This window comes from Diceros bicornis, chromosome 5 (assembly GCF_020826845.1).
Source record: "Diceros bicornis minor isolate mBicDic1 chromosome 5, mDicBic1.mat.cur, whole genome shotgun sequence".
Classification (NCBI taxonomy): domain Eukaryota; kingdom Metazoa; phylum Chordata; class Mammalia; order Perissodactyla; family Rhinocerotidae; genus Diceros; species Diceros bicornis.
In genome coordinates this window covers 95,054,095-95,175,747 of record NC_080744.1, presented here as the reverse complement: position 1 = coordinate 95,175,747, position 121,653 = coordinate 95,054,095, and the positions used below count along the sequence as shown (strand labels likewise).

General features: G+C 41.8%; 1 protein-coding gene across 7 annotated transcripts; it reads left to right on the top strand.

The window, feature by feature from the left end:
* Positions 1-9,368: 9,368 nt before the first annotated feature.
* CPEB1 (cytoplasmic polyadenylation element binding protein 1) lies at positions 9,369-121,370 on the top strand. Of its 7 annotated transcripts, none has more exons than XM_058542535.1 (13): positions 26,572-26,732; positions 89,918-90,106; positions 102,060-102,286; positions 104,064-104,316; positions 106,576-106,689; positions 107,012-107,116; positions 108,017-108,153; positions 111,127-111,325; positions 112,604-112,698; positions 113,151-113,231; positions 118,346-118,497; positions 119,043-119,148; positions 119,708-120,267. In XM_058542535.1, the coding sequence occupies exons 2-13, from the start codon at positions 89,953-89,955 to the stop codon at positions 119,786-119,788; spliced, it is 1,704 nt and encodes a 567-aa protein (XP_058398518.1). In that variant the 5' UTR covers positions 26,572-26,732; positions 89,918-89,952; the 3' UTR covers positions 119,789-120,267. The 7 variants fall into 7 exon arrangements, with proteins under 7 accessions (XP_058398523.1, XP_058398521.1, XP_058398522.1 ...); XM_058542541.1 differs by lacking the exon at positions 26,572-26,732 and adding an exon at positions 121,181-121,370 and having other exon boundaries at positions 89,915-90,106; positions 119,708-119,773; XM_058542540.1 differs by lacking the exons at positions 118,346-118,497; positions 119,043-119,148; positions 119,708-120,267 and adding exons at positions 9,369-9,447; positions 114,665-117,437 and having other exon boundaries at positions 26,558-26,732; positions 107,012-107,101.
* The last annotated feature ends 283 nt before the right edge of the window (positions 121,371-121,653 follow it).

Genomic DNA, 121,653 nt, shown 5'->3' with positions numbered 1-121,653 from the left:
TCCTCTCAGGTAAGGAGAGCAAAGGCAGTGCCAGGGGACGCCTCTGCCTCTGGCTCTGGGGACCTGCTGGACTCTGTGGCACCAGAGAGCACCTGGAGCCGCTGCTTCTTTGAGAGCCTTGGGGCCCCAAAGTCTCCCCGGGATCACTGCAGGTTCTGAGATGGGCTGATCCAAATGTCAAAGGCCACTTGAATGGTGGACTCCTTCTCACTTTTGTCTCTGAATTGGCACTGCCCACAGCCTGAGAAAGGAAGTGGGGCGATTTTCCAAGAAATTAGAACAAGTACCATCAAAGAATTCCTCACCAACCTGTACTTTGCAACAAAGGCCTGGCTGCCCCATCAATGCTCCTCAGAGTGGATTCTGTAGGAGACAGAAGTGCATCAAGCATGTCAATAACATCCCTACAGGAGTTCAGAGCCCAGATTCCCAGAACCTCTCAGAAGGGGCACTGGGACCTCCAGCCCCGAGTGAGAGTCCAGGGCACCAGAACCTTGGTCACCACCCTGTGTTGGTTTCTCTGGAATGCGTCCCAGGCTGTGGGATTAGCAATAACAGCCCTTCATAAGAAAATGGGTCTTGTGCTTGTCTCAGGGGAGAGGCAGGAAGCAGGGGAGTGAGGTGTGAGCTGGGAGAGGATGACTCTGCAGCTGGTCAGAGAAGGCGGAGCCGCAGTGGGAAGATGTGACAGCTGAGCAGGCAGAGGTAGCAATCTTCAACCCAGGAGGGGGAAGGGGCCATTCTGTTTTGAGGGAATGGTCCAGGGGGAGAAAACCTCAATCAGAGAGGAAAAGAGAGGCACTGCTCCAACCCAGCCCAGCCCAACCTGTCTCTTCCAAGACTCTAGGTCCATGGCCGGACCTCCCACAGCCCTGCCATATCAGCATCCCTGAGTCTCTGAAGGGATAAGTTGGGGCCTGCCCACCACACACTGGTGGAAGGAGATCAGACATGCAGGAGCTGGGAGGGCCTCACTTCCCCCCAGAACATTTTTCTTTCCAACCCATATCATACCCTATGTTTTGTCACTGACCCAAGTCTTTGCCACCATGGTGACACTTTGTGCCCAGGGCCTCAGGGGCCTGGTTGCAGGCTTCCTGAATCTCATGCGTCCCATGAGCAGCATTGATGGGGCAGCCAGGGAGCTGGCCCAGGGCTGTGGGATTCATGTGGGGCCCTGGACCACAGAGCAGACCAGGAAGTGCTCTTAGGACCCTGCTGGTGCACAGGGAGGGTTATGGGGGGGGGGGCAGAAGTGGATAGAAGCACAAGGACTGGCTCAGAGACAGAAAGTGCCCCTGGCAAGGGTTGGGTAGAGTATTAATGCAGACCCAGGAGGTCTGAGTGTAGTCTGAGCCTGACCACAGGCCTGGACAGGTCAGAGGACAATGAACTCAATGAGGGTCTGGGAACAGGAGCCCAATCCAGGATGGCTTCCAAGTGATACCCTGGCAAATTGGTAAGAGAAATGGCTCCAGTTTCTGGCCAGGCTGTAGCAATGGCTAGCTGCAATGGTTGGGGAAGAGATCCATTTAGGGACACTAAGGAAGCCACTATAAGAACCCTAAGGGTGGGGCATTAGCTGTGCCCACACCTGAACCCCCAGCCAGCCAGCCACTAGGGCAAGCCCCTGTGCTAGTTCAGCACCTTCTGCTGGGCACCTTGAGGGTCACCTCCTCCTAGCAGAGCCTGCAGATCAAAGGGATGGGTGTTGGGTGTGTAACTCAGTGTGACAGGACTTTCCCCAGCCTGACTGGGCAAGGAAGGAAAAATAGGAAAATTCTGACCCACCAGAGGGCCTGTCCCCTGGACAGCCAGGATTCTCACCACCAATATCTTCCCTGACTCCCCAGCAACATTCATGCTCCTCTCAGTCGCTCCCATTTCTACTATGGCTCCACATGATGGGGAAAATAGGCCTGCCTTAGGTCCCTCCTTCCTCATCAAGCATCTACTGAGCACCAATGTATGCTAGGCGCTGAGGAGCAGGCCTCCAGGCTACCAACCAACCAGGACTGGGTGTGAACCACGGAGGGACTGCTCAGCCCAGTAGATCCCATCCCATTCCACCAGCCTTCAATTGGCTGCAGAGCCTTTGGGGTTGGGAGATCCCCAGCTCAGCGGTGTGGGCAGGAGAGCTGGGGGAGGGGTCCTCATGGGCTGGGGTCCTCAAGGAGGTGAGCTGGGTCTCCCTTCTTGGACTGCCTGATCAGTTGTGTCTCTTAGGATCAAGAGAAGAACAGTGAACTAGTGCCTGGAAGGGTGAAGCCCAGGATGGGGTATGGAGAACAAGGGGGTAAAAATGGGGCACACCCAAAGGGAAAGAAGCAGTGCACACCTTCTTCGATCTTCTACTTGAAGGTGCTGCTCTGACCCCATTGTCTCTCCCCAGTCCCCATCCCACAGACCTGTCTACCAAGAGAGAACCCAGGGCCACACTGTCTGAGTGTGACCACTGGGAACCCCATCCCTATTGCCCCAATATTGCAGAGGGTGCTTTGGAGTCACTGAGGCCTCGCAGCTGGGCCTGGAACAGTGCGGAGGGTGGTGAGCAATGCCCACTCTGAATATCTCACTGGTCACTTCTTATCCTGGTGTTAAAGACCTTCCAACTTAAGCCCCTTTTCAGATCTTCCACCCCAAGATTCCCTTGAATGGAATACCCTACGGCTTCCCTGCAGTTCCTGGAGAAAAGAGGTTGGCAGTAGCTCAGAAAGAATGCTTCTCTTCTGTCTGGGATCTAGAAAGATCGCAGACACATATGTCCTTGTCTTTTGGACTAATTTAAAAAAACCTTTTGGGCTGGCCTGGTGGTGTAGCGGTTAAGTTCACGCGTTCTGCTTTGGCGGCCCGGGGTTCACAGGTTTGGATCCCAGGTGCGGACCTACGCACTGCTTATCAAGCCATGCTGTGGCGGCGTCCCATATAAAGTAGAGGAAGATGGGCACGGATATCAGCCCAGGGCCAATCTTCCTCAGGCAAAAACAAACAAAAAAAAGAAAACCTATATAATATTCATATAGATAATTGTACAAATCACAAGTATGCAATTTCATGAGTTTTCATAGAACGAATAACCTGTGTGAATTGCATCTAGATCAAGAAACAAAGCATGACAGCACACCTCCCTCGTGTCTCCTTCCAGTTTGGGGCAATGTCTTACCATAGACCAGGGATCAGAGATCATAGAGCTCTGAAATGGTTCAACATCAGACTCCAAATGGTAGTGTGATCCCAGAAGGCCAGCATAGACTTGTGTTTGGCAATGACAATGCAGTGGCATATGCTGCTCTCTGGGGCTACTCGGGACGTGTTACCCACAGCCACTGTGGCAGGGGTGGGGTGTGTGGAAATAAGTGGGGTTGTCTTCTTGTTTTGACTGACAGACAATGTGAGGGAACAGCTCTGGGGAAGAAGGAACTCTTGAGGGCTGGGCAAGGTGACCTTGATCTAGGCCTTGATGTGCCAGGACCCCAGCATCTGCACCTGCAGATGGAAGGCAGGGAGAAGGGGCTGGGAGAGGGTGAGAAAAGGTCCTTCTCACAAGGACCACTGCAAGACAGAGACCCTGGGATCCTGACAAGAGTAGCCGCTTACTCTTGAGTAAATCCCTAAACTTCTCAGTTTCCTTGGCTGTAAAACAAAGGGGAGGGCCTCTCAGGTTCCCATGTCTCTCCTTGTGCCAAGACTCCTGGCATCCTCCTCTAACCCATTTACAAGTGTCTCAGGACAACCTTCAACTGTGGTCAGTGTGATGGCCGACCTCCAAGATGGTCCTCCACGATCCCTGCTTCCTGGCATTCACACTGTTGTGTCCCCTCCTACATTTTATCAAGGTTGGTGAGCGTCAACAATAGGATGCAGAAGTGACGGCATGTCATTTCTGAGATTAGGTTATAAAAGTCACTGCACCTCCATATCAGTCTCTCTTTCTTTCTTTTTCTGGTCATTTGCTCTGGAGAAAGCCAGCTGCCATGTCTTGAGCTCAAGCCAGCAACCCTATGGAGAGGTCCATGTGATGAGGAACTGAGGCTTTGCCAGCAACCACTTGAGTGAGCTAGGAAGCAGATCCTCCAGCTCCAGGCAAAGCTTCAAATGACTGCAGTTCTGGCTGATAGCTTGACTGCAACCTCAGGAGACATCCTGAGCCAGAACCCAGAACCCAGCTAAGTCATCCTTAGATTCCTGACTCGCAGAAATTGTGTGAGATAATAAATATCTATTGTTTCAAGCTGCTTAGTTTGGGGGTAACTTTACAGCAATAAATTAACACAATCTAGCCCTTGATCCATTTCCTGGGGTGTTGGAAATGTCCTCAGAGGGAGCCTGTGCCCCCAGCTCTGGCCTTCAGAGCACTTTGCTCCCATATTCAGTGTCAGTGGTGTGCTGGGGCTGGCTCGTACTGGCTCACGAGCGCCCAGGAATTCCCTTTCAGGAATTTTGTGAGCCGACTGGTGTCACATTGGTACTTTGAAATCAGCCATGGTGGGAGTAGTTATACCACAGAAATAGGTGAATATTGCAAATCACTCCCCTCCCCAGAGCCAACTGTCAAACATTTACCAGCACACCACTGGCTTTAATTATCTCCATCCCTTCTCTCTTTAAAAAATTATGATATTTAAATATATTAAAGAATAAAATAACAACCACTAGTGTACTGATTACCTGGCTTAAGAAGTAAAGCACTTATCAATTCAGTCAATACCCCTTGTACTCATTTCACAAGCTCTTCCCTCCTCACCTGAGTACATCACTATTCTGAATTTTCTGTTTATCAATGCCATGCATTTTTTGTACTTTTACTACATACAGATATGTTCCTGAGCAATATATAGTATTGTCCTTTGTGACAGTAGTGTATTGGATGTTTTAAAATTTTATATAAACGGCATTGTAGAGTATGTATTCTACATCCTGCTTTGTTCACTCAATATTGTTTGAGTCATCCATGTTGATACAATTAGCTTTATTTCATTTCCTTTTACTTATACATATAGTATTCCACTGTATGACAATACCACAATTTACTGATCCACTCTCCTGCTGGAGGACATTTAACGTTCTTATTTTGTTTTTGCAATTATGAATAACATAGCTCTTGGTATTTTTACTCATGCCTCTTTTAACACATGTGAAAGTTTCTCTAACATGTTTTCCTAGGAGTGGAATTGCTGGGTCGTAGAGTATACACATGCACAACTTAACAACATTGCCAAATTGCTCACCAGAATGGCTGTACTTCACATCAAGAATGTTTACAACACCTTTATTCATAACAAGTCCCCAAACTGGAAATAATTCAAATGCCAATCAACAGGAGAATGGAGAAACACATTCCATACAATGGAATACTACTTAGCAATAAAAAGGACTGAACTACTGCTAATGCAACAACATGGATGAATCTCACAGATACTATATTGAGTGCAAGAAGCCATGCTTATATGAAGTTCTAGAACAGGCGGAATGAATCTGTGAGGAAAACAATAAGAATAATAGTTACCTCAAGGAAGGGGGTATAAAGTGGGAAAAGGGATGATGGAACTCTATGGGGTTCTGGAAAGATTCTATGCCTTGATGTGGGTAGCAGTTACCTGGGTATATTTGTAAGTAAAAAAATCATCAAACTGTACACTTAAGATTTGTGTACTCTTTGTACGTCATCCCTCAGTTCAAAAAATGTAGAAAATAAGAGAAAAAACCAAAGTGGCTGAGCCAGTTGACACCTTCACTGGCAGTGACTCTGCTGTTTGGGTGGTGAGACTTTCTCATTTTGTGTGAATGTTATCCTACTGTGGTTTCATTTGCACTTTCCTGGTTATTGGTGAGGGCAGACATCTAGTGATAATGTTTGTTGGCCATTTGGGCTTCTACTCCTGTCAATTGACTGTTTCCATCTTTTGCCCATTTATTTCTATAGGGTTGTCATATTTCTTCATTGATTGTAGAAGTTCTTATATATTCTGGAAACTAGTCCTTTGTAGATCACATATTGCAAATTTCTTCTTCCAGTCTATGGCCTGTCTTTTTAAGTTTTAAATATCTTTTGATAAACCAAAGTTTTAAATTCCAATGTGGTCAAATCTATCAACCTTCCTTTATATTCTGTGCTTGTTCCTTATTTACCAAATTCATCTACACTCTGAGATAATGAAAATATTCTCCTGATATTTTCCTATAAAAAATTTCCAAGTGATGCTTTTCACATTTATATCTTTAACTCACTTTAAATTTACATTTGTGTATGATGAAAGGTGGGGCTGATCCACTTTTCTTGAATCCCACTTTAAAAGACATAAAAAAACAAAGAACATGGTTTCTTCTGCACAGAGCTTGGGAAAAGTTGAGCAGAGACTGTGTGCTTACTTTGCCTTGTGGTCTTGAGTTCCTAAGCGAATCCCCCTTCTGATATTTCTCCACCAGGAAAATTATTTTCTCCCAGCAGTCTCTTTCCTTCTTTCAGCACTCCGCCTGCAGTGGAAGCGCTGAACACCTGAGCCTATAGAAGACTATAGGGTCCCTCCTGTCCCCTAGTATATGCATTCAAAACTTAGGCCAGCCAATTACAGTTACACTTCAAACCTGTATTGTAAATCTGGGACTTGACTGCAGAGATGGTGCCAGGCATAGCTGTGCTCAAAGGCTGTTTGTTGACTGGGAGAATGGATAATGCTGCCTGTTTGTTCCTGCTGCTTCTGCCAGTGACCAGCTGTGGGGACTTGACCAAGTCATTTAATATCTCCACCTCTGCCACTTTCCACACCCTGCCCTGTGGATTGTGGACACCTTCTAGTCAGAGGTACTGTTCTTCCTGTTCCACCTGCCAAGTATGAGCAGGCAGCAAGGACTCACCCACCCCTGAGGCCATGACTGCATTTGGACTCAGCCACCCCTTCCTTCACTGTCTACAGTCTGGGGTCAGTCAGAGGGAAGCACACACACAAGAATGCTAGAAGTTTTCTTCTATCTGGTTAAGACCTCAGGCTCTGAAGCCAGAAGACTGTCTAGGTTTGAGTCCTTGCTCTTCCACTTCTAGCTGGAGGTCCTTGGGCTAGTTACTTTACTTCTTTGAGCTTCAGTTTCCTCATCTGCACAATGGGTTAACATAGGTCAAGCACTTTGAACTGTGCCAAGCACACAGTAGGTGCTCAATGAAAGTCAGCTGTTTATTCTTATTATTACCTGCAACAGAAAGTTTAGGAAGAGGGATTTGAAGCAGCAGAAATTTCTGTTCCATGTCACCTGAAAGGTTCCAAGTCATCTTCATTTTCTTATGGCTGGGAGTTTTAAAATATGAAAGAGCTCCCAGATACCTGTTCCCTTGGGCACCACTCCAGGTTTCAGATTCTGATCTTGCTCAACTTTGGGTCAGAGAGGAGAGAGGGATGGAAAAGATCACCAGTTGGCAGCCAGTGAGCTGCATGGGGTCCCTGAACATGCTGGGCTTGGCTCTTTTAATTAGAATTAGTGACCAAATTTAAAATTAGGAAGATTTCACATTAAAAAAAGCAAACTGTATTTCCAGCTTGTCTTGAAAGATCTTCTTGAGCTGGGACCTCATTCCTGCAGTGACCATCAGCTAACTGCCTTTTTAGATGTGCCTTGGGCCTTCTTGTTGCTCTCACCCACCTTCACTTGGCTCCTGGACTGTAGGTATCTGGGTGTGGCACCCCCTGAGAGCGCAAGCAAGATATGCCACCTCGGTGCAGCTGTCCTATGCTGTTTGTGGGCCAGGGTGAGACTTGGAGGGGGAGAAGGAAGGGCCCCAGGAAGGGCCTGGCACCGGAGGGTCCCAGTGAAGCTGAACCAGAGGGTGTGTATTCCTGGGTGGCTGGAATGGGCCATCTTGAGGAGGGAGGGCAGATGGCTAAGCAGCTCCTCTGAAGGGGGAGAGGGTGGAGCAGTTGATGGCTAGGGGATGCCAGGGCCCCCTCTTGCTCTGCCCCTGTAGCCATCACCCTCTCGGCCCAAGACCTCAGCAACCCAAAGAAGCTCCTGCATGGAGATATTCTGCGGATGGAGACTGGCCAACTCTCACTGTCACTCTTGAGTCCTCCTGGGGACTTCTACTCCAGCATCTCTTCTTACCCTGGCCACCTCCTCCCATTAACCCTCCCGAAACACTAGGCTAGACCACTGACTTCCTCTCCTTCCATTCTCTCAGATAGAAACCTCGAGTTACTCACTCCCCTCCCCTTAGCCGTTAGGTCCAGGCCAGCCTTGCCAGCCCGCCAGGAAAGCAGCAGCCCCGTCTCCCCAACTGCCAGGAGGAGCCTTGAGCACAGATAGCGCTTTATAAATAGCATTATGATGAGGCAACACCTGTAAAACACTTAGTAATGCTCAACAAATGCTGGTCCCTTTCCTCCTCACTCCAGTCCCTTGTTTCTCCCCTTTCTCTGTCCAACTGCTATTAAATCTCCAGTAACATCTTAAAAGAGACCTGATACTGCCATTCTCTTGTTTATTATTCTTAATAGTTCCCTGCTGTCTGCAAAATAAAGGCGCTTCAGAAATTGGGCCCAGGCTTCCCTCCTGCGGTATCAGCACGTCCTCCGTCCCGCTCAGACTGAGCCGCCCTATTCAGTCCTCCCTTTCCCCTTTGCTTGGTCTCCCCGCCTGGAATGCCATCTCCGCCTCTGCGCTTGCCTGGGGCTTCCGGTCCGCTCCTGCCCAGCTACCCCGGGACGCCCCTCCTGACAACAGCCCGGCCCATGGTGGTCTCTCTCGCCCTGTAGCCCCCGCCCTGTCCCTTGTCCCCTCTCCGTGAAGCTTCCTATCGCAGGCCGGCAGGAGCGTCGGAAGCGGTTTTCCCAGGGAACTGCGGTCCAAAGAGGACCTCTGATGTCTTTGGAACTTTCCGGAATCTCCGGACGCCGGCGCCCTCCACCCGGTTCCAGCACACAGAACAGCCGGTCTAGTGTGAGAGCGCCTGCTGGAGCCCGGGGGCGCAGGCTCGTACTGGGGCGCGCACGGCTGGCTCTCTCCCCGCAGGGATCCTTGTAAGAAGAGGAGCGTGGGCACGAGAGAGAACTTGACTGACAAAGCGCATCTACAGGACTCGTAAAGCTGCCCTATTTCATGAGAGGTAAACTGAGGCCCAGAGGAGACAAGTGACTTGACCAGGATCACTAAGTGAGTGGCGTGCTTGGGCCTTAGGCCTCCCAGGGTGTGGCTGCGGCCCCCGGCCCGGGGGGCGGGGAGGAGGGGTGGCGGAGCCCTCGGGCCGGCCTGCTGGGGGGGCGGGGCCCCGGGCGGGGCCGACACAGGTGCTCCGCATCCGGCCGGGGGGCGGCTCCGCGGCTTTTATAAGCCGGCCGGGGTGCAGCACTGTGCGCGGCTCGCTGCAAAAATAGTGCCCACGTGTCTGCGTATCCCTAGCCGCGCCGTCCCGCCGGCCGGTGCGTCCCGCAGGGCCACGCCGGCCCCATGGCGTTCTCGCTGGTAAGAGCTGCCCGCCGCCAGCCGGGGCTAGGCGGGGCCGCGGGCCCGACCGCGGCTGCTAACGGTCCGCGCGCAGCCTCGGCCGAGTCCGCGGTCCCCCGCCCCCGTGCGCGCGAGTCCCAGGCGGGGCGCGGGTCACGTGCCTGCAGGCGTGGGGCCTCGTGGAGGGGTGTGTGGCGGGGGGTAGGGAGCCTCCTCGTGACTCAGGGCCTTTGGGCTTAAAGGCGCCTCGGCCCTCCGGGGGCGGTCGGTGGGGCTTCCACGCTGCGTTGCAGACTCCCAGTGGCCCCGGGTGTCTGTCCAGGCGGGAGCTGACCGGACGGATGGGCGCCCTCGCTCCCGGAACACTTCCTTCTCCCACAGCCGTCGCACGTGAGACCCGAGGCTGCCGGCGCTGGCACCTCACGTGCCTCGCAGAGCCCCCAGCGCGTCTCTTTCGTACGGAGTGGGCGGCGGGGGCGGGCAGCCTGGGGTGGGGCGGGGCTGCTGGCGGCGATGCCCCTCACGCTGGGCCTACGGGCGCCGGAGAGCGCCACGACGGCAGTGGGCGCGGCTCCTTTAAGGCGGAGGGATCACGCCCCTCGTGCGGGCCGCGCGCGCTTCCCCAGCCCGGGGAGGTCACGTGGCTTCACACGTCCGATTAGCGTCGGAGCCGGAGTTCTGGGGCGAAGTTGGCTACGTGGGGGTCGTGCGTGCGCGGGTGGCCGGCACCAGCGAGTTGGCTTCGCGTTAGGGGGACCTGCGGCTCTGAGGTGGGTCTTGAGGGCATGGGCGTGGGGACCTGCAGGCTACAGAAGGGGTGCGGCGTGCAGCGCACCTGGGTGGCGCCGGGCGGCCGGGCCGGAGGAGAGGCGCGCACGTGGGCTTGGTATGTCATTCCCTTCTTAGTCCGGGACCCGGCCGGTGCCCAGACTCCGAGGGGGGTTGAGTGCGCGCCCCGCCCTGGGCTCGGACTGTCGGAGCAGTGGCTGGGGGGCCAGGCCGGTTGCTTCACCCGGCCAGCATGCTGGTCAGGAAGGCCCGTGCCTGCCCCGGTCCCCGGGGTATTGGGGACCCAGACCGAGGAAGGGTCACTCACCTTCGGTTGTCCTGCAGGCGTCCTCCTGGGGCTTTTGCTCGCGCGGGGGGTTCTCTACGGTCAAGTCGACCCTGACTTTCCTGCCTCCTTTCAGAGGGCCTGGGTAAGGCCAGAGTCCTTGTAAGGGGCTCAGGGCTGCCCAAGGAACCGGAAAAATCCACACGGACGCCGGGCTTCTAGGGCACAGTTTTGTGCGTGCGCGGGTGATGTTTGGTGGCAGTTTGCGCCCTGCAGGCCTTGGCCCTGTGCACTGTGCCCTGGGTAGATGTGCTCTCGGGAGGACAGTCGGAGGTGCAGAAGCCACCACAGCAGCGCTGAGAAACCGGGGTTGCCGCCCGCCCAGGCCTCCCTGCACCCCAACCCCGCCGTCTCGCCTCCGCTTGGCGCCGCATTTCTCTGGCACCTGCCTCTTTCGGTCTCCCTGGCTACCGTCTGCCGCCCGCCTCTCCTGGCACTTGAGTAAACTGCTGGTCTGTGTTATGTGCGCGAACCAGGGGCCAGTGGGTCGGCGTTGGTTCCTTGGAAGGCACAGGTGTACCGCTTGGCTCTTGCCTGCTCCTCAGGTGACGGTGCTGACATGTGCCAGCTGGAAGCGTTTATTGAGGATAGTTTGCACCTTTAGGCTCGAGTTCTCTTTGAGCCTAGGGAGATAGGCTGAGTTAAAAATAAAAATAAATGCAAACAGGCAGAACAAAATCTTGGAAATCTCGGGTTGCTGGTTGTTTTCCCCGTTGGTTTGTTTTTATCGTGGGGAAAGGAGGAGTGGAAGGCAGTTCTGCTCCTAGAGCTTGAGGGAGCTCGGGGCTGTCGGGGCCCCTGAGGAGAGGCGTGTTCAGGACTCACCACTGGTCTGTTACCGTGCCTCCCTGAGCTTGCTTTGAGCTGAACTGGATCCCGGAGCACATGGGTGGAGAGTTTATATTTTGTCACAGTGATTTAATTGAAATTAAATAGTAATTAAATTAAATGGCAGTGCGTGCTCAGTTTACAGAACTAGAGTTTGGAAGTTGACGACCGTGTATGGAAGGCAGTCTTTATAATACAAAAATATTTGCTTTCCCCCTGCCAAGGGTCGTATTATAAATATTTGGCTGGCCGGGCTCTCCTGTGTGGAAGGGAAGTTGTGCTAGCCTGTACAGCAGGCAGGAGGTTAGAGAGCCGATGGACGTGGTGAATGATTATGGGAACATTTGCGGTTTGGGTTGGGCCATAGGCACTTGGTATAAGAGTGGTTCTATGGTCTTGTGTTTCACTTGGTAGGTACACCAGCGTCCATGAGGCAGAAAGTGGAGGAAGATGATAAAAGCAGTGAGACTCCAGGCTCAATACCAAGCTTGTTAACAAGCTAATGGTAATAGGTATCTTAATAAGTATCTTCATGGGGTACCAAGCTATTTATTTTATTTGTAATCCTTAAAACGGGTTGCGAATCCAAATCCTACTGGGGCCTGAGGGAACATAATGAGTAAAAGGAGAGAAAGGAAAGAAGAGTAGTGCCTGCTGAGCTGCAGAATTTGTGTCTCTGTAAAGGGAGCAGCCAGTAGCTGGTTGCTGCCATGCAAAAATGTGGGCCCAGAGTTGATGGATCTTTGACTTTTTTCCTAGTTAAGCTGCCAATCTATTTTTTAAATGTACCGATTAAAAAATCTTAAAGACTGTAAGGGCCAAAGGTAAGGTGTCTCTGAAGATTAGATTCAACTCGAGGGCTAGTTTAGGATCTTTGTCTTAAAATACCCCGTTTAGATTTTTCCTCTATTTTGTAGATGATGAAACAGGCTCAAAAATTGTCACTAGGCTGTTAAGTGATAAAACCGGGGTGTGAACCTAGGTCTTTCTGGTGGTGTGATGATATGTGTATTCTAGTATGTCAGAGGGGTCAATGGGTTATTGGTAGTGTACATTGTATGGAAACGTAGTGGTCAATGGGCTGGTCACATTTATAGGCAAAATGAATGTTAACTGCATTGGAGGAGATCTCTGCTGTGGAAGTCAGTGTGGGTCTTCTGAGCGTTAGTGCAGCAGTGTTGATGTTAGGAGGAATGTGCTGTGTCGATCGTTCCCTGATGTTAGAGCAGTTAGCTGATCCTGAGAGAGCCAGAGGTCTGGAGAAGTCAGGCTCCTCCCACTGTGGGGGGTGACCCTCCCAACACTCTCCACAAAAGATTTTCCTTTTTCAGGACAGTTAAAATTTCAGTAACTTTTTCCTTCTGAGACAAGGCAAATTTGAAATTATATAATTGTTTTAACACCTATAAAAGTAGAATGGAGATTATTAACTCTCACCTTTTTTCTCTTAGCTGAAATTCCTGTAATCCTGTCTCTTGGATTTCCAGGAAGAATTAACAAGAATTATAGCAGTATGTGGTAAAATCTTCTGGAATAAGCTCCCAGGGCATGAGGTAGCTCTGTGCCAGGAATGAGGGGCTGGAGTTTCATTCTGGGCAAAACTTGTTGGGACTCCTAGCAGTGTACACAGCCACTCCAGCAGGTGTAAAGGGATACATACCTTTATTTCTGTGTCTTATTCCCAAAGGATTTAAAGCATAAAGCTGTAAAGAGCATGTTAAGAGCCTTTGCTAAAGGGGTTTTTCTGTGAGAATACAGACTCAAATACAAACTAGATAGCTTTTTTTTACCTGTGATCTGGGAAGTTTTGGGGAAGATGGAAACTTGAAAATGTTGCCTGTCCCCAGCTGCTTCTCTAGCAACCTTTACAGGCCAAGCACTCAGCTGTGAGTTCAGTGTTTGTGAATTTGGGGATGGAGGGGAAGGGTGAGGGGACTAAAGTAGCTCTCTGCTGGTATTTTCATGTTTATATGTTAGGTAATATCTGTGTGAACTTTCTCATGCATTGGTTTTAGGTCTCTTAGCTAAACGGCCATTCCCTAAAATTGTTACGTGTTTGTTTAAAGGGCAAATTAATTAGTTTGTACTTCTAGGTTGAAGTTTGGGACAGGAATGCATACCAACCTCGGATATTAATGTTTATTTAGGTTGTTGTCTTCAGTAGCTAGTGGTGGAGGCAGCAAAAGAATCATGGGATCAACTAGCAAATTATTTTCTGTCCTATGGAAGAGCTGTGCTGATCCCATCCTGTGCTGCAAATCTACTTTTCCTAGGTAGTAAGCTGTACTGACTCTGGAGAGAACTTACCAGAAAGCCTGAGATTGAGAGTAAGGGGTAGGAAGGGGCTTGGACCTAGAAGTTGGAGTGGAGGAGGTTACATAAAGAATTTTTGCTTCTATCCGTTGTTTGAATTAAAACCAAGAAGCGCTGATGGCATCCTCTCAGTGTTTATTGAGCCTTTTGGGTACCGCTGACCTCACCTCCTTTGCCCCCCACGTTCCAGCTTTGGAAATGCCCTTTGTTGTCTTTCCTGCTGTTGTTGCAGCCTGTTTTTAGTTATACCTGCTTATGAGAGCCTGTCATCTTCTGTAAGCACAGATTCCAAATGTTGAAAGTTTTTGTGTTTAAGATAAGATTCTCCAAAACAAGGAATTTCTCTATTATCGTAAACTGGCTGACAAGGTTGAACTGAAAGGTGCATAATGTATGTACTATTTCATATTTTTCATAGGAAAATTATCTGATTTTCCATAAAAAGTCAGTATCGAAATTTCAGAGTGTTAAATTTACATTATAGACGTACTTGTCAGTGAGTTTTGTTATTGGGATTTAAAAAGACTCCAGTTAGGGATTATTTTGCCTCCCTAATGTATAATGTGAGTGTTTTAAATAACGCGTGGAGGGGAGATTCCTGACCAAATGGGATTGAGCTTTGCTTTCAGTGGCATAGAAGAACACTGAGGCATGGGTGATCTTTGAATTCTAGGTACCCTTTTAGATTATAGTGAGTTAACACTCTTTGATTTGATTTTGAAGGCATTTTGTGATGACTTGCCTTGAGGTAATTGGAGAATTCCCAGAGGGCAGGTCTGAAGACTGATTTGTGTGCTAAAAATGGGTCACAGTTGCATGTAGCTATTGATTCTGGGAGTAACTTGACTATAATAGTGTTACTGGTTTCTTTCTCCTTGGCGTGCATAGTATGCTGATATATGTACCATCCTGATGTGTTGAGCACCATGACCTGAAGTCTCCTTTGATAAGGATGTGGGAGTAGCTTTCCTCTGTTAGGGGAAAGCAGTTACCTTGAGGGGCAGGTTGCGTTTTTTGTGTCTTTTGACAGAACGCTTAATCTCTTACTACTTAACACCTGTGCTCTTTGTATTCTGGCTTTGTGCTCCTGGCTCTGACACCATCTGTCTACTGAGTCGACTCTTTCTCCTGAGACTTTTTTTTTTAAGCTGTAATTTTGGAGTTGTTTTGAAGCTCAAAAGGTGTTAGAGACCTCTCTGTCTCCCAGGTATAACTGGAGTTGACACCAAGCCCAGATTATAATGTCTGACTCTATTTTCATGGACAAGGTGAATTAGGCTTAGAGTGAAAAGTGATTGTTTGAAGTTTATACAGTGACTGGGTGATAGAGCCGGAAGCAGAACCCAGATCTCTTCATGTACAGACTAGTGTTATTTTAGAATTCATACACCTTGACCTCTGCTATACTGATCTCTGATTATCTCATTTACTAAAATTTCCACTTGGTTCGTAAGAGTCAATGGCTTACTATTTTCCTTACTTCTGTCTGATCTTTTCTTGTCCTGGCAGTTACAGGCTTCCTCCTCCCACTGAATGCCATATTCCCTGTGGTTCATTCTGTTGGCTTGTTCTTGTCCTCTTACACAGAGGGCCCGTGTATTCCTGTAGCACCAGTTCTCTCTTTGATCAAGTTTTAGGTTGAGCTCCTTAGCCCTGATTGTTCTCAAGACCCATAGTTCTCATTGGCCTACATGAATATATCTATCTGAGGTGTGTTCAACCCAGCGGGTCTAAAAACAGAACCAATTTCTTCCCTTTCCTCATCTCCTGGGGCTAATCTAATTCTATCCCCTCCATCCCATTAGTCTGTTTTTCTCCAACTAGACTCTGGTGTCCCCTTGGGGGAAAGAACTGTGTGTGGGTGTTTTTGTTTTTAATTTTTTACTACTAGAGGTCCCAGTACAGAAGGATGCTGGGTAAATACATACTTGTAGCTTTCCTTTGGAAACCTCTTCCCAATTTCTGTAGCTATAAAGCCTTAATGTGATCTCTTTGGCTCCCTTGGGCCCTGTATCCTTGCATTCCTTCTCCATTCCCATTGCTACTGCTAGTTCATGTCTCCCTTGGATGAATATTTTCAATTTGCCTTTTCCACCTTCCTCCTCAGTTGTTGTTGCCTGTTCACACCCACCACTCTGTGTGGAGCTCCATGTACTAGTGGTCCTGTTGCTCCAGACCATATCCCTTGGTCTTTGGGTCTTAATGGATAGTTATATCTCCCAGGCTGAGTGGTAAGCTCTGGATGAGCAGGCCTTTTCCTAGATCCTTTCTCCACACCCTGCCCTCCAGCATGGGAATGACTAATGAGATGTTGCTTGATTAAATACAGGAGGTTTAAGATGAAATTCAAATGTCTCTTGGATTTTTGGATTTAAAGAGGCTGAATTTAGCTCTGCTGGTCAGGAGGTTATGCCAGCTCTACCATCCTGCTGCCTTTCCTGCTCATATTGTCCTGCCTGAGAGTGTGAAGGTCTCTTAATGCTAAAGCTTCTAAATGTTTCAGATGAAGCCCTGAGAGCAGTATTTCCCTGCCCTTGTAAGAGACTCCCCATACAGCTTCAGTGTTGTCACAGAGCAGTTCCCTGACCTGGTCTCTATCTCCTCTCCTCCTCAGTGTTTGTCAGGCTGCCTTGATGCAGAAGGAAGGAGATTTGGAGTCTGGGATCCTGATTTGAGTCCTAGTGCTCTGTTCAACTGGTTGACTTGGAGCAAGATTTCCAATTTCTCTAAGCACGTGTTTTTCTTTGTGATGTGTGACTGATACAATCTCATAAATTCTCATGCGGAACAAAAGAAACTGAAGGCTCTGGCCAATTGGTCATATAGGCCCTATTCTTGCCCTCTCCAATTGGGCTTAGCTTCCATTACTATCCTTTTCTCCAGTTATTGAAGGAATGTTCTTCTCCCTATTCAAAGCGCAGTTTTGTGCCTTGGAGTCCATCTTCTCTCACAGCCTCAGGACCTGTCCCACCTTTCACCTCTCTCTGTAAACATGATCACCTCTCCCCCACGTTTAGACCTCTCAATACAACACCTCCTCTAGCAGCCAGCCTCACTGGCTTTCCTTCACTTCCCCATCAAGCTTTTGTACAGAGTAACCCCTCTATCTTGACTGCTTCGCATTTGACTCGTCTCTTAAACCCTTGAGATCTGGCATCAGATGCTCGTCTCCCTTCTCACACATGTTATTCTGAAACTCTTTTTACCAAGTTCCCTGTGCCCTATCAAATCTTATGGACGTTTCTTAGCCTTTCAGGATGTTTGCATTCCTGCCTGGCTGCTGCGATAAGATCTTTGAAAAGCACAAATCTGATTACCTACTCCATAAGGCAGTGGTTCTCAAACATTTTCATCTCAGGATTTCTTGACATTCTTAAAATTATTGAGGACCTCAAAAGCTTTTGTGCATGCGGATCATATCTATCAATATTTATCTGTTAGAAATTAAAACTGAAAAAAGTAAATTTATTCATTAATCATTTAAATATAGCAAATCCATTACATATTAACATGTAATTATATTTTCTAAAACAAAAATGTGTAAGAGTGAACATTCCTTCACGTTTTTGCAAATCTCTTTAGTATCTGATTTAATAGACGATAGGTGGATTTTCCTGTCTACTTCTGTATTTAGTCTGTTTCCACGTGTTGTTTTGGTTGAAGTATATGAAGAAAATTTGGCCTCTCACAGATATGTAGTTGGAAAAAGGAGGAATATTTCAATAGCCTTTTTAAATAATTGTGGCTATTCCTCTTTGATACTACATCAAACTCAACAAGTGGTAAGTTCTTAAAGGTTAGTTGCTACATGGAATCTGAAGCCACATGGATGTACTCTTCATGCTCTGCTACATTAAAATGCACTGGTCTATCTTGCACTCTTTGGATGGATCATTTACCTATGCCTGATTTTGTAACATCATATTTTAATCATTTGACAAATATTGGTTCACTGAGTTATGCAGTATTGCAAATGTTGACACACTAGTTAATAGCACCACCAGTCTCATCAGAAAAGTATTGAGGAAGGTGTCAGGTTCATGTGATGGCAAATAAAGGTTTTCTAGAATTCAGATGTTTTTCTTCAAAGTTCAAATTTTATTATTGGCAGCAAATACAGTTATTGTTTTTTGTTTTTTTTTTAAACAGCTGGCTTACTTTGTTTTCAAGAGAATGTTTGCAGAATACCCAAAGTTGATAACCATAGTATGTCAGTTGTTCTTTCAAGTGAAAAAGATGATTTGTGAAAAAAGGCTAATTCTTCTTGAAACTTAATCACATAAGTACTTTTCCTTGAGACAGTCATCATACTTTGATACGAAACAAATGGCTTTTACGCTTACTTCCCATTTGCCTCACAGAATATTAAAGGCATGTACTCAAGGGTTGAGATTTAGTAAAATAAATTTTTACTGCTTAGTCAAGGACATTTGTTAGTGAATCTGGCTTTTTCTGGGAATGCGTAGCATGAAGAAGACAATAACTGCTACTGCAGCTTATTGGCATTGCCTTGATTCCTGCTGAGGTGCCAGTTTTATTCCCATCGCTTTTGTACTGTCAGTGCAAATGTCAACATAGAGTGAAAAAAGAAACTGATATCTTAGAATTATGAAAATAATTTAACTTCCATATCTCTGAAGGGATCTAGGGGACCGCCATGGGTCCACAGACCTCGCTTTGAGAACTACTGCCACAGAGTAAAGGCCAAGCTCCTTAGTGATAGCCTACAAAGCCCGTTATGGTCTGGCTTCAACTTAGTGGCCGAGTTTGAGCCCTACTTGTCTACTCCTTGAACTTTTTTAAAATTGAGGGATAACATACGATGTATAATAAGAGACACTAATTGTAAGTGTATAGCTTGATCAATTTTTGTGTGTGTATATATATATATCTCTCTAAGTAACTACGATGCAGATCAAGATACAGAACATGTCCAACACTCCATAAGCTTCCCTTGTGCCCTTTTCCACTCTGTATCCCTACCCCTCACCGGAGTTAACTATTCTGACTTGTGTTGTCATCAATTGGTTTTGCTGTTTTTGAACTTATGAATGAGATCACCTAGCATGTATTCTTTTGGGTCTAGCTTTTTTTCACTTAATTTAGTATCTGTGAGATTTCTACAAGTTGCAGTGTAGTTCACAAGTTTTTTATTGCTGTGGAGTACTACATTACAGATGAATAATCATCCATCTTACAGACATTATAGATGTGAACACTTTATCCATACTTCTGCCGTGGGTGTTCAGAAAAGAGCTAACATAGCAGGCCTGACTACTGTCCTTTGGCTGGTGTCTGGGAACTTGGATTTTGAGTTCCCACCATTCCCAGAACTGGTAAGAATGACTTATATACCTAAACTGTATGAACAATATGATTTATGCTGAACACCTGCTTTCCTCCTGGAGTCTGAAATTTTGGTGTATTCCAGGCAGAGGCTGCCTATGTGACCAACCCTTAATAAAAACCCTGGGTGCCAGGTTTTAACAAGCTTCCCTTGTTGGCAACATTTCACACATGTTGTCACAACCTGTTGCTGGGAGAATTAAGCATGGCCTGTGTGACTCCCCTGGGAAAGGACCCTTGGAAGCTTGTGCCTGATTTCCCCCAGACTTTGCCCTGTGCACCTTTTCCCTTTGCTGGTTTTGCTCTGTATCTTTTGGCTATAATAAATCTTAGCCATATGTGCTGAGTACAGCTATATGCTGAGTCCTCCTATTGAATCATCAAATCTGGGGTGGTCTTGGGGACCACTAATATAACAGGCATTAGTTTCTGTTTCTCTTCAGATTTCAATTATAATGAATAAAACTGCTGTGATTATTGTACCTGCTTTTGTGTAGTCATATGTGTTCATTTCTCTTGCATACAGGAGCATGAGTGCAACTGCTGGATCAAAGTATAGTATCCCTTGCACTTAAAATTCTAGCAGTAGTGTACTTCTAGTTGCCTAAAAGCATCGCGCTGTTTCATACTTCTTTGCCCTTGTACATGGCATTACTTTTGCCTAGAATGCCCTCCCCACAACTAGTATCCCTGATTGGCAAAAACTTTTTAATATTTTTACCTACCTGCTACCCTTATTTCTATGTATATTATTGGGCTTACAATATAGGGTATAACTTACTTGTTTATGTGCTTGTATTCCCATTAGACTAACTCCTTGGGAGCAGGGACAGTCTTATTTATCCTGTCTCCAGAATGGCTCCTGGCATAGGATGAGAATGCAATCAGTAAACATAATTGTAATCTTTGGGTCCCCAAGCATCAGGTTGTATTGTTCATGGGTTCTTTGTTTTTTGTTCATGTGGAATTGTCTCGATCCAAACTTAAAACCCCAAATTCTGAAATGACTTTGAGTGGCCGAGAGCTTTGACAGTGAGAAGAGAGAGAATTGGTGAGTGAATATTGGTTTTGATCTTGTCTTAATCTTTAAGAAAGGAGTCACTACCATTTATGGAGGTTGTGATTAAAGTGGTAAAAATATCTGTGAAAGAAGTGTGATATGGGTCTGCCTTTCCTATGGTATCTGTATTGAGTGTCTGTAGACGCAGCAGATGTTATTATGCTGGGTGCTGCTTAGATAAAGGCCTTGAAGGATGTTACAGTTTATCATATGCAGAGCTAACAGTACATACAGCCAACAATTTGAGAGATGTGCGAGCTCTCACATTTGAGCTCTTCTCAAATGTGAGAAGAGCTACAATTATAGTGACCATGTGTTTTAGATATTCTTGAGCAGTCTTGGCGTTAAATATTCCCTTAATGTTCTCATAAACCTGTCCTGGAAATTGTAGTATTTCCTTCTCCAGACTAAGTTTATAGAGTAAAAGGAATATTGGGCATTACATGTACTGAATTAAATGACTGGAGAGTCGTTGATCAGATACCCAAAGATGCCAAGTGAGATAGACTTTTGAAGTATGGGTTGTGTTTGGCAACTATGAAGTCATTAATTTAGGAGCAGTTGTGTAGTGTCTTTTTGGGGAAAAGAAGTCGTGTTGGCAGGATATTGTGGGTTGCGAGGATGAACAGGAGGTTAAGAAGTAAAGATAGCATATTTTCTAGAAGGTTGGTAGTAGAGCAAAAGAAAGAAGGCAGTGGCTTGGAAGGATGTTTTAGGTCAAGGAAGATGTGCTGGTTTTTTAAGGTGAGAACCTTGAGTGTACTTACGGACTGATGGGAAGGAACTAGTGGAGAAGAGAGAGGAAAGTCAGATCTGGAGGAAGAGAAGGTGATGTTTTGAATCTTGTATCTCGCTGTGGATTCACTTGCTCTTTCTGTTGGTAAGGACCTGCACACCGTACCTCCCTTATTCCTGGTGAACCTTCCTGTCCAGCCGTGTTAATGCAGTTCCTTTCCTTAAATTTAGTGTGTTCTGTATCCACTCTGTGCTTGTTCTCTGCCCAACTATTCTGCTCTTTCTCACACTTGCTTATTGAAATTCTACCTTATCATTATTCTCTAGCTTAAAAGTCTAAATTGTCAAACTATTCCAGATACCTTAATTTTTACTCCCCTCTTCTGTGGCATTTTGTACTTACGTTGATCTCCACTTACCTAACTGGATTTATTTCTTTTTCCCACTTTAATTCTCGCTGGAGTGAGGATTATGTTTTATCTGTCTCTGCAATATCAACATCTAACCTAGCAGGTTTTTAGTATTTATGAAATACTAGATTGAACTGTGTGAAACTGCCATTTTGTTGGTCGCAAAAGGTAGAATATTGACGATTTCGTATGGACCAACCTAATAAATTTTTATTTCTTGCGTTGTTACACAGAAGACTTGAGGTGGAAGTTCAGTTAAGAATGGACAAGTAAGGACCAAGGAGAGAGTTAAACATAGAGAAGTATTTCTTAACAACTGTAGAGTCATTCAGGTTCAACCAAAAACTTGGCTTTGAGTGAGCAGGTGACCAAAGCAAACATGGAAATTTGGCTAGAAGATTAGAAGTTTGGCTAGAAGTTCTTTCATAAAGAACTTAAGGAAAACATATCAGTTCCTCAGGAGAAACTGTAGCGTTTCCTAATCTTTGGTCTGAATGATATTTTCTAAGTGGGTGTTCATGTAAGGGCTGTTCAAAATTGTAGTACATGGTCTCCTCAAAATCCAGAGTGTAAATGCTCTAGAGGTTTTATTCAGCTTTATTATAACTTGCTATAAACTAAGGGCAAACTGCCAAAGTACATCTCAGAACCAGTTCTTTGGGGGCGTTGAAATATATTACTTTCTATTGCCGTGTCTTAATTTAAAAACAAAATCTAATTGTTCAAGACCAATGCTTTTAACTAAAAGGTATCTGATTAATTAGAAAATCTTACTCTCAGAAAAAGTTTTAGTGTGAACACAGTTTTGCTGGGGGCTCCATAGATTCCGATCCATGGACCCTAGGTTTAAAACTCCATCTGGAGGAGTAGATAAACTGTGTGCCCTTAGACAGTCTTCCGTAAATCTTTCACCTGGCTTTTGATGAATGCATAGTAGAGGATTAGCAGCAGTAGTCTTTCAAGGGTCTGCGTTGTAGGTGTTGTGTTGTTGATTAAAGGCAAACTGAATAAAAATCAACCCAGAGACGGTAGAGTTGGCATTCATTTATGATAATTAAATATCCCCAAACCAGGATTTTACTTAAAGGAATGGCCATCCTGTCACCATGTTGATCCTGGGTTGTATAGTCTCTGAAGGCAAGGCTGGGGTTTCCAAATTAGGCACTACTCGATTTGTTCTGTCATACAAATAAGTATACAATTTTAGGTACACCTACACTCATTCCTTAACTAGCAAACATAGCTACGTGATGTAGGTTCAGATTTTTAAAGAGTTATGAGTGATAGTTTCAAACCACAATTGCAAAAAAAAAAAAAAAAGGACTCCAGTTAGGTGCTAAACAAGTAAAGAAGCTTCTTGGTGAATTTGACTAGGATGAATAAGTTGAAAGCATACCTCTGAGGAGCAATGATTTGATCAAGTATGTGGAATTGGGGGACATCTGTCACTAATAAGTTATTTATTGAGCATGTTCAGGCACTTTATGTATCTCTCATTACTACAAAGTCTACAGAATAGCTGGTACTCCGTTTTACACCTGAGGCAACCAAGGCTCAAAGAAGAGTATTTGTACTCCAAAGCATGTGTTCTTTCTGCTTTGTGAAACAGTGATTCACAGATTCTTCCCGTTTGGAAAAGGGGAATGCTTTCTTCAGACTATGGTCTCCCCTCCCAGTTGAAGGTTTTTGCTGTAGGAAGCCACTGTTTCATGATGGGAGTGTCAGCGCTCATCTGGTGAGAGGGGAAAATGGAGACGTGCTGTAAAGCAGCTTGTATTAGCGGAGATTCCTCATGAACCATTCTTTCTGACAATAAGTAGTTATAACTAGTTTTATCTTGAGGCGTTGTTTAGCTAGTTAACAGTAAGAATTATGGTTTTTCTTTTCTCGCATTTCTAAGTAATTCTTCCTGTTGATCCATGATTCTCAGTAGTGTTAAGCTTTGCGTTCTCTTGAAAGTATGATCTGTCTTAAAGCCTACTTTCCTGTCCATGGTGAAAGACAAAATGTCAAGAAAAAGAAAAGCTGCAAACGATCTCACTTTATGGCAAAACATGCCAAAAATAACAGTAAAGCTATCAGGCAATAATAGCATAACCATGAAAAACACTGTTTTACTTATGATAAAGCATAGGTATGATCTCAGACCTGTAATTTGATCAAAATTAAGATAGAATATACAGAGTAATATAGGGGTGAATAGAGGGTTTCTGTTTTGAAAATGAGAAACTATGAATTCATTTAACTGGAGAGTTCAAAAGGATCACTATATTCTATAGTAGCTTCAGGTTTTAGAGAGTTTAGTTTGTATCATGTCTTTAGTCTTAATCTTTTTAAATCAAATGATTGGGAAGATTAGGCATGGAAGGGCCTGGGGTCTTCAAAGGAATAGTTGACCTGGGTCTTCAGTATGTTTTTCTCCTTTAATGAGCAAATAGATTCTTTCCTTCAAGGATCCCTGTGGTGGCCTCTGACCCCTTGGTGTAATAATAATGATACTACTGATAGCCAACATTCATTTGTTCAGCACATAATTATGTACCAGGTACTATGCCAAGCATGTTATGTGTATTAATTTACCAAAAGCCCTATGAGATAGTATTATTACTTTTATCCCTATGTACACATAAGTGGTAGATTGTTCCCCATCTGTCATTTCTGGCTTTGATCTTTTTTTTTTTCTTCCAGATTGGGTACTGAAAGCAAACCATTGGTACTTACTGATGTGATTAAGCAGTGTGGGGTATATGTTGAACACTTCATTTACCTTTGTTCTAGTCACACAGAGTCCTCTAGTCTCTGATTTGGTATACTTGAGAGAAGGGGAGGGAGGGAGGCATTCCAGATATCATTTGCCTTGAGTTTGAAGGTTACGGTGTATGTTCCTGGCAGGATTGAGAGTGGGACAGAGTTGGCCAGGCATGTTTCTAAATTAAATTTTTTCAGGCTGCCTGAGATGGTAAGATTCTTAGACTTTCCATTCCTCCTAGGGAAGCAAGTTTCTCCCAGAAGGGCTCCAGGTCTGCATCTTCCTCCTATACTACTATGGCACTTTCCTCTCTGGTTCTCCTGCCTTGCATCTTCCATGTAGTTGCTTGTGGTCTTCTCCCAAGACTTGCATGCAGTTGTCATTTATTTGCATTTAAGCCTGGCCAGGTCGGAGAATCCATATATATAGCACATCTGTTATAGTAAATAAAAATTAGGTTATTTTTTGTACATTAAGAGAGGCCTTTTAAAGTTTGGGAACCTCTGATGTAGAAGATAATTCTGACTCCTTAACCTGGCATATGAGGCCTTCTTTCCAGTCTGCTCTCTTCTCCTGTATCTAATGCTCTACTACACTGGACCACTTTTGATAATTCTCCTCTGTTCTCTGTGTTCTTCAGACCTTCCTCTTACCCTCACTTCCAGGCACATTCTCTTCCTCCTCAGCTTAGAGGACAATGTATATTTACAGCACATTGTAGCTTGTGTTGTGCTTGTGTACAGCATGATCAGGTCTTAGTTCCCTTTCTAGACTTCAGTAATTTCTTTTAGTTGAGTCTCTGTCTAATCTGCTTACCCTTAGGGTGCTCACTGTAGATAGCAGGTTAACATTTATTAGGTAGTGAATGAATGAAGTATGTAGCCATAAGATCTGCAGATTGATTGTAAATGCTTGTATCTTAGCCTTTGTGAAGTTGCCTTAGTGAGGTTGAGAATCATCTTAGAAATCTACAGTTGTAAAAAGGGCCTTGTGTCAGTGAATTTAACCATTCTCAATGGTGCCTCTCTGGAGAGCTTGGGAAAATGACCTTGCAGGACTGTGTATTCTGGTCATCCTCACAGCTTGCAAAGGGTACCGGTCTTTTCAAGAGCTTGAGAATAATATGGGATTCAAGTTTGTCCCTTTAAGGCCATCCTGCAGAGTTTATAAAACTGTAAATGCTTCTGGTCGTTCTCATGCTTACCTGGATTTTAATAGGTTAAACAAAGTGATGCCAGGCTTTTTTTGGTTTTATTTTGAAGTGACCAGCTATAAGATTTTAAGTGCACCTTTCCTTACTTGGTCTGTTTTTTGTTTATTTTCCCCAAGGTAATTGGGAATAATAGAACTGATATCAGACTCCCCTTAGAAGATTCAGTCTGTCAGCCAATATTTCATTGCTTACTATGTCTGGCATTGGATGTGGTGATTGAAGGAGATTGAAGAGTGAAGAATCGTACCTAAATTTCTGTATAGAGTACCTGGTGGGTGGTGGTGTTATTTACGGAGATAGAGAATAACAAAAGAATCACTTTTTTGTGGGAATTCAGTTCGTGATTTCATGTCTGAGAGTGCTTTTTTCATTCGGTAATGTCTTACACGAGTTGTATGTACTTTTAATGACCACACAGAATCGTACAGTTAGTTCCCTTTGGGTGTAGCAAAGAGTGTTTGTACCACTCTTCATGCTTACCATATTTTCTCTTGTAGTTACATCTTCAGGTGTAAAAATAGCAGCTGCCATATGCCAGGCACCATGCTAAGTGCTTTATGTATCTCATCAAAAGGTTGGTGGGTACTCTTTTCCCAATTCACAAAATGAGGAAACTGGGGCACAGAGGTTAAGTAACTGCCAATAAATGGCAGAACCAAACTTTTTAAACAACTGTATTGAGATGTAGTTTACATAACTATAAAGTTCACCTTTCAGTGTAAAATTCAATGATTTTTAGTATAAGTTTTGCAACAATCACCATAATCTAATTTTAGAATATTTTCATCATCTCAAAAAGAAACCTTGTACCTATTAGCCGCCACTGCCTAACCTCCTCCCCTGCTCCACATTTGAAGGCAGCTAGTATACTTTAGATTTGCCTGTTCTGGACATTTCATATCAATGGGCTCATATAATATGTAATCTCTTATGACTGGCTTCTTTCACTCAGCATAATGTTTTTGAGGTTATTCATGTTGTAGCATGTATCAGTACTTCATTCCTTTTTATTGCCAAATAATATTCTGTTGTATAGATACACCCTGAGATTTGAAGCAGGTATGTCTGTCTCTAAAGCTCATGCTGTTGCTACCGTGCCACGCTAATGCCTATATGTGTCCCATTAGATTAGAAGGTCCTTGAGGCAATATCCTGTATTTTGGTGTTTTTTCCCTCTTACAGTTCTCTCAGGGTACCTTGCTCATGGTAAACACTCATTAACTATTTTGATATATAGACAAGAAACTCAAGTCCTTGTTACTTTATCTAACTCATAGTGTTGGCTTGGGAGAAAGGGGGCATGAAGTCTCTATCATAATGGAGTGTAGAAAACCTAAATATATCTTTTTTCTGTGTCTAGGAAGAAGAAGCGGGAAGAGTAAAAGACTACTGGGACAACCAGGAGGCTCCTGCGCTCTCCACGTGTAGCAATGCCAATATCTTTCGAAGGATAAACGCCATATTGGATAATTCTCTGGATTTCAGTAGAGTCTGCACTACACCCATAAATCAAGGAATTCATGATCATTTGCCAGGTGACTTAGATTTGAAAAGTTGGATGCATTAGGCATGTGTATGGAGCTGTTTCTAGGCAGCTTCCGTGTCATAGCCATGAAGTCATAAGCCAGAGTCATAAGAATGACCTTGAATCTCTGGCAACATTTGCCCCTTTTGTAGTTTACTTTGTGGATTGGGTCCTTCTCTGGGTGAAGACTATCTCTGATTATAGTATAGAATCTATTTTATGATACACAAGAATATTGGGTAAAAATATCAGAAGTGACAGAACTATTTGTAAGTGACAGAATTATAATGTGTCACATATGTAGTTACAGATTTGCTAGTAGCCACATTAAAAAAGTTTTACAAAAGTGAAATTCACTTAATATTTTATCTAACCCACATATACAAAAATATTATGTCAACATATAATAAATATAAAAACTATTAATGAGATTCTTTTGTTAGGACTAAGATTTCAAAATCCAGTGTATATTTTACATTTACAGCACAACTCAATTAGAACTTGCTGCATTTCAAGTGCCCAGTAGCCACACGTGACTAGTGGCTACTGTATTGCACAGTGCAGCTCTTGACTATTTTAATTGCTTTTAAAAATGAGTGTGAAGTCAACAATTTAGTTTTTATGATACTTAGCATATTCCACACAATAGTGGAAGGAGAGGGCAGCATCTCCTGAAGATGATACTTCACAAGGAGGCTTAGGATGTCCTAACAGTGTTTCATAATCTTTTGTGGGAGTTGCAACATGTTATAAGAATTTTGACGGAATGTTTTTTATTAGTTATTTTAAATGGAAGTGAACATATTCTTAATTTTTTAAATGGACCTTGAGAAAATTTGGCAACAATGAGGATTCTCAGAAAAAGGATTGGTAATTGCTGTTTTGGATGATAAATTCTTTGATTTATTTTTTAACTTGACCTTGGAAATAATTCCCACAAAGCCACAGGAGGATGTGAACATAACGTGGCTAAATGTTTGAGAACGAGGTTCATTATGAGGGAGACTGAGTTGTGGTAAATGTAGAATTTGTTTCTATTAAATTGTACTGGAGGGCACATGAGAGAAGGGCGTGGGAGGAGGGAGGGACATTGGCGGGTCTTGTCTCTTCTAACTTCCAAAAAAGTATTTATGAAATATTTTCTGTTAATTGGAGTAAGTCATGAGCTAACATTCATTCTCCTTTAGCTTATGCCAAGTTAAAAATTCAGAGAATCGTCTTGGTTCTGCATACATGTTCTGTTTCTCTCCTTTGAGAAAATTGCATGAATTACATTCCAATAAGAATGACGGTTAACAATGGCTTAAATCTCACTGGGTTGCTTTAGACATGCTGGGAATTTTTATAGTTTATAGCAACGTGTTTTTCAGCTAATGCTATGTTGTTGAACTGTCTAAGAGAAAGAATACGTGGTTAGTAAGAGAGGAGCTTTGAGGAGTGTATGTTTGCAGTTGGTTGGGGAGCCCAGTGGCCTCACTGGTAAGATGCCAGGCTCTGGTGAAGGTGTTACCATTGTACTCTGCCCAGGTTAGTGGCTGGCCAAACTACAAGGTATAGACTTCTTGGCCTCTTCAGATACTTCTCAGGGCACACATCCAAGAGGTACAGTGGGAAGAGGACCTTGAAGAAATAGGGAAACCTAGGTTCTGAGGTTGACCTTGAGCAGTGAGATAAAGGAGACAGTTTTCTGAGCTGTAGAGCAGAAGTGTACCTGCCCAGCTTGCCTCAGAGGGTTCTCTTGGGGCTCAGATGAGGAAGCAGTACTGCAGTTTTAAGGGACCTCCAGGGATTGTAGGAAAGTTTCTAGTCAAGGTAGCTGGTGTTCTGTGCCTTTCACATACACCGAGCCCCCACTGTATGGTCAGCTCTCCCCATTCCCACCTGAGATGTTAGCTCAGGGCTGTGGGCCCTTGGTCATGCGTGGTGAAGCAGGGCTGCCTGGCCCACAGCAGAGAGCACCTTGACCAGGTTTCCCCAGCAGGAACTCCTGATAGACCAGGCCAGCAGAAAAACCGACTTGTGGTTAATGTGGAAGTAAACTCCGGTACGTATGTATTTTCCGTAAAGAACTTTAAGAAATAACCTGAATTTGTAGCTTCTGGTCAAAAGTAATTTTATTACCTAAGAAAATAATGAGAACTGTAAAAACTTAAGAACAAGATTATTTATCACAGCATTTTAACTAGGGAAAATTTGGCAACAACAGAAAGTTAAGGAACCATACGATGGACTGTTCTGCAGCGTACAGAACATTCCTTGTAGCACAGCCATACCGTGCAGTGCCCTGCAGCTACTTAATGACGTGGAAAGATAACGAGAAAGCATCTGAAAGGAAAAAGCAGAGTACTAAACAGTATGGTCTCAAGTATAGATACGTCTATATCTATATATGTATCTACACACACACACACGGAATAAGACTGGAATGACAGACATAAATGTAACGTGTTATGGGTAATTTTTTCTGTGTGCCTTTCCCCACTAGTCTTCTATAACAAATATAAAAACAACTTTTTTAAAAATGGTATATCCTACCACAGTGTTTCACATTACTGTTTTCATTTTGCATAGGTCACATTTAATTTTAATTGCACAACTTGTTTCATATGGGTGTGCCTAACTTCGTGGTGGTTATGTCCCATTTATTTTTTTCATTTGAACAGATGTTTAAGTCACTTGCAAGGCTGTATGCTAGCTGTGACAAAATATTTCATTGCATGGTGTATGGTGAGAGTGGTAACAGAACTACACACTCAGTTGATAAGGCATTATTGGAAAAGTGCTGTGACAGGGTCAAGGAGGAAGAGATTGTATTGGTTAGGAAACACTTTTTGGATGAAACAGCATTTGAAATAGACTTTGAAAAAGAGAAAGCTATTTCAGTGTAACTGGATGTCAAGTAGATTTTTTTTCTCTTGCTTCAGAATTGGCTGTTAGGGTCCGAAGTTGAGAATGAAGAGATGTTAAGTGATCTGTGGTGCAATGCGAGTCCCCAACATTTGGGGCCAGATACCTCCCTGGGGGCTTACCAAGAGGCCACAGAGCTGTCCCTGCCACCACCAATATTATCTCAGCCTTGCCCTGGTCTGTATAAGAAGACCATGTAGGGAGAGTGGCACTTGAAATGATTCCCTCTGCTCTCAGTGGAGAGTAGGGTGGGATGCCGCTTCTTCTGTCAACCCAAGCAAGGAAAGTGTCTTCCAAGAGAACCATTTGTACAGATTGAGGGTGCTTCCAAAAAAGAAGTCAAGGTTCTTCCTAAAAGAAGTCCCTTGTTAGGCACCAGACCTGCTCTCTGCCCTTGGCTAAGTAAAGATGAAAGAGAGATTGAGGGCCGGCCCCGTGGCTTAGCGGTTAAGTGCGCGCTCTGCTGCTGGCGGCCCGGGTTCGGATCCCGGGCGCGCACCAATGCACCGCTTCTCCGGCCGTGCTGAGGCGGCGTCCCACATACAGCAACTAGAAGAATGTGCCACTGCGACATACAACTATCTACTGGGGCTTTGGGGGAAAAATAATAAAATTATGAAAACGCTCTTCTTTAAAAAAAAAAAAAAGTTTGAGAGGTGATATGGGGCAGGGAAGGAGAGTGGCTGGAGCTGTCTGAATTCCTACCACTTGATACGCAGGGAAGTTGTGACTTTCTGTGGTTCAGGAGGGCTCTACAGAAGACATGAGCTTTTTGGCTAGTATCCCACCAAGAAGGGCCCCTCTTGTGTGAGGAGTGGTAGGAGCTGGGATGGGGCTGGAAGGTCAGGCCAAAGCAGGATCTCTTAGCCAAGCAACTGTGCAGTGAGGATGTACACACTCTTTCATGAGAGGGATGAGTGGCACCTAGAGGGCCCTTTCCATACTCCCTAGACCTTTAAGCCATAATCTGTTGATCTCTGTGGGGAAGGGAGGAAATGGGATGTAAATGGACATGTGATTAAAGCATAAATGAATTGAGTTTTTATTAACAGTGTCTGTAAAAGTGTGAAAGTTCGTTAAGACATCATTAAGGGACATCTTAACTACTAGATGGGTAGGGAGATGTGTTATATAGTATGGCTGGGGGCAGTGACTAGAGGAAAAAGTTTCATGTTAACTCACTGAGATGAGACTTCAAAATAACCACTTAAAATAGCTTGGAGCTTTATGAAAGAGATAGATTAGCCAAAGTAGTTCAAAGTAAGTGGGGTACGGAACTGAAATGCTGATTAAAATTTTTAAGTATAATACACATGCAGAAAAGTACGTAAGTGAAGTGCTCACACTTTCTCAAACTGAACATAACCATGTAACCAGCACCCAGATCTAAATGGACTGCTCACTTTTAATTTAGGACCAAAGAATTGTATAGTTATAGCTCAATATTGAATTTCTGGTTTCCCTTTTTATTCTGGAGAATCATAAACAGTATCATCACTAGCTTATCTGAAAAGGTATTCTGAAACAAAGTTTAATACATTCAGTCCCAGCTAACAGGAGACAGTTGAAATTACTCTCAGGAAGTCTTGTTTCCCACAAAATAAATTGTTGTGGAACCTTAATATATGGCTTTAACAGTTAAGTGATAAAAATTTAACTTTTTATTGAAGTATAACATACACACAGAAAAGTGTACAAATGATGAGTGTGCAAATTCAATGAGGGGCCGGCCCTGTGGCGTAGCGGTTAAGTGCGCGTGCTCCACTGCTGGCAGCCCGGGTTCAGATCCCGGTGGCGCACCGATGCACCACTTGTCAGACCATGCTGTGGCGGCGTCCCATATAAAGGAGAGGAAGATGGGCACGGATGTTAGCCCAGGGCCAGTCTTCCTCAGCAAAAAACGAAGAGGATTGGCATGGATGTTACCTTAGGGCTTATCTTCCTTACATACACACACACAAAAATCAATGAATTTTCACATACTGAACACATCTTGTATATCCATTCATATATAGAGGCAATACACCAGAAGCTCCCTTGCAATCCTACTGGATCGAACTAATGAAGGGTAAACGACTATGCTGACCTTTAATTGTAAAGATTAGTTTTGCCTGTCTTTGAACTTATGTAAATAGAATCATAAATATGTACTCTTTAGCTATGGGATTCATCCATATTACAACCAGTGGTTGTGGATCTTTCATTCTCATTGCTGTACAGTATTTTGTTGTATGAATATACCAGTGCTTATTCATTCTACTGTTAATAGGCATGTGGGCCGTTATGAATAGTGCTGTTATGAACATGTCTTTTAGTGAACTTATTTCTATTGGTTATCCTCCTAGGAGAGAGAGGTGCACGTGTATTCATCTTTAATAGATGATGCCAAACAGTTTTTCACAGTGGTTGTACTGCTTTACAGTTATGGCAGTCTAAGATGGTTGGGTTGTTCCACGTCTTCACCAACAATTGGTTTTGTCTTTTTCATTTTGGCCATTTTGGTGAGTGTGTAATGCTATCTCTTTTGTGGTTTTAATCTTTATTTCCCTCATGACTAATGAAGTCGAGCACCTTTTCATATGCTTATTGACCTTTGGATATCCTCTTTCTGGAAGTGCCTCTTAAAGTCTAATATTCATTTTTCTTTAGGGTTCCCTGCCCTTTACCTGTTTACTGTTCTTTGTATATTCTGCATATGAGTTCTTTGTCTGATACATGTAACAGAAATATTGTCTCCCAATCTCTGGCTTGCCTTTATACTCTTAATTGCTATTTTTTGAATAACAGAAAATGTAAATTTTAATGAAGTTCAGTTTATCGACTTTTACATTATGGTTAATGCTTTGTGTCCTGTTTAAGAAATGTTTGCCTATTCAAGGTCGTGAAGATATTCTAGGTTTCATTTTAAAAACTTCGCTTTATCTTTCATACAGATTTGCAACCTATCTGGGATTTAATTTTGTATGTGGTGTAAAGTAGAAGGTCAAAATTCATTTTGTTGCATGTGGATATCCAGTTGACCAAGTGCCATTTTGGAAAAAAAACATCCTTTTTCATTGCATTGCTGTATCACCTTTCAGAGCAATCAGGCACCCATAGTATATGTGCAGTATATATATGTTTCTGGAAACTGTTTTCTTCCTACCTATTATCTGTCCTTGCGTCTTAATTAGTAGGGCTTTATAATAGATTGTGATGTTTGGTAGTAAGCCCTCTAGCTTTGTCCTTTATGATTCTTGATTTTTATTGGATTTTTGCGTTTCCGTGAAAATCATAGACTCGGCTGGGATTGTGTTGAATCTATGAATCAATTTGTGGAGAATTGATATGTTGACAGCCAGTCTTCCAATTCATGAAGCTGCTGTATCCTTTTGTTATCAGGTCATCTTTAATTTTTCTCAATGTTTTGTATACCTCTTGGATATCCTTTCTTAGGTTTATTCTTGGTCTTGATAGGTGTCTAATGCTATTGTAAATGATAAGTTTTTTGATGTCATTTTCTGTTGACTTGCTGCTGTCTGATAGTCTCCTCTTATGCGGGCTCTAGAGCTGAATGTACTGGTTTTGAACATTTGGGTTCCTCTTATGTGCAGATTTAAGTTCCTGGTATTCTGGTCTCCTAAATATGCTGTAGTTTGGGGTTGCAACTGGTTTTATTTGCTTTTGTTAATCCATGTGGTTTTTGGACGATATATGGAGAGATTTAGATTTAGGCAGCTGCCAGTTTCCTATAGGAACCAGGAAGTATGATCTTGTTGATGTTGTTTCAAAAAAATACATGTGCACACGCACACTTATCTTGGCAAAATATACACCAAAAAGTATTAATATAAAATATTAACCATGTGCATACCTATTAGAATATCTAAAATTAAGACGACTGACGTTATCAAGAATTGACAAGAATGTGGAAGACTTGCAACTTTCATAAACTGCTGGTAGGAATGCAAAATGGTACAGCCATTTGGAAAACAATTTGGTAGATTCTTAAAAAGTTAAACATTTACCTACCATAGGAGCTGGCAAGTCCACTCTTAAAAAATTTTTTTTTAAATGAACTTTTGCTTTAGAATAGTTTTTGATTTATGGAAAAGTTACAAAGATAATACAGAGAGTTCTTGTATATTCCACACCCAGTTTCCCCTGTTGTTAACATCTTACATTAGTGTAGTGAATTTGTCACAACTAATGAGCCAGTATGATACTAAGTGCATATTTTATTTGGATTTCCTTAGTTTTTGCCTAATGTCCTTTGTCTGTACCAAGATCCCATTCAGGATACCGTATTACATTTAGCCACCGTGTCTCTTTAGGCTCTTCTAGACTGTGACAGTTTCTCAGACTGTCCTTGTTTTTGAGGAACTTGACAGCTTTGAGGAGTACTAGTCACACTCAAGAGAAATGAAGGTGTATAGCCATCACACACTTGTACACAAATGTTCATAACTTCTTTATTTGTGATAGTTGCAAACTGGAGACCACCCAAATGTCCATCAACAGGTGAATGGATAAACAAATTGTGGTATGTACACACAAAAGAATACTGTTTATTGATGCATACTACAGCATGGATGAATCTCAGGATAATTATACTTAGTGAAAGAAGCCTGACAAAAAAGATTATATACTATATAATTCTGTTTACATGGAATTCTAGAAAATGCAAACTAATCTGTAGTGACAGAAAGCAAAACCATAGTTTTCTGGGGAAGGAGGCTTGGGGATTGGGGTGGGGAGGGATTGCAAAAGGGGCATGAAGAAACTTTTGGGAATGATGGATATATTTGTTATCTTGATTGTGGTGATCTTTTCGTAGATGTAGCATGTTAAAACATATCAAAATTCACACAGTTTGTGTGAATTCACACGTTTAAATATGTAAAGTTTATTATATGTCAATTATGCCTCAGTAGAACTGTCAGCATTTTTAAAACAGTGGTTATCTCTGAATGGTGGGATTTAAATGTACTTGTTTTGCTTTTGTAAAAAATTTTTTTACTATTAAATATTTCAAAATAGAGAAAAGAGCAGAAAATTAATTACTCCTGTGTGGCTACCCATCTTTAACAAATGTTAAGATTTTGACATGTTTGATTCAGACCTTTTTTAAGGCAATATAAAAACATCAAATAAAAATTTTGTATTTGTCTATTCTCCTCCCCCTGCTCTCTCTCCCAGAGATAACAACTCTCCTAAAGTTGGTATATTTCCTTTATACTTTTATGTATGTGTCCATAAACACTGTTTTGTGTGTTTTAACTTTTTGTGTAAATAAAACATCCGTTCAGGAAAGAGCACAACTAAGTTTGCAACAGGATGAATTATCACAAAGAAAATACACCCATGTAACCAAAGCTCAAATCAAGAAGTAGAATGTTACCAGCACCTAAGACCTTTCCTCATACTTCCTCCTACATGTCATATTTTAAAACTTTACATAAATAGTATAACGTATATTATCTTTCTGGTATTTGCTTTTTTCCCATGTATCCTTATATTTACAGTGTGTCCATATGGATATTTTAAAGTCAAATCAGTGCATTTTAATTGCTGTGTAGCAGTATTTCACATAAATATATACAGTATTTATCTAATCCTCTACTGGTAAATGTTTAGGTGTATTCCAGTTTTTTGCTGTTATAAATGATGTTTTGGTGAACACCCTTGTTCATATCTCCTTGTGTGTATGTAAGAATTTCTTTAGCATATGTACCTAGAAGTGAATTGCAGAGTAATTGGATATACTATCTTCAAACTTTAAGTTACTTTGTTTTCAGAGTGAATTTATACGTTTATAATCTTGCCAGAGTTTCAAGAGAGTTTTTCTCCACATCTTTGTAGATCCTAGATATTATCATACTTCAGAATTTGTCAACCTGGGTGTAAAGTCAACTTAATTTTGTTTTTGGTTATATTATAAAATATTTTCTGCAGCTAAAAGAATATGTGTAGCATATATGATCTGGCATCAGCCCAGAAAAGGTCTCTAGAACTATACCCCAGGGTTCTTTTCCCTTACCCTGTTCCGTCTGGTGTGCTTCTTGAGATTCCATTGTATATTATATAGTTAAAATCACTGAGATGAAATCATGCGGGGGATGCTGTTCTGCTACATAGCAGAATTGTTAAGCAGAATACTAAATTGAATATTTTCTGCCTAGAAAAATCCTACTTTTCTTCAAGATTGGTTTGGTTATCACCTCTGAACACTTTTTCTCGCATTTTCCTAACATGTTCCATAGTCTGTCTGGATGGAGCAAGATCATTCTTGGCTCTCCCAGATCGTTTGTTGACCCACCATGTGGTATTATACATGTAAACATATACAGAGTAGTTCCCCCTTATCCACGGGAGATACATTCCAAGACCGCAAGTGGATGCCTGAAACTGTGGATAGTACTGAATGAACCCTATTATTATATATGCTATGTTTTATTCCTGTACATGCTATGTGATAAAGTTTAATTTTATAAATTAGGCACAGTAAGAAATTAACAAAAATAATAACAAAATAGAACAATTATAACAATATACTGTAATAAAAGTTACGTGAGGGGCTGGCCTGGTGGCACAGTGGTTAAGTTTGACATGCTCCACATTGGCGGCCTGGGGTTAGCAGGTTCAGATCCTGGGCACAGACCTACACCACTCATCAAGCCATGCTGTGGCAGGTGACCCACATACAAAGTAGAGGAAGATTGGCACAGATGTTAGCTCAGGGCCACTCTTGCTCAAGCAAAAAGAGGAAGATTGGCAACAGGGGTTAGCTCAGGGCCAGTCTTCCTCACCAAAAAAAAAAAAAAATAGTTATGTGAATGTAGTCTCTCTCTTTCAGTCCAAACCTGTTCCTGAATCTGTGTAACCATCCCTCACTTGGAGTAAATGGTGTGGTTTCACTCGTTTAAGGGGATCCCTTGCTGAAGTCTTTGTGCAGGCTTGATGCTTTCTAGTGCAACATGTTGCCATCAGTCAGAACATGTTTTCTATTTATGTCTCCAACCCAAAAATTTAATGCCTTTTCCATTAAAAAAAAATTTTTTTAACATTTTATTTGGCAATAATTTCAAATTTACAGAAAAGTAGCAATAAAAGTACAAAACAAGAGTTCATATTCTCCTTACCCAGAGTTACCTTGTTAACATTTTGCCCATTTGCTTTATCCTTTCTCTCTCTCTCATCATTTTAAATTGTTCCCAGAATTTTGTTTTATTCAGTTATTATGAGGCCAACAGATCAGGAGACCACTGAAAAGAGAGCTTTATTACTCACAGTTCCCAAGAAGGGGGACATGTCACACCATCCTGAGCCACAGGAGGGTCAGTCACAGGCAGAGAGAGTGGGGGAAACTGCAGCAGTGCCTTTACTATGGTTTTCCAGGGAAGGAATGGGCAAGGCAGGGCAAGGAGTGACCGGGTTTAGGATTGACGAGTTAGAATAATTTCCATAGGTTGGGGGGTGTAAGGGCTATCCCAGGTTGTCTGATGCCTTTTCCATCTTAACTAAGCGCTTATCATGCACTGTCGCCATAACTTCTGCAGTTAGAGGTGCAACAGCAAAACTAGCATGGGCCTCTTTTTCCTTCTTCACAATTTCACAGATAAAAGATTTGTTCTTACTGTAGATCTTTGCAACCTCAGCATGCAATTTTTTTCCTTCCTTATTGAGAACTTGCACCTTTTTGCTTAAAGGAAGCACTTTACAGCTTCTCTTTGGCGTATCAGAATTGCCAGCATCACTACTCTTGTGCTTTGGGGCCGTTATTAAGGAAGATAAGGGTGACTTGAACACAATCACCGTGATGGCACGACAGTCGATCTGATAACTGAGATGGCTACTAAATGACTAACAGGTGGGTAACATACAGCATGGATACGCTGGACAAAGGGATGATTCACATCCGAGTGGGATGGAGCCAGAGGCCACAAGATTTCCTCATGCTACTCAGAGTGGTGTGCAATTTAAAACTTGAGTTATTTATTCCTGGAATTTTGAAATTAATATTTTTGAGCTGTGGCTGACCGCAGGTAACTGAAACTGCAAAAAGTGAAACTGTGGATAAGGGGGGACCACTGTGTTCTCAAGATGGGGAGGATAAAGTATAGTTTTAAAAAATCATATTCAGTTTGCCCATAAAGCTACACAAAGTAAAGTGTGGGCTCTGGATGCAGATTACTTGAGAACAAATCCTGGCTGTGCTACTTAATTGCTCTGCCTTAGCCAAGTCTCTCAGATTAAGTTTCCTTTAACACAAGAGTATTAATAGTACCCATTTATAGGATTTTGTGAAGCTTGAATAGGATGTGTTGCATACCTAGAATAATGCCCATAACTGCACTTAGTCAGTAAATGGTGGTAGTGATTGTGATGGTGTGGATATATAAAGAATGCAGTTGCGAGAGCATTGCTGGAGTCAGGTATTTTTAAAAGTTGAACTACTGGTTTCTGGTTTAGACTGAGAGTCTCTTGAGTCAAGGACCAGGTCTTAAATATCCTTGTGTTCCTGATCCTCAATACTGGGTCTGGCAAATGGTGGGTATCGTTATACAATTGCTTAATGAACATGTCCTCACAAACTGGGTGCCTAAGCTGAAGAGGCCCTAATTTTATGTTCAAATAAGTTCTACTCCCCTACATTCGATATTGATAACATCTAGGAGTTTTGTGTTTTGTTTTGTGAGGAAGATTGGCCCTGAGCTAACATCTGTGCCAGTCTTCCTCTATTTTGTATTTTGGATGCTGCCACAGCCTGGCCTCATGAGAGGTGCAGCTATTTTTAATTTTTAGAGGAACCACCATACTGTTTTCCACAGCAGCTGCACCATTCTACAGTCCTACCATTAGTGCACAAGGGTTCTCCACATCCTGACCAACACTTGTCTGTGTTTTTGATAGTAGCCATCCTAATGGGTGTGAGGTGGTATCTCGTTGTAGTTTTCATTTGCATTTCCCTAATGATTAGTGATGTTAAGTATCTTTTCATGTGCTTATTCGCCACTTGTATATCTTTGGAGAAATGTCTATTCAAGTCCTTTGCCCATTTTTGAATCGGATTGTTTGTTTTTTTGTTGTGGAGTTTTAGGAGTTCTCTGTATATTCTGGATATTACTCCCTTATCAGATATATGATTTGCAATTGCCTTTTTATTCTGTTGATAGTGTCTTTTTTTTGTGAGGAAGATTAGTCCTGAGCTAACATCTGATGCCAGTCCTCCTCTTTTTGCTGAGGAAGATTGGCCCTGAGCTAACATCCGTGCCCATCTTCCTGTACTTTATATGGGATGCTGCGACAGCATGGCTTGACAAGTGGTGCATCGGTGTGTGCCCGGGATCTGAACCTGCAAACCCTGGGCCACTGAAGCTGAGCTCGCACACTGAACCGCTATGCCACTGGGCCGGCCCCAATAGTGTCTTTTGATATACAGAATTTAAAAATTTTTGTCAAGTCCAATTTATTTTTTTCTTTTGATACTTGTGCCTTTGGTGTCATATCCAAGAAATCATTGCCAAATCCAGTGTTGTGAAGCTTTTGTCCTATGTTTTCTTCTAAGAGTTTTATTGTTTTACATTGGCTTTAAATGACACACTAGAACAGATGGACCTAGTAGATATATACAGAGCATTCCATCCAAAAACCAAAGAATACACATTCTTTTCAAATGCACATGGAACATTTTCCAGGATTGATCACATATTAGACCACAAAACAAGTCTACATAAGTTTAAGAAGATTGAAATAATACCAAGCATCTTTTCTGAGCACAGTGGTATGAAACTAGAAATCAACTATAGGAAGAAAATCAGAAAAGCCACAGATATGTGGAGATTAAACAAAATGCTACTGAACAACGATTGGGTCAATGAAGAAATCAAAGGAGAAATCAAAAAATACCTGGAGACATGCCAGAATTTATGGGATACAGCAAAAGCAGTTCTAAGAGGGAAGTTTATAGCAATACAGGCCTATCTCAACAAACAAGAAAAATCTCAAATAAACAATCTAACAATGCAACTAAAGGAACTGGAAAGAGAAGAACAAAGCCCAAAATCAGTAGAAGAAGGGAAATAATAAAAATCAGAGCAGAAATAAATGAAATAGAGACTGAGAAAACAATAGAAAAAATTAATAAAACCAAGAGCTGTTTCTTTGAAAAGATAAAATTGACAAATCTTTAGCTACACTCACCAAGAAAAAAAGAAGGCTCAAATAAGTAAAATCAGAAATGAAAGAGGAGAAATTACGACACCTCAGAAATAGGAAAGATTATAAGAGAATACTATGAAAAGCTATATGCCAACCAATTCGACAATCTGGAAGAAATGGATAAATTCTTAGAATCATACAACCTTCCAAAACTGGATCAAGAAGAAGTAGAGAATTTGAATAGACCAATCACCAGTAAGGAGATCGAAACAGTAATCAAAAACCTCCCCAAAAATAAAAGTCCAGGACCAGACGGCTTCCCTGGTGAATTCTACCAAACATTCAAAGAAGACTTAATACCTATCCTTCTCAAACTCTTCCAAAAAATTGAGGAGGGGGGAAGCTCCCTAACTCATTCTACGAAGCCAACATTACCCTGATACCAAAACCAGACAAGGACAACACAAAAAAAGAAAACTACAGGCCAATATCACTGATGAACATCAATGCAAAAATCCTCAACAAAATACTAGCAAATCGCATACAACAGTATGTTAAAAAGATTATACACCATGATCAAGTGGGATTTATTCCAGGTATGCAGGGATGGTTTAACATTCGCAAATCAATCAGTGTGATACACCACATTAATAAAATGAAGAATAAAAATCACATGATCATCTCAATAGATGTAGAGAAAGCATTTGACAAGATACAGCATCAATTTATGATAAAAACTCTGAATAAAATGGGGATAGAAGGAAAGTACTTCAACATAATAAAGACCATATATGACAAACCCACAGCTAATATCATCCTCAATGGTGAAAAACTGAAACCTATCCCTCTAAGAACAGGAACCAGACAAGGATGCCCACTGTCACCACTTCTATTTAACATAGTACTGGAAGTCCTAGCCAGAGCAATCAGGCAAGAGAAAGAAATAAAAGGGATCCAAATTGGAAAGGAAGAAGTGAAACTGTCACTATTTGCAGATGACATGATTTTATGTATAGAAAACCCTAAAGAATCCACCAGAAAACTTTTAGAAGTGATAAACGAATACAGTAAAGTTGCAGGATACAAAATCAGCGTACAAAAATTAGTTGCATTTCTATACACTAACAACGAAGTAGCAAAAAGAGAAATTAAGAATACAATCCCATTTACAATTGCAACAAAAAGAATAAAATAGCTAGGAATAAACTTAACCAAGGAGGTGAAAGATCTGTACACTGAAAACTATAAAACATTGTTGAAAGAAATTGAAGAAGACACAAAGAAATGGAAAGATATTCCGTGCTCTTGGATTGGAAGAATTAACATAGTTAAGATGTCCATACCTCCTAAAACAATCTATAGATTCAATGCAATCTCTATCAAAGTTCCAACAACATTTTTCACAGAAATAGAAAAAAGAATCCTAAAATTTATATGGAACAACAAAAGACCCCAAGTAGCTAAAGGAATCCTGAGAAAAAAAGAACAAAGCTGGAGGTATCACGCTCCCTGATTTCAAAATATACTACAAAGCTATAGTAACCAAAACAGCATGGTACTGGCACAAAAACAGACACACAGATCAATGGAATAAAATCAAAAGCCCAGAAATAAACGCACACATCTATGGACAGCTAATCTTTGACAAAAGAGCCAAGAACACACAATGGAGAAAAGAAAGTCTCTTCAACAAATGGTGTTGGGAAAACTGGACAGCCACATGCAAAAAAATGAAAGTAGACCCTTACCTTACACCATACACAAAAATTAACTCAAAATGGGTTAAAGACTTGAATGTAAGACCTGAAACTATGAAACTTTTAGAAGAAAACATAGGCAGTATGCTCTTCGACATCAGTCTTAGCAACATATTTTCAAGCACCGTGTCTGACCGGGCAAGAGAAACAATAGAAAAAATAAACAAATGGGACTACAGCAAATTAAAAAGCTTCTGCACAGCAAAGGAAACCATCAACAAAATGAAAAGACAACCTAAGAATTTGGAGAAGGTATTTGCAAACCGTACAGCTGATAAGGGGTTAATCTCCAAAATATATAAAGAACTGATGCAGCTCAACAACAAAAAACTAACAACCCAATTAAATGGACAAAAGACCTGAACAGACATTTCTCCAAAGAAGATATATAGATGGCCAACAGGCACATGAAAAGATGTTCAACATCATTAACTACCAGGGAAATGCAAATCAAAACTATAATTAGGTATCACCTCATGCCCGTCAGAATGGCTATACTTAACAAGACAGGAAAGAACATGTGTTGGAGAGGATGTGGAGAGAAGGGAAGTCTCATACACTGCTGGTGGGAGTGCAAACTGGTGCAGCCACTATGGAAAACAGTATGGAGATTCCTCAAAAAATCAAGGGTAGAACTACCATATGATCCAGCTATTCCACTGCTGGGTATTTATCCAAAGAACTTGAAAACACCAATGCATAAAGATACATGCACCCCTGTGTTCATTGCAGCGTTATTCACAATAGCCAAGACTTGGAAGCAACCTAAGTGCCCATCAAGGGGCGAATGGATAAAGAAGATGTGGTATATATACACGATGGAATACTACTCAGCCATAAGAAACGATGAAATCCAGCCATTTGTGACGTGGATGGACATGGAGGGTATTATGCAAAGTGAAATAAGTCAGAGGGAGAAGGTCAAATACCGTATGATCTCCCTTATTAAGTAGTAGATAATAACAACAACAAACAAACACATAGAGACAGATTGGGTTGGTGGTTACTGGAGGGGGGGGGGGAGGGAGGAGGGCGAAAGGGATAATTCGGCACACGTGTGTAGTGATGGGTTGTAATTAGTATTTGGGTGGTGAACATGATGTAATCTATGCAGAAATAGAAGTATAATGATGTACACCTGAAATTTATACAATGTTATAAGCTATTTTACTGCAATAAACAAAAAATTAAAAAACAACAACAAAAAAGAGTTTTATTGTTTTAGGTCTTGCATTTAGGTTCCTGATCCATTTTGAGTTAATTTTTGTATATGGTTTTGGGTAAGGGTCTAACTTCATTCTGTCCGGTTTTCCAAGCACCGTTTGTTGAAAAGACTGCTTTTTCCCCATTGAATGGTCTTGGCACCCTTGCCAAAATTATTTGATCGTATATGTGAGGGTTTATTTCTGGGCTCTCTATTCTATTCCACTGGTCTATATGTCTGTGTTTATTCCAGTACTACACTGTTTTGATTACTGTAGCTTTGTAGTAAGTTTTAAAATCAGGAAATGTGAGTCCTTCAGTTTTGTGCTTTTTCAGGATTGTTTTGGCTATTGGAATTGCCTGAGATTCCATATGAATTTTAGGATGGGTTTTTCTATTTCTGCAAAAAATGTCATTGGGATTTTGATAGAGGTTGAATTGAATCTGTAGATAGCTTTGGGTAGTATTGACGTTGAACAATATTAAGTCTTCCAGTTTATGAACATGGGATGTGTTTCCATTTATTTATGTCTTCTTTAATTTCTTTCAGCAATGTTTTGTAGTTTTCATTGTACAAGTCTTTCACCTCCGTGGTTAATTCCTAAGTATTTTATTCTTTTTGATGCTATTGTAAATAAAATTGTTTTTCTAGTTTCCTTTTCAGATTGTTCGTTGTTTGAACAGATTTGTTGTGTTGTACATAAATGCAACTGATTTTTGTGTTGACTTTGTATCTGCTACCTTGCTGAATTCATTTATTAGTTCTAACAGCATTTTTTGTGGAGTTTTTAGGTTTTTCTACATATAACATCATATTCTTCACAGACAGAGATAATTTTACTTCTTCCTTTGCAACTTTTTTCCTTTTTTTTGCCCAACTGCTCTGGCCGGAACTTCCACAGTACTATGTTGAATAGAAGTGATGAAAGCAGGAATCTCTTTGCCTTGTTCCTGATCTTAGAGGAAAAGCTTTCAGTCTTTCACCATTGAGTGTAATGTTTGCTGTGGGTTTTTCATATATGGCTTTTATTATGTGGAGGTAGTTTCCTTCTATTCCTATTTTGAGTAATTTTATATCATGAAAGGGTATTGAATTTTCTCAAATGCTTTTTCTCCATCAATTGATATGATCATGTGGGTTTTTTTCCCTTCATTATGTTGATGTGGTATGTTACATTGATGTTTTTGTGTGTTAAATCATCTTTGCATTCCAAGAATAAATCCCACTGGGTCATGGTGTATAATCCTTTTCATGTGCTGCTGAATTCTGTTTGTGCTGCTGAATTCTGTTTGCTAGTATTTTTTTGAGGATTTTTTTCATCAGTGTTTATAAAGGATATTGGTCTGTAGTTTTCTTGTAGTGTCTTTGGTATCAGGATTATGCTGGTTTTATAGAATGAGTTGGGAAGTGTTCTCTCCTCTTCGATTTTTGGAAAAATTTGAGAAGAATTGGTATTAGTTGTTTAAATGTTTGGTAGAACTCACCAGGGATGCCGTCAGGTCTAGGGCTCTTCTTTGTTGGGAGATTTTTGTTACTGATTCAAGCTCCTTACTAGTTAGAAGCCTATTCCTTTGTGATTTAGTTTTGGTAGTTTTTGTATTTCTAGAAGTTTATCCATTTCATCTAGGTTATCCAGTTTTTTGGTGTACAATGTTAAAAATACTCTCTTATAATCCTTTTTATTTCTGTAGAATAAGTAGTAATGTCACCACCTTTGTTATTGATTTTAGTAAGTTGAGTCTTCTGTCTTTTTTTCTTAGGCCATCTAGTTAAAGGTTTGTCAATTTTGTTGATCTTTTCAAAGAATCAACTTTGGTTTGATTGATTTTTCTATTTTTTTTTCTATTCTCTGTTTATCTCTGCTCTAATCTTTATTATTTCCTTCCTTCTGCTAGCTTTGAGTTTAATTTGTTCTTTTTTTAGTACCTTAAGTTGTAAAGTTAGGTTGTTGATTTGAGATCTTTTTTGTTTTTTAATGTGAGCATTTGGTAGCTATAAATTTACCTCTTTCATTGTGTCCTGTAAGTTTTGGTATGTTATGTTTTCATTTTCATTTGTCTCTTATTTTCTAATTTGCCTTATGATTTCTTCTTTGATGCATTGGTGGTTTAAAAGTTCGTTAATTTTCAAAATTTTGTGGATTTTTCAGTTTTACTTTTGTTATTGATTTCTAACTCCATCCTGTTGTGGTCAGAGAAAATATTTTGTATGACATTATCTTTTTAAATCTATTGCAACTTAATTTGTGGCCTATAATATGGTCTATCCTAGAAAATGTCCCATGTGCACTTGAGGAGAATGTGAATTTCTTGTTGTTGGATAGAATGTTCTATATATGTCTGTTAGATCTAGTTGGTTTATTGTGTTAAGTCCTGTATTTCTTTATTTAAATATCTTCTGTCTGGTTGTTCTGTTATTGTGAGTGGGGTATTTGAGTCTCCAAATATTATTCTAGAACTGTCTATTTCTCTCCTTAATTCTGTCAGTTTTTGCTTCATATATTTTTATGGTCTGTCATTAGGTGTGTAAATGTTTATAATTTTTATATCTTCTTCCTATATTGAACCTTTTATTAATATATAATGTCCTTGGTCTCTTGTAACCTTTTTTTGGCTTAAAATCTATTTTGTCTGGTACTAGTATAGCCACCCCTGCTCTCTTTGGTTACTCTTTGCATGAAATATGTTTTTCTGTCCTTTCACTTTCAACCTGTTTATGTCTTTGGATCTCAGAGGAGTGTTGTACACAGTATATAGGTGAAGTCATGTGTTTATATTCATTCTCCCAGTCTCTGTCTTTTGATTGGAGAGTTTAATCCATTTAAATTTAATATAATTACTGATGAGGGCCTTCTGTCATTGTGCTATTTGCTTTCTATATACCCCATAGCTTTTTTGTCTCTCATTTTCTACATTAATGTTTTCTTTTGTGTTTAGTTGATTTTTTTTTTTTTTGTAGTGGAATGTTTAAATTCCTTTCTCATTTCCTTCTGTGTGTATTCTATAGCTATTTTCTTTATGGTTACCATGGTGATTACATTTGACATCTTAGAGTTATAACATGTTGTAATTTGAATTTATACCAGCTTCCTTTCAATAACTTACAAAAACTCTGCTCCTTTACAGCTCTCTCTCCACTCCTTTCAGTTGTCACAAAATTACATCTTTATTCAATGTGTGCCTCAAAACATAAACTAATAAGTCTTTTAAGTGCATTGGTCTCCTAAATTATGTAGAACACAAGATGTGAAATTACAAACCAAAGTTACAGTAATATAGTTTTTACACTAATTATTTTTTTCATTAAATGCACTAGTCTCTTAAATCACGTACAAAACAAAGTACAGTTACAAACCATTGTTATAACACTAGCTCTTATAATCGCCCCTGTATTGGCCTTTTTGAGATCTTTATTTCTCCGTGTGGCTTCGGGTTACTGTCTAGTGTCCTTTCATTTCACTCTGCAGAACTCCCTTGAGCATCTATGCCAGGTATGTCTTATGGGCACAAACTTCTTCAGCTTTTGTTTATCTGGGAATGTCTTAATTTCTCCCTAACTTTTGAAGTTTTGCTGGATATAGGATTCTTGGTTGACTTTTTTTTTTCCCTTTTGGCACTTAGAATATATTGGCCCACAGTTTTCTGGCCTCAAAAGTTTCTGCTGATAATCTTATTGAGGACCCCTTGTATGTGATGATTCACCTCTCTCTGTTGGTTTCAAGATTCTCTTTGTCCTTTGAAATTTTAATTATAATGTGTCTTGGTGTGTGAGACTCTTTAAGTTCATCTTCTTGGAGTTTTTTGAGCTTCTTCAGTGTTTATATTCATTTTCATCAAATTTCAGAAGTTTTAAGCCATTATTACTTCAAATATTCTCTCTGCCCCTTTCTCTCTTCTCCTGGGACTCCCGCGATTCATATGTTAGTCTATATTGTGGTGTCCCACAAGTCCCTGAGAATTGGTTGGCTTTCCTCAAATCTTTTTTTCTTTCTGTTCCTTGGCCTCGATAATTTCCATTGTCCTATCTTCCAGTTCGCTGATTCTTTCTTCTGCCTGCTGAAATCTGCCTTTGAATCTTTCCAGTGAAATGTTCATTTCAGTTATTGAATTTTCAGCTCCAGAGTTTTTTTGGTTTCTTTTTAGAATTTTTATCTCTTTACTGACATTTCCATTTTATTCACACTTGGTTTTCTTGATTTACTCCACATCTTTCTTTAGTTCTTTGAGCATCTTTAAAACCATTGTTTTAAAGTCTTTGTCTAGCATATCTGCCATTGAGTGTACTTCAGGGAAAGTTTCTGTTGATTTTTTTTTTTCCCCTTTGAATGGGCCATACTTCTCTGTTCCTTTGTATTCCTCGTGATTTTTTTTTTTTTTTTTTTTTTTTTTTTTGGCAAACACTGGATGTTTGAATGTAATGTGATAACTCTGGAAAACAGATTCACCTCCTTCCCCATGCTTTGCTGTTTTTTATTATTGTTTTTGCTTTTTGTTTTTGTTTTTGTTTTTTTGATTGTTGTAGGCTGCCTCTGTATTGAGGATCAGCCTGATGTGTAAACTTACGTGTCTTCTCAGGTCTTTTCTGAGCCTTTCCCTGGGCATGTGCGGTCACTTTCTAATTTTTCCTGCATGTGCAGTTGTTTTGGAATGTTGTAGTGTTTAATGTCTGGCTCCTGTAAGGGGAAAAAGCAAAAAGTGAGGGGGGTGGAAATGACACTAGCCCTTTAAATCCCCTGGAAGCCACTTCATCTGGCAGTGGGGGGGCGAGGGGGCTAGGACTTGCAACAGGAGCTCCAATGATGGCTGCGTGCCTCTTTGCAGCTCTATGATCAGAAGCACCAATTAGTGATCAGAGTACAGATCCTCAATATTTGGAGGACATGGTCCTTTTTGCCCACTCTGACTCCCACAAAACTATATGCAAGCTTCTCCACAAACATGTGCACAGCTGGTGACTGCGGGTGAGAGGTGAGTAGCTGCTTCTGTGCTGAGAGCTGAAATTAATGCAATTTACCTTCCAAGTCTTTCCCTGGAAATTACAAGTCTTCAACAGACTCCAGAGTTCTGAAATAGTTACATCAGACAGATTCTGCTAGTACATTTGTTGTCTAGGTGGGGAGATACATTCCTAGTGCTTCCTACTCCTCCATCTTCCCAGAATCCTCCTAACATCTAGGATTTTAGTTGTAGTTTTGTCTTTGTGTATACACAACCATCACTTATTTACACTTCAGTAATTTTTACTGGTTTCTTAGATTACCATTGTTTGTTTCATTTTTGGAGTGGTTTTGCTTGACCTTTCTAAGTTGTTAAGCATAGTGCACATATACGGGAAATGGCTAAAACTATTGTAAACTCTAATAGATTATACAATAAATAACCACTACCTAGGTCAAGAAATAGAACATTACCAGTATCCCAAAAGTTCCCCATGCTTTCCCTAATGATCACATCTACCTTTCCCCAGATATAACCATTATCTTTGTGTGCTTTTCTCTATATATTTCATCCCCATGCATATATCCCTAAAAAGTGTTTAAGTTTTTAACTTTATTCTGTACTGTGTTCTTTTATGGCGGGCTAATTTATGAAGCTCGTCCATATTGTCTACAATTTATTAAAATTGATGACTGTATTACAGTGTCATGAAATATCTCGCAATTTATCAGTTCTGATGTTCAACATTTGAGTTGTTTCTAGTGGTGCTGTGAACGTTCTTGGAACATTCTTGGAATCCTGGAACACAAATTCTCCAATATCTAGGTATGAATATCTTCAAAATTAATAGATAATGCCCAAGTTTTCCCAAAGAGCTTGTACCAGTTTACTTTCCCATCAGCAGGGTATGTCCATACCAGCTGCTTCACATCCTAACCAGCTATTGATATTGCCATTCTTTTCCATGTAGCTGTTGCTGTGGAGTGATACCTCATTATGGTTTTATATTGTATCTTCCTGATTTCTACTGAGGTTCAGCATTTTCGCATCTTTATTGGTCATTTTGAATATTATTCTGCAGTGTGCCTATCTAGGTCCTTTGTGCTTTTTTCAATTGGGTGAATCAGATTTGTAGGCATTATTCTGGAGCAGAGTCTTTTGCTGGATATATACGTTGCTAATATCTCCTACTTTTTGGCTTGTTTAGTCTTCTGATGTTGTCTTTGGATGAACATAAGTTCTTCATTTTAAGGAAGTTCCAATTTGTTGATCTTTTTCTTTATGGTTAGTATTTTCATGCCGTATTTCAGAAATCTTTGTCTTTTTTGAGGAAGTGAGGATATTTCTTGTGTTACCTTTAAGAAGCTGAGCTGAGGATGTTAGCTCAGGGCCAGTCTTCCTCAGCAAAAAAAAGAAGAGGATTGGCATCAGATGTTAGCTCAGGGCTGATCTTCCTCACACAAAAAAAAGAAGCTGTCTTGGTTGATTTTTGGGGTAATATTGTAAATGGAATTATTTAAAAATTTTTATTTCCTAATCGTTTGCTAGTAGAAAGAAAAGCTTTTTGTATATTGATATTGTATTCAGTGACCTTGCTGAATTTACTTCTAAACACTAATAGTTTACCTATAGATTCTTATGGATATTTTATATACACAAGCATGTTGTGTGCAAATTATGAATATTTTGTTCTTCATTTCCAATTCTTCTGTTTTTTTCCTATAAATTATTTCACTGGCTTAGATTACACAGTAGAGTGTTGAATAGACGTGATAATAACAAGCATCTGTGTCTTGTTTCTAGTCTTGCGGAAGGGATTACAAGAATGGAAATCTTCAGCATTTCACCATTGTGTTAACTGAAGTTTTGAAATATTCTTTATCTGATTAAGGAAATTTCTTTTCAGAATTTGCTGAGAAAGTTTTTTTTTTTAAATCCTGATGGTTGTTAAATTATTTCCATTTTTTCTACATCTGTTCATTTGACTTTTCTCATTTATTCTATAAATGTGGGGATAACATTCAGAAAAGAATACCAAAGTAAAACCAACTTGGAATTCTTAGCATAAATCCAACTTAGTCATAATATATTTTATTTTATATATATTGCTGGATTTGGTTTGCAAATGTCTTTAGGATTTTTGTATCCAAGCGCATAAGAGCTTGTAATTTTCCTTTCTTAAAATATCCTTGGTATAAAAGTTACGCTAGCCTCTTGAAACAAAGTGGAAACTTCCTTTTTTCCTGTTCTTTGGAAGAGCTTGTGTCGAATTTATAGTGTTCTTCCTTAAATTTTGGCGTAGTTTATTGGTCAAGTCACCTGGGCTTGGAGCATTTTTTTGTTTTGTTTGTTTTTTTGAGGGACGGTTTTAAATTGTGGATTCAATTTGTTTAATAGAGAATTATTCATATTTTCTTTTTGTAAGTTTTGATGAGTTGAGGTTTTCTGGGAATTTCTCCATTTCATTTAAACTTTCAAATTCATTCTCATAAACTTATATATAATAGCCTCTTAATGTTTTAGAATTACTGATATTCTTGTTTTTTCATTTTCTTTTCTTTTCCTTTCTTTCTTTTTTTTTTGTGAGGAAGATTAGCCCTGAGCTAACATCTGTTGCCAATCCTCCTCTTTTTGCTGAGGAAGACTGGCCCTGGGCTAACATCTGTGCCCTCTGTTTTATATGGGACGTTGCCACAGCATGGCTTGGCAAGCGGTGTGTTGGTGCGCGCCCGGGATCCGAACCCTGGGCTGCTGTGGAGGAGCATGTGCGCTTAACTGCTTTGCCACTGGGCCGGCCCCTTTCTTTTTTTTTTATTGAGGTGTAACTGACGTAACAATATTATATCAGTTTCAGGTGTATAACATAATGATTTGGTATTTGCAGGTATTGTGAAATGACTTCTTATTTCTCTGACTTATTCCACTTAGCATAATGCCCTCAGGGTCCATCTAGGTTTTCACAAATGACAAGATTTCGTTCTTTTTTATGGCTGAGTGATACTCCATTGTGTGTGTGTGTGTGTGTGTGTGTGTGTATGTGTGTACACACACACCACTTTTTTATTTATCCATTCATCCACCGGTGGACACTTAGGTTGTTTCCATATCTTGGCTATTGTAAATAATGCTGCCGTGAACATGAGGGGGCATGTATCTTTTTGAGTTAGTGTTTTCATTTTCTTCAGATAAATACTCAGAAGTGGAATAGCTGGATCATATGGTAGTTTTATTTTTAATTTTTTGAGGAACCTTCATACTGTTTTCCATAGTGGCTGCACCAATTTACATTCCCACTAACAGGGCACAGGGGTTCCCTTTTCTCCACATCGTCACCAACGCTTGTCATCTCTTGTCTTTTTGATAATAGCCGTTCTAACAGGTGTGAGGTGATGTCTTCTTGTGGTTTTGATGTGCATTTCCCTGGTGATTAGTGATGCTGAGCATCTTTTCATGTGCCTGTTGGCCATCTGTATGTCGTCTTTGGAAAAATGTCTATTTAAATAGATCTTCTGGGCCGGCCCGGTGGCTTGGCAGTTGAGTGCGCACGCTCTGCTGCTGGTGGCCTGGGGTTTGGGTCCCGGGCGTGCACCGACACGCCGCTTGTCCGGCCATGCTGGGGCCACGTCCCACGTGCAGCGGCTGGAGGGATGTGCAGCTATGGCGTGCAGCTGTCTGCTGGAGCTTTGGGGGGAAAAAGGAAAGAAGGAGGGGGATTGGTGATGGATGTTGGCTCGGGGCTGATCTTCCTCACAGGGAAAAAAAAAAAATAGATCTTCTGCCCATTTTTTGATTGGGTTTTTTTTTTGCTGTTGAGTTGTATGAGTTCTTTATATATTTCGGATATTAACCGCTTATCTGATAAATGACTTGCAAATATTTTTTCCCATTCAGTAGGTTACCTTTTCATTTTGTTGATAGAATTACTGACATTCTTGACGTTGGTAATTTGTGCTTTTTTCTTTTGTCAGGTTTATTAATTTTTTTTAAAGATAAACTTTTGGCTTTGAATTCTTCCCCCCCCCAATTATACTTTGCTTTTATATGTCATTGATTTATTTTCTTTTCTTCCTTTCTTTTGTTTTAATTTACTGTTCTTTTTCTAACTTTTTGAAATGGAGGTGCTTAGATCATTTTTTTAGATAAAATTTATTTAAGTATATCCATCATTTAAAAATGTACAGTTTATTGATTTTAGTGTATTCACAAAATTGTGAAACCATCACCACTATCTAATTCCAGAACATTTTCATCACTCCCAAAAGAAAACTTATACCCATTAGCCATCACTCCCCTCCACCCTTTTCCCATTCGCTGGCAGCAGCTAATCTGCTTTTGGTCTCCATGGATTTGCTTCCCCTGGATATTTCATCTAAATGGAATGATATAATATGTGGTCTTTTATGTTCAGCTTCTTTCACTTAGTGTAGTATTTTCAACATTCATCCATGTTGTACCATGAATCAGTACATCATTCCTTTTTCTGGCTGAATAATAGTCCAATATATGGATATGTCACATTTTCTTTATCCATTCATCAGTTGATGGACATTTGGGTTGTTTCCACTTTTTGGCTATTATGAATAATATTGTTAAGAACATTCATATAGAAGTTTTTGTGTGGAAATAGGTTTTCAGTTTTCTCAGGTATATGCCTAGGAGTGAATTTGGGGATCACGTGGTGTCTGGGAGTTTAACTTTTTGTGTGTGTGTGTGAGGAAGATTAGCCCTGAGCTAACATCCGATGCCAATCCTCCTCTTTTTGCTGAGGAAGACTGGCCCTGGGCTAACATCCATACCCATCTTCCTCTACTTTATAGGGGATGCGCCAGAGCATGACTTGACAAGCAGTGCATCGGCGCGCGCCTGGGATCCGAACCTGCGAACCCTGGGCCACCAAAGTGGAGTGCGCACACTTAACTGCTACACCACCGTGCTGGCCCTGAGTTTAACTTTTTGAGAAACTGCCAAACTGTTTTCAAAGCAGCTGACCGGTTTTTATTCCCACCAGCAATGTATGAGGGGTTGAGTTTTTCCATATCCTTATCAGTACTTTTTATTATCTTTTTGATTATAGCCATTGTTGTGGATGTGAAGTATCTCATTGTGGTTTTGATTTCTCTAATGATGTTGAGCTTATTGGCCATTTTATATTTTCTTTGGACAAAATGTCACTTTAAATCCTTTGCTCATTTTAAAACTAGAATGATTTTTTTTTTTTTTACCGTTAAGCTATGAGTTCTTTATATATTCTAGATGTAAGACCCTCATCAGATGTATGATTTGCAAATATTTTCTCCATTCTGTGGATTGTCTCTTCACTTTTTTGATGGTGTATTTTTTTGTAGCACAAAAGTTTTTAATTTTGATGAAGTCTGTTTTTTTTCCTTTGGTTGCTAGCATTTTTGGTATCATATCTAAGAAACTTGATTCAATATTGCAAAGATTTGTCCTTGTTTTTTTCTAAGAGTTTTCTAGTTTTAGCTATTACATTAGCTCTATGATCCATTTTCAGTTAATTTTTGTATGTGGTGTGACACAGGGGTCCAGCTTAATTCTTTGCACGTAGATATTCAGTTGTCCAAGAACTATTTGTTGAGAAGAATATTCTTTCACCGTTGAATGGTCTTGGCATCAGTTGACCATAAATGTAAGGGTTTATTGCTGAACTTTTCAGTTGTATTCCATTGATCTACATCTATCCTTAAGCCAGTACCACACAGTCTTGATGACTGTAGCTTTGCAGTAAGTTTTGAAATAGGGAAGTGTGAGTCTTCCAGCACTGAGACTGTTTTGGGAATTCATGATCACTTGCAATTCCTTATGAATTTTAAGATCAGTGTGTCAATTTCTGCAAAAAAAAAAAAAAAAAGGCAGTTGGGCCTTTGAATCATAGATCAACTTGGAGACTGTTGCCGTCTTAATGATATTGAGTCTTGCAATTCATGAATATGAAGTGTCTTTCAATTTATTTAATTTCTTTCAACAATGTTTTGTAGTTTTCAGTGTACAGGTCTTGCACTGTATTTGTAAGTATTATTCTTTTTGAGGCTGTTGTAAATGAAATTTTCTTAATTTCATTTTCAGATTATTCATTGCTAGTGTATAGAAGTATAATTGATTTTTTTTTTCTTTTGAGGAAATCAGCCGTGAGCTAACATCCATGTGAATCTTCCTCCTTTTTTTTCCCCCCAAGCCCCAGCAGATAGTTGTATGTCATAGTTGCACATCCTTCTAGTTGCTGCATGTGGGACGTGGCCTCAGCATGGCTGGAGAAGCGGTGCATCAGTGTGCGCCCGGGATCCGAACCCGGGCCACCAGTAGCGGAGCGCACGCACCTAACTGCTAAGCCACGGGGCCGGCCCCTATAAGGCATTTTTTAATATTGATCTTGTACTCTTCCATTTTGCTGAACTAATTTATTAGCTCCAATTATTTCTTTGTAGATTCCTTAGGATTTTTTATATCCAAGATCATGTTTTCTGTGAATAAAGTTTTACTTTTTTCTTTCCAGTATAGATGTCTTTTATTTATTTTTCCTGCCTAATTGCCCTGGCTAGAACCTTCGGTACAGTTTTGAATAAAAGGGACAGGAGTAGACATTCTTGTCTTGCCTATCTTATGAGGAAAACTTTCAGTCTTTGACCATTAAAGTATGACATCAGATGTGGAGTTTTTGTAGAAGCCCTTTATCAGGTGAGGATGTTTCCTTCTATTCCTGGTTTATCGAATATATATATTTTTAATCATGAAAGGGTGTTTGATTTTTGTCTGACTTTTTAATGTGTCTATTGAGATGATCATGTAATTTTTGTCCTTTTTCTGTTAATGTGGTGTATTTCACTGATTGATTTTCATCTGTTGAACTAGCCTTGCATTCTTCAGAAAGATTTTATTTGGTCACGGTGTATAATCCTTTTTATATATCACTGCATTTGGTTTGCTAGTATCTTGGTGAGGATTTTTGTGTTTATATTCATAAGGGATATAGGTCTATGATTTTCTTGTGACGTCTTTGCTTTTAGTATTAGGGCACTGAGGCTAAAATACTGGCCTCATGACTGAATTGTGAAGTGTTCTCTATTCCATTTTTTGGAATATTTTATGAAGAATTGGTATAATTTCTTTTTAAGCCTTTGGTAGAATTCACCAATGAAGCTATACGGTCCTGTACTTGTCTCTGTGGGAAGTTTTTGATTACTAGTTTAGGCTCTTTGCTCCTTATAGGTCTGTTCAGCTTGTTTATTTTTTCTTGTGTCAGTTTTGGTAGTTTATGTCTTTGTAGGAATTTATCCATTTTATTTAAATTATCTAATTTATTGGAATTCAATTGTTCATAGTATTCCCTTTTAATTTCTATAAGGTTGGTAGTAATATCCCCACTTTCATTTCTGATTTTAGTAATTTGAGTCTTTGATCTTTTTTTCATGGTCAGTCTAGCTCAAGGTTTGTCAATTTTGCAGATGTTTTCAAAGAACCAACTTTTGGCTTTGTTAATTTTTCTCTATCATTTTTCTAGTCTTTATTTCATTTATTTCTGCTTTAGTCTTTGTTCCTTCTGCTTGCTTTTAGTTTTTGTTTTTTGCTCTTTTTCTGTTTCCTTAAGGTATAATGTTAGGTTATTGATTTAAGATCATATTTTTTAAGATACGCATTTACAACTATAACTTGTCTTCAAGTACTGCCTTCGCTGTATGCCATAAACTTTAGTATGTTGTGTTTCGTTCATCTCAGAGTATTTTCTGATTCCCTTGTGATTTTTTTGATCCATTGATGATGAAATTTAATTTCCACATATCTATTCCAGGTTTCCTTCTGTTATTGATTTCTAATTCTGTTGTGGTCAAGAAACATACTTTGTTTGATTTCAGCCCTTTCAAATTTATTGAGATTTGTTTTATGACATTACATATGGTCTGTTTTACACAATATTTAATATGCACTTTAGAAGAATGTGTATTCTGCTATGATTGGACAGAGTGTTCTATGGATGTCTGTTAGTTCTGGTTGATTTACAGTGTTCAAGTCTTCTCTTTCCTTGCTGATCTTCTGTCTTCTTGTTCTGTCGGTTATTGAAAGTGTGCTATTGATGTTTCCAACTATTACTGTTGAATTATCTATTTAACCTATTCTGTCAGTTTTTACATCGTGTGTCTTGGTGCTGTGTTCTTACGTTCACCTATGTTTATAATTGTTACATCTTCTTGATGGATTGACCTTTTTATCATTGTAAGATATCCTTCTTTGTCTCTAGTAACAATTTTTGTCTTGAGGTTTATTTTGTCTGATATTAGTATAGCCACTCCAGCTCTCTTTTGGTTACTGTTTGCCACGTATTTCTTTTTCTTTCCCTTTATTTTAAACCTATTTGTGTCTCTGAATCTAAAGTCTCTCTTCTATACAGCATATATATTTGGATTGTGGATTTTTAAAATTCACTTTGCCGATCTCTGCCTTTTTAATTGGAGAGTTTAATCTATTTATGTTTAGTGTAATTACTGGTAAGATAGGATATACATCTGCCATTTTGCTATTTGTTTTTCATATGTCTTAAGTTTTTTTTTCTTTCTCTGTTTCTCATTAACTGCCTTCTTTTGTAAGTAGATATTTTCTAGTGTACCATTGTAATTTCTTTGTTTCTTTTACTATATTTTTTAAAGTTATTTTCTTAATGGCTGCCCTGGAGATTACAACTAGCATCTTAATTTATAACAATCTAGTTCAGTTTAACACCAGTTTAATTTCAACAGCATACAAAAGCATTGCTCTAGTATTGCTGCATTCCCTCCCTCCTTTGTGCTGTTAGTGTCATACAAATTACATCTTCATACATTTTTGCCCATCAACACAGATTTATAATTATTCTTTTATTCAGTTATCTTTTAATATGATACAAAAAATTATAAACAAAGGTACATTTTTACTGTATCTTATATTTACCTATGTAGTTACCTTTTCTGGTGTCTTTGTTACTTCATGTGCATTAAACAAACTGTAGTGTCTTTTCATTTTATCCTGAAGGACTATTTTTATTATTTATGTAGGGCAAGTCTGCTAGCTACAGACTCTGTCAGTTTTTGTTTTTCTGAGAATGTCTTAATGTCTTCATTTTCAAAGGATTGTTTTACTGGCCATAAAATGATTGAGTTAATTGTTTTCCCAACCCTATAAATATATCATCTTACTGCCTTCTAACCTCGATGGTTTCTGATGAGAAATCAGCTGTTAATCTTACTGAGGCTCCTTTGTATATGATATGTGATGAGTTGCTTTTCTCTTGCACATTTCAAAATTCTGCTTGTCTCTGGCTTTCAACAATTCGATTATGGTGCGTTTCAGTGTGGTTGTCTCTGAGTTTATCCTGCTTGGAGTTCATTGAGTTTCTTGGATGAGTATATTGATGTTTTTCATCAAATGTGGGAAATTTTCTGTCATTTTTTTTCACATATTCTTCCTTTTCTTTTTGCTCTCTCTCCTGAGACTTCGAATGTGTGTATGTTGGTACACTTGATTGTATCCCAGAGGTATCTGAGACTCTTCATTTTTCTTCATTCTTTTTTCTTGTTCTTCCTCAGATGACTCCACTGAGATTATCCAGTCTCCAGGTTTGCTGATTCTTTCTTCTGCCTTTTTAAATCCTGAGACCCTGTAGTGAATTTTTCATTTTAGTTATTGTACTTTTCAGCTTCAGATTTTCTAATTGGTTCTTTTTTTATAATTTTTGTATGTTTATTGATATTCTGTTTGGTGAGACACTGTTCTCATACTTTTCTTTTCTCTTAGACATGGTTTCCTTTATCTCTTCAAACATTTAAAATAGCTGATTGAAGTCTTTGTCTAGTACTTGGAATGTCTAGTCTTTGTCAGGTAATTTCTTTTGATTGCTTTTTCTTCCCTCTGAATGGGCCATATTTTCTTGTTTTTTGCATGTTTTATAAATATTTTGTTGAAAAGTGGACACTTTAAATAATTTAACAAATCTGGAAATCAGATTATCCTTCTTCCCCAGCGTTTGTTGTTCTGTTTGTTATTGTTTTTTTTTTGCGAGGAAGATCGGCCTTGAGCTAACATCCATGCCAATCCTCCTCTTTTTGCTGAGGAAGACCAGCTCTGAGCTAACATCTATTGCCAGTCCTCCTCCTTTTTTTTTCCATTTGTCTCCCCAAAGCCCCAGTAGATAGTTGTATGTCATAGTTGCACATCCTTCTAGTTGCTGTATGTGGGATGCTGCCTCAGCATGGCCGGACAAGCGGTGTGTCGGTGCGTGCCCGGGATCCGAACCTGGGCCACCAGCAGCGGAGCGCGCACACTTAACCGCTAAGCCATAGGGCTGGCCCCTGTTTGTTATTGTTGAGTGACTTTTCTCAACTAATTCTGTCAAGTTCGTATTTTTTTTATATGTGTCAACTGAAGTCTCTACTTGATTATCTTAGTGGTCAGCTAATGATGGGACAAAGATTTCCTTACATGCTTGGAAGCAATAAGTCGCTCTGTCTTTTGTCTGTGGACCCAGCATGCCTTCCACATTCGAGCCATACAGCTTACAACTCCTCAGTGGCCTTCACTTCCCTGCTTGTGCAGAGCCTCAAGGTTAACCAGAAGTGAGAGCTTAGGGCTTTCTAAGGTCTTTTCTGAGCATACGTGTGGCCTTCTAGATTCCCAGGAATATGTAGGTATTTTTCAAGCCCCTTATGGCTATCTCATTCCCTAGCTTTTCCTTTTAAGCTTTTTGTGGTAGTCGATTGTTTGCCTAAACTGTTATTTATTACTTGAGGTACCAGGTGTTTGACAATTGCATTTGATTGTTTAACAAACTTGCCCTAAAGGTCATTCATACTGCATGACCTCTAAGACGAGTCCAACAGATAGCCTTGAAAAATGGGAACTTCCAAGGAACCACCAGAAAAGTTAAGTAATGACAATCTCTGGGGATGGGCCTTGAGCTCCAACCTTATTCTGCCTCTTCCCGTAGCTGCTAGGCTGCTAATTTTCACTGTGAATATAGGCTGCTGGTTTTCAAGGTTACTGCAGAGCTAGGGAGGAGGAAGTGGAAATAGTGCAAGTTAAAAGGCCACAAAGCATGCTGTTTTTACTAAGGTTCAGCTGTTTTGTCTTTGAGTTTTAAGTAAGCGTTCCCTAGTTACTTCAAGGCTTTGTTTAATTTCCAGAGTTCTGACAAAGTTCATTCTGACCAAATTTGCCAGTGTTCTCACTCACTGCTTTTATGGGGGAAAGAATTTTCAGAGGTCTTTACTCTGCCATTTCACTGACATCACCCTGATCATTGCTTTTTAACCTTTCCAATACATGCACCAAAGGCTATAAATTTTCTTCTAAAAGAAAACATAGGCAGTACGCTCTTCGACATCAGTCTTAGCAACATCTTTTCAAACACCACGTCTGACCGGGCAAGAGAAACAATAGAAAAAATAAACAAATGGGACTACATCAAACTAAAAAGCTTCTGCACAGCAAAGGAAACCATCAACAAAACGAAAAGATAACCTAACAATTGGGAGAAGATATTTGCAAACCATACTTCTGATAAGGGCTTAATCTCCAAAATATATAAAGAACTGATGCATCTTACCAACAAAAAAACTACCAACCCAATTGAAAAATGGGCAAAAGACCTGAACAGACATTTCTCCAAAGAAGATATACAGATGGCCAACAGACACATGAAAAGATGTTCAAAATCACTAACTATCAGGGAAATGCAAATCAAAACTACAATGAGATATCACCTGACGCCCGTCAGAATGGCTATAATTAACAAGACAGGAAACAACATGTGTTGGAGAGGATGTGGAGAGAAGGGAACTCTCATCCACTGCTGGTGGGAGTGCAAACTGGTGCAGCCACTATGGAAAACAGTATGGAGATTCCTCAAAAAATCAAGGATAGAACTACCATATGATCCAGCTATCCCACTGCTGGGTATTTATCCAAAGAACTTGAAAACACCAATTTGTAAAGGTACATGCACCCCTGTGTTCATTGCAGCGTTATTCACAATAGCCAAGACTTGGAAGCAACCTAAGTGCCCATCAGGGGACGAATGGATAAAGATGATGTGGTATATATACACAATGGAATACTACTCAGCCATAAGAAACGATGAAATCCAGCCATTTGTGACATCATGGATGGACATTGAGGGTATAATGCAAAGTGAAATAAGTCAGAGGGAGAAGGTCAAATACTGTATGATTTCCTTCATTAAGTAGTAGATAATAACAACAATAAACAAACACATAGGGACAGAGATTGGATTGGTGGTTACCAGAGGGGAAGGGGGGAGGGAGGAGGGTGAAAGGGATAATTCGGTACATGTGTGTGGTGATGGGTTGTAATTAGTATTTTGTTGGTGAACATGATGTAATCTATGCAGAAATAGAAGTACAATGATGTACACCTGAAATTTTTACAATGTTATAAACCAATGTTACTGCAATAAACAAAAAATTAAAAAATAAATAAATAAATAAATTTTCTTCTAAGGATAGGTTTAAGTGCATTCTATGACTTATGATATCTTTTTAATTATCATTCAGTTATTTTTTCTAATTTACATTAGATGTCTTGCTGACCCTTGAAGAAGTATATAGTTTAACTTCAAAATATTTGGACTTTTTGTTGTCTTTTTGTAATGGAGTTTTATCTTAATTCTGCTGTGATTGTAGAACATCTTCCATATGGTTTCAGTCTTTGAAATTTGTTGACTTTCTTTATGGTCTAGCATATGACCTACTTTGTTAAATGTTCTGTGTACGCTTGTAGAGTAAGTGTATTGAGCACTTGTTGGATGCGGTGTTCTGTTTATGTCAGGTCAAGTTTATTAATTTTACGTTTCAGATCTTCTATGTTATTATTACAGTCATGTGTCACTTCATGATGGGGATATGTTCTGAAATGCATTGATAGGTGTTTTAATAGTTGTGTGAACATCATAGAATGTACTTACACAAACCTAGCTGGTATAGCCTACTACACACCTAGGCTACATGGTACTAATTTTATGGGACCACCATCGTATATCTGGTCTGTTGTTGACTGAAACATCATTATGTGGTGCATGACTGTGTTTTTGGTCTGCTGCTTATATCAGTTACCAATAAAAATGTGTTAAAAGCTCTAGCTTTTGTTGTATTCTTGACTATCTCTCCTTTTAGGTTTGTGGACTTTTTTTTCTCTACAGATTTTTGCACACTGTTATTAAGTTTTAGAATTATATTTTCTTGTGGATTGACTCCTTTATACTTAGGAAATGACTTCTTTATGTCTCATGCTTTTGCCTTAAACTTTTAACTTTGATGTTTTAGTTACACCAGCATTCTTTGATTAGTTTTGGCATGGCATATCTTTTCTCATATTTTTCAACCTGTCAGTGACGTTGTATGTTTAAGACATGACTCTAATAAGCAGCATATAGTTGAGATTTTGATTGTGTGTGTGTGTGTGTGTGTGTGTGTGAGGAAAATTACGCCTGAGCTAACATCCGTTGCCAATCCTCCTCTTTTTGCTGAGGAAGATTGGCCGTGGGCTAACATCCGTGCCCACCTTCCTCTACTTTATATGTGGGATGCCTGCCACAGCATGGCTTGATAAGCGGTGCATAGGTCCATGCCTGGGATGCAAACCTGCGAACCCTGGGCCGCTGAAGTGGAGCACACGAATGTAACCATTATGCCACTGGGCCAGCCCAAGATTTGGATTTTTAATTCATTCTGTCAGTATGCATCTTAATTGCAGTTTTGGGGGGTTTTTTTTAAACACGTAGTTGAACTATTAATTTGCTTATGCTTAAATATATCATCTTTATTTGGTCTTATCTTTGTCCTTCATGTTCTCTATGGCCTTCTTTTAGTTTAATCAAGTATTGTTTATTTAAACTTTCCCCTTGTGTGGTTTGAGTAAACATTTTTTTTACTTTTTTGTCTTTGACATTTGTTGTTTTTGTGGCTACCCTAGGAATTACAACTTGTATCTTTGCCTTATTAGTATCTGACAAGTTAGTACTTTCATCACTTCCTGGAGAATGCAGACATCTCATAGAACTCCAGTTACCCTGTCCCCACAGCCTTTGTGCTATTGTTACTATGCATTTTAACTGTATGTGTATTTTTAAATCCCAGAAGGAATTATTTTGTATAATTATTATTTAGTCTTGCTCACATATATCTTCTTTTCATTGTTCTTTTCTCAATTTCTGTGCTTCCATGTGGGTTCACTTTCCTTCTCCCTAGGAATGTCTTTAGTGTTCTCTTTATTGTGAGTTTACTGGCAATTTTTTTAATTCTCCCTGAAAATGCCTTTATTTCTTAGGATATATTTGCTGGTTATAGAATTCTTGGTTGGCATTTATCATTGCATTCTGTATATGTTGATTATCTTCGGGCTTTCAAGGTTTTGTTGACAAATCAGTGGCTCTTGTTTGAAATTTCTTGTTATTTGTCTCTGTTTCTTACTCTGCTTGTTTGTCTTCCTTTTCCCTGTGTCTTCTTTTCTGCTGTTTTGCTTCGTCTACATTTGATACCTTTTTATTTTTCTTGCTTATATGAGTTCTTGAGCTTCTTATTTGTATGGATTGGTATCTTTCAGTACTCAATTTACAACCATTATCTCTTTGGTATATTTCCTCTGCTTCATTTTTCTCTTTTCTTCTTCTGTGACTCTAATTAAACATTTATTCTACTTTCTCATTCTATCCTTTGTCTTTCATTCTCTCTTTGGCATTTTCTATTTTTTTATCTTCCCACTTCATTTTGGATATTTGGATATTTTGGTCTTGTATTCTAGTTCACTTCTTCTCCTGAACTGTGCCTCATTTGATGTTAAACTCCACTTTTGAGTTTTTAATTTCCAATATGATGGCAAGAGGTTTTGGACCCTGGTTTCATTCTGGGTCATTTTCACCCTGAGGTACCCTGGAGGTCTTAGCTTAGTGGGTAGGGTGTCCTATTAGACTTCCTGCTTGGGCGTGCCTTGTATCTTGACTTCTCTCGCTTTGCCTCTTCAGACCTTAGAACCAAAACCCAGCTTTGCTGAATGGGCAGATACCTTGACAGGCGCAGTGACTTTGGTACTCTGGTATTTTACTTTCTTTTCTGAGTTCCTGCTTTTTTTTTCAGAATTAGACTGGTAGTTCTCTATCATCATCTAAGATCTTAGATACTTTTAAGATGATGTCTCTCTTTTTTATTAATTCAGCATTTATTTTTCAGTTAGAACGTTAGTCTGAATAATCTTGTGAGCCTTTCCTGGAAATGAAACTTGAATGGTTTTAAATTTTGAATTAACCTTTATTTTAATTCTCCTCTAGTAATAATACCTATTGTGAATGGTTGCTTTCAAGAGAAGTGAGATAGTACATGTAAAGAGCTTGGGAAGTATCCAGTGATAGTGAGTAGTTTTTCCAATTTTCTTTCATTTTTCAACATTTTTTGTCCTCGGTATAATTCGGGGAGACTATTTGTCTTCCCACTTCACTGTTAAGGTTTTTAGCGCTCTCTGTTCTACCAATCAGACCATTTATTGGCTTTACTAACATATTCAAATTTTATGTTTTAAGATCTCCAGTGGAACTTCTAGCATCTTTCTGGGTATATTTATTTTAAAATCTTGTTTTTGGCTTTATTATCCTTTATTTCCTCAGGTATAGGTTTTATGTGAAGGTTGCTGCCTCACTGAATCTGTTGGTTTTCTGAAAATATTTGGTCAACATTGGTTGTAATTTGTATTTTAAAATGACCTTTGTATTTGAGATTGCCTGAAAGCTTGTCCACAGATACTGTATAAGTTTACTCCAACCTGCCTTCAGAATGGGAAGAATACTTCATAGGTGATTTTGGGTACTTCTGTAAAGTGATCTTAGCATCCTTGATGATCACTACTTAGATGCATTAATTTGCTAGGGCTTGCCAAACAGCAGTTTTCAAATTCTCATGCCGTCGTTTATTAGCTGATATACTTTTACAAAAGTAAACTTAATTTCCTCAACTATTTGGTTAACCTGAAGAGCAGAACACTTAGAAAAGGCAGATAAATGCTTGACTATTTTTATTTATTTACTTTCTTTCGTAATATTGAGCTGATTTCTCCAGCAGTCTCCAAAGCTGATCAGTAATTATTTTTCAGTATCATTGTGAACACATGGATTTTATGTGTTTGATGTGTCTTGATCTGTTGCAGTTGTGTTTTTTTTATACAGATTGTCTGGTCTTTGAACAGTTGAGCCTCTTCACACACAGTAGGATGGCTATGAGGAAGAGAAACAGGCAATGACAGTTGTTGTTCAGGATGTAAAAGAGTTTAGAACCTTCATACATTGCTAATGTAAAATATTACAGCTGCTTTGGAAAACAATTTGGCAGTTACTCAAAAGGTAAAACATAGTTATTCTGTGACCCAGAAATTCACTTCTAGGTGTATACCTAAGAGAAATGAAAGTGCGTCCACACGACAACTTGTATGAGTGTTTATAATAGCATTATTCATAATATTCAAAATGTGGAAACAATTCAGATGTCTGTCAACTGATGGGTGGGTAAACAAAATGCGGTATATCTATATAATGGAATATTATCTGGCAATAAAAAGGAATGAAGACCTGATTCATGCTAAAACATGGGTGAACCTTGAAGACAATATGCTGAAGTGAAAAAAGCTAGTTAAAAAAAAGACCACCTATTACATCATTCAATTTATATGAAATGCCCAGGATAGTCAAATCTTTAGATAAAAAAGTATCTAAAGATACAAATCTTTAGATACAATTAAAGGGTTGCCTAGGGCTGGGAGAGGTGGGAGGGAAATGGGAGTGACTGCTGTAGGTTATGGGTTTCTTTTGGGGATGATGGAATGTTTTAAAATTGATTGTGATAATGATTGCACAACTTTGTGGAAATACTAAAAAATGTTGAATTGCGTGCTATTAATGGGTGAATATGTGACCAAGGAGAAAAAATATTTACCATGCATAGCAGAGGGTTAACTTTCTTAAATTACAGAATGTTCTTACAAATTAATGAGACTAACAAACCTGTAAAAATAGTCAAAACATATGAAGAGACAGTTCTTTCAGTCAACGTGTGATCAACTCTTCTAGGTGCTTTGAATACAGATGTGAACAGATGTGCTCCTATAGAAGAGCTATGAACTGTATGTGTGTAACAATAGAAGGATGGTGGGGAGTTAGGAACAAATAACATCATTTCAAATTATGCTAAGCAATACGCAAGAAACTGAACAGGGGGACAGGATAGGGAATGACCAGGGTGGAGGATTGATGGGTTACATAAGTTGTTTCCCCACATACTGTTGAGGGGAGGCTTCTCTCTGAGGAGGTGACATTTAAGCTGAAGACCCAAATGATAAGGAGCAAGCCATGTAGAGAAATTGGTTTAACACCAGGGTAAGATTGTTATAAGCAGAGCAAACAGGAAGGCCTTGGAGTGAGTGGCTGGGCCTGAAGTTAGTACATTTAAGGGGTGGCAAGGCTTTTAAGGGGGTGGGAAGTGTTAAGTGGTAAAGCAGAGGTAACAGGAGGCTATTGCAGTAGTCCAGGTGACAAGTCTGTGTTGGCTTGGACTAGTATGGTGATAATGTAGATAGATTTAGTATGAATTTTGGAAGTAGATTTAACAGGACCTGCTGATTGTGGAGGATGAGGGAGAATAGAAACAAATTTTGCCTGGCAAACTTAGGTGGATTCATTTTCTGAGATGGGCAATATTAGCTGGGGAAAGGGGGCAATTAACAAATGAAAGAATGCTGAATCTTATGAAAGTAAGCTAAGGAGATATGGTAGATCTTTGTCATTCAGCCTCAGAATCTTATCACAAATTTAAACAGTGTGCTTTTTTATCTGTCAGATTCATGAAAAGTAAAGTTTGGCAAGGGTATGAAGAAAGAGTCCTCGTATAGTTGGAAATTTAAACTGGTACAACTCTTGGGGCAATTTTGGACAACATCTATTGATTTTAAACATACTGAATCATGAGGTATATGCACTTATCAAGTATGTTTGCCCAAAAGTCAAAATGAAGGTAGAGGGATATTTATTGCCTTCTTATTTATAGAAGAAGAAATAACAACTGCTAGGAACAACCTGAATATCCATCAAAAGAGAAATGGTTAGATGGAGGTGACGTCAGCATCGTGGTGGAGTGAGCTTTCCCGGTAGACTCTCCCCACCTAAGATACAACAAAAAGGACATTCATCTACCAACGGAGGACCTTCACAAAACACAAAAGATGTCTGAGGGACCCACGCAGGCTCACATCTGAAGGTGAAGGTGCTGGAACCCCCAGAGGAAGTAGAAGGAGGTAAGGAGAACTCCTCTCCTTCGCGAATGACAGCGACCCTGGAACCGGGTCTGCACAGCTCTCAGAGAGCGGAGAGGGGCTGCCCTCCACGGCAAAACTGTCGCTCTGCAAGCTCTCTCACAGTCTGTGGGAACATCCCATACGGAGGGGACTGAACTGTTGCGGGGGTGCCTTCATCAAGCTAGCACCCCAGGAGAGCAGATAGCGAGGGAAGCATGAGAAGCCCCTGGGATCAGGCAGGCAAAAAAAGAGCCTCTACCCCCTACCCAGTGCCCCAGCACAACCAATCGGCCAGAGCACCTGCGGATCACAGCGGGCTTGGAATACACAGCTCTTGACCCCCACCTAGTAGCGGCAGGTGGAAGCTGTGACCAGATATTTTCAGAATGAGGAAAAATAAGCCCATGCCCTCAAGCAGTATGCAAAAATATATTAAATCTCCAGACCAGAAGGAAAATGACAAGCACCCGAAAATCAGTCCTGAAGGCACAGAAATTTATACCCTAAGTGACAGAGAATTTAAAATAGCTATCATAAAAAAGCTCAATGAATTACAAGAAAACACAGATAGACAATTCAGTGAAATCAGGAACTTCTTCACAAAAGAGATTGAAACTATAAAGAAAAACCAATCAGAAATGTTGGAGATGAAAAACAATGGAGGAGGTAAGGAAAACCTGGAATCTTTAAAGAACAGAGCTGCCAATATAGAGGAAAGAATTAGCATTATTGAGGATAGGAATCCAGAAGGAGTAGGAGAGAGAACTAAGACTAAAAAGTAATGAAGAAATTCTCTGAGAAATATCTGATTCAATTAGGAAATGCAACATAAGGATCATAGGTATTCCAGAGGGAGCAGAAAGGGAAAAAGGAGCAGACAGCTTGTTCAAAGAAATAATAGCTGAGAACGTCTCAAACCTGTGGAAGGAGCTAGAAGTAAAGTGAATAAAGTCAGTAGATCTCCTAAACAGATCAACATGAAAAGATCCTCTTCAAGGCATATAGTAGTAAAGCTGGGAAAAGTCAATGACAAAGAAAAGTTATTAAGGGCAGCAAAAAAATTAATAATAATGTACAAAGGAATCCCAGTCAGGCTTTCAGCCAATTTATTAGCAGAAACTCGACACGCTAGGAGAGAGTGGAATGATATATTCAAAATTCTGAAAGACAGAAACTTTCAGCCAAGAATATCCAGCAAAAATATCCTTCAGATATAATGGAGAAATAACTATCCCAGATAAACAGAAGCTAAGGGAGTTCATTGCCACTAGACCCCCACTACAAGAAATGCTCAAGAAGGCCCTCATGCCTGAAAAAAAAAAAAAGAGAAAGGGGATACAAAGCTTTGAGCAAGGAGAAAAATAGGCAGACAAAACCAGAAAAATTGCAGCTCTATCAGAATAGGTTAGCAAACAATTATAACATCAAAGATTAAGGGAAGGAAAACACCAAAAATAAATATAACCTCATCAGTTTAAACACAAACTCACAACACAAGATGGAGTAAATAGTGACAATAATAACTTAGAAGGGGAAACGGAAAGGGATGGAATTGATGTAGTCTGAGGAAATAAGAGGCCATCAGAAATTGGGCTGTCTCATCTATGAGATTTTTTATACAAATCTCATGGTAACCACTGAACAAGTAAACAGAACAGAGACACACATGATAAATAGAAAGCTAAGAAAACTATCATACAGAACTACCAAACTGAATTGGTAGTCCAAAACACGCAGGATGAGAAACAAAGCAAATGCAAAAGAACTGGAAGATGAGTGGTAAAATAGCCCTCATGTAGCAATAATCACTCTAAGTGTAAATGGACTGAACTCTCCAATCAAAAGACACAGAGTGGTGGGATGGATTAAAAAACAGGGCCCAAGAATATGCTGCCTCCAGGAAACACATCTCAGCTCTGAAGACAAACACAGGCTCAGAGTGAAAGCATGGAAGACAATCCTCCAAGCTAATGACAAACAAAAGAAAGCAGGTGTTGCCATACTTATATCAGACAAAGGTGATTTCAAGATTAAACAAGTAATGAGAGACAAAGAGGGGCAATATATAATGATAAAAGGGACACTCCACCAAGAAGACATATTACTTATAAATATATATGCATCCAACACAGGAGCACCAAAGTACATAAAGCAACTATGAAGAAACCTAAAAGAAGATATTAACAACAACACAATAATAGTAGGGGATCTTAACACCCCACTTATATCAATGGGTAGATCATCCAGACAGAAAGTCAATAAGGAAATAGTGGACTTAAATGAAAAACTAGACCACATGGACTTAATAGATATATATAGAGAGCACTCCATCCAAATACAGCAGATTACACATTCTTCTCAAGTGCTCATGGAACATTCTCAAGGATAGACCATATATTGGGAAACAAGGCAAGCCTCTATAAAATTTAAGAAAATTAAAATCATAAAAATTGTCTTTTCTGACCATAATGCTGTGAAACTGGAAATCAACTACAAGAAAAAAACTGGGAAAGTGACAAAGATCTGGAGACTAAACAGCATGCAACTGAATAACCAGTGGGTCATTGAAGAAATTAAAGGAGAAATCAAAAAATATGTGGAGACAAATGAAAATATTACTATACCAATTCATGTGGGATGCAGCTAAAGCAGTCCTGAGAGGGAAACTCAAAGCAATACAGGTCCACCTCAACAAACAAGAAAAATCCAAAATAACCAACCTTCAGCTACACCTAATAGAACTAGAAAAAGAAGAACAAGCAAAGCCCAAAGTCAGCAAAAGGGGGGAAATAATAAAAATTAGAGCAGAAATAAATGAAATTGAAACTGAAAAAAAAAAAAAAAACCCCAAAAAGCAGCAATGAAACAAAGATCTGGTTCTTTGAGAAGATAAACAAAATTGACAAATCCTTATCCAGACTCACTAAGAAAAAAAAAAAAGGCACAAATAAAATTAGATATGGAAGAGGAGAAATTATGACGGATACCACATAAATACAAAGGATTGTAAGAGAATACTATGAAAAACTATATGCCAACAAATTGGACAATCTAGAAGGAATAAATTCATAGAGTCATACAACCTCCCAAAACTGAATCAAGGAGAAGTAGAGAACCTGAATAGACCAATCACAAGTAAAGAGATTGAAACAGTAATCAAAAACCTCCCAAAAAGGACTTTTATTTTTTCTCGAGAATTTTACCGAACATTCAAAGAAGGTTTAATACCTATCCTTCTCAAACTATTCCAAAAAATAGAGGAAGATGGAACACTTCCTAACACATTCTGTGAGGCCAACATCACCCTGATACCAAAGACAGACAAGGGCAATAAAAAGAAGGAAAATTACAGGCCAGTATCGCTGATGAACATGGATGCAAAAATCCTCAACAAAATATTGGCAGACCGAATACAACAATACGTTAAAAAGATCATACACTGTGATCAAGTGGGATTTATACCAGGGATGCAGGGATGGTTCAACATCCACAAATCAGTCAGTGTGATATACCATATTAACAAAACAAGGAATAAAAACCACATGATCCTCTCAGTAGAGGCAGAGAAGGCATTTGACAAGATACAACATCCATTTATGATAAAAACTCTTAACATAATGGGTAGAGAAGGAAAATACCTCAACATAATAAAGGCTGTATATGACAGACCCACAGCCAACATCATAGTCAATGGGGAAAAACTGAAAGCCATCCCTCTGAGAACAGGAATAAGACGAGTGCCCGCTCATGCCACTCTTATTCAATGTGGTACTAGAGGTTTTGGCCAGAGCAGTTAGGCAAGAAAAAGGAATAAAAGGAATCCAATTAGGCAACAAAGTGAAACTCTTGCTGTTTGCAGACGACATGATTTTAAATGTAGAAAACCCTAAAGAATCCATCAGAAAACTATTAGAAATAATCAACAATGACAGCAAAGTTGCAGGGTACAAAAATCAACTTAACAAAAATCAATTGCATTTCTATACTCTAATAACAAATAACAGAAAGAGAACTCAAGAAGACAATCCCATTTACAATCACAACAAAAAGAATAAAATATCTAGGAATAAATTTAACCAAGGAGGTAAAAGACCTATACAATGAAAACTATAAGACATTGAGTGAAATCAATGATGACATAAAGAAATGGAAAGATAGCCCATGTACATGGATCAGAAGAATAAACATAGTTAAAATGTCCATTCTTCCTAAAGGAATCTACAGATTTGTTGCAATCCCAATCAGAATCCCGATGACATTCTTCACAGAAATAGAACAGAGAATACTAAAATTCATATGGGGCAACAAAAGACCCGGAATAGCCAAAGCAATCCTGAGAAAAATGAACAAAGGTGCAGGCATCACAATCCCTGTCTTCAAAATATACTACAAAGCTATAATAATGGTACTGGTACAAAAATGGACATGCAGATTGATGGAACAGAATTGAAAGCCCGGAAATAAAACCACGCATCTCGGACAGCTAATCTTCGACAGAGGAGCTAAGAACATACCATGGAGAAAGGAAAGTCTGTTCAATAAATGGTGCTAGGAAAACTGGACAGCCACATACAAAAGAATGAAAGTAGACCATCTTCTTTCACCATACACAAAAATTAAGTCAAAATGGATCAAAGACTTGAAGATAAGACCTGAAACTATAAAACTCCTAGAAGAAAATATAGGCAGTACACTCTTGGACACTGGTCATAGAGGCATCTTTTCAAATTCCATGTGTACAGGGACAAGGAAAACAAAAGAAAAAATAAACCAGTGGGACTTCATCAGACTAAAGAGTTTCCTCAAGGCAGATGAAACCAGAATCAAAATGAAAAGACAACCCACCAGCTGGGAGAAAGTACTTGCAAAGTATATATCCAACGAGGGGTTAATCTCTGTACTATATAAAGAACTCACACAACTGAACAACAAAAAAACAATCCCATCACAAAATGGGCAGAGGATATGAACAGACATTTTTCCAAGGAAGATATTCAGATGGCCAGTAGGCACGTGAAAAAATGCTCAACATCACTAATCATCAGGGGAATGCAAATCAAAACTACACTAACATATCACTTTATACCTATTAGAATGGCTATAATGACCAAGATAAAAATAACGAATGTTGGAGAGGTTGTGGAGAAAAGGAACCCCCATTCACTGCTGGTGGGAATGCAAACTGGTGCAGCCTCTGTGGAAAACAGTATGGAGATTCCTCGAAAAATTAGAAATACCTTATGATCCAGCTATTCCACTACTGGGTATATCCAAAGAACCTGAAATCAACAATCCAAAGAGGCTTTTGCACGCCTATGTTCATTGCAGCGTTATTCACTATAGCCAAGAAGTGGAAGCAACCTAAGTGTCCCTCAACTGATGATTGGATAAAGAAGATGTGGTTTACACATACCATGGAATACTACTCAGCCATAAAGAAAGACAAAATTGTCCCATTTGCAACAACATGGATGGACCTGGAGGGCCTTATGTTAATTGAAATAAGCCAGACAGAAAAAGACAAACACTGCATGATTTCACTCATACGTGGAAGATAAACTAACACATGGACAGAGAGAGTAGTTTGGCAGTTACTAGGGGGAAGAGGGTTAGAAGGTGGGCACAAGGGGTGAAGGGGGCCGCATTTATATGGTGACTGATAATTACACCTAAAAGTTCACAATGTTATAAACTATTATGACATCTATTAAATAAATAAATAAAGAGAAATGGTTTAATATATTCACAGAGTGGACCACCATGCTGCCACAAAATAATGAAGTCGATCTCTACATACATAGAGAAAACTCCAAAATACGTCATTTGAAAAAAGATGTGAAATAGTATATTTGACTCTTCATGTACATTTTTTAAAAAGCTGTGCATTTACATGGTTGGATATATGGAGGAATCTTTGAAAGACACCTGTGGGCTGGGGAGTTTTGAGGAAGGAGATAATTCCCACTTTATATTTTCCTCTCTTATATGAAGTTGTGCATACTAGTTTTATTAACTTATAATGTGGCAGTGAACTTCCCTGTAAGAAAGTCCTGACCGTATCTCATTCTCATAGTAGAATCCTGGAAGTACTGGACTACTGCTGACATTTGTGCTGGATAGAAACATAGAGACTCTTAATACATGTGACCAAAGGTCATCTCAGAAGTTTTACCAATTTCTTAAAAGAAGACAGTTCATTCTTATGTAAATATACTGTGTTTTTTAATATATTGTGAGTTCCTTTGTCAGAGAGCCATACCCAGATTTTAAATTCTTAAACCCATTCTTTGAATTCTTTTTTGTAATTTGTGTTTGCTATAGACGGTTTGAAAAATTTAGTACACGTTTATGCATCCTGCTACCTGCGGTCTACTTCAGTTGGTTAGATGACTGTGAAGTCTCTTTCTACATACTTCTGGATCTCTTCATGCAGTTATAATCATACTTTCTATAGTTATTTTCTCTCCCCAGCCACTTAAGCGTTCTTTATCATACGCTGAGATAGGAATTTTATGGCTAAGTTCTTACTCCATTATGAGAGAAATAGTTATTTCTAGTTTTTCACCATTAATAGTTTTGTGACAATCATCTTTATAGATAGATATTTCTCTGCATTTATGAGTATTTACTTAGGAGAGATTTTCAGCAATAAAATTACTAGGTTGAACAGTTAGTATTTTTAAGTTCTTGATGATTTATGGAAATGCTGTCCTTTTATGGTCCCTCCAGCAGTTTGAGAGAACTTGTCTCACTGTATACATAGAGAAGAAAATTATCAAAATGACTTATCACCACTGAGTATTATACCTTTAATTTTTCTGGTTTGGTAAGCAGAATTCTTACTATAATTCCCATTGCTTTGTAAAGTGGAACAACTTGGGTTTTGTTACACTATTTTTCTTTTATCTTTTCCCTTCTTGAATTTCCTCTGGAGCTTTTTTTTTCCTATTGAGGTGGAAACTCCACGAGGCACTGTGAAAAATCTAACTACCTTAAAGACACTTGAGATTCCTTCTTTTGTTGAGAAGTTAAAAGAAGGTATGTAGCTTTTTAATTCATTGTTATCTAGTTCCTAATGAATAAAACCCCTCGGGGAAAATGCTTTAAAATGGGCTTAGATGGGCAAAGATTCCTTACAGGCAACTGTAACTTTTTGAAATGTTAATGATGGCTAAGAATAGTAATCATCTTGAATTCACACCTGTGTAGTTCTGTATCCCTATGTATAAAGGTGTGTGTGCAGATGTGAATCCAAATTTAGAAGAGCGGTGAACCCAGCTTGAACCTGTGTCTTTAGGTTCTTTCCCAGTGAACGTAGAAGTACAAACTAACTTGTAAGGGGTACTGTTCGTTCTTGTGCAGATCATTGAGTTTTGGTTTTTACCAGCAATCTGGCTGTCCTAGACAAAATGTAAAATTTCTTCTGACCAAAACCCAGAGAGGGAGAGATCAAATTTAATGTGCCTTTCTTTTTAAAGCAAAATAATATTTAAAACTAGAGGCCTCTACAAACAGTGCCATAGTTTAAATGCTTTAAATCTTACCAAGTGCTTAGAAAAATGTAGTCAAATGATTTTAGAGTATTCTTTTTTTTTTTTTTAACCTCATAGAGGATAATAATACCAGCTTATTAAGGTGAAGGAAAGGCCATGGGTTAAGAACTCATCCTCAAAGAAAAAGAAGGCAAAGGATATGAACTGAAAATTGACAACTACTGGCTGTTTTTATTTCTGTTTGGAAAAAAATTCTTCAACTATCTAATGATCAAAGATGTTGTAAATTAACAAAATATTTGAAAAGCATACTTACTCAAGAAAATCTTAACTAACATTCCCCCGTTAGGCCAGGAATCCCCTTACATACTTTTATATCATCATGTGTCTTGCCTTCCTTCGCTTCACCCACATTATAGTTTATCACTTGTATGATTATTTGGATTGTCTCTGCCACTAGACTTGTAAATCCATAAAGGCAAGAACTGGAGCTGTTTTTTCTCACTTACTGTATTCCTGTTTGCCTAGGTAGTGCCCGATACATAAGAATCTCATTTATTAAGTAAATATTTTTTTTTAACCATCACGTTGGCAGAACTTAAAGTTGGATAGTATCAATGTTGGTAAAGGTGTTTGCAAATGCATAGAAAATCATGTAAAAAGAATATATTTTAAACTGTTAATTCAGAGGCGACTAGGACCAAGGATGAGAAGTATTGCAAAAATGTGAAAGTGATCTTTTACTTTTTACTCTGTGTACTGCCTCGAGATTTTACTTTTTTTTTCTTTTTACATAAAGTGTAAGTCTACGCTGTTAGCTGTGTCACCTTGAGTAACATCTGAGTGCTAACTCTGTCACCTTGGTTACATTGCTTTACCTCTTGTGAGCCTTGGTATTGATACCGGCTCAAGACAAGGTTGACATAAGGGAAGCCATATTGTAGAAAAGAAGCCCTATTGTAACTTGGAATGACCTCTGACAAACTAACCCAGCTGGATATGCACCCTCCAGGAGATCTAACTGATCTCTAGATTTTACAACCCCTGGTTGTACACGTACCTCCCAGCTGCGATAAGATGATAACTTTGTTTTTTTTGAGTTCCCTAGGAATGTGATGGCCCCCGAACAGAGAATCTATGCTGATAGCTATCATCAGTGAAAACTGAAAGATCTGGTGTGGCCCTCGCAGTCTGTAACCCCAGAAGGTCAACATTCCTAACCCCCTCCCCAGTAACCCAATGGCCTATATAACTGCTGTAAGATTTTGTGCCCCCTTAAGATGGTTCTTTTGGACATGAATGGGCCATCTTCCCTCTTGATAGCAAGCTGTAATAAGAAGTTCTTTTTCTCCTACCACCTTGCCTCTTGACTATTGGCATGTCTTGCGGCGAGCAGAAGGCCCCATGTTGGGCGGTAACAGTGTCAATACTTGTAAAGTGAATGTAATGCCTTCTCCATGTGGTTGGTTGGTGCTTTTTATTTTAATAATATTATTTTATTTAATCCAAAATGTTTCAACGTGTGATTTATGTAAATTATTAATGAGGTATTTTATTATCTTTTTTCTTACTGAGTCTTTAGAATGCAGTGTGTGTATATATTTTTAAAAATTTTATTGAGATGTAATTGACGGGTAACATTGTATTAGTTTTAGGTGTATAATATAATGATTTGATATATGTATTGTGAAATTAGGTACTTTGTTTTAATGATATGCATTATATTTTATACTCACAGTCCATCGTGATTTGAACTGTACATTTTCATCAGAAATAGTAGATATGTATTTAAGTTTCATAAAACTTTATACTTTCTCAAGTTATTCTGAACCATACTTAAACGTTTCTAATAATAGACTCAAGTTACCAGGTTTTTAATTTAAATTTTAATTAAAATTAATTTCCCCAGTTGTAACAACTTCTTTTTAAGTGCCCAGTGGCCTCTTGTGGCTGGTGTCTTCTGAATTGGACATGACAGTTCTAGAGGAATATGTGATAGACTGGCAGGCCAGTGAATGGCATCAGTCCTCTTTTATTCACCTTAGGGCTCTAGGGCCAGGCAGCCAATCCAGGTTTGCTCTTGTCCTCAGCTCTTTAAGAGAAATTCTCAGCCATCATATTTCCTGGGGGGGATGACTTCCATTGTGCCATACAATGTCCCCTTAGTACACTCTGTCTCAGTCAGGATTTGGTAAAGAAGCAGAACCACAATGATTAGTATGGAATAAGGATTTGTTATAGGACTTGGACGTTATACAATTTAGAAAGGAGGGGAGGGTTGAAAGATCAGGGAAGTGTCAGTAACCAGCCCTCCTGAAGCATCTGCATAGGTGGACGGTTGGGCTTACAGGACACTCTGGAAAGCCAGGCACATCTGGCTGCTCGAGTCAGGCGTGAAGGGGAGCTGGGGGAGAATCTGTGGAAGGCTGTTGCTACTGCATCTGGTGGTAGGCCTGGGCTTGCTTTGGTCTTCGAGGCCTGTTGTAGGGCAGAAGAGCTAGATGTGGAGTGGAGGCCAGCAAGCACAAGCTGGAACCTGCCAGCATCTCTGTGTCTGTCCCTCACTGTATCCAGCTCTGCCGACCTGATGCTCTTTTACTTTCTCAGCCCAACTCCAGGTGAGGTTATCTGCAGAGAGGCGGACAGAACCACACTTGGACCTGAGGAGAAGAATACAAGTGTAGAAGAGCTGCAGTGGAAGGTGGGAGGGGGAGCCAACCTGGAGACTCCAGTCTGTGAACACACATGCATCTTCTGAGACTGTTGTAGAGCCTTTCCACACAGACTGCTCTTTTTCTCACTCTATAAAGTAGAGAATGTATTGTTTAATTTCTAAAAGCCTTGGTCTGCGTGGTGCCATCCCCATCTGCTGGAATGTCAGGGCTTTGCCACTAGCAGCTAAGGCTTGATTATTTCTTGATCGCAGGTAGGCTTACTCCCACTTTAGTGTGTGCGTTCCGGTTTCTGGATGTAGATGGTTTACATCTTTTTGCCTGAAAAAGAAGTGAGTACAGTTATGGGGGGAGAGGGACCTGTGCAGAAGTTAGGGCTTCTGGATACTAGAGAGGGTGTTTCCACTGTAAAATGAGGGGCTTGGACTAAGTAGACTCCAAAGTCCCTTCTATTCTTAATGTTCTGTGGTTTTATTGTGTTTAAATTATATAATCCTAATTTTTTGTTGTCATTGAACTGATTTTTGCGTCTGTGTGTGAGGAGAATCAGCCCTGAGCTAACATCCGTGCCAATCCTCTTTTTGCTAAGGAAGACTGGCCCTGAGATAACATCCGTGCCCATCTTCCTCCACTTTATGCGGGACACCACCACGGCATGGCCTGACAAGTGGTGTGTCAGCGCATGCCTGGGATCCGAACCCCGGCCGCCAGCAGCGGAGTGCGCACACGTAACTGCTACGCCTCAGGGCGGCCCCTGAACTCCTGATGTTAAATTTAAAATCTTTTAATGTGGACTTTTCTTGGTAAAAGTTTTTTCAGATTTTTTCAAATTTATTTAGGAGATATTAAATCTGAGTTATCTTACCCTGTTTAATAACTTGTATCTCTTTTTGTTACAATAACATGTTCATTGTAAAAACTTCTGAAGAAAACAGACAGATTAGAAGGAAAAAAATCATATGTAATTCTACTACCCAGAGATAACTACTGTTAACATTTTAGAATCTCTCGCCAGTATTTTTCTAACATGTATGTTTATTAAAGTGAAAGCTTTGGGAACACACTATGGAGTAATTGACCTCTTTCTCTTCCTTTTATCTTTCTGTGTCATTAATTTTCTGTGTCTTTTTCAAGGTTACATAGCATTTTACTGTGTAGATAGTGTCATCATGGGATTCTTAACCTTGGACCATGGATAGAATTCAGGGAGTCTAGTAACTTGGGCAGGTAAAAACTTACATCTTTATTTTCACCAATGTTTAACTGAAATGTAGCATTTGTTTCTATTGTAAATATAGGCAACAAATCACAATAATAATGGCAAGACCTAATATTTTGGCAATACTAATAATCATCAATAGGATGATCATATCTGATTCCTGTATAGTCATTGCACATATCTTAAAATGTTGTTTGCACTCATCATTACTTTGAAATTATGATCACTGTTTTATGTATTTAATAGCATTATTCTTAGAAGGTATCCAATGGGCTTTATCAGGCTGCCAAATGTTCATAGTACAAAAAGTTAATAATTTCAAACTATTGGAGATAGTTTGCTTAAATAGGTGTCTATTTTAAACACTAGTAGAAGTCCCTGAAGTAAAACTTTTGCCTATGTCTGTGATTATTTGGACATAGGATAAATCTCTAAAAGTAAAATTCATTCATCCAAATAAGTATCTTTTAAAGCTCTTAGTTCACATGTCAGATTACCCTCCAGAAATGTACCAATTTACTCTTTCTGTAATATGTGAACGCACTCAGTCCTTTTTTTTTCTTTTCCTTTTTTTTGGTGAGGAATATTGGCCATGAGCTAACATTTCTTGCCAATCTTTCTCTTTTTGCTTGAGGAATATTCACCCTCAGCTAACATCTGTGCCCATCTTCCTCTATTTTGTACGTGGAATGCCGCCACAGCATGGCTTGATGAGTGCTATGTAGGTCCACGTCTGGGATTTGAACTCACAAACCCCAGGCTGCTGAACGCAAACTTAACCACTACACCACTGGGCCAGCCCCAGCACCCAGTCCTTTTTAAATTACTAGCTTTTATATTCTCTAGGTCTATTGTGATTTGGCACTGTAAGGGGTCTCCAGTTTGGTGTAATGTTCCATAACTTCTGCCAACCCAAAATTTGAACGGTATAGCGTCAGGTAAAGTAACATTTCATTGTGTTTAGATGATACTAGTTATACATACAACTTGAGGATACTACCTAGACAGCATGTTGTATTCCAGGACTCTGGACTGGAGTCTTCGAGACATTCTGCCTCAGAAACTCCCATACCGGAAGCTATAGATTAGGTAGAGCTGGGCTTGAATCAGCAACCTTCTTTTTTGGTCTCTGTGGGGAAGAAGTTTAATTGTTACCTTCAAAAATAATATACACATATGGTGGTGGAATCTTGGAAACACCAGAATGTGAAATTGACATTTTCCTGAGTAAGTGGGAGATTGAGGGAAGGATAATAGGAGTGGGGAGGAGCTCGTGTAGAGAATTGGACTCCTGGTAGGGATGGATGGGTTTAATACAAAGCTCTATGGGGACTTAAGTGGAGAAAAGGAATCCATTAATAGTTTACAGATAAAACAGTCTGAGTTGGGATATGTGTGAGTGTAGACCTGGGCCTGAGCAAGTGCCCCAGAGTAGGAGAGAGGCAGGAAAGCGGATTGGTCCCTGAATTTGGGAGCAACAGACCTGGATTTGGATCCCACCTCTGGCACTTAGTAGCTTTGTCACTTTGGTCCTCTCTGGGCCTTGTTTGCTCTCTAGTGAAAAAGAGAAGGTTTAACCAGGTGGTCTTTTAGCTGCTTTCCTGCTTTCCTCTGTGGCTGACACTCTCCTCTGGTGCCAGGGCATTAGGGGCTTCTGTCCGAGAGACTCATACTGTCTGTAGTAATTGCTTGTTTGGTCAGTGCTTGCTGAGGAGCCTGAATTACATAGAACACTCTTATTTCCGAATGATCAGACACCTAATTAGAACTAACTTTAGCAAAACGTGGGATGTGTTAGAAGGCTCTTGGTATATAGCTCACAGAATGGGAAGAAATTGCTGAAAAACTAAGTAAGGATGCTGAATCCAGGGCCTCCAGTTTTGTCAAGATTCTATCTCTTTGCTTCCTCTCTCCCAGTGTGGGTTTCATTTTCTTTCTTTGCACAATTGCCTCTTATATGAGGAAGGGGCTCTTCTCACATTCTCTGGCATCGTGAAGTCAGGAAATCATTCTTCCTTCACTGTATCCAATTAGAAAAGTCTCAAGGAAGGGCTCCTACTTAACTTGGCTTGAGTCGTGCCCATACCTGGATGGGTCTCTGTAGTCATATAGATATGGGTTATTCTGACCCATGTTGGGGTCAGATGCCCATGGCCTCTGGACCATCACTGTGGGCCTATGGACCATCACTGTGATCAGGGAGGCAGAATCCTGCAAGAAGATGGCATTTGCCTTTAGGACCACTTGAATGACACAGGAAGAAAAACAGTTCAACAGAAACCTGGTGTGTGGGAGATTTTAAAAAACATGATCTTGGGGATTCATGAACTAGGCAGCAGCAGTTTTCAAACATTTGTTTGTATATATCCTATTAATTTTCTAAAAACAATGTACCCCACAATGAGATATCAGTTCACACCCATTAGGAGGATGGTCATTGTCAGGAAAACAGAAAATAGTAAGTGTTGGTGAGGACGTGGAGAAATTGAAACACTTGTGTGTTGCAGAATGTAAAAAGGTGCAGCTGCTGTTGAAAACAGTACGGTGGTTCCTAAAAAAAATTAAGCATAGAGTTACCATATGATCCAGCAATTCTACTTCTAGGTATATACGCAAAAGAATTGAACACAGGGACGTGAACACATAGTTGTGCACTGATGTTCATAGCATTACTATTCACAATAGCCAAAAGGTGGAAATAACCCAAATGTGCATGGACAGATGAATGGATAAACAAAATGTGGTATATACATACAAGGGAATAATATTCAGCCTTAAAAAGGAAGAACGGGGACCAGCCCCGTGGCATAGTGGTTAAGTTCGTGCAGTCCACTTCAGCAGCCTGGGGTTCGCAGGTTCAGATCCCAGGCACGCACCTACGCACTGCTTGTCAGGCCATGCTGTGGTGGCATCCCATATAAAGTAGAGGAAGATGGGCACGGATGTTAGCCCAGGGCCAATCTTCTTCAGCAAAAAAAAGAGGAGGATTGGCATCGGATGTTAGCTCAGGGCTAGTCTTCCTCACATACATACACACACACACACACACACACACGTAAACCAGTTCCTTACCAGTAGGAAATTTTTCATTATTCCTTTTCTCCTCCACTCGTATTTCTTGTCTACTTCTCCCACAGAATTTTATTCTAATGTAATATTTTACACCTAAGACTTTTTTGTTGATCACATGGTTGTACTTCTCTACAACAAATACAGTACATAAATTGAAATTTTAAATTATTTCCTGTGACAAAATGGCTGTAAGTCTTCTGGATTGCTGTGGCCATTGATTGCTAAGACAGTTAAGACAATTCTAAATGTTAAAAATTTTGGTAAAATTTTATTCTTTATTTAATAATTTATTGGAAATAATAAGATAAACGAGGCATTTTAAACTCATGTAATTTTGGATGACTCACTGCTGGAATGACTCAGGAATTTTAACACCAAATATATTCCTATTTTTTTGTTTTTATAGATCTGTACTCTGAGTAAACTGATTCACATAAATAAGTAGATGGGAATAAGGAGTTGTTAGAGCAGTGTCACTCAGTTGTTGGAACTCCTTGAGTTCTATGCAAAAAATCAGTCATCTATCATTATTTTTAGTAGTTTACTTGCTGGCAGTTCCATTCGCTCCTCGTATTTGTTGAGAAGGCCGCACTGGAAACCATCTAATTTCTGAAAAGATTTGTTACCAACGTCACCAGTCATTTAATTTCTCAGTTTTTTGACAGTATACAGGAATGCTTTATGAAGATTTTAGATGACTACTAAATGTCTGTTATTCTTTCCCTTCTAGAGACCTGTTTAACTCAGTTTACCTAAAGGATTGAGAAAATTAAAACATTGTTAATTTAAAAATACACCTTGGGCCGGCCCCGTGGCTTAGTGGTTAAGTACGCGCGCTCCGCTGCTGGCGGCCCGGGTTCGGATCCCCGGCGCGCACCGAGGCACCGCTTCTCCGGCCATGCTGAGGCCGCGTCCCGCATACAGCAACTAGAAGGATGTGCAGCTATGACATACAACTATCTACTGGGGCTTTGGGGGGAAAAAATAAATAAATAAAATCTTTAAAAAAAATAAAAATAAAAATACACCTTAAGGAATCGGCCTGGTGGCATAGTGGTTGAGTTCCCACGCTCCGCTTCGGCAGCCTGGGGTTCGCAGGTTCAGATCCCGGGGGCAGACCTACAGACCGCTTACCAAGCCATGTTGTGGCAGGCGTCCTACATATAAAAGTAGAGGAAGATGGACACAGATGTTAGCTCAGGGCCAATCTTCCTCAGCAAAAAGAGGAGGATTGGCAACGGATGTTAATTCAGGGCTAATTTTGCTCACCAAAAAAGCAAAAATAAAAATACACCTTTGCCAGTGCAACATTTTAAAATGTTTTTTATCTTATGAGTTGCTTTAAGTATGTTTTGTCAGAACCTTGGGTGTATAGATTTTAATTTGCTCTGCTTATGGAAAATGTCAACCATAAAATCTAATTTAATGAAGTCACTTGTTATTGTTGAACCAGTTAGTTCAATCAGACTTGCTTTTTGTCAGAAGTCTGACTTCATTTTTCCCCACCATTTTATTATGAACATTTTCAAGCATACAGAAAAGCTGAATGATTTATAAGGTGAACACCCATAATACCCACCACCTAGACTCTACAATCAACATTTTGTCATACTTGCTTTATCACATATCCATTTATTTATCCCCCTCACCCATCAGTCCATCTTATTTTATGATGTGTTTCAAAGTAAGTTTCAGACATGGGTATAAGTCACCCCTAAGTACTTAAGCATGCATATCATTAACTAATGTTCAATATTTGTTTACAATTTTTTTGTGGTAAAATCTATACACTGTGAAGTACACAAATCCTTTGTGTAGTATTAGATGCATTCTGACAAATGCACATACCCAACTCCCATCAAAATGTAGTATGTTACCATCACCACAGACAGTTCCCTCATATCCCTTCCCGGTCAGCTCCCACTACTACCCCTGGAGGCAACCACCTGGTTTCTTTTCACCATATATTAGCTTTGCCTGTCCTAGAACTTAAAATTAATGGAATCCTATTTATGTATGACATATGTGTTACTCTTATGTGAGGCTTCTTTCACTGAGTATAATTATTTTGAGCTTCATCTTTTTTGCCTGTATCAGTAGTTTATACCTTTTTATTGCTGAGTGGTATTCTATTATATGCACATACCACACTTTATTCTCCTGTTGATGGTCACGTGAACTGTTTCCAGGTTTTGGTGATTATGAATAAAACTACTATCACCATTCATGTATAGGTGTTTTTGTGGACATACACTTTCATTCCTTTTAGTCGAATACCTAGGAGTAGAATTTTTGGATCGTAGGATAGTGTATGTTGAATTGTATAAGGAATTGGCTGATCTTTTTCAAAAGTGATTGTACCATCATACAGTAATGTATGGGCAACACCAAGTGTTGGCAAAATGTGGAGCAGTCTTTTTAGTTTTAGCTATCTGGTGGGGGGGTAGTAGTAACTCATTGTGGTTTAATTTGTATTTCTTTAATGACTAATGATGTTGAACACTTTTTCAAGTGCTTATTGGCCAGTTATATATCTTTGTGAAATGCTTTTACAAAATTTTGTGCCCTTTTAAAAATTTTTTTCTTTTACTTTTGAATTATTAAGATTTCTTATATACTCGAGATAACTAGCTATTTGTCAGATAGGGTTGCAGATATTTTCTTCCATCTTGTAGCTTGCCTACAAGATGGAATCATTTTAAATTATTAAATTATTAAATCTAAATTATTTTCTTAATGATGTCTTGATAAGCAGAAGCTTTTAATTCTCATTAAGTCCAGTTTATCATAATTTTCTGTAATGATCATTGCTTTGTGTCCTCTGTAAGAAACTTATTGCTTGTATGCACTCCCCCACCCCAAGTCACAAAGATAGTCTGTGTTTTCCTAGAGAAGCTTCGTAGTTTTAACTTTTACTTTTAGGTTTCCCTGATCCATATTAAATTAACGTTTGTATATGATGTGAGGTAGGGGGTCAAGGTTCATTTTTTTTCCCCATATGGATGTTTGGTTGTTCCAGCACCATTTTTTAAGAAGTCTTTCCCCACTGAATTGCTTGAAAAGCAGGTGTATTACTGGGGTGGCATTGACTATGTAGATCAATTCGGTGGGTATTAACTTTTTAACAATATTGAATCTTCTGGTATGTGAACATGGTATATGACACTTTAAAATTTAAACATTAATATTTAAGAAATAGTATAGACATCACTTTGAAATAATTTACAGAATTCATTTGAATATATGTATATATTTTTTTTTGCTGAGAAAGATTGGCCCTGAGATAACGTCTATTGCTAATCTTCCTCTTTTTGCTGAGGAAGATTTGCCCTGAGCTGACATCTGTGCCAATCTTCCTCTATTTTGTATGTGCGTCACCGCTACAGCATGGCCGCCAAGTGGTGTAGGTCCATGCCCAGGAATGGAACCTGGGCTACCAAGGCGGAGTGCACCGAACTTAACCACTAGGTCATGGGGCCGGCCCCTTATTTGAATATTATTAAAAGCAGTCAAGACTAAAATAAGCCATTGATCATATTTCTATGATGGGAAGTACAAAGTAAACCTAATGTTTTCTCTTATGCCTAAATCTGTAATGTGATTTAATATTTAGCTAAATTATAAGGAGGCTTTCCTTGAACGTCCTAGCCATCATGCATTCTGTCTCTTCTGGACTACTGTTGCGTTTATTAGCACACAGATTAACAAATTGTCTGCAGAGTGCGAACTTCTGGGGAGTTGTGATTAACTCAAGCTTAGCCTTTAATGTTTGGTGAGGAGTGTGAGAGGAAGTTCATAAGTAAGCCAGGGCCTAAAGATGGGCTTTGATCTGAGAGGCAGTGGGGAACCTTTGAAGGTACTTGTTTAGGAGAGTGAACACCGTGAAGGAAGTGGTGTTGAATAAGAATGGGATGAATTACCTCCAAGAGAGAATCTGAGTTAGAAAAAACATTTTAAACTTTTACGACAGTCATGCATTGCTTGGTGACAGGGATACTTCCTGAGAAATGCGTTGTTAGGTGACGTTGTTGTGTGAACACCATAGAGTGTACGTACACAAACCCAGATGGTACAGCCCACTGCACACCTAGGCTCTGTGGTAGGGATCTTATGGGACCACCGTCATATATGCGGTCCATCCTCAACCAAAACCTTGTTATGTGGTGCATGACTGTGCTCAAAGTATGGTCAGCAGACCAGCAGCATTATTTGGGAGTTTGTTAGAAATGGAAATTCTGGGGCCTGACCCCGACCCACTGAATCAGAATCAGTGTTTTAAAAAGATTCCCAAGTCATTTGTATACCTATTAAAGTTTGAGAAGTCCTGCTCTCTCTGGAGAAACTCGCAGTCTCCCTGGCGGGAGGTTAAGGGCCACAGTACAGACAGAGCAGTTAAAATGATCTTGACAGACATCCGACTTGTGTGTGTGTTCTTTCTTTTTAAGTTGCCAAATGGATTTTCAACATCGTCGTTTTGATTTTCTTGATTTGGGGAGAGAAAATAGCCTTTAAAACAGTCTTTTTAGAAATACGTTCTTAGGGGCCGGCCCCGTGGCTTAGTGGTTAAGTGCATGCGCTCTGCTGCTGGCGGCCCGGGTTCGGATCCCGGGCGCACACCAACATACTCCTTCTCCGGCCATGCTGAGGCCACGTCCCACATACAGCAACTAAAAGGATGTGCAGCTATGACATACAACTATCTACTGGGGCTTTGGAGGGAAAAAAATAAATAAATAAAATCTTTAAAAAAAAAAAGAAATACGTTCTTAGAAATACTACTTTATGAGCTTGTTAAAACTTTAAGAACCATAAATCATTAAGTCGTCTCAGCAACTGTAAAGTTAGTCATTTGAAACAATCTGATGGGGACAGATGACTCAACGTCCTGTTTCTGCTATTCCTAGGTACTGGAATTTGGGAATGAAGGCGAGATTTTGTAAAAGAGCTCAAGTGTGGTTGCTATACAGATTATAATAGTATGCTAGTTTAAAGTCTAAAGAGGAAAAAAGAGAGGAGAGGACAGATTTTATTTTGTATTGTTATATTTGTGCAAATAACTAAAGGAACATAAATTCATTAGCAGTCTGCTACCCTCACACATTAGCTGTTCATAGTGTTTTATGTTCCTTTACCAACATTGTCCATCAACATAAATAATTTTCACATAGTTATAATCATGTTATATATGCAACTTTGTACTCTGCTCATGTCATTTAACGTGTTTCCCTCCTCCCCAACATCACCTTCCCTCCTCTCCCAGCTGTTCCTCTGCCTTCCTCCTCCTCCTCTCCCTCTTATCACTGGCCTCCCCAGCTCTATTCTCTGGTTCATCTTGGGCCCTCTACCACGTTATTTCCTTTTTAAGAGTTTACGGAGATTCCCAACTGCATGTCTGAGCATCAGTTTGATATTCTAGCCTCAGTTCTTCCTGGTTTGGCTGGCCCAAACACATCTCGCTTACTTCTCCACTATTACCTCCTCACAACTAGATCTCATTTTTCCTAGAGTCAGCTAATGATACATCTGCTCTGTGAAGCCAACTCAGGTCTCCCAGGGGCCTTGACTGACTTCTTGAAGTCATCATCTGCCTTTATACAATGGAGCTTGCCTTAATGGTTTCACAAGTAGGGGCCTAAAGGCACTAATCTTGTCTTTTCTTACTTCCCCTATTTGCCAGATGCTCAAGAATGATAGTTGCAGAGGACCCTGAGCAATTTTGTGCTAAGTTTTGCTGGCAGAAGAGTCATCAGAGGACAGACAGGTTCTTATACTAAGGATGCAAAAGATCAGAGTTGAGGCTATACCACTGTGAGTCCTCGAGCCCAAGTCCCTGGCTCACCTCTGCATTTTGAGTCTGCCAGGGGATGCTCTATTTTAGACTGTGGCAAACTTTAAACTTTGGGTTAGTTTATTTCCCTGAGTTGTTCAGTTGCTAAGAAATTTAGGAGATTAACTATAAAGAAGATAACTGATATTTTCAAAGAAAAATTATTTTAAAATTTTGAACCAAATTAAGAAAGTTAAATCAGAAACTTTGTCTAGTTATTAATAAAAGAGACTTGTGGGAGAAAGCATTTAAGCTAAGACATTGTTCAAGTAGATTGCCTTAGAATAAAAATTATCATTTCATCTTGTGCTGGTTAGCAGCTTTGAGTATCTTCAGAGACCTAGTTGGTACTTGGCAAAAAGGTTATAAAGAATATCCTCCAATAAAAAGGGCCAAGTTCCTGTCCAGCATCAGATGTGAGTTTGAGAAGCAAAGGTGGGCTTTTGTGCAGTAAACTGAGCTTTTGCTTTTCAGACCGTTTAACTCACTGCATGTTAGCCTGTGTTGACAGTTTACTTATCAAACTTACTTTCAGCACAGAGTGAAGAGGTAGAACAGAATGGGTAAATTTAGAGAGATGGGATCAGGAAGCCATTAGAAAAGAGGCTTTTTAAGTAAAATGTTCCTCAACACAAATGGCTGCAGATAGAGTGATCATGCCTACCACTTCACCCGGGACAGTGTCTCTGTTTAAGCTTACTGTTCTGGTATGATTGATTATTTGCCCCCTTTCTCTCTCAAAAGTGTCTTGATTTGGATGATAAATTATACAGTCACCTTACTGACAATAAAATAATGATAAAATACTTTGTGCCAGACACTGTACCAAATGCTTTATGTAGTCCTCACAAAATACCTGAAAAATAGCTGCAGTTGCTGCTTGACAGATGAAAAGATGCTCAGAAAAGCTAGGTAACTTGACTGAGACCACACGGTGGCAGACCTGGTGAGCAAAGTAACTCACTATCAGACTTTTAAAGCTACTTAATTTTTCCCAGCCTGCCACATTGAGGGTTTAATGAGTATGGCCTCCATTGATTTTAGGATCTAGTGAAGAAGTCCTACAATGATAGTGAAAGCCTTTATCTGGAGGAAACACTGGAATGGAGAATGTCTGGATAAGGATAAAGTTGATGTCTGTAGTGCGGATGCTGGCACTGTATTTAGATCTCCACACTCTTAGGTGTTTGTAGCCATTTCTTCCTAAATGTCCTTAAACAGACCTGTTGCTCATGCCTGGGGTCTTTCAGCTTTGGGTGGGAAGGTTGTGGTGGTTGTGTGGATCAGGAGCTCAAACTTTTATATGGATGCATATCAACTGGGAATCTTGTTACAATGTAGACCAGTTCCGTAGGTCTCAGGTGAGGCCTGAGAGTCTGTATTTATAACAATCTCCTGGTGATGTTGATATTGCTGATCTGCCACACTATACTTTGGGCAGCAGGAGTATAGTTGATGATTAGATTGTCTCTGCCTGGGGTATGGGTGTAGTCATGTACACAAATGCCCTGATTTTAGAGGAGGAGGGGAGAAACAGTTGCTTCTAGACATAGATATCCTCACATTGGGGTGAAAGGGACTGTATAGATAGCTGGTTTGGTGGGGAATGGATGCTTAAATATGAATGTTTTTAAAGGAAGTATTATACTTTGGTAATTAATACATACGAACTATTTTTAAAGTGTATCCTTAGTTTGGGGGAAGGGTGGACTTAGAGAAGCAGGAAGGAGTGGTCTGGGTTGTGGGCAACATGAGCATGGGTGAGTTCTTGGTCAGTCTGAACAAGGCTTTGACAAACACAGACAGGGAGCAAGCAGAGTATCTACAGCCAGACGGGAATAATGGAGATGGATGACACAGCAACAAAGCTTTGGGAAAAAAAAAACCCCTCCAAGGGGAGGAGTCCCTCCCACAGACTGGCCATTTTCGCCTTCTAGGCTATGCCTGAGTGCCTGTGGACATAAGGATATACTGCAGGGGTCTCTGGCCAGGTATCAGCTATTCCTGTGGCTAACAGCATCCCCCCCCCCCCCCACAAGACCCTGTCATGGGTGGTCCAGGGTGAGCATGCTTTCTGTGTTTGGTTACTTCTTGTAACACATGGGAACAAGCAGGGTGGAGTGCTTCCAGCCTGGTCTAGGAGTGAGCAGCCTGCCTGCTGAGGCTGGGGCTTTTGCTCTACCCTCCATTCTGAGGAAGAGACCTTGTGACTGGAGGTCATGTTGGAAAAGGAGTGATGCAGGAGAGTACGTTGGCAAAGAGGAAATGGCAGAGGTTCCAGAAGCTCTGGCAGAGCTGGACTTTGTTGCTGGAGCTGTGAGTGGTCACAGAAATAGGGCCTTGGTCCTGGGCAGCACCCCTGAGAGAGGGCCCACGCTGCTAAAGGTGTCTGTGATCCTCACAGCTTGCGGATACGGCTCTGAGTGCTCCTGAAAGGGCAAGAGAAACAGTATTGACAGAGCTGGGTGATGTGAGCTCCTGGGTGTGGGGTTTCTGATGGGGCATAATACTACATCTGAGACTCTCGTCTTTGGTTTGGGTCTGTCAGACACTGTTTTTTGGAGTGTTTCCTCAGTTTGTGCCTACAGTTGCCTAGGCATAGGCAGCTTGGTCCAGGGAGGGGAGGAGCTGGACCTGATATATCCGTTCATGACTAATGCCCATCCTTTTGGGGCTGAGGGAACTTGGGAACAGGGATCCTAGTAGGGCAAATCTTACTCTGGTATGTGGATTGTCGGCCATACCTAGAGCAGCCCAGTGACTACCCCCTCTCTACCAAAGCTGACCCCTTTTCTCGGCGATAAGCTGCTCCAGGCAAGCCTGGGGCACCAGGTGTTGTTCCCCCTGGGTCCAAGTATGCAGTGTTTTTCTGAAGGTTATCCCATTCCTCAGTGGTGAACACTGCTGTGTCAGGGTAGTGCTTAGAGGCCACTTGGAGCAGATAGATTTTTGCTAGCAGGATTGTGAAGCTTTGCATTGGGCTGCAAAACCAGGGCTTGAGCAAGCAGCTGGAGAGAGTCCAGGACTAGAGTGTTTTTGGGTTTGGGGGTGGAGAGCAGAGGGAGGGAAGGGAGGGGCAGGAGGGCAGAGCTACACAAGCAGCAGGCAGTCGGCTGCTTTGGCTTTGCTGTCAGCAGAGGGGACTTCAGTTGTGCCCCAGGGCCACTCAGCCACCATTGCTGCAGACCGGAGGGTGCTGCCTTGAAACCCTGACTTACCGGCACTGCACCCGGACTGTTCCAAGTAGCTGTTGTGCTGTCTTTTCCCTGGGAGGCAAGTCTCCTCCCTGTCGTCCCCTCCTGCTCCTCCCCCGTTCTGTGAGGGATGATGCCGCTCTCTATTGCACGGCTCAGCCGGCTGATGTCACTGGCAGCGGGAAGCATCAGCAGCCTGATCACATGCTGGCCCAGTCTGTAATGCAGACGGGATAGGGGTGTGTATGTGGGGAGGGGGGCTGTATGGCAACTGCTCTTGCTCTAACGCCCCCAAAAGTGCAGAGGCAGCGGCTGCAGCATCCAGCCGGCTTGGATGTCTGGTCCTTGAGCCTGGGGAAACTATTATTAACAATATTTATTGTTAATAATACTGGGGAAAACAGCCCTTAACTCTGGGGTTTCTACTGTCATCCTGTCCAAAGCAGACTTCCAGGACTCAGAAGAAACAGTTACAAGCAGGATGCTTTTCCCCACCTCTGCGCAAGATTCTTCCCGTGGCCTCCCAGATGCAAATGACTTGTGCCTTGGCCTGCAGTCCCTCAGTCTCACAGGCTGGGACCGACCCTGGAGCACCCAGGACTCTGATTCCACAGCCCAGAGCAGCACACACTCGGGTGAGTGCCAGAAAATGAGTTGGCTGGGGGAGGGGGATGCATGGGGTGGTGAGCAAAGATATCCACAGCAACAGTTGTTCGATTCCCCTTTGCATCACAATCTCCCCCCCCCCCCCCCCCGACAACATGGAGCTGTTTTGCAAGAGATAGAAATGCTGGCTGTGAGTCTGGCAGGACAGATGGTTGCTTGTAAAGGCAGGCATGGCTTTTCCACTTAACCCTGATAAATTCCCTGGAGTTGTTAGTCTGCACCTGGGGTGGCCATGAGAAGGGTCCCCAAGGTGACAGCCTTATGCAGAAAAGATCCAGCTAACCCCCTAGTGCCCAGGCCTGTCTTGGAGATGATGAAGCAAAACACTTTTAGGTGGGGGAGGGGACTTAAGGGGCTGATTACTGGATGTCCAGATTCTATTTTTCAGTGGCTTTTAAAACTAGGGAGCTATATGTGAAGGATGGGTGGTCCCTGAGTCATGGCAAGGAGGGTATTACCCCATCAGATGAGGCTGGGTAATACTGGGATATTGGAATTGGCTTAGCATGAGGTGAAGAGCATCAATCCTGGAAAGGGGTAGGCAGGGTAAGCGGGTGGAGTAACTCTCAGCTACAAAGGCTTTTTTTTTTTCTTTCTTTGTGTTAAGGATAACCAAGTGGATGAAGGAAGAGCCACTCCCCTTTAGGATCCCTTGTTGTCTTGGAAAGATTTGATGGGGACAAACCGAAGGGGCTTCTTGGCAACCCCTTGAACTGCTTCTCCTCAGACCTTCCCATTGCCTATTTATTTCCTTCTTGTTTGTGGTACAAGGGGGAGGGTTGGCCAGACGCAAGTCTTGGAGTTTTCAGGAAGCCATGTGAACTTAAGAAATAACTGTAGATAATAACTTAAAATCTACGTATTTTGTTTTATGTAAATTATAACTTAATAAAAAGAATTTCGGCAGCAGATACTTTAGCAAGACGGAAAGGTAGTGGAGGGGGGCAGCCATTTGCTCTTGGTGCCGACAGTGGGATTTACTGAGCCTGCCATCCTTCCCTTGCCTCCCCCACTCCAGAAACTGGCAGTCATGGCAGCAAGGTACTGCCTTGTTGATTTCTCTGGCCTCCACCCTATTTGGCACAGGTCTTTTTTTAGAATGCTTTGCAGAGCCTGGGACTGTTGTGTCTGTTGGCATTTTAATGCCGTGTCGTTTCATTAAAATCTCATTTGATTGGGGGTAGGGGTTGGATTTTTTGGTTTGGTTGTGAATGGGGAAGAGCTTTGCCTTTAAGTAACGACCTCTGGAGTAAGGTAGAATTTCTTGAAGTACTGGCCTTCAGCTGACTCAGGTTTTTCCAGAAAGGTTGGTAACTGCCCTGTTCCCCTGGGCAAGGAAATGTGGTGTCACTGTTTGGTATCCTGTGCCTGGAGATCTTGGCTTGGAGGCCGTGGTAGTTTCTTTTATGTGGTACTCTAAAGCCAACCTGAGTGGCCTGTGAAGCTGACCTCGTCCTCATTCCCACTGTATCTGAGCAAAAGACAAGAGCTCACGCAGGAGATGGGCACCTGTCTGTGGTGATTGGTGTTTGACCCAGGCACTCTCCTTCACTGGTATCAGGTTGGGTCACGGCCCTTCTTTGGCACTGGTTTCTCTTAGCTACAAGGGTCCTTCTGAAATGTGTTACAGCACATAGAAATACAGGACAGCCCAACTCGGGGCTTGGAGAGCTTGGCCTGAAAGTTACTGTGAAATTAGGCTGTAAAAAATAGCTTTGGTCCAGCCATAATGTCCCCAGCTTCCCCAGCACGTGAGAGGCCTGTAGCTATAGGCCTTTGTCTCTGAAGTGGGGATGGATTTACTTCTCCACCTTCCATCTCAAACACTTCAGTCATAAATATTACATGATTTTGTGGATGAGGGAGAGCTGTAGTCTGTGGTCCTAGCATTTATAGAGACCAGAGGGTTGCCCCAGTGGTATGCTCTGACTGTGTGGGCAGGGTTAGTGTGGGTATGTCTTCCTTTCCGAGGATTGAGGACACACCCATCCCCAATCTCCATGTTGTCCTTGGATTTTGGAGCTGTGGTGATGGCCATTTCTCTTCTTTCCCTGAGCTCTGGGTCTTCTTGGAAAACCCGCATTGGGGGTACCACCTCCTGGAGTAGGATGCAGCCCTCCCACCAGCCAGCTGCAGTGCCAGATCGTGCACACTTGCCAGCAGTGCAGGAACATGCAGCCCACATTCCAGTGCCTACACTGCCTTTCCTTCTGAAGACCAGCTAGCTCAGTTTCTTCAGGGAAGGAGGGGATATTTCAGCAGCTCTGGACAGTCTGGGAGTTATCCTTGCAGACAGCCTGGGACCCCGCTGTCTCTGCGTGGAGCACAGGGTAAAATAAAGCTTATTCCTTGGGCTCTGCTTGGTGCTATATTGCCCCAGGCAGCTATGGCCTCACATCTGACCATCTTCTACCACTCTTAAGTATTCAGCAATGTGAGGGGTAAGGTTGGAGATAGCAGGGATCTTGACTGAATATCTTGGTTAAATTCATCCAACAAACATTGAGCACTGGCTATGTGCCAAACACTATGTTAGGCACTGGAGGTACATCCATGAATAAAATTGTTGCCCTTAAAATTCCCCATGACTATCAAGGGAAAACAGATGAGAAAGTATACCAATTGTAGCATGATAGTCGCTGTGATGGGGGCTTCCATTTTTTCCCTTAAGGATTTTTTTCGCTGGAACAGCCTTTCATTGGGTTGTCAGCATGAGACTGGTACGGGGACTTTTCTCCAGGGGCTGGAGTCCTTCTGCTATGTGGATTTCAGAGACCTGCAGGAAGACCTGGGGGTCGAGTCTGTTTTTGAGTTGTGCCTGCAAGGCCAGCATTGGTTTGGATGTGGCAGTTTGTGGGGTCCCTCTCTTCTAGACTGTGTCTACCCTGAGGCCTCACCTCTTGCTGGGAAGGAAGCCTTGCAGGGCAAGATGAATGGTAAAAGTGGGTTTTTCTCTGAGACCCCAATGGCATGTGTCCAGGTCTACCTTTGTCCTACTTGCAGTGTCTTAAATCCTCTAATGGAACAGCAGGGCTATGAAAGCTATCCTCAATATCCTGGGATGGGGGATAGAGTGACTAATAACCACCATTTATTGACTACTTCCTATGCTGAGTACATCATGTGATTTTAATGCTTACGTAGTCCTGTGAAATGGGTACTATTATTGTGCTCATCTTAAAGACGAGGAAATAGGCTCACAGAGGTTGCAAAGTGCCCAAAGTGACACAACTACCAGAATTCCAACCCAAGTCTCTTTAGTTCCAAAACTCTACGCTTTCTATCACGCTTTTCTATGAGCAGAACTCTAATGTGTTGGGCAAGAACACTTATATTAAGGTATTCCTGTATACAACTCCGGGGCTGTTCAGCCAGACGTGATGTGTTCCCTTGCTGAGGGTCCCACAAGGCCGGGGCACACCACGGGCAGTTCTGACTTCTTCTCCACCCTGAGTCTCATGAACTGCACCACCCAGTGGATTTGTCTTCCTGCCATCCCCCTTTTGCATGCAGCGTTACTCAGCAGGAAGTGGGGTGACTGAGAATCTGCTTTGGGGGATCTGGAAACAAGGACTCCTAATGAATGTCTTGCACAGAAGCCCAGTGGGCAGACCAGATGCTCAGTCTAAGGATGCCAGAGGACATGTCCTGTTTCCTCCCACTCTCCTTTAGAAGTCCATTGGGGATTAACCTGTTCACCGTCTCTGGTTTCTGCCCTAACTGCTAACCAGTGAATGGTATGTTCCCTGTGCTGTGTCATTTGCAGGCTCCCCATTGGTCTGCAGGCTTGATCAGCCTAAGATGAGAGGGGAATCTTCAGCGTTTTGCTTCTGCTGCTGCTATACTTCCAAACAGCCTGTCTGAGGTGACATTCAGAATAGGATTAGGTTCCTCCTCTGTGGAACGTAGACTTCCTGGGCCCAACTAAAGTCTCCTGCAAATCTACCTCAACTGTCCAGTTCACCACTACTGTATTCCCAGCATATAGCACAGTGCCTGGCTCATGGGTTTTTAATAAGAATTTATTGAATGAATGATGAGTGCTGGGCCACTGTGTTAATCCTGGGTGTTTTTGAACTGCAGAGGTCAGACAAGGTCTCTCCCATTCTCCTGCCTCCTGCTTGTGTTGATCAGCTGGATGGACAGATTCTTCAGAGATCAATATCTCTCAGCCTCCATAGCTTTTAGGGCATGATGATGCATTTACAGAAAGTTTTTGTCATACACTGAAGCATGAATTCTATCATGGAGTCAAGTAGTCTGTTGAGGAATAGCTCTCACTGCAGAGAGGAGAGAGGGCCTGGGAAGCAGTGTGACAATGGGGTACCTGCTTTGAGGTGAGAAAGAAGTTGAGGTACAGGGACAGAGTATGTGCTGACCTTACATGGGACTTGGATATGTCATTTCTTCAGATAATGAAACTTGTCCAGTGATCAAGGTTGGGGAGAAATGCTATGTTGGGTACCACCTTGGACCTATGGGATCCAGAGTCAGTGGAGGGAGTTCATACTCAGAAGATCACCACCTGAGCTGGGGTGGGGTGTGGAGTTGCAGGGTTGAGGTCATAGGCAAAGAGCAGTCTGTTGTTAAACCTGGGATGAGTGCTGCCCTCCCCCTTCCTACCTCTCTACCTTCAGATAGATTTTGAGCAAGCAACCTTAGAACCAAGGGCTGGGATAGAAAAGAATGGTTCCCGGTATGCAGCTTTATATCTCAGGCTAGAAATAATGGGTCCTGGTCTGCGTTTTTCCCCATGACTACTCCAGTTAGATAACAGGCATCTGACTATGATGTCTTGGGCCTAGTCTTTCCCCGAGTTGAGCTCAAGCTCAGTGTCTTGCAACCCAAGCATCTGGTGCCAAGCTCTTGCTGCCATTGCTGCGGCCACCATCAGACTCTGGGTGCCTTCACAGTCTTTGGGGAAGGCTTCAGAAGATTTGAACAGTGACTCAGCTGTAAAACCCACAGGAGCTGGCACAGAAGGGTGAAAGTGGAGAAAGTTAACAATCGGTCTAAAAATATTACTGCTGATTTGGTCTCTTGTACTCTCTGAGGTAGCATTAATGATCTAGAATCCTCTGCCAGGTCCTCTCCGCCCCATGACTGCCCTGAGAGCTATCTGTAGCTGATGCTGATTCCTGCCAGTCTGTGAGTGGGGACGGCTGCCTCTGCTCCAGGAGGAGCACACTGTTTGTCTTAGTCACTTTCAGAAGATGTGGATTTGCCATACACTTGGCCACCAGACACTTGGTAAACCTCAAACTTTCTGTGATCCCTGAGTTGTGGAGGTCAGGACAGGAGCAGAGCAGAGGTCAGGGCCTTGACCACCATTGAAGGGTGAGTATGAGGGGGATCTCTCCCACATTCCTCACCCCTCTTAAGCCATTTGGGTTAATACTTGACATCTGGCCTTGATGAAGCTCTGTGCTCTCTAATGGGGAGTGGAGTTTGAGATCGGTCACTGGCCTACAGCGTAAGGGACTGTCATTTTCACTGGATTTTAGGTTATGTGTCTCAAAAAGAGTGCATTTCCAGTAGGTATACTTCTTACTTCAAGTTAGGAAGAAGGGAGCCATTGATTGCTAGCTATTTTGCTCTTTCCCTCCTGATTCCCAGCTGGTGGGAATCATTGCTGCTCACTCAGCAACCATACATAGGGGAGAGTATGGTCTCATGCATGGGCTGAGCTGAGAGCAAGAGAGGTTCCATCTCTTGACATGAGGGTCCCACCTTCCCAAGGAGCCCAGTGTCTCTGCTGCTTTCCTTCCTTTGATCTGTAGATACTCAAAGAACTACCTGGCCAGGCCCTGTGTGAGGCTGGGCTATCGAGGGACAGTCAGGTTACTCTAGGGCATCTGACCATGGGTAACAGTTTCTAGAAACTTAGCTCCTTCTGGAGTTGAAGGAAGTATCAAACCACCTGGAGTATCCTAGGCTTCTTGATAACTAGGTTTTCTTGTCTTTCCTGTATCTTCTAGTCAAACTCCTCCCTCCTAGTGTATCCTTGGCCCCTTCCAATTTAATATTTGCAGGAAACTGATGCATGGAGGTGCTGACGTGACCCAGGTGTGTTAATTCTGGGGCACTGTGATCTTACATCTTTGCCCGATGGCATTGCCCCTTTCTGGGCCATCAATCCAAGCCCTTTCCCCTGTTTTTTCTGTGGTTGGTATAGTGTTCAGTGAGGCACTCTTCCCTGCTCCTTGTGCTTGAATGTAGAAGTATATGTCAGTGGCTGTGAGGAGCCCAACAGATTCTGGGAGGCCTCGGCAGGGGAGGGTGACTCTCTTCAGCCTGAGCGGAGTAGCTCTATTCAGCCTGTGTTTATATATGTTTAGTTCTCCTTAAAGAAAGTATTTGGAACTAGTGGAAGGAGTATTGTCACAACTTTGATGTGGCAAGTAACTGTACTTCTCTCAACCTCTGTTGTGGTGATGGTCTGGGTAGGGATGAACTAAGGTTTTTCCCCCTGGTTTGGAGTTGCATCTAAGTCAGCATTGTGTCCTTAAATTGAATAACCTTGAAAGAAAGGGTATAGATGTTTCAGTGAGCATGCTTGCTCTAAGGGGTATGATACTCCCTTTCTTTCAGTACTACACAGCAGACATTGGTCACCTGCTTTCTGCCAGGTGTGGAGCTAATTACTGTTGGAGTGGAGTGATAAGGACGGCCCTTGGTATGCTTGGTTGAGAAGGCAGAACTTGGTACACATGTGTGCCTGTAAATATCTATGCAGAAGTTTTTGAGGCTTTAAAAAGCTTGTTTAAAAGAAGATTATTTCTTCTCATAAGCAGAGACTCCAAAGGTACTCAGTTACCGTTTTTTTCCCCTGGGGATTCTAGTCCCTATTACTTGTGCTCGATTTCCCTTTTCTGGTTATATCAGTTGCCTTGAAAGAGGCAAAGAAAGTTACATGGGAATTGACTAGTTTTCCTTCCTATTATTTAAAAAAAACTTCGGGGGCCGGCCCTGTGGCTAGCGGTTAAGTGCGCGTGCCCCGCTTCTGGCGGCCCGGGTTCAGATCCCGGGCGCACACCGACGCACTGCTTCTCCGGCCATGCTGAGGCCACGTCCCACATACAGCAACTGGAAGGATGTGCACCTATGATGTACAACTATCTACTGGGGCTTTGGGGGAAAAAAAAATAAAACTTTTCGTTTGGAAATAATTTCAAATTCACGGAAGTTTAAATATAAGATAAAAATTATACAAAGAATACTTGTATTCCCTTTATCCAGATTCTCCTCTTGTTGACCTTTACCTCATTTACTTTATCATTTGCACATTCTCTCTCTACATATATCTCTCTATATAATTTCTTTCTGAACCATTAAGAATAGAGATGTTCTTACATTCATACATAACAAAACAGTTAATCAATTTCAGTCAATTTAAAATTGATATGATACACTCATTAAACTATTGTTTGTATTCCAGTTTTGTCAGGTGTTGCAGTAGTGTCCTTCATAGTGTTTTTTTCTCTTCCTTTTCTCTTAACAGGTGTCTCCCCCAAGCACTAGGCCCTAGCTCCCTTTGTTTTTGCTCGGTATGAGCTTAACAAAGTTTTTTGGTTGTCTTGAGTACATTTCACAATGTTCGGCTTGTTATGGCCATCACGTTTCCCGAAACCGTTAACACAATCCATGCCAGTCCTTTTTATATTCTTTGTTGCTGGTTACTGTGTTTGTGTGTGTGTGTATATGTGTGTTTCCCTGCCCCCAGTGTTTTCAGAGATCAAACTCTTTGGGAAATGTCATATATAGCCACCTTGGTTTCTTTTTTTCTCTTAAGTATTAGTTGCCATTGTGCCATAAGAGCTGTATTTAAATAACCTAGAGTTTTTAGGTCAAGGGAGATTACTGTGAAAGGTTTTTGGGGTGTGGTAAGGGAAACTGATTAGAAGCTTGAAGTAGCAAATAGCAAGCCTCAGGTTTTTCTAGATTAGTGCTTCTCAGACTTGAATGTGCATACAGATTTCCTGGGGGTCTTGTTAAAATGCAGGTTCTGATTCAGAAGTCTGGAGTGGGGCCCAAGATGCATTTTTAATGAGTTCTTACCTGGGCAAGCCCCTAGAGATGTTTTAAGACCTGGATGATTTAGATCCCAAGACACTGACCTCTAGTAGGTAGGATAGCTTGTCTGTAGTTGATGATCTTAAAGGAATTGGAACAAAAGGTGTGTCAAGAACATGAAGACAAGAAGATGTAAAGTCTTGAGTATTAAAAAAAAAAAAAAGAAAGAAAAAGTAGCTAGTGAATGGTGCATTACAGAAGATAAAACTTGAAATCAGAAAGCACTGGGTCCCACTCTGTCACTCACTAGCTGTTACTTATACAAACGCCTTTGAGCCTTGGTTTCCTTTTGTTAAGATGGGGTAGTAATATCCACTTGTTAGGATTCAGTGAAGATTATCTACCTAAAGTGCTTCTAACACAGTGTCTGGCGTGTGCTGGATGTGCAGTAAGAGGAAGTTGCTAGTAGTGAATGGTAGGAGCTTGATTGAACCTGGTCCAGATTGTAGAATAGATGATTGACCATGAACTATGAGCACTTAAGGGAGTGGAGTTCATTACTGGCCAACATGGATTGTCATGCCATTTTCTTTTTACACAGGCTTATTATCAGACTAGAGGAGTGCTAAAGACATAGACATAGTTCCTAGCTTTGACATAGGAATTTGACAAAGCCTCGAGGTATCTTTGTGGGCATGGTAAAAAAAAAAAAAAAAAAAAAATTGTAGGTTAGTTGTGGTAGATGGATTTGTGGGTGGTATAACAGATGTACCAACACAGTAGTGAACACAAATTGATGTGAATAAGAAAGTAGTCTACAGTGGAACCCATATTGCTTTTTGACTCTTTCAGATATACTTTTTTGTAAACCTTGGGTGAAGACAGTTACTACAGCCCATAATCATCATCTTTGATGCCCCCAGACACAAGCCCTTTGCGCCGGCCATCTCTTTGTGAGCATTTTCTTCATACCCCTTTATGCTGTGTTTCCCTTGACAACTCTTGGAGCTCTCTACTGTGCTACCCTTTTCTAGGATCAACAAACTGCCCTTTATCTTATTTGTCACTGGTGCATGCTCCCTCAGGCTTTTCCTTTAGGATGCTGCTTTGTCAAGTGGAGGCTACACATTCTCCCAAGTCTTATCTACCATTTACCTCAGAGTCATTCTTTTTGTTGTTCTTTACTGATTTCCCAGTCCTTCCCTTTCTCTCAAGATCTCAATATCTGTTTTTTGTTTGTTTTAACCCCAGGCCCAGTTATCACCATAGGTTCCTTTTAATGTCCTTATGGATGACCAAGCCAATATTTTAGACTCCACACATTCCACTTCAGCGTCATATGGTCACACTCCTTGGATCTTGCCATCCTCATAATTCAGTCTTCACTGTCCCGCCTTCTCCTTTTTATCCTGTCTGCTCCCTTCATTCCTCTTGTAGCTGACAGCCTGTTGAAGTTGCTGGTTCTCCATTTGCTTCTGATCTTTTGACTCTTCTGTCTTTCACCTATAATACATGAACTGTTCTTCATCTCCTCTATTGCTGTTATCATCAACTTGTTGTCCCATTTCCTCCTTCACACCCTCTTTGGAAAAAAAATCACAGCCCTATATGGGTCCACTGTCTGTCCAGGTTCCTGACACTGCTGGAGAGAATCACCCAAGTCTAATTTTAAATACTCAGTCTCTCTCTCTGCTGGGCACTGGGTACCAATGGCGGTCTTCCTTAGTTTCCCTGCTCAGCCTCCTGTGCCATCCCCACAACAGCTCCTCGGTGTCTTCTAGTTACCTTTAGGATAAAATCTAAACACCTTAACTTGGTTTTCAAAGCTCTTTGTGATTTGATTGTTACCTCATTATTCACCACCTTAAACTGGTTTTTGTAAAATGTGAAGATGATGCCCTCTAGGGCATTGGTACCGCTTTTAAGACGGCTTTGTATGATCTGTTGGTTTTCACACGTGCTTTTATGCCAGGTTTTGCAGCACCAGGGAGGAGCCTCAAATAAATCTCCACACCTCCTGCCTTCTCAGGGTGTGAGTTATTTGTGTTTCATTGAGGCAGGAGTTTGTGAAGAGTATTTGAGAAGTTTGGCAAAGATTATTTCTGATGGGTGTCAGAATCCAAGCATTGAGAGACACTTAGTTTCAGCAACAAGTTACAGTACTTGCGCTTGAGAAACTGCTTTGAAAGCCCTGGTTAAGAGAATGTTTCCTTAAAAAACAAAGCAATAAACCAAGTAATAAACTATTAGCTGGATATGGTGCAGCACCCCCCTCCTCAACACATGCACACATATTAGACTGGCTAGAATTAAAAAGACTGACCATACCAAGTGTTGGCCAGGATGTGGAGGGACTGAAACTCGCATCAGTGCTGATGGGAATGGAAAATGGTCCATTTACTTTGGAAGACAATATGACAGTTTCTTTAAAAATTAAGGATATTTTTCCACAATAAAATAAAGACATCCACAATACCCTTTGCATTAAAAAGAGAGTTAAAGATACACCTACCTTATCCTTATCTGAAAAGGAGGTCATTTGGCTAAAGGAGAGTGGGCTAGCCTGATCTTGTACATATGCTATGGCATATGTGTCTGGTACCCTGAAAGCATGCTTTCACATTGATTTCATGCTCAGAGAGGTTTATTCCTCCTTCTTGGGACTCAACCACAGCCCCAGCCAGGCATTCAGACTGACTTGGAGCCTGAAAGGAAACCAGCTCTGGTGATCTGTGTTTCACTCAATTACTAGTGAGGTAGAGCCAATCACAGCCACCATTTATTGAGCACTTAAACACACTTAAACGCATTATTTTGGTTTCACCTCAACAGTCATTTTGAGGTGGATGTTTTCTCCTTTCTTCAGATAGGCTTCTTCCCTAGCCTTAGTGACACCATAGCTCCATGGCAAAGCCCTCTTATTCTTCATCTTCATGGATAAAGGATGTGCTTTGCTTTGGATTCCTTATTTCCCCAAGGCCAAGTGTGGAAAAACGTTGCTCTCTTCTGCTGTCCACTTGACCCACCTAATCTTTTCTGTCGTCTGCTTCACTCTTTTCTGGTTTTGATATTTAAATATTTATTGTGTGCTGGGCACTGCTCTGCTGAGTACTTTTCATCTGCTGTGTCAATTATTCAACCCTCCTGACAATAATATAAAATAGCTGGTATTCCACCCAAGATGCCATGTGAAAATGGAGACTCAGAGAGCTTCTCAGAGCACGTGGCTGACTGAGGAGTTGTCAAACCTAGGGTTTTATCCCAGGTTTGTCTTAAGCTACAGCAGGCTTAACCACACCGCCATTCTGCTTCCATCCTAAAGTTCAGGGGTGTATAAAAGAGAATCTGCATATGCTAGAACTGTGCATAAGGGAACTTCTCAGATGAGATGGCATGCTCATGCTATACCAGACGTCTGGGGTGTGGCATGAAATTCTGTATTTTAGCTATATAGTGTTAGAAAGGTGGGAATTCAAATTAACACACTGGCAGGTAGTAAGGAAGGAGTATGGTTTGGGCTTCCTAATTGTGCTGAATGTATCTCCTATGGCAACATGGGCATGTGTATTCAGACATTAATAGCAGCTGTGACTGGGGTCCCCAGTGGCAGTTTCCCAAATGCTGGCACTGACCCTTGAGCCTGGGTGGCAGAGAGTAGGATTTTGCTACTACTGTTACAGCAGGAACTCCAGTCTTCAGAAAGCCATCCTGTAATTGCCTCTAATGGGCCCTGCGTGGCCAGCATCAGTACTGAATGTATATCTCCTCATCATACTCTAACTGTAGTTCTCTCATGCTTTCAGTGGTCCTGCCTTTGTGTATCTTGTTGGGTGGCAGTGGGAGAAAGGGGAAGGACTGATGGCTGGGAAGAAAACTAAGAGGTCATGAGACTTTTTTTTTTTCTCCTAGTACTGAGCATGCTCCACAACCCTCTGGGCAATGTCTTGGGGAAACCGCCCTTGAGCTTCCTGCCTCTGGACCCCCTTGGATCTGACTTGGTGGACAAGTTTCCAGCACCCTCAGTTAGAGGATCCCGCCTGGACACCCGACCCATCCTGGACTCCCGTTCTAGCAGTCCCTCTGACTCAGACACCAGTGGCTTCAGCTCTGGATCAGATCATCTCTCGGATTTGATTGTATGTAACCTGTTGGGGAGTGGGTTTGGGAGGAAGAGTGAGCTTGAAGTGGGATGCATGTCCACTAGAATGCAGGCTGAGAGGTGGAATGGTGGGAGGAGTGGAGGCCATTGTAGACTCAACAGAATACAGGATGCCTTTATACCCATTCAGCAATACATTTCAGGACCTGAGCTGAGGACTTTCTTTTTACAAGTTACTCCAAGAGCTGCTGGGAAAAAGTTATTTCAAAAGTAAATATGGGGGTCCTGGCAGTGTTCTGTTTCTTAACTTACATTGTGGTTTTCTTTAGTCTTTAAACAATATCACTTATGTACCTTTACGAAGGACATCTCAAAATTTTTAAGTAGTGATTTTAAAAATCGCATGCTAGTAATTAGCAGGGCCAGGATTTTAATCTAGATCTGACTGACTCGAGCTCCTATATATTCTTTTCACTGACCCATGCCAACTCTCAATCTGAGGCCATGATGAATCTGTGAAATACTGCCTCAGAGTTAATTTACACATCTCATGCTCCTGATCTACGGCCATTTTTGACATGTGGCACCCATGCTAAGTGGAGTTGGCAAGTGGATTAGAATAGATGAGGAATAGGGGATAGAAGTGTAAATATCTGGGAATGGCAGTGAGAAATCATCCTAAAGTAAAATACGACTTCAGGTGCTTTGTGTGCCTGGCTTCTCTGCTACTGAATCTCCTGAGCTGACTGTTCAATGAATAGGATGGCTTATTTTCCTACCCTCTTGTCTTTCATATCCAGGACTGCCAACATTGGTTGTGGTTACAGTGTCCCATTCATAGCATGACCTTTTAGGACCCATCTTGTCTTCTGTCAGCCTCTCCTAGAATAGGAAAGCTGGATTTGGTGTTCCCACTACTCATTGGTTTTATCACTTCAGGCTGTGTTTCCAGAAGGGTAACCACAAGCAGATCCCTTTGATTCTCTGGGCTACAGTTTACTCCCCTATAAAATGGGGTTAGATGAGGTGCTTCTAGTTCTGTTTGTTACTTTAGATAGGCTCAGTCTTGGAAACTTACCTCATAACTAGCTTTAATATTTTGGGATTTTGTTGAAAGAACTTTCTCAGATACCCCATCTCAAAATTTTTAAGTAGTGATTTTAAAAATCACTTTAAAAAGCATTAATTGATGAAGGGATATAGACAAACAACTCACGGAAGAGGAAATAGAGGCAGTATTTGAATTTATAGGAAATAGTCTTTTGAGTAATTCTTTTTTTTTTTTTTTTGATAATGTATCATTTCTACCCAATTAAATTTAGTTGATTTTAAAGCCTTCACACAAGGTTGTAGTGAAACTGGTGTTCTCATACATTTGTGATAGAATGTGGAACCCTCATAGAAGGCATTTTGACTTTCTACATCTAGGAATCTGACCAAAGAAAACACAAAATATAAATAAGATACACCTTAAAGTTTTTGTTTGTAAGCCTAAAAAACTTGAAAGTATCTAAATGTTTAACAGCAGAGGAATAGGTCAGTGAAATGTAGCTTGTTCCCTAAATAGAATATCATAAGTTAATTAAAAATGGTTATGAAGACTGTCTGGCAATATGAAAAAAATGTTGAATTAGAAAAGAATTTGTTTAAATTATAGCATAAGGACAACTAATCTTAAAATGCATAGGAAGAAAGTCTAAAAGAAAATATATCAAATGGCTAAATGGTATTTTTCATGATTTCTATAGTGTGATTATTACTTTTATAACAAAACTGTTCTTTAAAAACCTGTATCTTCCTTTTTCCTCCCCTAGTCAAGCCTTCGCATTTCCCCTCCTCTGCCCTTCCTGTCTCTGACAGGCAGTGGTCCCAGAGACCCTTTAAAGATGGGGGTTGGGCCCCGGATGGACCAAGAGCAAGCTGCTCTTGCTGCAGTCACTCCCTCCCTAACCAGTGCATCAAAGAGATGGCCAGGAGCTTCTGTGTGGCCATCCTGGGACCTCCTCGAAGCTCCCAAAGACCCCTTCAGCATAGAGAGAGAGGCCAGGCTGCACCGGCAAGCTGCAGGTGAGTGTGGCTGTGGGCATGCGTGTGGGGCCTGAGGCCTCATTCTGGGAGCAGAGAGTAAGGGACCTTAGTTCACAGACTGATTAACTGTGTAGAAGAGGACTTGGGTGCACGGTGAAGTCTCTGGATCTGAAAAGAATGGTCTGTTCTGTGGAGTAAGTGCTAGTGGGGACAAACTCAGGAACTTCTTTGAGGCTGAGCAGAGAGGAAAGAGGCAGATAATCTGGTACACAGAGCTGTGCTCATAAGGGGTTGGATCCATCTTTCACTTGTGCTCTTATGTGGAGATTGACTGTGTGCTGCTGTTGCTTTGGATTTTCACGGATGGGTATCTTCAAGAGAAACCCTGGAAATGATGCCCAGAATTTTGTCTACCTCCTCCCTCTCTAATTCAAAGATATATCAGACACAACCCATGTTGGAGGTTTCTTCCTCAAGGCTTTCTGATTGGTATACTCAGGGATGCACTGGGGGGTGGGTAGTCCATTTGTCAACCTCTAAGGTAAGGGATGTCCTCAAGTGTCCTGGTCTCTCAGGAACCCTTACGTCCTGACATTTAAATTATCTTAAATACATGTTAAATGTTTTTTCATCTTACACCAGTACTTGGAAGTAAATGAGTTATGTAACTCATTGTTTACTAATGCTTCAGGGAGATGCTGACTGACTGCTAGTCTAAGGGTCTGGAGTTGATTACTAAGTGAATGTTCAGTTTCTCCATTCAGTTTGTTTCCATAGGCTTCAATATGTCTGTCTTTCTACTCACAGACCTAGACCTGATCTCATTCTCCCCTAATAGTGCTGCTGCCCTGTTCACTTAATAGTTTTGGCAGCCATCTTTGTACCTTCTCTAGTGCCAATGTTTTCCTATGAAATGACGTTACCATGTTTCTGGACGAGGCTATTATATCGACTCCTTTTTTTTTTTTTTTTTTTTTTTGTGAGGAAGATCAGCCCTGAGCTAATATCTGATGCCAATCCTCCTCTTTTTTCCTGAGGAAGACTGGCCCTAAGCTAACATCCGTGCACATCTTTCTCTACTTTATATAGGACACCGCCACAGCATGGCTCGACAGGCAGTGTGTCGGTGCATGCCCGGGATCCGAACCAGTGAACCCTGGGCCACTGCAGTGGAGCGCGCACACTTAACCGCTTGCGCCACTGGGCGGGCCCCTCGACTTCTGTTTTTGTTTGCAAAATATTGCTGACAGTGCCCAATTTTTTGCTGTAGCAATACATTAGGCCTGTACCTTTTAGAGAATGGCCTTCCATGTCATTGCCTGAATGAAAATGATGGTTTGTTTCATTGGCTGTCTGCCCCAGTGCTGAAGGAGGAGAGTTAAATGGGCAAGGACTATCCAGTCCCCACTAAGGTCAGTCTCCGATCTGGAAAGGCACAGACTGAATGGGGACAGGATTAAAGATTGATAGAAGGCTGAATTAGTCACCAAGAACAGAGAGGCCTCTAGAAATTGTCAGGGCAGGCCAAACAGAAGATAGTTCTATTCTATATAGCAAGAAGGGTTTCTTAAAGAGGTGTTTGAGTCGGAGTCGGAGAAGACTTCACAGTGAGTTTGGACATACTTGTGTTTGTGAGGGTTGGGGGGAAATCCATCATCTTACAGCATTGGCACCAGTGTCTGTTCAGGTACTCTAAGGATAGCTGTGGCAGTGATGGGGTGTAGTTCTGACTTGGGAACACTTGTGACATTCTTGTCTTGTTGGGTTGCTAGTGGTGGTTTTTATTGGAAGTGTCCTAACTTCTGTGATCGATGAGTTCCAGCGAAGACAGGGAAACAGTAGAATGTTCCTCATTTGAACATTTGGGGAGAACGCCAGTTTGGACCAGTAAACCTAAAGGACATTGTATACAAAATTGCTCTCTTTCTTGTTAAGTGATTATAAATTTAAATTAATTAGTATTGTAAGCAATGACTACCTAAAACTTTTATAGTTAGCATATCAGTTATATGTTTGAAAATAGCTTGGGTTGTGATAATTTTTACCCTACACATCTGGTTTGCTATTCTTCTCAGTTTTAGTGGAGACAGAATTAGTGAATTAGGGTTGTCATACTGGGTTGACTGGATTGGTGAGGTCTAAGGTTTCTTGCCTTTCAGAATTGTCGTGGATGTTCTTACAGGCAGCCAGGCTAGGACTGTGGCCTGTCTTGTTCTTCCTGGACAAGTTCACCCTGGAGAAAGGCAGTGACGGTGTTGGTTGTCTGACTCCTGTTTCTCTCTTTGTCTTCTGCCAAAGCTGTGAATGAAGCCACCTGTACCTGGAGTGGCCAGCTTCCTCCCCGGAACTACAAGAACCCCATCTATTCTTGCAAGGTGTTCCTAGGAGGTGTTCCTTGGGATATTACAGAAGGTGAGCTGCCTCTGAGACAACCTGCTTCAAGCATTGAAGGTGGGGCACGTCTTTCAGGAGAATGAAACTTGGACTTGAGGCCAGGGGCTGAACCTCTGCCTGAGCACAGGGTATTCCAGGAGCAGCTGAAGGGAGAGGTGCATTTCGTAGACTCTCAGTGCTTCTGTGTCTGGTGCGTACACTTGTCACCTGAGACCAAAGGTCAATTCTGAGTTGTTTGTCAGGGGGGATGAACCTGGGAGAACGCTGGTGATCCTGGGCCTGTGCCTTCCTGGGGAAGATGGTGCCTCAGTTTCTGCCATTATTTTCCATCTCTTCGCAGCTGGCTTGGTTAACACTTTCCGTGTGTTTGGCTCTTTGAGTGTGGAGTGGCCTGGTAAGGATGGCAAGCACCCCCGGTGTCCTCCCAAAGGTAATATGCCTAAAGGTAATAAAGACATGGTAGGAGCTTTTTTTTCCCCCTCTGTAGTACATATTGCACTGAGGGATGCTGGGATGTCACAGCTGCATGCTGGCAACATGGTGTGGGCACTCCAGAGCACAGAACTTTCAGCTGTCAGTGCTTCTCTTCAACCTAGCACATCCCTCTGTTTCCTCTGAGCTAATGTTTCATCTGTCCAAACACACTGCAGTTGGAGCTGCCTCTGAAACCCCCTGTGTGAAATTTCCTTGTGCACTTCACTCCAAACCTAAGCAGCTTCTTTTCTCTCAAAATGAGGCATTTGAAAATCTTTCCTTTGCCTGCCTTTCCTGCCCAGTTACGTTGTTGCCTGACCTGATTCTGAGATCCCTTTGGAGTTGGCAGGAATGAGGACCAAGCATCTGATTCCTCACTGGTCTGAAATGAGATCTCTTCCCTGTAGAAAGGAGCAGATGCTATTTTCATTCTGCCCCATCTTCACTGAAAATGTTCCGATGAACTGAACCAGTGATCTAACTAGGCTTTTAAAGCCATATCTCCATTCTCTGGCAGACTGGCTACAGGTCTGCCATCCCTCCTGCCCCCAGGAAAGCCTAGCTTTGCTGACCTGAACATATGCTCTGTGTTCTGGGATAAAGAGCTGTGTGGTAATGATGGGCTGCTCTGTCCACCTTGCCCGTTCCTTCCCTTACTAGTGTGGGAGATGGTGCGCTTCTCCCTCCCTTGCCTGGGCATCTGGCATAGCAAGTGCTTCCATTCAACGAGACTTTCCAGGAGTAGGACAAAAATGTATCTTACACACAAGGCCATCTCTCTTGGAAGAAACTCCGTGTTGCAAAACTGAGACCGAAGAGTAGCCAGCCACCTGAGGGATGTTAATGCAGTTTCTCCTTTCATTGGGAATAGGGTATGTGTATCTGGTCTTCGAACTAGAGAAGTCTGTCCGGGCCTTGCTTCAGGCTTGCTCTCATGACCCACTGAGCCCAGATGGCCTGAGTGAATATTATTTCAAGATGTCGAGCCGAAGGATGCGCTGCAAGGAGGTGAGTTAGCATTATGTCACATCTGGGTCAGGGTAGTTGGCTTATGAGGCAGTGGGTTTCCTTGGGGTGGGTGGATATGCAGGCTGCAGGTGAGTATTCCCACTGAGGCAAGAAGGCTGCTCTTCTTGCCCCACAGTAAATACAACAAAATGCTCTCAATTACATTAAAATAAACAACCAGCTTTGGGTCTTAATGGTATATGTGTGCTCCTGTCCATGGAGGTCAAATTCTCTCCCAGCCCTGTTCTGCTCTTCTTATTGTAGCCAACACTTCTGTCCCAAACCCCTTGTTTTAGAAATGAAATTGAAAACAGCAACTTTCTCTACTTGGACTTAACTGATAATCTATAGCTTTTTCTCCCTGGTTCTATGCTCAGGCTGTGTCTGACCTCCCAATCTGTGGTGGGTAAATTCCTCTTTAGCCCACACCTATCCATAGATCACTTCTTCACTCCCATTCAGGGCTGTATTAGCTATGTAGTATTCTCCATATGATTCTCTCTTCTTACACCTTTTCTGGTATCAGCCTCATGTGCCCTTAGCATCATGGGTTTCTAGCATTGAGTTATCCTGCCTGGGAACCTCATTGCATATTCTTGGGCCTTATCTCAGACTTACTGAATCAGTTTGGGTGCAGCTTAAGAATCTCCACTTGAACCAAGTTCCCCAGGTGATTCTAGTGGATGGTATTTGAGAACCACTTGTCGAAGGAAGTTTTGAGCTCAGGAACGAGTGTTGTTTTTTAAAATCTGGTTTCAGGGCACATCACTTCTATGACATTGGACTAGGTATTTAATATCTCTGAAACTTCATCTCCTCATCTATAAAATGGGGAATTGAAATGCCTCTTTTAATAAAAAGATCAGCAGGGGAGGGAGGGATGAAGAGGTATAGCACAGAGGATTTTTAGGGCAGTGAAACTATTCTGTATGATACTATAATGGTGAATACGTCATTATATGTTGGTCAAAACCCATAGAATGTACAACAAACAGCAAGAGTGAACTCTTATGTAAACTGTGGACTTTGGGTGATTATGATGTGTCAGTGTAGGTGCAGTGATTGTAACAAATGTACCACTCTGTTGGGGATGTTGATAGTTGGGGAGGCTGTGCGTGTGTGGGAGCCGGGGGTACATGGGAACCCTGTACTTTAAGCTCAGTTTTGCTGTGAAACTAAAACTGCTCTAGAAAGTAAAGTCTATTAAAATCTATAGGGTAAGGGGAAAAAATGCCTATTTTATTGAGTTGGTCACATTGGATTTAAAATAAATAGTCCATGTTACAAAGCTGGCTCTTTGTTTTATAGATGTTTCCTGGTGTTAGTTCACGTTTTGTCTTAGTAACAGGGTAAGTTTATCTTCTGGCTGCCCACAGTGACCCACAGCTTCCCTACCTTCTCTCCTTTCTTGCTGTATGGAGCTCATGCAGTTATCCCACCTCATTATATTCTAGGACTTAGTTAACATTGTGTCTCCTGCTTTCACAATGAGAGGCTGCCATAGCCATACCACAGACCACCCCCACCGTCCTCATCGCCCCTGCTGACACCTTCCTATCTCCTTTTCCCACCTCATCACCTTGCAGTGATTTAATATCTTTCTTTGATGCATTGACTACAGGCTGCCCTCATTCTCCTACCTCTCTGACTCTCTTATTTCTTCTCTGCTCCCCTTCCCCACCACCAATGTAGTCAGTATTTGACTCCCTCCTCTTCTTTCCCAGTCAGATAAATTATTCACTTTTGTGCCTCTGCTCTTACCTTTAGACCCAGACTCACCTCTCTAGTTTCGTCTCTACCTTGAGCCTCATCTTGCTGTGGGGCTTTTCTTTGGGATGTCCTGTAATCCTAAACTCTTCTGTTTAGTGTAAGAAAAAGCTTAGAAAGCTTGTGGCCCCTGGGATGTAGACCAAGATTGTGATACTTTCCCATGGGTGTGGAAAAAGCAAAGTGGGCTTTTTCATCTTCCAGTGAAATTGGCTCCCCCTGGTAACCTCTGCCAGGTTCTCTAACTGCAGGGTCATCTAGCCCTAGAACCCCTCAGTCTTGACTCTTCCTTGTTTTCCCACCATACCCAGCCAGGCAGTCTGAAGTCTTCAGACTCTTCTATTGAAGAATCTTCTTGGTCTTGGCCTGTTCTGTGCCCAGAGCCACCAACTTACTTTCTCCAGGTCTTCATCACCTGTCCTCTGAAATACTGTTTTTGCCTCCTTGCTGGTTTCTGCCTCAAATCCTGCTTTGAGGCTTCTTTTTTAGATCTTCACAGATTAATCTTCTAAAAACATTTACTGGTCAACTCACTTCATTGTAGAGTCTTCTGCCTGCTATGCCAGATTTTCTTCTAAGATCAGGGGAGTCACAGGCAAAGGACATGGTCAACTCCTGCCCTAGTGTTACACTGCTCTGCAAGTCCTCAGTGCTCTCCTGCGCATGTCTTTCCACCCTACCTCTCTCCAGTTATTGCCACTGCTCCTGGCACAAACCCTCTAATGTGTACATTGGGCCAATAACCACCTCATACAAATACCTTAAGCATCCCTACCCTCTCTCCTTCAAGCTTCTGTCCTTTAATTTCTCTATGAATTTTTCCTGTCCCAAGGACGCCAGACCATGCTGTCTCTTCATCGGTGTCCATGATCCTTTGTTGAAACCACACAATTGAAGGTTGTGACAGAGTTCTAGGTTCCTGGGTATAACAGTTTGGTACTGTTTTGCTTGCTCTCCAGATGAATGACTGCTGTTCTACCACTTATTTTCACATGGACTCAGTAAAATTCAGCTCTTTTTGGGTTGGGGTGAGGGTGGCTTGCTGAATGCCTGTGTGCCTCAGATTGGGTGATAACACCTTCTCCCCCTCTGTGTGGGCCTCAGCAGCCCCAGCCTTAGCATCTCCAGAGCATGTGCCTCTCCATACAAGAGCCTCTCTCTCTCTGGTTCTCTGCCAGGGCTAATATACCTTTGGGTGGTTTTCAGGTGCAAGTGATCCCCTGGGTCTTGGCCGACAGCAACTTTGTCCGGAGCCCATCTCAGAGACTTGACCCCAGTAGGACGGTGTTTGTGGGTGCTCTGCACGGCATGCTCAGTGCCGAGGCCCTGGCAGCCATTTTGAACGACTTATTTGGTGGAGTGCTGTATGCTGGGATTGACACAGATAAGCACAAATATCCCATTGGTAAGTGTCCCACTTCTGTGTAGGAAAGCTTGGTGGCCCATGGGATATAAACCAAGATTGTGATACTTCCCTGTGGGATTGGAGAGGGAGGCCTGACCTAGGTCTGCAGATCAGCATATACCAGCAGCATAGCATCTTTTTCTAGATAAGCCACCGATACAGCAGACCCCTCTGCACCCACCCCTCTCCCCTCACCTCCTATGAAGGGGGTAAAAAAAAAGTGATAGGAGACCAAATGAGACAGCAGTAACTTTGGTTGGAAGCTCAGAGTTCACAGCCAAGCCAGTCTGGGACAGACAACAGGTGATATTTCATTAAAACGTCAGGACTTTCCTGAAGTTGCTTGGTTTCCTTTATTAAGAGTTCTTGAAAAGTGGCCTTGTCTAGGGTCAGAGACCAGGTCAGGCTGAAGGAAGACGCTGGGTGACTCAGACAACAGAGTGTAGGCATGGCCTATGCTGTCCTAGCTTAGGGGAGTCTGTGGGCCTAACGACTGGCTTTTTGGTCAGCCCCTCTGAGAACGGAGGTCAATTCCCCAGTCATAACAAATAGTCGCAGTGGTGGGGTTTGGAGGTGGAGCAGAGTCTGAACTTTCTGATCAAGACCTCACTAACCCACCTTCCCCAATGCTTAGTCTGCCCACCCACGCTGAATGTGGTCAGGAAGGAGCACCATGTGCTCATCAGTGCTGTGCCACAGACTGAGAACAGGGACTTCAGAGGCTGCAGGGGCAGAGGCAGCACTTGGCAGGATGGGGCTTCTTCCAGCTCCCCTGCTAGGTCCCTGGAGTACTTTCAGGCCAGGAGCAGTTTGACTGCTGGGCCTGCTTCAAAGAGGGGTTCTATCTGCATCTTGGTTCTTACTCTGAACCCTTTTAACCTTACCTGTGCATCTGCCTGCACCAGAGGAGTCTCTTCCCTCCCCATTTTGGTCAGCAGATCCTTCCCCCATTCCTGAATGGTTTGTGCCAGCATGGTCTATAACTACGCTGTCTAACATGGTAGCCACCAGCTAAATGTGGCTACTGAGTGCTTGAAATGGGGCTAGTGCCACATGTTGAAATTATTATATTTTGGATGTATTGGGTTAAATAAAATATTAAAATTCTGCCACTTTCTTTTCACTTAAATGTGGCTACTATAAAACTTAAAATTACATAAGTAGCTCACATTATATTTCTATTGGACAGCACTGGTCTAAAAACAGAGTTTCCTGGGTGTTGACAGGTGGCATTTGGGAGAATTTGGCTAGAAGGTAAGTGTGTTCTGCTTTTCCTAGGATCTGGTCGCGTGACTTTCAATAACCAACGTAGTTACCTGAAAGCAGTCAGCGCTGCTTTTGTGGAGATCAAAACCACCAAGTTCACCAAGAAGGTGAGTGGGCCTGGTCTTGGTACGCTCATGAGGAGGGGAGCTGGGACTGTTGAGCTTCCCCAGTGTGTGGGGTACCTTCCCTCACTGTGGTATTTGACCGGCATTGCTAGGTAGCCTGACTCCCCATTCTCCAACCAGATCTGCGTCCTCTGAATGCTTACCCACCTGTAGCTGGGTGATAGAGAGCTGGGGTACAGTTTGCTGAGAAGAGCAGGCAGTAACGTGTGTGGTGCACAAATTCGCGGAGGCTGCCGACCTGGCTTTGCATGGTGTGTGCATCTGTCCTCTGGATCTCTGTCTGTACTCTCTACCCATAATTCTGTCTAGGTCCCCTTTAAAACAGGAAATGTCCTTCGTTCATATGTATAGCCCAGTAATGTGCCCTTCTCTTCTAGCCCATTTGGCCTTCTTGTGAGAAGAACCACTTGATTCTCGTATTTTGCTTTGTGCAGGTTCAGATTGACCCCTACCTAGAAGATTCTCTGTGTCATATCTGCAGTTCTCAGCCTGGTCCTTTCTTCTGTCGAGATCAGGTGAGTCCCCTGGGCACCTGAGATGTCTAGGAAGTCCCTGCCCTCAATTAAAAATTGTCACTCCACGTTTGTCACATAGAGTATTGGAGTTCTCAGGTACCTCATGGTTGTCTAAGAGAGCATAGAGGAGGCAGCAGTAATGTTTGCTGATGGTCAGACCAGGGACACGCTTTGATAGCTTGACCCAAAACTCTTGAAAGCTCATTGAGCTGAGTCTTGATACTTTGGCCTCCTCCTTGCCTGGGATGTTGGTATGCAGTGTGGCACTATTGCTGATAGGGGGTTTTGGGGATGATAGGAACCTGGGTGAGGGTGGTCAGCAGTACCTATGAGCACTGTTTCCTAGCTCTGAGGCCTTCTAGATTGGTTTTCACCTACCAAGGACCACTTCTTTACTTCTGAACCTTGGGACTATTTTGATGTTTGTACCTGGTGTGTACCCACAGTTGTCAAAAGCAGGCAGAAAGCAGCATGGCAGCTTGTTGTTGAATGTTTCTGGTGGTGGAGCATGGATCTGCTGTGTTTGGGCAGTGCTTCTCATACTTCAGTGTATATGCACATCACCTGAGGATCTTGTTTGAATGCAGATTTCTGATTCAGTGGCTTTGGAATACGGCCTGGGATTCTGTATTTCTGATAAGTTTCCAAGTGGTGCCAGTGTTGCTGGTCTATACCCTACTTCAACCAGTATTAGGGGAAGTTTGGGGCCTGTTCAGCACCAGCAGTCCATCCATGCTTAGTGTTTTTTGCACTGGTGCTATCCCTCAGGTATAGAGTCTCTGGGTAGATAGTAGATAAACTGAGGCTCCAAAATGAGGGTGTGAAGTAAGTTTAGGTTGCTGGATAAAGCCTGAGAACAAGTATCTCTCTGATCAGCCTCTTCTAGCAGGCTTTTTTTGTGTATCTTGCACAGATCCTCATTTTCAGATAATTGCTCAGAGGTTAGTGGCTTGCCTGAGGTTACACAGCTAGCAGGAAGTGGGACCGAGACTGAGATACATACTCAGTCACCTCACCTCACTTACTGTGAAGAGGAAGGTATGTTGCCTAGCATTAGGATCTGGAGTCACTGTCTTGAAACGTTCTCCCATATTAGCAGCCATGTGAGACAGCTACTCTGTAGAAAGGCAGGGGACTAGAAGAGCAGCTGTGGTGGTAAGTGGATGAGGGAAGCTGGCACAGTCTGTACACAGTAGGAACCCAGCGTGTTTAAGTCGGGGTACCCACAGAAGCACAGACAGTGGATTTGCCATGGTTGACTAGGCCTCTGTGTTAGCGGGGAGAGGGTTCCCTGAGACCATCTCTTTAACCCCACGGCGGCCATCAGGAATCTCCCACTCCCTCTCAAGCAGATTAAGTAGCTCATGCAGCAGTCCCTCTGGCTAGTGGTGACACAGGCATGGCTTCTCTCTCATTTTCTCCCCGCAACCCAGGTATGCTTCAAGTACTTCTGCCGGAGCTGCTGGCACTGGCGGCACAGCATGGAAGGCCTGTGCCACCACAGCCCCTTGATGCGGAACCAGAAGAACCGAGATTCCAGCTAGAGGAGCTGGCCTTGCCTGGTGGCGCCTAAGGCTGGCAGGTCAGGCAGCAGCCTGCACCACCCTGCTGCTGGCAACCAGGGAGCTGGCTTCCCGAGGACAAGGGAAAATCGTAGTCACCTTTGCACTTGCTGAATCTGTCTTTGTTTCTGCACTAATTAATGCACAATGAGTTTTGTCGGGTTTTGTTTTCGGGGGTGTGCCAGGGCAAGGACCCTCTGGCTCACCCTCCAAGCGACTCTGTAGTTTTCCCAGATTTTAGTTCCTCATTTTGCCGATGAAAAGCAAAAAAGAACTACGTGTCCAGGAGGTATTGACACGATGCCTACATCGAGGTTTATTTATTAAAAGCGCTTTTTTACATTCCTTGCAATACTGATGGTGATGATGTGCAGGTCTCATTGGTTTCATTCTTGCAGTTGCCATACAGTGCCTTTCCATTTATTTAACCCCCACCTGAACGGCATAAACTGAGTGTTCAGCTGGTGTTTTTTACTGTAAACAACAAGGAGACTTTGCTCTTCATTTAAACCAAAATCATATTTCATATTTTACGCTCGAGGGTTTTTACCGGTTCCTTTTTACACTCCTTAAAACAGTTTTTAAGTCGTTTGGAACAAGAGATTTTTTTTCTTTCCTGACAGCTTTTAACATTATAGCAAATTTGTGTCTGGGGGACTGCTGGTCACTGTTTCTCACAGTTGCGAATCAAGGCATTTGCAACCAAGAAAAAAAATTTTTTTTGAATTTGAAACTGGACCGGATAAACGGTGTTTGAGCGGCTGCTGTATATAGTTTTAAATGGTTTATTGCACCTTCTTAAGTTGCACTTATGTGGGGGGGAGGGTTGATAGAAGTTTTTAATCACAAAGTCACAGGACTTTTTTTCTTTTGTAACAGAGCTAATAAAAAGGGCTGCTTTTTTGGTGGGGGCAGATGAAGGCTCACAGGAGCCCTTTCTCTTAGAGGGGACAAGTACCCTTCCCTTATGTCTTTCATTTGAGAAATGTATGAAGCAACAGTTGCGGTCGACTGAAATGCTACTGAAATTTGAAAACTTGACTTTTTCTTTCTTGCTTTCTTTTTATTTTAAAAACTACTTGCCCCTCTTTGGGAAGCTGTGTGCCAAAGAACCAGTGTCATAACCCCTCCCCCCCTCCTGCTGAGCTGACGTTGCATTGTTGCATATCCCAGCTACTCTGTGGGTTTTGTGAAGCTGTGTGTGAAGTCTCTACCTCATTGTAGTATATGCAGGCAAGACTGCACTCTCCTACAGATGTGTGGAGTAAGCTGTGGTGTAGTTTTTTTTTGGCACATAATAAACACGTTGCAGCAGAAATCTGGTTTTGTCTCTGTGTCAGAGGTGTGGGAGCAAGAGGGCAGTGGGCTAATAAGATTGCAGAGTAAAAAACTCATGTTGCCTTGGATTTTCTGTGATGGGATTCCAGCCCAGGTGGATGGTGAGGCAATGTGGGAGACTTGCCCCTGTAAGTATTTCTTGGTCACTTCTGTGGTCAAATGTACCTTGAAGATGCCTCTCCAGCGGGTGGGAACCTCTAGTCCAAGTGTGGAAAGTCCTTACACCTAAGCTGCTTGGGGCTTCTCTTCTCGTAGCCCCAGACCAAGCTTGGAGAAACTTTGAGGCACAGCTGCTCAGTTGTCTGCATGGCCCACTTGTTCTTGGCTTCTCCTCTAAGCCTCGGGCCTGTTTCTTCTTCTTGCAAGGCTTCCTGTCCTCTTAGACTCACCTATGCTGACTCAGTCCCTCTCTGAGAGGGAGTAATTTACTTTCCACTGTTCTTCAGAGAGCCCTATTATCTGGACTTCTTCTCACAGGCTCCCAGGATTTGTGAGAGGGTCTGCTGATGATCTTTTCAGGTAGGTTATGCCTGGGTCCAGCTGCTGGACTGATCTTTTGGAAGATTCCATTTTAGTCTGAGGCAGAGGGAACCTTGCATTACTGAAGCTCCCCTTCTGTGAGAGGTGCAAGAACTCATTATCGTGGGGGATGGGGAAGCCTCATCTCGCACTTGAGGCCTGGCTGGTAGCAGCTTGATTTGAAGTTTGCTAGTCAAGTGAGCTCCTGCAACTTGCTCAGAGCTGGACTCTCCCTTGTGGTCTCCCCTTATTCTCCTTTTCTGCAGACAGGCAGGTCTTCTCCCTTGGACTCTCTTGTCCAGGGGCTACTTTCAGGGCGAGGACTTCTAGTCTTTCAGCCTTTCATTCCCAGTCAGTTCAAAGAGTCTGTGACTGGATTGGCCAAGGTGACCAGGAGATGAGTTGAGGGATGAGGCTCAGCCTTGTGCCCCTTAACTCATCCCACCAGACCAGCCAGCCTTTCCTTAAGTCACATGGAGCCTAGGACTTGGCTTCAGCAGAATTGGGGCAAGCAGAGTTGGAGGGATGGGACAGGGCACTCCCTAGGCTAGTGAGGCCACCAGGGATACCTGTGCTAGTGGCTTCAGAAGAGCCTGATTTAGGAATGGGGATGGGAAGAACAGCCTGAAGACGGCGATGGTGAAGGCGCCCTCAGTTGTTGGGAGCACTAGAGGTGGACTTCACTTCAATATTTCAGAGCTTGCTCTGTGCTGGGCACTGTTCAAGGCACTGGGGATTAGCTAAGTAAAAACGGCCCTTCCTCCCCAGTTGAGAGAACAAATCACTGGCAAGTGCTAATATCAGAGCAGCTTTAAAAAGAGAGTGGTGCTATTTTATGTAAGTTGAGGGAAAGTCCCTCTGGCAAGGTGACATTTGAGCCAAGACCCAGAAGAAATGATGTAAACCTCTCAGTGGTACCCGCGTCTCCGAGAGGCTGGACGGACAAGTCTCGGACTCATGGACTGGGTGGGGGTCCTGGGTAGGGCGCCATCCCCTACTTCCTTACCTTTCCAAGCTCCCAAATCGCCTTCCCAAGGACTCGAAGCTTCCCTCCGTCTCCCTGGCGCGTGTGGAAAAGATGCACCTCTCCTAGTCTAGACTACCTCAAACGGGCGATCCGGTCACAGCGCGAAGCGGCCAAGAGAATCGGGCCCCAAGCGGGGCGGGGAGCGGAAACTGAGGAGCCCCGCCCACCCGGGAGCGGGCCAGAAGTTCGCCCCGCCCACTGGGTGCGGTCGCTGCCTCCACTTCCGTCCCCGGTCCGCCAGGGGTCGTTGTGGTGCTCTCGCGTTAGCTCAGAGCGTACCAGGCTAGGAGGAAGCGGCTTTCTGGCCTGCGCCTTATAGGCCTCTCTTGTGCTTCCTGTTTCCTCTTTTACCAGTGACCCGCCAACATGGTAGGTGTTTTGGCTCTAGGCCGTGGCCGCCCGCAATCGTCCTCCATCCGCCGCTTTCTGCGGGCCTGAGCCCGCAAGGAGAGGCTGTGGGCCAGGGGGCGCGGGGCCCTGTCAGGCCGGAGCCTCCGCGGGCCTCTGGCTTCCACGCTGACCCCGCGCTCCCGCACTGCCCGGCCGACCCTCTCCTCCTCCCGGTCTCAGTCCCAGCCCGCGAGCCCGTTCCTGTCAGAGCGTGACGCTGCACTCTTCCAAGGAGGGATGTCCTGGCTCGCGAGTGACCCTGTCTTCTCCACCTGCAGGGCCGCGTTCGCACCAAAACCGTGAAGAAGGCGGCCCGGGTCATCATTGAGAAGTACTACACCCGCCTGGGCAACGACTTCCACACCAACAAGCGCGTGTGCGAGGAGATCGCCATTATTCCCAGCAAGAAGCTCCGCAACAAGATCGCAGGGTGAGTGGAGGCGCTCGGCCTCGGGGCCTGGGGGAAGGCGGGAGCGCGGGGCTGTGGCGTCTGCCGTCCTCCGACGCCGGAGGAGACTGTCCCGGCGGTCCCGTCAGCGCGAGTCTCCCGACAGCGACAGCGTTTGCAGGCGTTCCATCAGGTTACCCTACGTTCGCCCTGTGTTTGGCGTGGCTGTTGCCGAGGTTTAGCCGCAGTCAGACCTCTGGGAGACATATTCAGGACGGTACAGGCCAGCGTGATTAAATGCTCCATGAAGTAAACTGGAACTCGGAGAAAGGATTTGACGGCTTTGAAAGAGTCTCTGAATGGAGAGGGCCTGAGAGACAGCAGGGAGACAGGTGTGCTTGCGGCAGGCAGAGCTCTGTGGAGGTCTGTGTGTGGAGGAGGGTCCGTCAGGGCTTCTGGGCTGGCGAGCCCTCGCGCTTCTCACTGTGGGCGAAATGAAAACCGCCGCTTAGAACCCAGGTGCCCCGTGTGCTGGTGGCAGCTGACGTGGGTGCTCACTGCTCTCCGTGGGCGTTGGTCCTTTGCAGCTATGTCACACACCTGATGAAGCGGATCCAGAGGGGCCCTGTGAGAGGTATCTCGATCAAGCTGCAGGAGGAAGAGAGAGAGAGGAGAGATAACTATGTTCCTGAGGTAAATTTTCTGGGTCTGTCTCTGGGCCTCGGGCTCACCCTGAAAGATGAGACAGGTTCCCGAGAACCCTTTTAGGCAGCTGGTTTCCAAAGGGACCTCAGCCGAGTCTGAGAAGGAGGTCCTTTATCCATATATCCCTTAACCAGCTGTAGGTGCCCATCATCTGCCTGTCTGTAGGTTAGATTCTGTTCTGCCCTGTTGGGACCATTTAAGTCCATTCTGTTTTTCACATGAGAGCCCTTAATGATGTTTGTTTGATGACTACAGTCATGTCTTGTGGTTTGATTGTTTACCTTAGCATAGTATTCCTGCAGTATAAACCTAGTCTTAAGTTTTTCTGAATACTGGTTAGATAATAATGAGGGCATACAAAGGTAAAACCAGAAGAACTGATTCTTGGGGCCGGTAATAGTGAAACAGACTGCTCACCTTGTGGGGTCCTATCCTATTCTCCACCCCCACCCCTTTTGTTTGTTTATTTAAGAATCTTGGAGAAAAGGCAGGGAAGGTGCGAGACAGCTCACTGATTGATGTTTTGAGTCTGCCTTGTACCTTCTAGGTCTCAGCCTTGGATCAGGAGATCATTGAAGTAGACCCTGACACTAAGGAAATGCTCAAACTCTTGGTAAGTGTCTGCTAAATTCCTATAGTGGGACTTCCTTGAGCAAGAATCAGCAATAGCTTTCTACTATTTATAGTGATACTAGCTAACACTTCTTGAATCCTTCCGTTTCTTTTTTCTTTTCATCCTCATAATAGCCCAGGAGGTACATTCTGTTATTTACATTTTATAGATGAGGAAATGGTGACTCCAAGATTAGTAAGTAGCAGCGTTGGAACTGCCATCTACACCTCTAATCACTAAACTAGAGTGCCTCCAAAATAGGTTTAGTTGGTTATGGAAAGTTGAGATTGCTCTCCACAAGAAGATAATTCCCAAATCCAGTGGCTATTCTCCCATGACTTCAGGACACCCCTTCTCTTGGTTCCTTCCGTTCTCTTCTTGGCTCTATGGCTAACTCCTCAACTTTGCCCCCTTGGTTCCAGCCCTGGTTCTCCCTTCATTCTGCCTGCTTTCCTTCGGGCCTTCATTCCTTCTCTGTCTGTATGCTAACTACTCAGATGGGTCAGCTGCCTTCAATACAGTTTGATAATGTGTCTCTTCTGTGGCTTATCTTAGTATTTTTACACAGTTTGGTGAAAGTAGCATGGGCTTCAAAGTCCAGTAGGCAGTTGGTGATTTAGAGCAACTTCATTTTCCCCTTTTTATGATCATAAAATGTTTAAGGCATTCAAAAAGATAATGAACAGAATGAACTCCCATGTACCCACTACCCAGCTTCAGAAAAACGTTACCAGTACAGCTAAAGGCTGCTACGGATCATTTTCTCCTGAAATAACCACTATCCTGCATGTAGCTTTTTAGTTTCAACTTTAAAATTGATTTTTGAGGATCAAATGGGATGTTAAGTTCCAGGTATGTGGTGGGCCCTTGGGTTCTTTGCCCTGTTCACTTAGACTGAGCCGGCTTAAAGGCAGGCCCTGATCTTGTCCTCCTCCTACCAGTGTACCTGAGCCCTTCACAAATGTTTGCATTAGTGATGCCTCCTACTTGAGGCTAGTCCTGGAGAGGAGGTGGCACTGTATATACCCTGGAGCAATGATTCTCAAGGGACAGATTTTTGCCCCCCCCCCCGGGGGGGGAGTACATTGTAATAATGTTTGGACACATTTTTGGTTGTCACAGCTGGGGGATATTAGCAGACATAAGTGGATAGAGGCCAGGGATTCTGTTAACAACCTACAATGCATAGGACAGGTCCCTAATGGTTGACTTTTGGAATGCAGGGTCCTTCAGATCCCAAGTAGACCCCATTTTGCTCTGGGGCAGGGAGGAGAAGGCCCTCTGTTGGGTTTCTGCAGGGTTCTACCAAGCTGGTGGAAGCTGATAAGCACTGCCTGGTGGTGATGCTGGGGCTCTGACCACAGATTTCACTGGTACAGGCACACTGAACTTATTTTGTTGTTCCAGGACTTTGGCAGTCTCTCCAACCTGCAAGTCACTCAGCCTACAGTTGGGATGAATTTCAAAACCCCACGTGGAGCCGTTTGAATCTTTCTGCTGTGCTGTAATATTTGCAATAAACCTTGAACAACAGCCTTGCCTGTGTCCTCTGTGGGGTTGGGTGCTGATGGAGCTAAGAGCAGGAGTATTTTCTCAAGGGAGAAATCCTGAACAAGAGTAGTCTGCAGTGGAGCACCTGTAAGTGGGCTCTAGGCAGGGCCCGTACAGGTCATGAATGTATTCAGCGGCCCAAACCCAGCAAGCTGCAGCACTGCTTTGCCAGCTCCGCCCTGCCTGATCCTGACAGGCCCTGAGCACTCACTTGGGCTTTAGACAGAAGTCAGGAGATGCTTTCCCCTCCTCACCCTGCATGCCCTTGGTGTTTGCTCCTCAGCCTCTCCTAGGTATACACAATTTGGGCTAATGAACCTGCCCACCTT

Coding starts and splice junctions, on each gene's coding strand:
- CPEB1 (XM_058542541.1), top strand. CDS start 89,953: ATGCTTTTCCCCACCTCTGCGCAAGATTCTTCCCGTGGCCTCCCAGAT. Junction 90,107..102,059: donor CCAGAGCAGCACACACTCGG/GTGAGTGCCAGA, acceptor TTTTTCTCCTAG/TACTGAGCATGCTCCACAAC. Junction 111,326..112,603: donor TAAGCACAAATATCCCATTG/GTAAGTGTCCCA, acceptor TGCTTTTCCTAG/GATCTGGTCGCGTGACTTTC.